The sequence below is a fragment of the Embiotoca jacksoni genome, unplaced genomic scaffold (genome assembly GCF_022577435.1).
Source record: "Embiotoca jacksoni isolate LCO1_2020_lvr unplaced genomic scaffold, fEmbJac1.0.p SCAF_49, whole genome shotgun sequence".
In the NCBI taxonomy this organism is placed as follows: domain Eukaryota; kingdom Metazoa; phylum Chordata; class Actinopteri; family Embiotocidae; genus Embiotoca; species Embiotoca jacksoni.
The window spans coordinates 729765-873122 of record NW_027185402.1 but is presented as its reverse complement, the minus strand read 5'-3'; the positions used below and the strand labels follow the sequence as shown (position 1 = coordinate 873122).

Here is a 143358-nt window from a genome sequence, read left to right as displayed (position 1 = left end):
TGTGGGAAATAAGGGAAAACTGAGATTATAAAAATGGCATCAACATACAGTAGCTGCGTGGAAACGGCGGCTCCGATGTAAAAGCTGCTCTGTGCACAAAAGGTAGCCGAGGACAAGGTTTTTATAAATTATCCTCCCTTTGGGGACAGCAACAATATATCAGCTTTGCTTGCTGAACTTTTATCACACGCTATTGATACTTGCTACCCACAGGTCCTGTTTTGAACTCGGGTCCGCCTGCTTCATGTGAGACAGAGAGGCCGTGCGGGAGGAGAAGCGGAGATTTCTCGACATTGTAACCAACCAAAACTGGGGAGGCTAACAACACAAATGAATCTCAAACCAAACGTGTCACCATAGGCAGCTGCCTTTATCGCAAACACCTCAAACACCTGCGAGCCAAATCAACATCTGGAAGAAAACTGATAAAGCGTTTCCTGGTAGAGAAGCACAAAAAAACCCAAAAAAAACCTGCTTTACATAGACTTTCAGGAAAGTTATTCCACCGACTCAGGTGTCACAAACGCAATGTCAGGGATGGTGATTTGGGGACGGTGGCCCCGGCGCAGCGTACGGAAACCTTGAAACATCTGGAAAATCCCTTGGTGAGCGGGTGGCAGCCGGGCTGGGAGAAGGTGTCAGACCTGAGTGACACACAGATGTCTGACCTCTTGCCCCATCCGAGGCTACGAGGCTGAGATAACTCATTAATCAGAGGCCCCTGCCAGCCAGAGGCTGCTACCGCCGCCAAGTGTTTCCCTCCGCACTGCCTCCGCAGCTCACAGACATAAACACATTACATCCTGCGACGCATACTGTATATTAATTGACATGCTGCATATATTTCCTGCGCTTTACTGTCACAATCTCAGCCTGAAACTCTTCGATAATTGGCACAAATGACCACAACTGACAAATACTAATGCAGTTCTCTGCTGCAACCACAAAATATGATCTATTCCCTTTATAGTAGCAGGCACAAAACAACAAGCTCTGGACTGTATATCATCATTACAGAGCGACTATACACGGGGGGGAATGACAAAGAGTTACCTGTCACCTTGTCTTGGGTAAAGGCTATTTAATTACTTATCAAATAGCCTTCAATGTCAACAGACTAAATCTGTTTCATAAATGTGCAAGTAACAATTTTTGACTTTTTCCACTTCCCAAGGGGAGGAAAATCAATTTTAATCTAAAGTCCTCAAGCCATTCCATATGTATGTCCCAGTGCAGCATACTGTACATCATCTGAGGCAATAAATGGCCGTGTGACAAGAGTGGGGAGGGGGTGGGAGAGAAAAAAAAAATAATTGAAGTTGTTGTTTGCATTGCTTAGTGAGGCACTTTTTGCTGAGTGGTGCCAGAGTCGTGTTATATTATATTGTCAACAGTCCTAATGAGTTGCTCTTATAATTTAGAAGCAGGGCAGCTGATGAAAGATGGAAAGGAAAAAATAAAAAAGGTGCAAAAAAAATCGTTGTGTTCCCAGTCTGCCGTGTTGCTGGATGATTGCACCGACTTCTCCCCCTTTGCTTTGAAACAACCCACTCGTTCTGATGCGTTTCTGTTAGTCACTCCAAAAGCTCTCCACAACACTTGATTTATATATATAGGAATGTTATGCAAATGTGAGAATGCTAATGCTCTTCTTTTTTTTTTTTGGAGTGTGCTCTCTGTGCGTATGACAGAGGTTGCTTTTCTTAATTCAACTCAGATTGCATTTTCTGACCCTTAATCCGGACAATGGAACTCGGAGAGAGGATTTCACATCCAGTTAAAATACATATATATTAATACGGAGTATGAATTTGTTTATTTCTGTCTAAATGCTAAAGGGGCTGACTCCTTTCATCACCAGTTGGACTCTTGGCAGGCAAAATCCCAACAAATTAGCTGGAATGACAAGTCCGCCTTAAGCGTTGGAGGGAGCTCGTTTGAGGCCACCATCACGAGACTAATCTATTTATCACACTTGGCATTAACTTGACCAAGCGGCTCGGACCAATGCATCAAAACATTTGTTGGTTGTTATGTATTGAATCACTGCGTTACACAAAGCGTTTTTTTTTTGTGTTGTTTTTTTTTTTCTTTCTACATTTTCTTTTTTTCCCGGTGATAGAAAGTCAGGCATGTTTATACATGAAATGCCAAGAGAATATTTGCTCTGAAGGGTTTCCTCCGTGAATCACAATAGCCTTCTTAGGGAGGAGGAGTGGGGGGGAGAGAGAGAGAGAGAGAGAGAGAGAGAGAGAGAGAGAGAGAGAGAGAGAGAGAGAGAGAGAGAGAGAGAGGAGAAGATGGACAAATCTGCTTACTTTGGAGCTTATTGAGCAGAATGAGTCATGCACAGAGATGAAACGTGACTGCAAAGCGAAAAGGTAAGGAAAGCCTGACGAGAACAGAGGAAACGAGGAGATGAGAGAGCGAGAGAGGAGGGTACAGAGAGGTGAGACAGACAGGAGGGAAACATAGACTCACGGAAACAAAGGAGTGGGGGGGGGGTGTAGTGGGGGTTGGAGAGGGAGCAGGAGTACACACAAGAAGACATAAATATGTATACATACATGTAAGTACGTACGTGCGTACGTGCGTGTGTGTGTGTGTGTGTGTGTGTGTGTGTGTGTGTGTGTGTGTGTATGTGTGTGTGTGTGTGTGTGTGTGTGTGTATGTATGTGTGTGTGTGTGTGTGTGTGAGGAAGAGGAAGAGGAAGAAGGGAGGGATGGCAACATTAAAGGCCAGATGAAATTAGTTCCATCAGGCCACTCTGATTGTTCTTTTTATAGTGTGACCTGCCACCAGGGGAGCCGGTGCCTTCTGGGAGTGTCACAGGCAGGGTTGCTGACACACAGCACTTTCAATATCACTGACTGAATTGTTCAAGGTGTCACTATTGATAGTGACACAGCGCCCTGAGAAGGAGCCAGCCTTCACATTTTGTTTTTTGCTCCCTCCGTCTCTGCCGCTCCCGCTTTCGCTCCCGCTTCGTCTACCGAGGCCGCCGCAATTGTTTTTCTCTCACTTTTAAAAATAACTGTAAAAGTCAAGCGGCGAGGAGAAGTCCGTCTGAGAAGGTGGCGTCCTCTGTTTCTCTTCTTTCTTTTTTTTCTTTTCTTTATGAGCGAACGGTGTCGGCGTGGCAGCAAATCATCCTCCCGTTTCCCCCCCCCCTGTCAATGTCATGACCCGAGTGTGGCAAACCTCAAGCCTGCATTGGATTTCCTGTCATTCAGAAGGAACAATGCTGAGGGGTTTGCAGGCTACTTGAACATTAATGACTCAGGGGCATTTAATTGTCAATGGGGACCAAGTCTCAGGCACAATAGACCAGGGACAGGGAGCTCTTTTTAATGCAATCGATTATTTATCCTGACCTTCAGCCATGAAAAGAAGAGATGGTAACAGAGAAAGGGAATGTTTCCTGAGCAACTGAACACCTCTGTCTCTCTGTTTCGCCATCTTTTATCCACTGCTACACCCCAGCCCCCCACCCCTCTCCCGATTTATCCTACCCTTAAGCCCAGCTGCCTCTCCCTCTCCCCTTCCCACTGTAGTCTTTATAGCTCGTCCAAAAGAGTAATCCCCATAACTAAACCAAAGAAGTAGAAAAAAAAAAAAAAAAAAGTCCAATTCTAACAGGATGAGATAGCCAAAGCGCTGGCTTGATAGCAAACAACAACCCTTCTTTCTTCAGGACCACTGTGTGGGATTATCACGCTCATAGAAATGAACAACACTTAATATTTCCTGAATAGCAGCAATCAAAAGTGCTTTTGGACTGTTATGATCCATTGCGTTGAACAAAAGACGACAAGAAACTGACTACAAATTAATCAATCAGATGTTATTTTCATTGAATCTATAAAGGCCAGCATTATCATGTAAAGGCCTGCCTGAATGAGTGGGTAAACCGTATGTTTAAGAAAATGGAAATCCACCAACCATCAGGGGAATTACAAAGGGAGAGAGGCAAGTTTCAAAGGCAGCAGTTAAGCTTGTTGACACATTTTAATCTAGGAAAGCCAGACGTGCGCCTCCCAACCCATGACTTTGTGGCGAGATGTAAAGGCTGGAGTGTGCTTGAAACAGATGTCAGGTTCTTCTCCCCCCCTCTCCCCCGTCCCCCGTCCCCTCCCCGTCCCTCTGAGTGTGATATGGATGCCATCAACATCACGGGCTGCATTCATAACAGCATTATTGTACCTGGGCTCGGCTCAATTGGAATTCACCGCCACGCCACGCTGTTAAGACTCTATCTTAAAACATGCACCTGGCCACGTATGGAAAATAAGCTCGTTACCTGCCGGAGGGAGATGAGGAACCCCGCTGGCTCCCGGCAAACTCACCTTGAGGGCCAAACGCCTTTTTCAGATACAAAGTCTCTACATTTTCTGGAAAACAAGGGATATGCTATTGATCTTTAATTTGCATAATCCATTTGTGATTATACGGCTAATTTTCCCCTCAGGTTTATCGTAACTCTGCCAAACTTTGATATGGCCAAACGTGAGCACATAAATATTTATCAAACTAAGAAAAGTCCAATTTTAAATTAGACTTTTTAACTGCAATGTACTAGATAAAAAAAAAAAATAATAAAAAAAAAATCACTGAAACAGACACAGAATATCAGAAACTCCACATTCATGGTGACGCAATTTACAAACTAAAAAAGCTCTGGTTTGTTTTGCTATTATATAGTCAAACAATTTCTTCCTGACGAGATACAAAGGGAAGCTATGATGCCCAGAAAAAAAGAAAACAGAAATAGCCTGAAACGCACTGGCAAATACAAAAACAATATCAGTAGATCTAAGTGGGACAGTGGGTGACTCAAAGTGTGACACTACATGAGTCGACATCAAACCCTGGCATCGTTGTTCCCTTGAATTAGTTGTAGTCCCTCAAATCCCTCAAATGACTGCTGTGAACCGACCTCAAATCAACAGCTAAATTAACATCCTGTCAATTAACAGAAACGTGATCAAAGTTGATTTTCCTCACGGCCTACGCGGGCAGGACAGTTCCTGCCTAATTGCCATGGCGGCTGCTGGGACTGAGCGTGCCCTTATGCAACAAGCAAGCACAATGACTAACACAGTGATATTACTGTGGGGGGGGAGGGGGGTGAAACAAACCAAGAACCGTGCAGAGTTTTCATCCTGGAGATTACACAAGCAGCTGAAGTAATATGTCAGCTAAATAAAAGTTGAAGTGAAATGTTTGGAGACTCGCAGTGGAAGATGCATAATGGCCTGGGTTTGCCGGTGGAGTAAATGAAATGTTCCTGAGGGTTTAAGGAGCAGCGTACAGGTTTTAGCGACATCTAGCGGTGAGGTTGCAGATTGCAACCCTCGTCCTGCCCTTTTAAGTGCTTAAAGGCCAGTTTAGACCAAAGATTGGTGATGAGACGATATGAAACTTGCAACTACTCGCAGTTCTCCAGTCTGCAACATCCTGCAACCTGCCTGTTAACGCCAAAGCAACTAGACAAGACGGTGTAACAACCCCGTAGCAACAACTCTCTGTACCGCCGTTTTAACTGCGACTTTTCAAGATTTTTTTTTGTACTTGGATATAATTTGTAGCTTCTTAAAACATGAATTAGGGTAAGTGATGGATATTTACTAGCAACAAGCAAAAATATTTAAACAAACAAACTAGAGGGTCTACAATTTGGAGTCGCCCACGGGCGCCTTCAACAAATACCCAGGAGGCTTTAAGGCTCGTGTCATACCAACACAGCTGTTAGTTTAACAGATGAAACGGGTGATCCTCTCTTTGTTCGGTGCAAAACTCTGCCATTTCAACCAGCCAAGAGTTTGTAACTGACGTGACCAGCTGACTTTGCCTCAAGCTTTTTGGCTGTTGAAAGAGGTGACGTGCCTTTCGTTCTGAAACTGACCACTGGCGACTTGAAAAGCAGAGTGGCAGGCGACACCGTCAGCTGCGTTAATTCAAGCTGAGACGGGCCAGTTTACCCTGCTGCAACATTTCCCTGCAAAGCTCTAAAACAGTTTCGTCTTTTCGCGAGTCTTCAGTTTGAACTGGGTTGAAAGAGAATCTACGTTGGCCGTGAAACTCACGAAATACATGAAAAGACGGTTTCTCGAGCCATGTGGTTTGTCCCTTCTGGGCTACTGTAGAAACATGGTGGTGCAACATAGAAGAGGACCCACTCCCAAAGGGCTCATTCACAGATAATGAAAACCCAACAATTCATAGTTTCAGGTGAAGTATGAATATTAAATTTCATTCTTGCCAATAGATCCTCCTCAACCCTACTTACTGTTCTTTTAAGGTTATACAGGTCTTTCAGCGACCTCTGCGCATACCTTTCACAATAAAAGACTATCCGAAAGCATTTGTAGTAACCTACAACAGACAATAATGTCTGAATATCCTTCAAGCCAACTAAAAATTGGCCACAATCTGTTCAGACCGGCAGTGATTCTGGTGATTTATTAAAACCTCTCAGGTGAGAGATCCATAGTTATTCCTCAAAACATTAAGGATCTTCATTTCTTTATAATTCATTCGTTTTTTTTCTCCAAAACTTAAGCTTGAAAGCTGACAATGCACTGAAACAGTATCAGTCCCTTCTGAGTAGAAACCCGTTAAGGATCAGTCAAGTCTTGTCTGAAAGCTTCTCCCAGCTTGTTCCATAATCAAAACCCAATTCAGCATCTGTCACACAGGAGCTTATGCAGCGCACATCACCGTGCTGCTTAAGTTATACATAAACATTGCTGCCATAGAGGCAGATAAGCAATAGGCATGCCTGGGGGAGATAGCGGAGGTCAGTCCCCTTGTCCATTCATATTCTCCTCTCCCTCTCGCTCCCCCACTGGCCTTTCATGCTAATTATAAGATTTAGCTGTAATCCTGCACAAAGCCACAATATGCCATATAGGAAATATTTATACTCCTGCAAACTGGGAGACACTCTCGTACGGACTGTGCACTCCCTACACTTAATGGTTTATGGAATCTCCGATCACCTCTGCCTGGCAGGGGTCACACACTTACACGGATACACCGACTTATGCAAATATGGTCAGCTCACCTGCAGTGTTTGTGTGTGAGGCGACGCGTGTAGTGTGGAATCACTGGCATAGCGGGGGGGGGGGGGGGGGGGGGGGGGTAGCGGGGGAGGTGGATCTCAGCGGAGGTTTAACTCCCAGCAGGACAGGTTAACAGAGTAACACAGCCTGAAGGTCAATTATTCTAACTCATTTGTTTGTTTAGGGCTGAGCGCCGCTGCTTTATCAAGGCTAGCCTTGACATACTCGGATATTTGCCCTCTTAACTGCCCGTGCAAGGTAGTTTTCTCTCAACAATTGACTGAGCACACCCTTGCACTTACTGACTGGATGCTGATTACTCAAAAACAGTTCTTCATGGGAGGACCGCGGCTGTAGATAATTCATTAGAGGGGTCCATTGTCTTTCACACAAAGAGGGGCAGCAGTCCAGTTGCTTGCCGCCAAGGTCCGAGTCCGCTAGTTAATGGCACGGCGTTCCAATTAGAGGTGACAGAGAGGAAGGCCCTGACCCCCGTAAACCTTGTCACTGGAGAGCTGTCAATCAGAGCACAGCAAAGGGGAGGACCCATCACCTGGCAGTTACTGGCATGATGGGCGAAAGCAGGTCCGTTGTGATGAGCTCGACATTGACCTGTATGCTTATCGCCAATCAAACATCTGCTGCTGATACAGGGAGGAGGAGGGAGGGAGGGAAGGAGGGAGGGAGGGAGGGAGGGAAGGAGGGAGGGAGTCGAACGAAACCTGCGTCGGTTATGGCTTGAAGAACCTGACGGCAGAGATGAATGAACGGCTGCGCAATTAGAGGTCACCTGGACACGTCCCATTGTCATGCACATTTGAGATTCCATTTCCTGATTGCCTCTCTCTCATAGGAGCAACGTATCACCGTGCAACTGCTCGATTCATCTAAGAGCGGGAGGGTGAAGTCCTCTGAATTTGTGTATCTGCCATGTTTTGAAACCGTTTCATGCTACGGTATGAAACGGTCGGGAAGAAGGTGTTACATCAGACTGTGAAGGAGTTATTTATTCAAACCACAATTTTAAAATGCATGATATGCAGCAACAAACAACAAATCTAAATGGAGATGATTTTTTTTTCTGCTCCGAGATGTTTTGACAGCAATAAGGCGATTTCACATATAACATGACACAATCAGGGAAACATTAAATGCTGCGCTATGCGATTACACTGTTCTTTTTTATTTTTTTTTTAAGGAAAAAAGCTGAAAGAAATCAAGGTGCAAACTAAAGCTACAAAAGGCTGTCAGTCTCAAATCTCGACAATCAAAGACACTTTTTTTTTTTTTTACACGTTTTACACTCAGGTAGCCTGAGGGGTTTTTAAGCTGCAGAATAGACATTTTAAATTTCCATATGTTCAAATGTAACTTTATGTTTAAACTAAGGAGCGAACACAGCTGGTTTTTCTTCATCCTTTTTACCACTGAAGGACTGACAGACATACTATACCTGTCTACGAGCCAATTCATTTCAGCATTTTATTTATTTATTTCAGCATATTCACTTGAGACATTCTAAACGTATAACAGTGATTCTGGTCTGAAACATCTGCCAGTCAAAAAAATATTTTTGACTCTGTATGTGTATTTTTGTAAAAAGAGTTAAGTCCCTATAGAGTGTGCTAAACTATAAATTCTATAGTATATTCTGCTGTCCCGTGTGTCTGAAAAAGCATCATTTGTCTTTGATCTCTTAAAATCTGCTCCTATTACAAAATTATATTATTTAGATAAGAGGTTTCAAAATCAGCAGCACATCTAGTGGATGCAAGTCAAAGTGAATCTGTGTGAAACTTTTCAAACCCACAATTTCCAAGACACCCCTTGCAAATCTTTCATCTTGTGCCAGGATAAGGGTATGTAGGAAAAACTAGGCTGCGGTTAACACAGTCACCGTTGCAGCGCAGTCACAGAAGCAGAGAACAGTGCCAGTAAAACAAATGCACTTCAGGCTCTCCCTGCCCACTAACCCGCATTTCCTTCTTTTCCCCGTGCACCTGGAATTCTGGCACAATCTGCTTTTTTGAGGTTGAATCAGAGGGGGTTTGAAATACTGACTATATCATGTAACTTGTTCAAATGAATTCATATATGTACAAAATAAATTATATATTCAAAGTGAATTCAAAACATTACTAGTTGAAGACCGATAAATTGCAGGTTCCACATGCAAGTTATCAGCAAACGCAACAATTTACTGATGTTCCCCGAGTGCCTCACATGGATGTTATTGCTCGGCGCTTCTGTTTACCAATGGCGCACGCGACGTAGACAGGTATTTTGCCAAAAATAAGTTTGAAAAGAGTCAAATAAGGCGACCTAATGTGAGATTTACCTCATTTGAAACCGAGTGATTTTTAAGTAGAAGCTACATAAGGCTAAAGGCTCACTGACGCGAATGAGACTGATTGCAAAACCTAGTAAAAGTTATGCGTGTTTGTGTGGATATAACCCTGGAATCAAAATTTGGTACCAAATGATGCATTTTTTTGATACTAGATCGTACAGAAGGAATTCAATCGGTGCCACAAAAAACATCAAAGCTCAATACCCAGCCCTTCTGCAACCAAATACGAAGTTAAAACATGTTTGTTTAAACATACATAATTAAAACTGTGATGTTTTCTTTGTTCAGCTTACAGCGGAGGAGCAGAAGGAGAGGGACAGCATGGAAAATAAAGAGTGGTGAGGCTACTCTTGTTATTAGATTAGCGCAGTGAGGCTACCGAGAATGATTTCAGGCATTTGATCCCAGTGATTATCATCCCACCTGGGCTGTGTTGTGACTCTCTGCTCCTGCAATATTGTTTGGTCTCACTTCCTGGGAGAACTCAGACGAGGTGTTGTCACTGACAACACAAACTATCCTCCCCACATTCTCTGCTCCAGACATGTGGAGATTCCTTGACACTGACAACCATGTGGCAGTGCTATGACAACCTGTTAGTAAGGTAATGTGCGTGTGTGTGTGTGTGTGTGTGTGTGTGTGTGTGTGTGTGAACACTAGTAAGGGGGTGTTTGATGGAAAGATGATTGAGAGGATGGAACATGGCAAAAGACGTGCAGCTCTAGTCGCTGTCATTTTGAGAGGTGTGTGATGAAGTCGGCGTGTCTTCGAGCCACTTGTTTTTCTTTAGGTCTTTAAATCCTAAGCGAGCGCGCCCTCCCGTCCTTTCCCTGCTCCGCTTCTCCTCCTCCTCACCTCGCCTTGTCCCAAAGCCCAGCACAATACATCAACGGGTGTCCAGACCGCCGCTCTGTAATAACTCTGCAATCTCTGGAGGAAATGCTCTGTCACAATGCATGAGACAACATCTTTTTTTAATCAATTGAGCGAAACAAACAATGCACACTGACAAACGCTGCCAACAACCACCAAAACCACGCCGAATGAAGAGTGATACACAAATGGAAAACTAAATTACTGTCACCATGTATCCGAGCACAGAATTGGGAAAGAATGAAAGCAGAAGAGGGAAAGACGACAGTGGAGGGAGGGTGGGGGAGGGGGACGGAGAGACAGGAAAAAAAATAAATAAATCATTAAACTACACCCATTCTAATTTTGTTCCTTTCCATCACTTTCAATTATTAAACACCGCCTTTAAGAGTGAGTTACTTTATAACTACAGAAAGACCAATAGTCCCTAAAGCTGCACGTTACATTAGTAGACGATGTGGAGAGCAAACGACTTTCATTTAGCTTTACAGCTGACTTGCTTTTATGTCCCTCTGAAAACTATCCTCACAGCCAAATGGTCACGTGGAAGAGAATTAGAGTGGGGGGAGAGGAGGGGATAAAGATAGATGTGAGGAGGGAGTATATCAGTCCTCGAGCACAATGGCTACAATTAATCATGAACTGTGTTATTTCTTATCAGGAGATTATTTAGGGGAGGAGGGGTTGAGGGATGAAAAAGGTGAAAAGGGATTGTTCAACACCGGAGGGGTGGGGCGGGGGGGGAGCATGGAAGTGGTGTGAATGCTGGCTGCCGGCTGTGGTTGTATTGCAGGAGCTGGAGTTTACTGCTCTCTCAAAAGTTGTCAGCCAACAGTCAATGTAGCAATGACTTCTTCGAGTCAATATTTTAGACAGAGACCAGCGGACTCTGTGAATAAGATTCAAATAAATTCCTTGCTGGGAAATTGGAGGTTTCAACAAGTGAAACTTCCATATTCAGGTCCAGAAGTAAGAAATCCTCCCTTAAAAATCACATCAACATTCATAATAACCTACGTAGCCAAAAATCCAGCCTTGGATCTGAAAAGTCAAACCAAAGCAGAAGTGCTTTCAAGTGCAATAACACTACAGGGCCACAAGGGGCTGGCTCCAAAAATTAAAAAAAATCTTCCTCCAAGAGACTTGCATTCAAAAATATCAACTTCTCTTATGAAACACAAAGCCTACAAGGTTATTGGATACATTCCTCTCGTTTTGATCAATGTTCTGCGAGGCTTCTGAAAAATTATTCCACAATTAGATAGTGATTTGATTTTTCTCCTCTATGTCTCATGTTTTCATTTCAATAACTATTGAAGTGATCTGATGTCACAGTAAAAATCTAAGATTAGAGTTAAAGTCTCAAAACTGAACTTTTCTAGATCTAATGATGCCATATATAACCAGTCAGAGGGACCAAACCAATACATTTACTGCTAATATGTACTTTTACTTTAAGTTGGGTTTTCATGCAGTAGTATAATTTCTAATGGAGTATTTTTACATTGGTGTATTGGCAGAATCTGAATACATCTTCCACCAAAAGAAGTTACCCTCTAATCGAGAAGGAAGAGCAACAGGTTTAACAAGAAAAAAAAAAAAAAATTGAAATTTGTGCATATTCTGATATATTAATTTAAAAGAATATCACCATGAAACATTTATGAAACTCCAAAAATAATCGAGTCCCCAGTCATCTCAGGGCAAAACCTTTATAGAGCAGAAGTGTATTTTTGCCGTGAAAAACAAAAATCAATAGAAAGCATACCGCGGACCCCGGGAGCTGCTGATGAGGGCCTGTCACCTTTAACTGACCTTTAAGTAGCTTTAATTTGGTACTTCTATCAAGAGCAGGATTTGCAACAGGATGCATCAAACAGCTAAGAGGAAGTAATGATTGCAGTGGTGTAATCCTGAAGTGGTCACAGTTAAAATCCACATAAATATGAGAATTCTTTCAAGTGAGAGGTATTTAAGGGCAGGTGGATCTCGGGGCTATGTTGGCTTGTCATTAAATAGCTCACAGCTCAGCATCATTCAGTCCTCATGAGCACTGCGGGCAAAATAAGCCTAGGCAAAGCAGAGGTAATGCCAGAACCTCACAATATTTTGGCTAGGTGGCGCTTGACTGTTCCACCATCAATATGGGATCAAGTACCCTCTCTAATGGCTCTAATATCGATGCCCTGCACTTACAGAGGCACCGAGCCTCCAAAATGTCAACAGTGGCATTTTATGTGCTAATGCCATATGGGTGCAGTGGGCTGGTAAAAAGCTTTTCCTCTTGCACGCTACGCTCAAATGCTAATACCTCGCCACTCTCTGGTCCGCTTCACTTTCAGTCCCCGTTATGCTAGATTAGCGGCTGACGTCTCACAGCAAGCGGCCCAGCTTGCGTTGATACAGAGGAAGTAGTTTCGCGGGTGGCCATTCTGACTCAACCCCAACAGATTGGTGTGCCGTACAGAGTGAGTACACTCAGTGCTCTGCCCCCCTTCCAGTTCAGGTTCTGCACGGCAGCAAGGTGAAGGACCAAGTGCAACCTGTGCGGCATGTTCCACACAAATCAAAATTATGTAATAGCCATATTTTGCACCCGGGAATAGCAACGCGGGCCTGGCACGGTGTCGGGGAGCGATGCATGACAGCACCTGAGAAGTGTGACAAAACACAAGCTGCAAGAGTCACCGTTCAACGCCAAGCTCGTTTTTCTTGTTCATTTTGTTTTAAGATTTTAGACCTTTGCATAAAGAAAAACTATTTCATCCAGCAGGTCCTACTTATTATGTGCTTGTTTGACAAAAAAAAAAAAAAAAAAAATCCACTCCTGTTACATCATTTTGGTTTGACTGCGTAAAGATAATCTTCCATCTGTCACCACAAAATCTGAAACCCAAGTCCGGTGGTGACGATAGGTAGAGTGAGACTTGGTCTAACGGCTTTGCTCTTTGACAGGCGCACAGTCTCTTTGTTCCTCATCACACTCCGTAACCCAACTGACGGCCATGACTCATTTTGTCACTCATCTCCCACACAAAGGCTGTCCTTGCCTTTTTGCCCTGTCAACTGACTCGCTCTAAATCTTTCTGTAAAGATGGGAATAGCGCTCATGCTTTCCTCCCAGAATGGATTCGAAATTAGGTAGATAACCCCTGGAGCTCTTACTCTTTCTGCCATGCCTTGCACACTAGTCACGACCTGCAGGTGTGCCAACGCCTCCACAGTCCCCCCCCACTCGTACCCCCATTCGGCCTGTGATGTGACAGGAACAGAGCATACTGGTTCTCTGCAAATTGCAGAGTGTAAAAAAAAAAAAAAAAAAAAAAAAACGCTGAGGCCCCGAGAACGCCGGTGTTTATCTGCTCTGAGATCTGCACATGAGCTGACTGATCTAAAGCAAGCAGGGCTCGGGGCAAAATGAGATTTCTAATCCTAAACAAATTCTGAAGCAATGCGGAACAGAAGAGCAGAGCTCCCTTATTTACATAGGTTGGTATCACAAACACAAAGCGACAGGGAGGCGGTGGAGGGAGGCAAAATGTCAACCTTGTTTGAGTGACCTCGTAATGCAGATTAACACCGACATAATCTGCCATTTAGACAAGATCGGGTAATCCTGCAGGTTAAGATTATTTGAATATCAATAGCTTGTAGGCCCATTCACAAATTCATTAGGATGACCAAACCATTAAAGGAGTGAGAATTCCTTTTGTCATGCCTGAAAGCGGTGCTAAAATATCAGTCTAGCTGTCACTGAGATTTGATCAAATTCATGGTGGCAGTGTGCTGACACGTAATACTTAAATACTCTGGCAGTAAAGGAGTCAAAAGTCCTGTTTGTGTCCTATATATACTGCAAATGTACAGTTCATTTTAGTTTCACAGTAAACTGTAAGGCCATCTTCTCCGCCGTTCCATCTTCATTCGATAAAATATATTATAATTGTGTTCATTCGCAGAGATTTTCCTTCTGCCACTAAATGGTTAAGATAACGCCCACACTCAAACTCACTGAGTATTCAAGCATATCCATCCGCTGAGAACAATCTGGAAACAGAGTATAATTCTGATTTTAGATCTGCATTAAAAAAAAAAAAGAATTTGATCTATACTAAATTAATTAGGCCCGGTTGAGTGAATGTAGTGGGGGGAGCAAGTGGCTAATCAAAGATGGTCTTAAATCATCAATTGTTCTACAACACCCCCCACGGTGAGCCCAATGAAACACTATTAAAATTTTAAAAAATGACCATCATTTATTGGTCAGAACTTGAAGCCAGCTGCCGGAGCAGAGGCCCGATGGCTGTTCCCAGGCCTGTCTGAGCCCACGTCCTCGCAGGCCCCTGCAGCAACACCAAGATTAACAGCTCTGCTTCGCTTTATGAAAATAAACATGCAGGGGGAATAACAAGGAGCCAAGCTACTTCAAAAAGTTGATCTGTGCACTTTTCTTTCTGTATTTAAGCACCTAGTATTAAAATATTAGTTTATAAGAGCAGTTTATATATATATCATATGTTTTAAGTTGACTTTCTGGCTTTACACATGCGTTTGTTTGGTTTTTTTGAAAGGTGAAGTGACTAAAATAGAAAATGTACTTGCAAAAATAAGTATTTCTATCTTTTTTTTTTGTTATTTACATCCTAAACTGCCAGTCCAACCTACACACCTATCTCATACCGTAGTTGGCCGGCTGTGTGGAAATGAGAGGAGCCAGGATTTGTACTTTCCTTCTTACCCCTCTTTTAATCATTTGGTACACAACTACTTAGGGCACTTTTCATGTGTACGACTAAACACGATGCTATCAATGGCTCCATAGAGGTTGCCTCCCCACCCCCCACCCCCGCTTCCCTGTCTATGCTGATTTTTCCCTCAGCCTTCCAGTGTGGCTGTTTAAAACCCATTAGATTTCCAAAGTGTCTTAAGAACTAGTTCTGAGATTATTTTTTTTTAATTAAATTTAATAATTTAATTAAACATTTTAAATCAAAGAATTTTTATGCAAGGCCAGAAAAAAAGACTTTAAACGGAAGAATAAATTACACGATAACAACTATCCCATTTTATAAAGTCATATAATGTATATAACAGCCTCTCTACGTGGCATGCTTTACACAACACAACGCATACAGTTGCCCTTTCGTAACTCCCGACCTGATGCTCAGGGAAACAGCTTTCTTAGCAGAGATCAACAGTCCGGTTCAGCTGACTCAACCTCGTGACCCAGCCAAAAAAAAATGTCCCCTTTTCATTTACATGGAGGGCAGTCAGCTGGCAGCGTTTCCACACCATGAGACCTTGGCACGGGCTCATGGACATTCATGCTCTTGCTGGCACTGGCATCAGTTCCCATTCTAAACCTATGTAAAGATCCAGGGTGACGCAAGGCAGAGTATTTTGGGATGAAAATGCGTGGGTTCCCAGAGACTGACTGGATGAACACGATTCCTTCCAATTCCAGCATTCCAGTGGAGAAGTTATTTTTGGCCGATGCTTTACAAGGCGGCAGGCACAGCGGAGAGAAATACCACACAGTTGGAGGAAACGGGTGCATGACACATCTGACACTGTATGTGGTCCTGCAGCCAGGGATAGGTACTAAAACGGCTGTATTGTACGTATAGTCCTGGCCTTGCTTTTGGCTGGAGAACAAGTCTAATTTTGAGGGCGCGATATTGTTCGCTGCTCCTAAAATAAAGATTGGCTTCGCAGCTTCTGACAGCCCTCAGACGCCAACCCTGATAGTAAGATTATATTACAAACCTCTAATGTGATAATAAGGAGACGACTATGCATATCTGCCTTATTTATCCTGATGAATTCGATTATACTCGTGTTTTGGCAAATGAATGTTTGTCTTGCATTTTCTGCATGTAGAGATGAATAACAGGGTGCAAGAATCAATGTGAATAGAACAAATAGCAGATTCTGTTGGCTCAGGAACACGCTGCACATTGCAAATATAGAAGGACACTTTTTTTCATTCTCTAAATCATATCTTCTCTTGCACAGAGAGACTCATTACATTATCAACGCCTTCCTGGGCGTCGTGCCATGTCCTAGATTTACACAGCACACCTTGCACACTTCACTCATCTAGTCAGAGCAAAGAAATAGAAAAGAGGCGATCAGTCCTCGAAAAAGGAGCAAACAGAGTTTTGTCCGTGGTTCACGGGCTACCAGTTTCCGGGTTTCCTGTTGCAATGCTTTGTGCGGACCTTGCATTTTCTCGGTTCCTCGGTTTCGTGTAAAGCGATCCTGGCACACTACTGTTCCGGACCATCTCGAGTGATCCATTACTCAGCCATGCCAACTGCGCCCTTTTAAGTCGCCCAGCTTTGGCAGCATGTAGAACAGGCACACAATCAGAAATTCCATCCCGGGTGCCTCTCGCAGCACATGTTTCTATTGCAAATCAGTGATTTTCTTCTTTCCAAGGGTCCACAAGCACGCTCGCTCAAACCCCACATGGAAGACCCTCAAGTTTAAGTCTCCATTAAGTCTCCATCTGAGAATTAAACCATTTTGAGGCGCTGTTCAAGGCTACGACGCTCGCCAGTGTATATCACTCATAATAACCTACAAGCGAAACAGGTAATTCACCATGTGAATGTATTCAAATGTGTTTGTCCTCAGGCTTTATAGAAACTAAGCCAACGGAGAGTCTGATTGTATTCAGACAAGGACAAATGGGGAGAGTGCATTCGCTGAAGCTCATGTAATAATTAGCTCCTGTCAGACCCAAGAAAGGTTGACGGTTGAGTGGTTGAAACATTAAAGTTAATACTTAGAGAAAAAGAAGGTGAGGGCCAAATGTGAAACATGACACAGCTGCATGTAGTCTAATCATCCCGTCTTTGACACGGTGCTTGTTCAGCAGTTAGTGGAAAGGTGACAGGAGGTGATGAGTGGGTGGATCAGAGAAGTGGTTCAAGTAAGGCTAACCTAACTCACTTTTTTTCTCATTGTGTGTGTGTGTGTGTGTGTGTGTGTGTGTGTGTGTGTGTGTGTGTGTGTGTGTGTGTGTGTGTGTGTGTGTGTGTGCGTGCGAGAGAGAGTGTTGTAAGGCCCGGTGCTCCACGGCTCGTTCTCCTAATCGTGCGGAAACTCAGACTACTTACAGGAGCAATGAGGGAGGTAATGAGAAAGTAATTTTTACTAATTTCAGCCAGCTCCACTTCCATTCTGTATGATTGTGTGTGCCGTCTGCACCATTACGGGCAACATCTGCAACGACTCGCCATGCGTACGCCACCAAGAAGAGAAGGGGGGGGAGAGAAGAAAGGAAGGGGGAGGGAAGTAGAGGAGAAAGACTACAAGCTGGCGAGTGAGTCTTGATGGAGCTTGAAGAAAACAAAGTCTGCCAATCCTCTGTGCTCATACTGCCTCCTGTTGTCGTGATTCTTACTCATCAAGGTGGTCTGAGACAATGAAACCCTGTGCCGAGATGTTTTTTGGTGTTTTTTTTTTTACTCTCCCGGCAAGTCTGTCGCCAAGCAGCTGCCGCTAATCTCTGTTAGCAGAGCCCCACTAAACAGCTGACTACAGCCTTTAATCTGGTCCCACCACAATCATTACCTCCGGAGCCAGGAGGGGAGACGGCTAACACAATTGCAGAAGAGTAAACAAATGAAACCTGATTTGTGTCCATTTCTCTGTCACTCTTCTGGCTTCCATGTAATCTCATTTGAATATTTGTTGAGGAGCCAAAGTCGCTATCGTTTCATCAGGCTGTTGCATGCGTGTTCCACAGCATGATTGTCTGAGTTAGTAATTGTCCGCATCAACTCCCAGCAATCATTGGCTTTGAAACCGTTGGGCAACTTTCAAGTCTTTGAGCTTCATGTGTTCCTCGTGCTTTGTTTCACCTTTGACTTCCGAAAGTCATTCATAACTTCACCAACAACAAGACGATAAATGGTTATATTTGTTTTTCCTGAGACTAAATGACGAGTGAAAACTTGCTCGGCTTAGATTTTTCTAGTCAACTAACGCTTTGTCGACTGTCGAGGACGGCCGTAATTCTGACAGCAGAAATGGAGCACAATTTCTGGGGGCGGCCAATCTTCCCAATTCCGAGCTGCCTGAAAACACTGTGACCCTAAAAGGACATTTCCGCAATGTGCTTCGACCTCTTCGAGCCATCAGTGGCCCCTGTAGCTCCCACAATAGGCAACAGGTGGATATGGACTCCAGTTTGCTCTATCATTTTCATACAATACCTCCATATAAAAAAAACAAACAAAAAAAACACCGCGGTGGTCCCACAGATGACAAACATGGACACAAATTGTCTCTGCAAAACATTGTTTCCCATGTCAGAACCAGACGAGTTCATCATACCGCACGGTGAAGGTGTTTCTTTCTCTTCTGGAATCACAAGTCGCTGGCTCGGTCCCAGTTCTTACATGAAAGTCTGCGATTTGACTCCTCCACCATGAGCACATGAGGGAACAAGTCCCCGTGAAATTAAAGTCGGGGAGGTTTCAGAAGGGTGTAAGGAAATGCAGAGAAGCCCCTGTGCTGCAGACTGCAGATTACCTCTGTACGGCGTGAGGGCCGCTGGAGAGCCAGCCGAGGCAGCCCCCTGTGAGGAGCCCACAGGGAATACGTTACCTTCAACTTGACAATGACACCGAGACATTTTGTTCTTCGCTTCTCTGAGGGGAAAAACTGGACTTGTTTGGCGATCACAGGGGTTTTGATGCTTGCTGTGTTATCAGAAGATGCAGTGCTTTGCCATTATTGTGCCCCTGCGCTTATTATAGATTCCATTAAGATGGCAGTTAAATTGGATGTCCCCATCAGCTCTGGAGCATGTTGTTTGTTTTAGACAACGGAATGCTGAGTCACAGAAGTATTATTAAGTCTTTCAGAAGATAACAGATGAATTAAAGCAGCAAAGCAAGCAAGAGGCTGCTGGCTTCTTCTTCTTTTTTTTTCTTTTTTTTTTACCTGCCAGCTTTATTAAGAAAATGAGAACTCAAAACACTGTTAAGCCACAATCTATATTTAAGATAAATTTGTGTTATTCCGATTTTTTTTTGTTTTTGTTTGGTGAAAATGTTTTAAAAGGTGGAAACGTCAATGACAAGAATGCAGCAGAGCAATGCCACTGATAACAGGCAGGAGACTGACAAAGTGGACACTGACGATACTTGAGCGTTCAATGCTCGAAGACGTCATAAATAAGTTTAGATAAGTTTACGTTTTTTTGTCTTTGGTTTTTGGTTTTTGGTTTTGCAGCCTGAAAACACAGTTGTGGTTTAGCATCCCTTCTCTCTTCAGTTCCAGGCACAGCGGACAGCAAAAAGCTCTGATAAACACGCCGTAAACCAGTCCAGAACCAAACAGCAGACATGCAAAGCTAACAACCACCTGGGGAGCATTTAACCACTGAAGCAGCAGGTATTTCCCTTGGGACTTGGTGGAGACCAAAATAGAGTGAGAAGGAGAGTAAATAGCATTATTTTCAGTAAGCTTATTACCCCCGTAAAGGAAGTTATGTTTTCGGTGCAGTTTGTTTGTTTGTATGTGTAATTGTCAGCAAATTACAGAAAAAGTATATCAGCCCGATTACTGTGAAACTTGTTGGAAGAAGCCAATAAATGTTAGTGGATTTAAATCACAGGGCAGATGTACAAATTATTTGTCACTTTCATGGACATTGTGAGCATTTAGACTTCATCGACATGTCATACATCTTTAATCCAGTCGATGGCAGTAAAGTTCAACAGTGACAAAACATATGCCATTCTAGAAATACACTGGTCATGTACCACAATCTACATTCACAGACACCATCAATCCTCTCAAGTACTTTCTCAAACTGAATACAGAGAGCAGTCATTATGAAGCCTCGGAGGGACAGAATTTCAAAATGTAATCACTGTGAGTGGAGTGCCACACAAAGGTACTGCAAGGAGACAGACAGGGTCAGGAAACACTTTATAGTATTTTTGATGGTCGACCGGCCCACCATTGGAGCGACTCACTTGATACTGTCTCAATATTTGCGATAGCCGGTACACCACTTTCCAAAACGGTACAATTGCAACATTGCCACTATTGTAAATAATACAGTGGTTGTGGTTTTAACATTTTTCATATCACAGCAGAGTGGAGAGTTGGCTTTGATGCAGTTCTGCCGAGTTCTCTTCTTGGTTAAACCGTTTCATTATTTTGTACTTCACTATATATAGGTAAACATGATATATTTGCAATGTAAGTGTTGAATTTTTCATTTATTGGAGGTAAACAAATTTTCCCGTGTGGGACATTTACTTTTAATTTTTTTTCCCCTCGACTTGTATTACTTTGAACTGAAGTTCAACTTGCCATTTGTTGTACATCATCTGTTTGGAACCTCAAGTAAAGTTTCGGTATTCTGGCTTCAATTCCTTGATTTTTACATTTTATATGAAAATCATGTTTTAAATTAAACTTAAAAATAATCTTGAAAGAGGCCAGATGATGGGGCGACCCGATAGATAGTTAGACACAATTTCCTGTCTGTCTACACTGCCGAATAAAGGCCAAAAAAAAGTTTAAGAAAAAAATCAAGATAACACACAATGAGCAATAAAATCTGAAGTGAGCTCTGATTATAAAAGAAGAACGCATGTAATGGAAGGTGTATTATTGTCAATCTAGTACTGTTTTTTTCCATTAGTACATTGTGTGAAATGTGCGCAAAGACACGGGATCTTCTTCTGTATCTGCTGCCAATACTGTTAATAATAGCTGCATTCCCAATAAAACAAGATACAAAATTGATAAAATTCTTTAAAATCACATCCAAGCAATCATCCAAATCATAACAGCACTGTGTGGGAGTCCCGTGACTACATTAAAAATAGAAAATATGAGACTACTAACGGCTATACTCAGACATAGTTTCTTACATACTCATCCTGCAAGTCTCTGCCTGCAGCAGATCGTGTCATATGACCTACCACCTCTACTTTGATGAAAATGAGATATAATAAGGCACATTCGACCCTACTTTGAAGCAGATACCAAACAAAAACTTTAAAAGCAATCTTGCAGAATCCCCGTGAAAAGGTGACGGTTCAAATGTTTGAGCAGCAAAACTGACCTCCTATGTAATCTTCTTCAACTGACGGGGTATTTCTTCCCGTGAAGCCCGACAACAACAACTCCGAGCGCACAGTAATATGGTGGAACTCCGATGCAACCAATCTGAATTCTCCACCGCAGCCACTTCGGGCTTTTAAGACATTTTCCTTGCATGGCTGAGGAAGAAGCACACTGTAAATGAAAGATTAGTGTGATTGTGTTACATTATTGTGAGGTTCCCCTCTCAGCTCGGGCTGATTTGTGAGCCTGTTCAGCAATGTTTCCGGCACACTCCCTTTGTAATAGATGTACTGGGCCTTGAATTGTTGTGCAGCAGAAGCAGTTCAATTAATACAGCACCACCATAAAATAACTATTGAAATGACAAACGGGGAAATGAATAAGCATTTGCCTCTGCAGGCGCAGGGAGGGGAAAGCGTGTCTGCTGAAATTTATGCTGGCAAATCAAGCGCTTTTGGGGACGATGATGCCGTCAACGAAATATATCCTGCTGTCACACACAAGAAGGGGCAGGTAAAAGATGAACCCGTTATCTCTCACACCATCGACTGATGATGGCTCATTTGAATATTTACAGCTGCATCAAAGGCAGGTGGAATGATCTCCTATCATTAGGCCACAGCCATTCGGAGCAGCATAAAGATGCATCAGAGATAGCGGTATAAAAAAAGAAGTCGGCACACATTGCTCTCAGCTATCTCACACAGTGATGGACAGCAAAGCCCGAAGGTGCCAGATGCACAGAGTTGACCATGTGGTAGGATGGAGAACGCCCTCGCGCTCTTGTCAATATTCATTTCCAGCAGCATTGACAAAAAGCTGCAAGGATAAATATGCAAGAAGGCTGAAGGAGGTGGAAGCAGGGAGAGTCAGGACTCCTGGTTTTAGTCAACAAGCCCGCAGTGTTCGCTGCATGCTGATTAAACACTCAAGTGCAGGATGACTAAGTTATGTCTGACAACTGCGAGGTGAAAAAGAGTTTTTAATTTACACTCTGCCACATCCAGGAGGTCGTCTAGTCTTAGTCACGGCTGCTGTTTTTACTCGCTTTAATTGGACTAAGGTGTTTTTGACTCTCCAAAGCTGAGTATTTTTGGTAGAGCATGTCACTGCTGGTTCAAAGTGTGGTATTCGGTTGTGGTTGTCTTCTGACATTTCCCAGCAAGACTTAATTCAGACTTAATGGCTATCATGTGCAAGGCTGGGAATTGTAAAAAAAAAATAAAAAAATAAAAAAAATTATAAAAAAAAGATACATAAAAGATGCAAATTTAAATGGAAATGATCTGGTTCAAGGTGAGATAATCCTGGCATCACTTAAAAATATATACATATCAAATTGCAGACACATTTCCCTTTCAGCAGTGGCTTGCAGGAAAATGGATGATGTCCAGAGTGTAGTTCACATGGGTTTCAATTAGCAGTGTCTAAATGAATTAAGGGGTTTAAAGCCATTGCTGTTCTAGTGGTGGTATTAACCTGGTGCTTCTCATTAGCCACCCCTGGCTGATAAAGAAAGGAAGGGGAGCGGCGGTGCAGACAGACACCTCTTGCTGACAACCGGTGACAGAGTGGATCACACTGCCTCATGAATAGTAATGGCCGCCAACATGTCCCACTCTCCCCCCATGTGAGAAGTGACGGATTCCTGTGTCAACAGGGCCCATGGCTAGGGAAGAAGGACTGACAACTGACTGAGGTATTCGGGAGGGAGGAAGAATGGAGGGAGAGAGGAGAAAAAGAAAAAAAAAATCCAGTCCTGACATGAAGGCTGCATCATAAGATTGTTTGTCAGTCAGAGCTGCATTCATTGCCTCCCTGAGAGTGAGTAAATAAACACTATTTACAGGGAGAGGAAGTGAGACTAGATTGCTACGCAGCGCCTTTGGCGTGCACGGAGAGGTGCTGGCGTGTCTCAATAAATCAGGCTGAGCAGCCACTCTTAATGCACTCCCCAAACTATCGATAAGGAAAAGGAGAGGCAAACGCGGCTTTTCTGCCGAGTGATGTCACTGATAACCCGGCGGGCGCACACTCTTCCTGACTGGCCGGGTCTCAGCCAATCAATAGCAGCACAATGCCCTCGCTTGGCAAACGCACAGGTGAGCGGAATGTCAAATAAGCAGCGAGAGACCGAGATGAACAAAGACCAACTTTCTAATAGAGGCAGAAGTGGCAGCCCCGGCTGCGAGGCTTTAGACAGGAACCACCAAAAGCATTTTTGAGTAGAGCAGTTGGACATCACACTTTAACCATGTGTGCAGTCTGGAAACGGGGAACCACACCGCACGTCTGGATAAAGCTTTTTTCTTTTCGCATCAAAATCTGTTATTTTTTGTCATTTCCCAACAGGGGGGGTGGAGCAGGGAGCTGGTGACTGAAATCTGAGCACAGCCGGCTCCGTGAATTGTTCGTTTGTTCCTCGTGAACTCCCCCGGCTCTGGACAGGGTCTATAACTAGTTGGTACAAAAAAAAAAAAAAAAAAAGGTTACAGGTTACACAGGCAGTCAGTAATCGAATTTGTCCGGAGAGGCCAATTACAGAAAAAGCAACATGTCTTAGGCCTTTTAACACAGCAGAGCACAACAGTTTTTTTTAAAAGAAAAAAAAACTCCCTCCATCCATCCACAGTCCTTCATCCTATTTTAAACTGAGCTCTACTCTCCACACGGTTGCCATGTGTATTTCTCACACCCAGGACAAACTCATCCCTCAGCATTTTCTCTGCCACACAAGGAAACCATGTCCAAATAATCCAATAAAAATTAAAAAAAAATCAATTTCTTCACAACGGTGTCCTGCTGGTATCTGCATGCCAAATACCAAACCTGCCTTGTGGCAAAGTCACTGATTAGCCTTTGTACTGTAAGACCAATCACCGTGGTAAAGTCTCTCCTGGCACACATTTGTCCTCTCTCTGTCTTTCTTCTAATACCTGCTCTAAACTGCTTTGAACCAGGAAAAATTTTCACAAATGTTTTTTTTTTTTAATACAATAAACTTTATGAACGCAACGTGTCCCTCACTGAAAACCTCTCATATTCACAATCAGCAGACTAACTCACCAACAGGTACACAAAGTAATAAGGCTGCGCGATGAATCGTATTTAAAAACACGATCTCGATGTTGTCTAATTTCTAAATCACAACGATTCTGCTACATTTTCTTGAGAGACACCAGCTCCATCAAAACAAGTGATTCTACTTTCACCCTCAGCCAATGACAGCGCGGTGTTAGTCAAGTCAGCTTTACTGATAAGGCACATTTTAGTACAAGACTTGAAACATTCAAGCCATGAAAAACAAAATAGGCACTAAAACAAAATTAAAGAAATTAAAACAATATTAAGCTAAAACTACTTATGAGACTGCACATGAATATACGCAATATATAATCTTTTTTCTTTAATCTAATTAAAAAGGGGCCTAATCTGGAAATGCCACCAAAAGCAAACGTTTCCGTTGGAATTTGAACACTGGTAGGTAAGTAGTTGATGACCTGACCTGGAGCGGGAGTTTTGGAGCTGCCACTGAAAAAGCCAGTCTGGGTGTAGGAACGACTAAAAGCTGCTGGCTCAGTGGCCATAACTTCCATGTGAGGCGTTAAGGGGACTTCTGTGAATTGTAGCTACAGAATCCAACCACAGTTACACTCACTGCCTCTAAACTGCCTGAAAAAAAATGGATATCATCAACCAGTATCGAAGTCGAGATATTGTTAGCGGTATCAAACCATTTTTGAACAGTACCCAGACCCAATCTGGGTTAAGGTCAGGGTTAGTTGTGTCGCAAATCTTGATTTAGCAGATAAAAATCATTCTTACTAAATAGCCCCAAAGAAAAAGTTGGTGACGTGACAGGATTGACGTGGAAATTGTCACCGAATACATCTGAATTGAATCCGTTTTAAATCAGTATTTCCATGATCTAAATGTGAGGACCTTGCTGGGGGGACGTCGCGGTCCGGGGCTGAAGACGGCACACCCCGCTGACCGATATTTCACATCTCGCTCTGACTGCCAGGGATGACACATCCAAAAAGATCTCTTTCGTGAAAGAAACCACTGTCGTTAATATTGGATCTCCCTCCCTCTAGATTGTCCTTATCACACACAAAATGTGCAGCGAGGCTGACATGTCATGGTGCTGTTTGTCAGACAGCCCTCAGATGGAATGTTTTCTTTTTTTTTCCCAGATCCAACTGAAATGAACTATATTTTCAGGCTATTTGTTGTCACAAATTCAGCCATTCTTCACATGGATGTGATATGCGCCTTGTCCCAGCTGTCAAAGGCTTACTGGTGGCAGAATGTTTTCGCGTCTTAAATGAATGATAAAGCGCGCTGCAACAGCTCAAAACTGATGCTATTTGGAAAATGAAACAGGTTCAATAGTTAAAGAACTGTGGCCACTGAGCAATACTCCTTTAAAGCTGGTGACAAACTGCACTGACGCACGCTCCATTAGATAATCTTTGACTCAATTTGTTTCTATATTTATGTTTCGAGTCATTTCAGCCGGCTGAAAGGAAGGAAAATGTTCCTTCGAATTTAATTTTCACAGCAGAAAAATGAGGGGACGCTAATCTAAAATCTCAAAGAGCATATTAAAAGCAGCGCAAAGACATTTGCTCGGCATTGAAATTTATCATGTTCCATTAATGTTTTTTTATTGTTTCCACATTAATGCGATCGCTGCATCACAGCAGCTGATCGTAGGTGTTTGTACACAAATGGAATCATTTGGTGTGTGTGTGTGCTTGTATTACTCGTGTTGTGGGGACATACAGTAAATCTGTTCATACAGTCACATTATGGGAACCCGCCCCCCTTTGGGAACAAAAAAAAAGTCTCCATAATGTAAACCATTAAATCTGATTTTGAAGACTTGGTTTAAGGTTTTAAGGTTAGAGTAACAGTAGCTATATATAGTTCAGATTAACTAAATCTCCACAATACAGCAAAAAGTAAGTGCGATGTCCTCTGAAGTGACGAAAACACAACAGCAGTGTTTGTGTGTGTGCGTGTGCGTGCTGGGGTAAAGGATAAGGGGGGATCATTATGAATTCTGAAAAGCTGAGCATTATTTCCGGCATCAATTATTCAAGTGTACAGCCTGTTTTTGTAATCGCTCTCCTATTGTCCGCTAAACGTCCCAAATCACCACACGGTCGACATGAAAGAAGACAGAGTGCTTGCTCAGCAGGAAACGATGAGATGGCATTGCTCTTGGGGAAGTTTTTTGTTTTGTTTTGTTAAGATGGTACGAGTTTTAAACAGTCCAAACTTTACATCGTGCTATTTATCCGTTTCACATGAAATGAAGGTGATAATTTGAATAAACTGCCGACTGAGACGAAAGGTGCAAAAATGTATCCGTTGCATACGCAGAAGAATGCTGCATATGCAGACTTGATTTCATCAAAATAAGACTGAGGGTGATTTCAAATCTGCTTTGTTTGGTCCAGACCTTCAGACCTTTCAGTTTGGTCTGAACCAAAACAGCAGGAGTGAAAAGTGCCTTGGATCACGGCGCGGACCAAAGGAGGTGGTCTCAGCCGGGATCAAACTATATCATGGTTCGGACTTCTGGATCAAAGTCAGGAGGTGGAGCCAGGCTGTTGTCTTCCATTAAAGAACAGAAGTTAAAAAAGAAACGCAAGAGAAAGTAAATATGAGCCGCAGCAGCACCTTGGGAGAGGAGGAGACAGTATTTAATTGTAAATATTATTTCTAAAAGTAAATACCATAACAATCATTGTATGGTGCCAAATAAATTAATATGTTACTTAATTTTTCTCTATTTAATTGAAAAATTCTGTCGGTCTTACTGACAAAATACTGACGTCAGACGCACCCCCGACTACAAACCAATCAATGGAGAGTACAGGAAGACACAATCCTCGTAGGTGATGATGACAGGACGTAGGTATTTCACTCAAAGTCCATTAATACGCTCGCAAAATTGCACCGTGAAGCTAAAACTCACCGGATCAAATGTCTAGAATGTAACAGAAACCATGAGTCTTGATCCTCGGTCCGAACTTTCAGGTAGGAAACCATCGCAGTGTAGCGTATTGCCATGCTAGTATTAGTATGAAACAAAACACAGAGCTGAGACGGATGAGAAGGGCATTCACTTTGCAGTGATTTGGTCGGACAACAATACGAGGTATTGACCTGATGACATCAGTGTGTGTAAAGATTAACAAAGATATTATCCAACACGAAGGTACAAGACTTCATAATCCATCCAATATTTTTAACTCGAGACCAAAAACCCCAAACACAAACTCTTAAAAAGTTATGGGATCACCAAAGTCATGAGAAATCAACACTTGGAAACCATAAATGCCTGAAAATTAATGCAAACCCATCCAGTGAATTGGTTGGAAATCCATCCAATAAGTTGAGATATTTCGAGGTGGACTGACCGACAAACATACGTTGCCATTGATAGAGCTAAAACAAACATAACTTACAGTAACAAATCTCATAAACTGACACCAAATATCCCTGAATGATTCATGTTCAGAACAAACTGAACACCTAATCTCTCCTTCCTTGAAAAGCTAAGTGAGTGTACTGTTCAATTTTGTGCATAAATGTCCATTTTTGGTCGTAAATAAAATTTACTTCTTTTCTTCGAGATGTAATCCACAAAAGACCGAGCACAACAATCATAATGCCGGAATCATTTGTCACGGGGACTCGACAGCATCAATCCTCGGCCGTTCCATTTAATCACATTTAATCAATCACTTCTGCGATCACTTTAAATCTTGTTTTGTTGTCACCCGCTTTATTTTGAAGTTGGATTTTGTCCATTGACAGTCACCAGTCGCATCATTTATTGTCTGGTTTGCAGCAAACACAGAGGTTGATGTTCTTTTCAGGGGGGGTTACTCTTCTCTGGCAGCTGGACGGCTCCTGGTTAAGGAATCAATTTGACTGGACAGCCTTACAAATTGCATAAAGAGACAAAGTTGTCCTTGGAGTGCGCCACAATTGATTGATGGCTCGACACACTAGCACCGTAAATCCTCCCAACAGAACGGAGACAAATCAGTCGCCTGCTTCAGCTCCCCATCCTCTCGCACTATTTACCTACCTCCCATATCTTTCCTCGCGCTGCCTCCTCTCACACCAAATGCCACATGATTCTAATTTACTCAAAACAAAGTCAAATTTCTCCCAGCCTTTATGTTTTGACACAAACTGTGCAAAGTGCGCTGGCAACACACAAATATGCTTATCAGACACTTTATATGTAAATTTGCAGTGTGAGAATTGAATGACGGCGAGTTTATGTCGTGAGGCTCTTACAAAAAAATTTTTTAAAAAGCTGTCCTGTGTGTGGACTAGATGAATCCAAGAGTCGTTTTTTTTTTTATTTTATTTTTTTCAAATCAGCTCTGTCGCCATCCTGCACGATATCATCATCGTGTGATGTGGAAAAACAAGGCGTAGGCGAGCACACATTTTAAAGCCCAAAGTTAACAGCACTTGGGAGATAACACGACTCCTCTCGGGGGCTGTGCTGTGCTAAGAAAACGGCAGTCGTCCCTGGGGAGGCCACACCACTGTTTGTTTCTGGAGAAAAACACTACAGGCGTCTTTCTAAAGCACCCCCACTAATCAGAAGTGATCGGTTCACATGTAGCTATCCACTCTCCCTGGGGAAGGGCTGTAAAAAAAAAAAAGAAAAAGAGTGCAGCACAGTCAGAGAAACAAGAGAACGATGGTGGAAATAAACATCCGGAGAGGAAAAAGGGGTTGAAACATTAAATCTGATGACGATTGGATTCTAAAGTTGTCCAAAAACACTACACTGCCAATATTAAATAATAATAATAAAAAAAACTTTCTGCAAACATGTTTGTCCTGAATTTCACATGATTATTGGAATGTAAAAGATGGCCTCAGGTAGAAATGAAATCAGTTTCAAAATAATCCAGCAGCACGACTCAAGAAAGAAAAAAAAGATTAAACGGTTTCTATGCACACAAGAGGGCAGAGTGGGCAAACACTCTCCCCGCCTAATGAACACACGACAACTGGATGATACTATGGCGCCTGGGGCTTGTATGAGTAAGTGGGTGGGGAAGAGAGTGAGTACATACTGTAGTCGTGGTGTGTTTTTTTAATTGAGTAGGTTTGTGTTGGTGCGTAGGGGCAAGCAGTTAAAACACAAAAAGAAAGTCATCTGAAAGCTGCAATCCCCCCCCACCGCTGTCCCGAAACAGCATGAAGGATTACGAGAGAGTTAAAATCTAAACTAGACACTCTGGGAGGCAATATTAGATTCCTTCTGTTGTATGCATGTTCATGTCCTCCCGATTTTCATACCGTAATGGATAGGTATAAATAATTAAGCAGCCTGTTGCCATGAATAGCTGGAGAGCAAGAGAGGAGCGGGAGGACGGAGGGAAAATTAACAGCGATCAGCCCCGCTTGCAGCATTTTAAAATACCACAACATTGTCATAATTAGATCCTCTCTCTAGGAATCACCAGGAATGTCTTCTACCAAGACAAAAAGCCTCCCGCAGTACGCGCTCCCTCTCCGGTCTCGTACTTAAAAGTGCGGCCCTCTCTGCTGCCCAAGTCCAAAAAAAATGCAGTCCGCGCCATATTCTCTTGTCACTTTAATGAGAGTGATAAATGCTATGCTAGCTTTGGCTATTTATAAATTTGATGGCACAAATTGTGGCATAAAGGGCACAAGACAGATGAATGACAGATGAAGGACAGCTGCGGCATCGTCCCTCCATTAAATGCTGCAAATGGCCAACTGTGGCCCGGGTAGTTAATTAGCCAGAGAGCCTAATCACAGTTTTGGAGCTGCGCTCCTCCCCAGGTTACGTGCTAATAGGAGAAGCTTGTGGAGAAGTGGAAACAAGCGAACTATTTGGCTTTTTGGGGCTGCTTTTAGGAAAGACGAGTTGGAAATTTGGCTGAATTTTGTCACATTTAACATACTTTTCTTTGATAAAGTTGCAATGGGTCAAAAGAGAACGAGGGGACACAATATGATCAAACGTGGCCTGTAAACAAACGATGTCGATCCTGGAGGCAACCGAGTGCTCGTACTTCAAAATAAAATGCAATAAAATGTGATTTTTACATCGGAAATTGCGCATCGTTCACGCCCACGCCCGTCGGCTCGTCTTCTTCCTCGTCCTCGTTGCAGTGCGAAACCTGCAGCGGGCCCACGTCGCACGGGAGAGAGGCCTCGTGCGTTTTGGACGAGAGACAAACAAAATGCAGCTCCTCTTGTAAAAGCAACGCTTCACAGTGCTTCACAGTGGTCAAAAACTCCCCGGGGAACCTTTAACATGACGGCAAAGAAGGGGAAACATCACTGCTACAGAAAATGTTCCTTGTTCGCATGTATAGCAGCCCGGTCTCACGCCGATGCTCGTTAATGTCGCCGTCAGTCCACCCGAGGACAGCGTGTCGGCGTCATGTTTTGGCTCGGCCTGGGGTTGAAAAGTACACGCATGTGCGACCGGGGTCAAAGAAGGACAAGGAGGCCGTGCGACGATATACAAACAGTGATAAAGTCCAAGTGGGGGGGGACAAACTTGTGCCTGAAAGTTCAGTTAATGATATATATATAGATATTTAATAATATGATTTATTTGTAAATAAGTAAGTTAGTTAAGTGTGTTTTGCTACTTGAGAAATAATAAGTCATTTAGAGAGGCTTCGCACTGGGAAGTGAACTTTATAGTTTATCAATATTTTATCCAACGCCATGATAAGAGTGTCAGGGGTCAAGTCTCTGCAACATTGTGTAACAAAACCACACATTTTGAGTGAAGCTCCCCGCTACAGGGCGCTGCGCTTAAACCGATCAGAGGTGTCAGACGTAATGTAACCTCTATTAAAGGGTCTGAAGTCGGCGTCGCTTGGCTATAAAAAGGTCACAATACAACAGTACGAGGGAGCGCGCAGTGAAGCAGTTGCATCTTGGAGTCAACAGAGGACAGAAGCGTGCGCACGTCCTCTGTTGGTTCAAGACAAGAGTGGAAGTGCTCACGCTGAGGCAAACATTCTCTGAGATAAGACACACAAATGCCTTAAGCACCCTGAAGTTAACCAGAAAAGCTTCTGTGTGCATATAAAGTAGGTCCCCCAAAATAAATAAAAAAAATCCTGCCTGTTCCTTGTTACGTAATCTACCAAACAATCAGCCGGCGAGCACATCCCACCGAGGAGAAAGAGTTAGAGATGCAGGAAAAGGCAAAAATAAATGAAAGTCAGGTTGTCCTGACTGATGATGTGATGCTGTAAACAGGGGAGATTTTTTTTTTCTTTCTAACAATTAAAGAGTGGGGGGGATATTGATTTCCAATGGTGCTCTCAAGTGACTTGCTGGCTGTCACAATGAGGCCCCGGGTAAGGTGACCATGTCTCTGCTCAACGTGATAAACCTTGCATGTCATCAGGTGTGGAGGACGCCGTGTCCCCCTTTCCCAACCCCACCCTCGCTGCGTCGCGGAGTGCCGCTACAGCATTTATCCATGGTGGGACGTGGAATTATGGCTTGCTTCATTTAGTAATGAAGCCACAGAGGAGTTGGTGAGTCCAGGAAGCACAAACTAACAGAGCCGCGAGTGAGTCCAAATTAAGAGCGTTAGGAGTCCAAACACTTGAAGTTCAGGTACTCTTAAACACACAAATTCGATTCTCTTGCATTTTCGTCCAGAGGGGCGAGCGAGGCGTTGCCATGCAACTCAATGTGCACTTTTACAGGCATCATGAGAAGTGGTGGCAACCTGGATGACAGGTCAACTCCAGTCTTACTCCGGTGATAAACAACCATAAATCAGAAAACGAGCTGTCACTCGGCGCGCGCACGCGCGCGCACACACACACACACACACACACACACACACACACACACACACACACACCAAGGAAAATAGAAGAAAAAAAAAAAGGACCATGCGGCTTGATTGGCTCTTTTAAATGAGTGGCAGTGGGGTTATGTTGATCGATTCCATGGATAATTGACTGATACTAGTGTTGTTAGAAGTGGAGTAACGACTACATGTCAACGCTGTGATGCGACACAGCCTCTGGGCATCTTAAATTATAGGTTAATAACATGTAAAGGAAATAATTGTCCTTCCTTTTTGCCCTGTTCTGATAGCCGTGGACCGAGTTAACAGGGGTGGGCAGGCAGATTTTTGGCAGGATGTCATAACTATAGTATAGCACTTATTTATGATTTAGGTTGGGTAATAAATACCTTTTTGATTGCCACAATCCACAAAATAGAAATAATATTCAATGTAAAATGGCCTAAATTGTGCTGATTTTAGGTATTGAGTTGCTTCTAAATGTTTCTGATGTCACTTGGGAGTAAAAGTTGACTGAAATTTTAAGGTTTGAGAATTAAGCCAAAAGGTTGGACCTCTCTCTCTTATTTCTACACACCTCCACCGGCAAGTTGCCATGCTCTTATGTCCAGACCAATCAATGAATGAACTCGTTACTGAGGCATTAAAAGGAAAAGCCATGGAGGGGTAGTAGTCCGTATCTGGAACTCTTCCCACTTCGTGACACAGCAATTCACAGCTGTTCCGAACCGCTTCTCAGCCCCGGGAACAAATATGATTAAAAAATTTAAGGAAAAGGGAAAAAAGAACTGCGAACTACAACGTCGATATTATGAGTTTTCTATTATGCGAAGATACAAGAAAGGAAAAGGTCTAGAAAATGCCAGATCACTTTTGAGTGAAGGACCCCTCCCCTGTGGTAAGATCCAGCCAGCTTTATTATGCCAAGAGGTGGCCACTGAGTGGAGGAAAGGACACTGATGCATAGAATGCAAAGCGACTTTTAATTATTCTTGGGAAAAGAGCACAAGCCCTTGGCTTGTTTACCACTTTACCGGAAACAGCTTATGATTGCTTTGTAATTATCTCCTTGATAATGTAAAATGTACCCCCCACCCCCTTGCCGTCCACTCCTTTCCGTAGAACACCATGCAAAAGTGATCAAGCATTCATCATTTAGCCCAAATGTTTTAACTTTTACTTGGAGGAGGCGGAGGGAGGGCTAATAGATTATGGGTAATGAAGCAGCTCGAGCAGTAACACAAATAGGACTTGTTGTGAAAGACACAGGCGAAGGCACGCCTGTGCCGTGATAATCAGTCTCTCTTTTGTCTCATGATAAGCTGAGAAACTAACCTTCACCCAAAGAGCACATCATTTCCCCTCTGCGAGACTTAATGAGACATTAGCCATACTAACAAATGGTGGACGAGAAAGTGAAAGTGACTTTCCAGGTAAAGGCTGTTTGCCTGACCATAATCAGTCCCCAAGTGCGGCTAAAGGATGGAAACTACTCAGAGTCTCCGTCTCAACAGCTTGCTGTGGCTTTTACGACGGGCCTCTCAGGGCCCATCGAATGGCATGTAATGTCTTAATATCCCTCAAATAGAACAGGTAATCTGCTTTTGTTGTCGGCTAGTCTGCCATGGAACAGACAATGCAGTTTGCCCATTTTAGCTTGTAATGGTGTGTCGTGTACAGTGTAGCGCTAGCCCTCCAAAAAAAAAAAAAAAATGATTGCCTGTCAGACCGGGCATGCGTGTGAAATGATTCAAACTGGTGCCACCGGCTGAAGTTCAACAAGCACAACAGCCCGAGTGTGTACCGCTTTTAAACCGTATTAGAATCTGTATCATATCGATATTGCTGGAGCCCGAACGATACTGGAAGTACGGGGTCAACACCGATCCCGACATTAGGGAGTAGAAAAATATCGACAGATGGGCCAAAATATGGTTATCAAACACAAAGATATGTAATGCGGGCAGGATATTTTACGGCTTAAAAGATCAACTTTATTGTCCAAAATGACATCCAAGCAATGAAAAAGTGAACATCAATGGGAATATAATAATAATAATAATAATAATAATAATAATAATTTAATAAAAAGCACAAATAGAGCAATACCACAACAACAAAAAAACAGATAAGTCTTTTTCTGTATTATGTCCCGTTTCATATCGGCAAGTATATGCGCCGGTACCAGTATCACCAGTGACAGGCCAATATCGGCTGATAAAAATCAGCCAACTGATAAATCAGTCGGGCTCTACAATATGCATCTGGAATTCATGACACATTGCACCGAAGCCACGCTTTTGAGCAGCAGAGTGGTTTGGCGGTGTGGGACTACAGACACAGTGGCGGATGGATAAAGAAAGGAAGTGACGAGCCGGTGTGAGAAGGGGCCCTGTTCCCCCGCCGGGTCTCCCAGCTCAATTAGCTCAGCTCATCCCGGCTTTCTGCTGATGGGAGAAAAAAAAAAATCAGCAACACCACACTGCACCATGCAGTCCGGGGAGTCTAGCCTGTTAGTGAGTGAATGAGTGCGTCAGTGTGCACATTATGTGTCTGTTCATGCCTCACATGCAGAGTTTGTGTGTTTGTGTGTGTGTGTTTGTGTGTGTGTGTGTGCGTGTGTGTGTGTGTGTGTGTGGGCTGTCTCGTCTCGCCTCAGACTGGAGCCCCACAGTGCTCTCTGTATCAAACACCTGAACCAATTAGGCACCACTCGCAAAAAAAACTATATAAAAAAAAAAGAAGCCTAAAGCCACTTACAGTAATGTCATAAACAGTCATGCAAAACTTGTAAGAGAAGTTTATCTGGATTCACTTATTGAGATAAGAAAAAAAAAAAAAAAAGAAAAGATGAACTGGAGGAAGACCAAGACCAAGTTGTGGATTATAAAACTCCCGCCAGAGACTGGAAAGGTTATATTCCAACACTCGTCTGCCAACCTCTCTGGGCTAAAGAAGAAACTTTCATGTCTAAATTTTGAACTGTCAGTCAGAGCTAAAAAGTCAAGAAAAAAAAAATACCACCAACAACAGCAAAAAGAAAAATTTGAATAAAACTTTTTCCCGTGGCAAACAACCACGGGTTCATCTCGAGAACAATTCCGCCCGGCGCTGTCCGGAGTTGTCCAAACTGTAAAGGTATCGTAGGCGGTCTGCATGTGAGATGTAGTGCATAAATCATCGAGATGGCCCCTGGATGTGCTTTCAGGATGTCCTAAAGGGAGGGGAAAAAAAAAAAAAAAAAAACAGGCCAAGGTCTGCAGGAGGCAGTTCATCGCTGTACGACAGCGTCTGGAGGCAGGGGCTGGGACGTGATGCACACGCATGTCTCAAAGGCAAAGTGAGATGGAAAAGAGCACTCGGTGTTGGGAGGAGGGTGGGGGGGCGTGACTGAAATTGCTTGGCCAGCACAACTCAAGGCCAAAATCTATCTAATCATGGAATAAGGGCATTTAAAAAAAAAATTAAAAATTAAAAAATTAAAAAAAAAGATAGCGTAACATTCCTGCACAAAAACAGCCCACAGTGACCCGCAGACACTTTATGACACGCAATACATTTACCTGACAACACAAACTCATCCCGTCCGCCGCTGTAACTCTTCCCCCAAAATATTAATACAACCTCTCGCACGGTCCGCCTTAAAAAAAAAAAAAAAATCTCGCCGAGAATGCTGCAGTGCGCCAAGTAACTAGCTAAACAAAACAAAGTAAATACACTGATAATGCCGACGATAACATCCGAGGCGAAATGAAAGGATGAAGGTCAGTAATTGGGAGAAGGTGGGGAGGTAGAGGCACGGCGTGGTGGTTTGTTTTTTTCCCCCTCCTGGCAGGGGTCCATCTGAGCGCGTGCAGCGGGGCTCCGGGGCGGTGTAGGAGCACGTCTGTGCAGAGGTTAAGAAAAGCAATTAATCGGCAGCAGAGATAATCAAAGGAACCTCCCCCTCCAGACACCTTGGTGGGGGGAGAGGGAGAGAGGGAGAGAGAGAGAGAGAAAAGGAGGGACAGACAGAGAGAGGAAAAGATGGGAAAATACTTGTTTACAGGCGCTGCTGGTGCGATCAAAAGCGCCGGGGTTCAGCTCCGCTACCGGGGCCCTCCGTTTCAGGTGGAATTGATAACACTTCAGATGTACAATTCAATGTTTGTGAGAGTGCTTTTACCTCCCGGTGAGAAGGCAAGGATTTTTCACAGTCTAAGCTGCATTTCCTTTCATCTCAGATTTTGCAAGGTATCAACAGATTGTCAATGGTGAGGAAGACATTTTCCCACACATAATCAAAGAATGTAGTCTGGTGTGTGCCCGTGTGCCCGTGCTCCCCCCCCCCCCCCCCCCCCGCCCCCCTCAGATGTTGATTCAGACAGCACCGTGCGAGAAGGCTAGAAAACAAGATTAATATCTCTGGAAACTAATATTAAGATGACACCGATTTAGCTCTGAAACAACCACGGAAGAGACAAACAATCGCGCTGATGAGCATCAAACTGAGGTTTCCCTTCCAACTAAACCCAATAAACGGTAAGTACACGGTAATGGTGTCGTCGAAAAGGCTTCTCCTGCTGTAAATAATTAGATATTCTGCATGACAGATTTTATAGTTCCAGGAAGAACCAAAGCTTGTTGCTCCCTCTGGTGGTTCACATCTCCCTTTGGAGTTGAAACCAAGTGTACTTTGGGTAGACGTATGCCTATAAGTGGCCACTAAGCCGGATTTAATGCGTCCCCCTCTGCTGTGTGCACCAACACATCTTTAAAAATGCCCACGTGGACACAGAAGCAGCAACCGAGAACAGGATGTCATACATGGCCGTCGAAATGCCAAAGGGCCATGCTGCTATTTAAATCGGTTCAAAACCGTCTCTGAATATAGCTCGACAGAACAGACAATGTCAATCCCAACGAAGTAACCATAATCCATCAGCTAAGGCTTCATCTTCTACGTAGTCGTCTGTATCTGTGCCCACGTAAACATCCAAACAATACCAACACAAGCGGCAAAAATCTACTTGTATGGTAAATTTATAGTATGTAAACATCTTGCAGCAAAAACTCTTGGCAGACTGTTAGTAGGTCAGCAGTGAGTAAGCAGCGGCGCTTTCTCAAAGTCTTGATTAGATAATTATCCATCCATATCTTGGCAATATGTTTCAAGGGAACAACGAGCTTCTCATTACACCGCTGACAGGCCCTGCATCTGTGGGCTGCTATCAAAACGCAAGGTGTTCGGCATGCGCACACTTGTTGATAAAAAAATAAAAATTAAAAAAAGATGTGCACCCGTGGAAATTAGATATACTCCTTTGGAGGTAGTTGGAAGAGGCGGGTTTAGTTTTAGGAGCACACGGCAGATCATGGTTCTCAAATCTGAAACGGGAAATAAGCCTTTTTTGTTTTGTTTTGTTATATTTGCCTGTTCTCTTTGATGTTAACAATTTTAATTCTATCTGGAATACTCTTGTTTTGTGCTGCATTGCATTTAAAAGAAAAAGAAAAAAAAAAGAGGTCTCGATTGATAAGTGTTGGAAAGGAACTGTACATTCATTCAAGTACTACACTTTAGGACAATTTTGAGGTACTTGTATGCGAGTATTTCCCTTTGTTCACTGCATTTATTTGACAGCCATAATTACTTGTTCCTTTTTAGATTAACATTTTTAACACAACACATATGATCAGTTAAGAGAATGAATTTCATTGCTATAGTTTAAAAAAAAAAACAATACAGGCTATAAAGTACATAACATTTAAATATTTAAGCACCATTTACATGTCAATTCATTTTTTTTGTATGATTAAGTATTTTAGATCATTTAAGGACACTTTGTTGCAACACTTCAGTATTTTTTTTTATCTTATCAGAGTTCTGAATGCACTTGTACAATCTACACAATCTACTTGTGATGAAATATATTTATAGGTGCTATTTTTACGTCAGAAAATGATCTGAACACTGCCGCCACCATACAGTAGGTCGCTGCTGATACACACAGATACAGCTGAGGATCCGTTTTTTTTCACCCTATATGAAATAGATTTCATAAATGTTCTTACAGGAACAGTATCAGACTTCACGTCATAATTGTTTGGCTTTGTGGGATGAACTGAGTGCATGTGTCGATACGCCGCAGGGTGTCACACCTGTCACTAGTCAGCTGGGTCAACTCTCAACAGAAGACTAATTGAACAGTGGAGTACATAGTGAATCGTAGATGACACCGGACACAGCGTGTAGTCCCACCCACCACTGCATGAAATGCGTTAAAGTCCTCCCAGCCCACAGGTTCACCCGCACAGGAACCCTGGACAACCAACCAGTAGCAGTCGCGAGTAAAACAACAACAGGATGATGTGTGATCAACCAAGAGGTAAACACAACTAACTTTCTTTCTTTTTTTTTCAATTGCTAATTAACCATCTGGTGTTTGAAACATCAGAAAATAGGCAATAATTCCAACTTCAGTTCCTCCACAGTCCAAGATGATGTCTTCAAATGTCAAAGATATTGTGTTTATAATAAAGATAAACCAAGGAAAAGTAGCAAATGCTCATAAAGAAGAAGCTGAAACTGGAGAATGACCGCAGTTTTTGCTTGAAAAAAATGCCTTCAGTGGCAAACTGATTTATACCACACGGTTGCCAATTAATGTTCTGTCAATCGACTAATTAATTGACTACAAATTTCAGCTCTGACTGAGAACTCTTACTTAAGCACTTAAGTGTATCTTGAAGCGAGACAGATGGGAGTGAGGACAAAACTTCTAATGAAGACTTTTACCCACCTATAAACCCCTTAAAGGCTGGAAATCCTACTTCTTATTATTCAAAACTTAAAAATAACAACACAATCTCGCATTCTGCTGAGTCTGTGATCTCTCACAAACTCGCATTCAAATGTTTTGATCCCTCTCTCGCAGTAAAGTGTGCCTCCACTGAAACTGTTCAGGCTACCGACTAATTACACAGAAAAAGAAGTGACTCGCGTGGATCAAATACTGTACATAAGAGCGCAGACAAAGGAGCTTTCATTTAACCGAGCCACTGAGGGAGTAGTAACGTAACTTGAGCCTCGCTGTGATGAAACACGCTGTAGGCAGAAGCAGTCACATAAAAAATTTTAAAAAATAAAATATATATAAAAAATAAAAAAAATAAAAAAGAAACGCATTAGTTCTTACTGCTACCGAGAGTACGCCGTGTTACCTGCAGCTTTTTTTTTTTTTTTTTTGAAACGTCTTGAATGATAGACTTCAGCCCTTTGAGCCGGACTGCCAAGTGCTGGCACGCTTTTTTTGTCGAGACAAACTGAATCTCATTGCTTTTGAAGAGCGACGAAGCCTGGCCGGGGATTGCGGGGCCGGACCTCCAAAAAGACACGCACAAAAATGTGTGATGAAACTTTCAGCACCACGGACAGCAGACCTCGAGAAGCACGACGCGGGGAGGGGGGGGGGGGGGGAGCAAAGTAAGAGCAGAGGGGAGCGGCGTCTGAGAGGGGCAGGGAGTGAGGGGGAGGGCGGGAGGGGGGGGGGAGAAAGAGATGGGAGTTGAGGGAGAGACTCATTTGATAATTAAGCGAAGACGGCATCTTCCCCACCCGGTGCTTTTCAGCTATCCCCCATGTCTGCTCTTTTAAAAGTGAAGGCACTCACCCCGAAGCGGGCACGCACACACACACATACACACACACACACGCGTGCACACACACACAAAAGTGCACGCGCACGCACACACTCCTGCGGCAAGACCCCTGCTTGTCCACAGTTATTCCCCCTCGTCTCTGTGTCTTAGGCTGAATAATGCAGGGCCTTTACCCAGCGCTCAAGCATGAGTGGATAATCTGGCCACAAGGACAGGCTGTGTCAACATTTCCCTTTACTCCCCTTAGTTATTTATTTATTTATTTACCCGCCCGCCGTAGGACTCGAGGAGGGCGAGAGAGGATATGTGCGTGGCTAACAACACGCCGGCCGAGCAGATTGACCCGCCTTCAGAAGTTGGATTTCGGAGGGGAAAAACGGACGGGCTGCACCCGACCGGGATTTCAGGGGGAAAATCGCATGCGGGCGTTTCAGACAGATCAATTTGTGTTTAAGCTATTCATACAGCGCAGAACTGCAGAGATGCCTGCCGCTATTGTAATAATGATGGAGCAATCCCACGATTATGTTGTCTACTAATGGTAATCCAATATCATTTAGTCTAGGAAATGTTTAAAAAGGTCAGATAAGGTCATAAAAGTTTCTCTGAACCATTTTATTCGTTTCCCCATTTTAGGAAACTGACAGCGCGTTGATTTGAACTCAGATTGTTGTCACACCAACACGTTGTATATTACATTTACAACGACCTATAATATTATAGCAATATATATTCAATTCAGTGATAAATAAGCAGGAATTTGACGAGCTCAAATGAGCCGATGTTTAGTAGTTTTGCTTGAACTGGGAGCAGAACTCATCATAAAAGTCACTGACAAGTTATTTTTCTATCAATCAGCTCATCAATTAATGGACCGATTGCTTTCGCTGTATAGAATTGTACAAAATAAAAGCCCCTAATCATAAACTGAATTCCATTCACTTTGTGGTCACTTTTCAAGTCAAGGAAGTCAAAGTTATGCGCTTATATTTTTAAACCTTCTGTTCACAAGACGAACACAAAAGGAGGGCTGTGAACGGAGCTGGAATCTACAACGACAAGTCAGTTCTTCATTGTGGATTTAAGTCTCTTAAGTTTGCAAATGTGCGCCTCTCGACTTGACGTGCCCAAATCCACTTCAGCAGCAGAAAGTGCCGAGTTGTTGCACATTTAAAATGCCGTTCACAATGACTTTGCAAATCTGAGTCATGTTTGGGGTGGCTTTTGTTTCCTGCGGCTGAATAACTGCTACAATATGACTCTTGGCAGAGCCAATCAGGAGCTCTGGCTTTAAGAGCCTAATCCTCTTTAATTTGTGATTACTTGTAATTCAAAATGGTAGCCCACTAAACCGCAGGAGATTGATTGTTTAAATGTCCTCCTCCGCTGTGTTTCAACCTGGATGCTGATAACGGAGAAATAAATATCCTGTATATATATCCTGAGCTCTCATGGTGGCATTCAAGTAAATTACCATAAAAATCACTGTACAAATATTTTGGCATCAGTCATTGAGCATACATTGCTAAATAGCTGGGAGCCTTCTTAGCATTCATAAGAGAATGATTTCATTGGCATTCTTGTGGCAGACGACTTCAGCCGCACACATTCCTCGCACGAATCGCAGTGTGAGAATTAAGAGGGATTTCATAGAGCACGATAAGTGTATTTTAAAGGCAGAACTGATTAAGCTTGAGGGAAGAGGGGAGGAATTAGGCAATTATCTCCAAACAGACACCAGAGCGGCTCCGCTGTGCGAGAAAAGGCCCAGCACTCCAGGATCAAAAGTGCTCAGCATCAAGTCCACTCCCGGGCAACTCGACTCCCTCCGACCTGAGTTTGCATTTACCTGATTTGGAGACCTACCTGGCGACCCAAAGACAGTCAGGCATCAAGGAGCAGAGCTTGATTTCTGCATGAAAAGCATCACTCAGAGCAGACGGTAGTTAAAAAAAAAAAAAAAAAAAAAAAAGGTGTGACTTCAGAGGAATGCCGAGTTTGAATTGATCAAGATCATTGTTTGGATGATGTATTATTGATTTTTGAAAAGGCAGAAGCCTTAACAGGAAGTCCGTGAATACAGACACCTTGGAGACAAAACGGCTCGTAGAAAAAGGAAGTTTGGTGAAGTTGCACCTGCTCTCACCTCACGTGCTGACTTCCCTCAAAACATCCCTGGTAACTTAATTTATAAACCAGCGCGTGTTCACTATAGACGGATTTTTGTTGTTTGTTGTTGTTTTGTTTTGTTTGTTTGTTTGTTTGCTTTGTTTTGGCCAAAGTGACAGTTCCGGAGAGAGTCGAGTCCTACCTGCTCGTAGCAAGTCTCCCAGGTGAGGTTGATGAGGCAGGGGGAGAGCAGCTCATCTTCGGTCCTGCCGTAACCGTCCATGGTGCGCCAGCCGCGTGCGGTGGAGGACTCGGCGGACTTCTGAGGTTGCAAACGGGAGATTTTGGCGTCTTTGTTTTTTGTTTTTTTTCCTCGACGGCGGTCTCTTCTTCTCGGTCTCCCTCTCGGTCTCTCGGTCTCGGTCTCTGATGTCTCTCTTGGCCCCCCCACCCCCCTCCGCTCGCTTCTCCGTCCGGCGCCGTGGAAGGAGAGATCTCGAAGCACAGCGGCGAGAGTGCTGGCTGCTGCTTCCACCGGTCACGTGGCCGTCTTCTTCCCCCCCCCACCCCAAAAAAAAAAAAAAAAAAAAAAAAAACACAGCGGGTCGCGTTTGAGTGCGATGAGCCAAAAGTGGGGTCCGCGGACCGCATTCGAGGTGTCAGCTCAGGGTCACGAGTGGAGCCAACACGACGGGAAACACTTTCATTTCACTGTCGTTTCCCTTCGAAGTCAAACAGCTGTGCGTCGGGAGGAGTGTTGTTTACACCTGTACTTATTTCGGACTTTTATAAATAAATGTATCGATTCGATACATTTAAGCACTTGACAAAAGGAGTTGACACACTGCTGATTTAACCCGTCAACCGCCACGTACATCTCTCTGGATTTCCTAACAGCTGAATTTTTACATCTGTCTGGCGTGACGTGCCGCGGTGGTCAATTCAAACTGTCCACGCTCAGTGCGTAAAGCATGCGCACTGGAGACTTCTGCAGGCCAAGCCCACTAACCTCCACTAACTTGGAGGGGAATGACATAGACTTCCCAAGTGCTATCAAAGTGAATGGATCGAAATGGTTGTTTGCGATGCTAAAAACAACGGTTAACTTTTCGTCAGCCAATTGAATAATTGATAATAAATCATCGCCACGGAGTCAAGTGAAACACGAATAAGCGCGATTACTTTCAACTTTACGAGCCTTTTCTTTGCCTTGGACACCGGTGGCTCTTAACTTTTGAATCTTAGCCTTTTTGAGTTGGAATAACATCCTCAAACTTAAAAATGATGTTTAAAAATCGTGTGCACCAAATCAACCTCTAATCGATCCTTACAATGTATCCTAAATCAGCTGGTCCCTTTGCTCCACAAAGTGGAGGGAAGATGTTTTTGGTGGAAGAGATCAGCAGGTAGACCAAGCCTCTTAATATCTCAGATTATCACGTTAAGAGGTTTATAAAAAAAAAAAAAAAAGTTGACCAAATGAATGGCAACATGCAAACCATTAAGCATCAAAATAACCCAAACAAATATTTTATGTGTCCAAGAAATACCATACAATGTAGACCCTCTACTTTTAAATGTTAGATAGTTTTTTGTTTTTTTTTAATAATAAAGACATACCTTCAAAAAGCTCAAAATAAAATGCAATCAGATGAAGGCTGCAGAAAGACTTGTAGGTCTCAAAACACAAGTTTGGCACTTGGACTTGACTCAAGGCATTTCATAGACAAAGCAACAAAAAAAAAGCCAGCCTGCACAATTCTGTCCAAAATACGCATCTTGTACGTCTAACTTTACGACGTAAAAAGGAGACACGCAAACTGAAGAAACGTGATTGAGTTATTTAAAGTCTCCCTTCAGGTACCTGATTCTCCTGTGTGTCTTCTCAGGACTGCGGGGGCCAGGATCCTGTGCCTGACTGACATCTCACTCTCCTGTTAGTTTTGTTGTACCTGTTCGTGTGGGGCAACTTCCACTTCCATTCACAGAAACTGCTGACACCATATAATTCCCGGCGTATAGCTCAGCCTCGCTTCAGCCTCGACAGAGGTCTAATCATTTGGAATAATTGAAAACAACTGCACAGGTAAGCGGGGCCTTTACTGAAACCAAAAGTTAAATCCTGCAGACTTTTAATTCTTGTTCAAGCTTTTTATCACCTCTTGAAACTCCCCTGAAATCATTTGTACCGCATTCTCTTCTCATCGTACTTTTTTCTTTACATCATTTGATAGGTGTAACATTTACACAGTCCACTGCACCATATAGACATATTGCCAGAGGTGAATTCAATTATTCCCAAATCAGGTGCCACTGATACAGAACCATATTATTTTTTTATAGAATAGAAGATTTGTGTTAAAAACTGCCGATCAATTAAACTGATTCTCATGTCAAGGGGGAAATAATGGACAGTATTCGATTGAAAAGTTTATCTATAACTGGTTTTGGACTTTTTTTTATTTATTTTTTTTATTACAAATCTATTTAATGGGAAACTGGAATCAACTTTGTTTGTATCCAGCTTCATACCGAACACTTTAAGATGTATTAACTCACTGTATTGTCCGACCTTCATGTTGCTGTAATACCATTACAGTACCTTGCATTTAAAAACGGTCTCTAAAATCTTTAAGGGTTGGTTCCTCATCTTCTACAAGGAGTCTCCAAAGAGCCGTGATGCAGGGCAGTGAGGGTTCCTGCACGTAAGCCCAGAAAAACCATCACCTTTGAAGACACTTCATTTGTAATGACGTGGCTCAGGCGTGATTGGGATTAGTGCAGGAGGGATCGACGACATGCAAATATTTAGATCAATTCAAGTGTTGTTGTTGTTTTTTTCAGATGTTGGAAATGTAAGTTTTGGGCAACATTTTGAGCTTTGAAATTTTGCCTTGGATGTAGTCTCTGCTCTTTGTATGAGTCAAACAGACTGATGTGCAAGTTTGGATCAAACCTATGAAGACTATGGGTTTAAATACTGCGTGTCTGCAAGCAAGGCAGGGGATGCTTCCTGAAGTGACTGGCCATAACCCAGACTACACATTTCATCGAGGTCATCATCGTGAGGCTCGCTCGCAGTGTCAACACAGCAAACGATGATAAAACACATTCCTGTGCATTTAAATAGTTTAAAAATAAAAGGATTTAGTGAGATTGTGATCTATCGGTGACAGTCACGGAGATTATTATGTTTCATTATCTAATGAAATGTATTATTAGGGGGGGGGGATGTGGTGAACCGGCTCAGAGCCTTGAAAGAAAAGCAGGCTCTGATCAGGAAGGTAAAAGAAAAAGAATGATGCCAGCAAAATGAGGAGCAGTTTGTTCTTTCGCCTTATCTGTCACCATCAACCATAATCTGTCCTGTGCTGTAGATTAATTTAAAGATTATGGGGCTCTGTACATTTGCACGGTGGAGGGGAGTGCCACAGCGAAAGAGAAATCGCAAATTGTATCCACCTCGTTTCTGAATATATGGCCCGGCTCAGCCTGTTCCTCCTACTTGCGTCTGCATCTTCTGAGTTCTCCCTCCAACTTCTTCGCTCTTCTGCCCAGTGACACATGAAAGCTTTTCACTGAATCAAATCAACAGTCCGAGATAATTCAGCGTGACAATGTAACAATTGTGCTGGTGTGATCTTATGTGGGGATACTTCTATCGTTCACACATATCTCATGAAGGCTGCGGCAGTGAAATCGGGTGAAAGTTCAGGACCGATCCAGCAGCGTAGTGGGAGGGGGGGTGGGGGGGATAAATTGGGTCAAATCAAATGTTGTTTCCCCCCCCCCCCCCTCTGCCTACAGGTAGTGGCTGCACATGTCTGCACAGGTGCCCTCAGTAGCTGCGTGATTCATTTCAAACTGGCAGCCCATTTTAAACATGCAGTCTACATGCCACATCTCCCCCTACATAACCAATCTATCAAGCCTAACCCGGCGGTACGTGCATATACTCCCATATCACAGGGAAGGCTGGAAAGCAACTGTCATAGATGGCATGATTGAATTGTTCCCTTGCACTGTCACCAGAGGGGCTATTACTTCAAATTAGCATACAAATTCAAACCAGGACAGATGGATTTGTCACATTCCAGTCGCCATCTTACTGGAAGATTGGCTGTGCTTGTGCTGTGCGATGGAGATAAGACACCTGTCTTGGTGCTGGTGGGGTAAGGACCGGCGTGGGATGGGAGGAGGACTGGGTGGGTGGATGGGTTTCCTGAAACGCTGAGGTGTTCCGCAATAAACTTCCCCAGCCACGGTCTCAAATGATGATGAGGCACCATCCAGGACTCTGTGGGTGGTGGGAGATTGAGCTGGAGCGGGCTGGTGATTCACACTGTTTGGAAACATGCTGAACAATACCTGTCTGGTATTTGTTTGTGTTTGCTACTTTTGGTGAGTTACAGTCCAAAAAAAAAAAAAAGAAGCCACATAAAGCGGCCCTTTACAGCAGCGCAGACTGTAAGTGTGGATGTGGAACAGCTGTGGGGTAAGATATACAGTGCACCCTCACGTGGCTCAGCTCCGCATATCCTCGATCTCAAATGACTTTTTAGCTTTTAACAGCGAAGCAAAAGGTAAAGTACAAATCTCATTCCAATTCTGCCAAGTTTCCATCGTTAATAATTCATAGAAAGGTACGTATGAACATCTCGCCCCGTGCGGTCACGTGATTTAAGCACCAGAAGTAAGACCGCGTGCTCACGTCGTGCGGCCTCACATCAGACACTAACAAAATACAACTTGGAGACATAATGATTTTCATTTGTAATTATGGCAGCGCGAATCAATGGGAAGTATCGAGCATGAAAAACTGTTCTTACCTCAGGATCAATTCCATATAATTTCCAGATCAGCTCAAACTAATGGGTTTTCTATTGGCTTCACTTCGGAGAGAGACTAAAGTCTCCGGCACCCATTTTGTGGTTCTGTGTACGTTCGCAAGCAAAAAAAGGCCATCCACTTAAAGACCCGTCTCCCAACAGTCCACACGCACACGCACACGCACACACTAATGTACGGACGTAGCATATTACAATCTGCAGGTTTAATTTAAAACTCCCTTAGCAGGTCTGGTATCTCTCTGCCTGCCTTCATCCAGACACTACAGAGATTGGGGAAAATGCTTACTGGTTCATTTCTGCCTCTATCCTCAGTTCAATGTTATGTATATTCCCTTACAATTGATGTGAAGTTGAGATGCAGAGCGGCGGCAAGCAAGGCTCTGATAATGCATTCTACTGTGCACCTGCAGAAAAAAAATAAAAGAAATGTGGATTAGAAGCAGATAAATTGCTTTTTTTTTTTTCAAAGGTGATCAGTCAAATACACTGTAATTGCATGCGTCAATGTACTCAGACAATCATTTTGATAATGGATTAATCAGTACTCAGGGTAAAATGTGTGGCGCACGCATTACCCATAATGCAATTTTAGATGAAGGCATGTTGTGCTAATGTCACCTCGAGTCACCAGATTTTTTTTTTTCAGTGGTAAAAAGTAACTAAGTACATTTGCTCATTTACTGTACAATCTTGAGGTATTTCCATTTGATGCCACTTTACATGTCCACTGCACCACATTACGGAGGGAAATATTGGACTTTCTACTCCACCACATTTATCTGACAGACTTAAGTTACTTTTAAGATGAAGATCTGACACAAATGGATGACAAACAAGCTTTTAAAATACAACATTGTATGAAAGATTAAACCAGCAGTTCCCAAACTTTTTGGCCTCTGACCTCACACAAACAGCAATGTCTAGTCAGGGTCACATTTCAGATGTCTTCATTGTTAACAGCTCCAATCAAATAGTCATTTTCCCCTCTAAACTCCTCACATGGTTCAATTGCAATGAATGTCCAAATGATCCGATACGTCAGCAAAAAAAACAAAGATAAGACAAAAAGTCTTCTTTCCTCTCTCAGTAATCATCTGAGGAACCCTCAGATTTATCAGCTGTATCTGGATACAAAACTGGATATGAAGTAGTTTAAACCAGCTCCACCTGCAGCAGCTTCAACAGTAACATGCTGCGGACACACTGATGCTTCAGTATTAATCATCTAATGATTATTATCACATAATAACACATTAACACAGAGGGACTAAACCAGCACTTTTACTTTAATACTTTAACTACATTTTGCTGTTAATAGTTCTGTTCTTTTACTTAAGTAGAATTTTTCATCCATAACTTTTCCTCTAACGGAGTACTTTTACCTTACTTAAAGAATCAAAATACTTCTTTCACCACTTCATTAGTTTTTTAAATTTTTTTATTACTAACCTTGTAGTCTTCAGTTCCATCCAAAACGGGACTCGTGTGACATCCGATGACACAATTTATCAGGCTTCCATCACAGCACCCTCCGGAGCCATAAAAAGCTTTATCAAATGTTTCTCATACATGGGAGAATTTACAAACACGTGGAGATTTAAAGCGCTTAGGTTTATTTAAAAAATAAAATTGTCTGCAACTGAATCAATAGTGGATGTGACAGTTCGCTGGAGGCCCAGTAACCCACCTAAAATGTACAAGATTCTCTGAATGCATTGGAAAGCGAGGATAAACCTGTGACGCAAATTATAAAACATAATCTGAAGCACCGTTACGTTTGAAATGTGTAAAGTTGAAGGGGGTTTGTGGTAGCTAAAATAAAGAATGGTCCAAAATTCCGTGAAAAAAACAAAATGTGTATTTTGAAACGCCGAGATCCCAAATGGTAATTAGAGCTGGGTGACGCCAACAAAATGAGACGTCGCCGTATTTTTGACCATATATACGCCGATCTCGACATTGCAACAATATTGCAGGAATGACTGTCGGTGCTTTCACAAAATATTTACACAAGATTTTTTTTTTTTTTGATAATAATCATCAATAGTGTGGCTGTAATCTCTAAGTGGACAAAGGCTGCTCTTAAAAAAAAAGAAAAGGCAACACTTTCGCTGTCTCACGATATCCAACGTGAAAGATGATATCGAGGGTCATATCACGATATGGATACAATGCGATATGTGGCCCAGCCGTATTTGCAGTTCGGGTTTTCTGCGAAAAATGTGTCGGCCTTATCGAGTCAATTTACTGCAAAATGTGAAATAAGTGAAGTGCACCTTTTAAAAAAAAAAAAGTGATTATATGTCAAGGACTTAAACATTATCCCGCCACCCGCCAAGCAGCCGCAACGAGCCATCGGGGGAGGTCGGACCGGAACGCTGCCCCGAGCGAACGAGGCTTTCCGAGGACCTCTTCTCACGAGTCCCGTCGTTCACGCTCTTCACGGGGAGTTCACGGATCGCCAGCCACGGGGAGCTTTCCTCATTTCAGCTGCTGACCCGCAGAACGAGACGGGAAAGCTTCCCAGCGAAGTCCGTCAAGAGTTCATCCACAAACTTTCTTTGTTTCCATGGTATTAGTGAGCCTTTAAAGTTAAGCCTGGCTCTACGGCAGCGTTGTCATTGTCGAAACACTGAATAAACATTCAAGTTACGCCACTGACTATTATTCTGATTTTTTTTAATTTTTTTTTTTAATTTAGACCACTGCGGTGCTTCAAATTCATGCTTCTCCCAACTGCGAGCTTTTACCTTCCACATTAGAGAGGCACTGACACAAAGCTGTAGAGCCAGAACAGGCTCCGGCACAGCAGGGATTTCGCACTGATCTTGTTCCGAAACATTTGTAATTAACATTCCCCCTCACTCTGACTGTTTCTGAAGCTATCAATATCCCAGTAAGAAGATTTAACTTCCCCGAAGAGGCAGGAAACGAGCCGGATTTGGCAGGTCAAGACGTGATTGCTCCGTGTGCGTGCGCACGTGAGGGTTAAGTGAGAAGTTTATGTGCAGATTATCCTGTTATTTAAATGCTGACAGCGGGAAAAGTGTTTTTATTACAAAGTCATTTTTATTAAGTTGAACAGTTGACGGGAATTGTGACCAGAGTGCCCCCCTTTAGTATCTCCGTGACAAGAGACCATTACATTATGCCGGCATCAAAATACAGTATAAATTACATTTGATCAAAAGCCGCTCTCCACAGACTAATGCCGCTTTAGCAGAACAAGCAAAACAACAGCCAAGAATCCCGAGCTGGAGAGGAATGTTGAAATTTACATGAAAAGATCATGCTTCACACAGAAATGGGTGAATTGCTAAATTCATAAATTTATAGTCCTTTCGTTCCTCGTAGCGGCTGAACCCGTTTGGTTTGAAGACAAAGAAAAGAGAAGGTGGCCCTCGGAGGCAACGGGACGAGATTCAATCGTTAAGAAAATGCATCAAGACACAGTCAAACAAAATGAAAACTCAAAATGAGGCTGTTGATGGAAATTTCAAAAGAAAAATAGAGAGAACACTGAAATGAGTTCAAATTAGACTTTGTACAGATACTGTAAGATGGTGCGACGTCACATGCAAACCTTCTCAGTACTGAGTGTATTCCTTGGACGAGAGCTTTGCAATGATACGCTCCAACTGTCTCTTGGCTTCACACTGGGGGAAGTTACTCAGCTCGTAGTACTGCGGGGCAATTTTCACCAGCCTAGGACAGAAAGCAAGTCAACATTAGTCACCGACATCGTCGGCGGTTGTTTACTTGTGGGAGGACGCGCGCTTCTTCCATATTCACGCGCCGGCTACCGGCGCGGCCACAACCACTTGGAAACGCGTAATTGCACGAGGTCGCGGGAGGGGAAGAGGCAACGCGGGCGGAGGGGACGGTTGCCGTTTCTCTGGCGGCTCAGAAGGCTTCGCTGACAACTTATTTCCATTCGATCTTGTTTTGTTTATTTTTAAACCAAAAATGACAATATTTCAGCAGCTGGAGATTCCTAAATGTAAATATCCTTCGTCGGCCAGACTCGCGGGCTTTCCTAAACACAGTCGCCGGGTTTTAGAGGCCTGAAATGTACTGGAAATATTGTATTTTTGAAGTTTAAACCCACAAGTTAAAAAAAAAAAAAAAAAAAAAAAAAAAAGGCGCAGAAACACTCACGGAATAACAAATTTACAAAAGGAACCAGTGATCAGTTTGATGCTAATTGAAAACAAATGAAATAAAAGTCATCATTTAACAGGTGTAAAACACTGGTGTGATTGTGTTGCATGTTGAACATAATCGTGCGCAAAAACGGAATCCGATTTTACCGGCGGAAACGTTCAACACATTGTTGAACGCTGAAGAGGAATGCTTTTCTTGTATTACACCAGTTTTTTTTCCCCCCAACCATCATAAAACTTAAGGTGCAGCAGGTGTTTTTTTTTTTTCTTCTTCACATCACCTGAACAACGATAGCTCCGCCAGTGTTACCGATGTTTGGTGATTATTATCTTAATGGTCGACATCGCGTTTTTAAATAAATATCGTCACGATAATCGTCCAAAACGACATGAAAATGTAACTTTTTTTTTTTGTCAAATCCCCGCCCGCGACCCCTCACCGCTGCAGCAACACCCGAGCTCTCTAGAAACCCAGAAAAAAAAAACAACAACAACAACAACAACAACCCGAGTCTACGATACATTTTCCAATGAAACGCGACTTCTTCAAAACGGGTCATTCTTTGAATAGAAAACGGAAACGTACCACTCCGGTTTGATGTCTGTGCATGTGCGGATGTAATTCTTGGTGGTGAGTACAAACTCGTTGTAGAGCACCCACTCGGGTTTGTGGTCCAGCACAGTGGAGGGGTGCAGCTGTACGACTTGGTTGTCCTTCACCGTCAGGTAGTGGCCCGTGCGCTCCAGGTGAGCGATCTGCCGGCAGGTCACGGGGGGAGAGAGGAGGGTCACAAACGAACGCCGTGAAATCGAGCACGTGCTCTGTACCGGTGTATTTTCATTTTTTGTTGTTTGCTTTATTCAATCTCGGTCCCGTGTTTGAATCATACGCAACCATCAGAATCTCGGGGGTAAACCGTTAATGCTTTGATAAACTCTCGGCGGCATCGTTACAGGCCAGCGAGGGAGATTTTTTTTTTTCCAGCACTCCGCCGGCGCTCGGTCGAGCTGCGGCCGTGATTAACCAAGGCAATCAGTCTCAATAAAGGCCTTTCCGAACAAAGACGTGATCTCGCACACCCAACGCTTGAACATGAGCTACAAATTTGTCTCCAAGATAAAGGTTAATGTTGACAAATATTCAAATATTAACACCATAATTCAACTTGTCAGGTTGCTTGTTTCAGGTAGCCCTGAAAATGGCTTCTCGCAAAGCTGCCATTTGTTTCCTTGAGCGAGAAACAAATTGATTTGATTTCTTGTTATGTGTTAAAAACGAAGCAGCCCACTGTGTGTTTAAGTGTGTGTGTGTGTGTGTGTGTGTGTGTGTGTGTGTGTGTGTGTGTGTGTGTGTGTTTGTGTGTGTTTATGTGTGTGTGTGTGTGTGTGTGTGTGTGTGTGTGTGTGTGTGTGTGTGTGTGTGTGTGTGTGTGTTTACTTTAAAGGCTGCTCTGAGCTGTATTTTCAGTTGGTACTTGTGTTGTGCACAAATACGTGTCTTTTTAAATGATCAATCTCAACAAGGGAAAACCTCACTGAGCATCAGATGAGCAGAAGAGCAGGATAGAGAGACCGTTTGCTCAAGTGTGAAACGTGGCCAAGAAATAACAAGCGCAAAGGCAATATTGTTTGACTTAGAAAACAAACTTAATGAGTGACAAAACGGCCCAGGTGAGCACGTCCAACATCAATACGGGGAGCAAAGGACAACTGGAGAAAGGGCCCTGATCCCACTGACCTGCATGAAAAAGCCAGTGACCAGCGCCCGGCGGATGTTGGTGTAGTAATCCTTGCTGCTGAACTCGGTGCTCCTTCGCGGCAGGCTGAAGCGGTCCATGATTCGGGACAACTGCTGCCGTACGTTGTCTGCCGACATCAGCGAGCGGTAGTTGACAAAGTTGTCGTAGCACCACTGAGTGGCCTCGTGGTCTTGTGCGAGACGGGGGTGATTCAGAGTTAAAACAAAAAAAACAACAACAACAACGTGTAAAACCGTGAGGAGAAAAAACATTCGCGCACGGGGAGGCCACACTCACTCTGTTTGAAGGCGTGGTAGACGTTGAGCAGCGTCAGGTGGTCTCCGTCGATGTGGGCGAAGCGCATCTTGGACTCGTCAGCCACCTTCTTGGCCTCCGTGGGTCGGACAAAGCACTGTGGGACTAAACAAGGTCGGTATAGGCCCCAACACAGCCGCCCATAGGGATAAGTTAAGCAAATCCCACAGACAGGAACAAGGCCTCAGCTCAAGAGAGGCACAGAGCACTTCACAGGGCACACTGCATTGCCAAGTGTTTATGGCGGAAAAGGAAAGTAGGTTTAAAGAGAAGGGAAGGAGGGTGGTTCTCTCCGTGGCTATCCGCAACAGTCCGGCTTTATACGAGCTACAGCGAACACACGACGCCCGGTCTGAACGAGCATCCTGACTTAAGAGGTCTGACACCCGGACTCTCCTCCCCGTGAACTGGCTCTGAACAGCTTAACGTCAAACCTGCTTGATTGTGGCTTTAATGGATAAAAGCTGTGTTTACTGAGCCTCGCGGTTGGTTGCTGTGACGGCGCCGTTCTCAGGTGTACTTTTTGCTGCTTACTCTTAACGATCTCAGCAAAAACCCGCCATCCTGAAACACCTACTTTAAGTGCACGCCACGTCCGAGCAGCTAGTTAAATCCATTTCCCCACTCTCAAAGACCCTCGCACTCCCTTCAAAGGCGTCAAGATTCATCTCAATGAGCAGCATTCTGCTTTGGCAAGCCCAAAGTGCAATTACTGCTGTAGCACGCTGCTCCGGCTACACCTATACATTTTGTACGGACATGTATTTTTTCCCCTTCCTCACAAATAACAGCTGACACCACTGACTTTCACCTCTACCTGCCTTGTAGTGAAGTTCAGTCGGTACACACTACACTTATTCTAAGCAGACTTCAACAGCTGTTTGTACAGACAGTCAGTTGGAGTTCAAATATGTTAATGTGGGCAGGAAAAAAAAAAACCACTAAAACTCCTCAAAGCTTTTGGTATGCAAATATACCCATTAAAATCCTGATGTCAGCACAACTAGAATAAAAAAAAAAGAGGGGTCACAGAATGCACACACATTTGGGGGTTTTAGAAGTTTTATAATTTTTTTTTTTTTTTTTTTTTTTTTTTTTTTTTAAAGATAGGGAAGTTGCTCTGTTTATTTCCTTTAAGCTCACTGGTTGTTTCTGAGACATGGTCCATGAGCACAGGAAATGGAAAGAGTAGCAGCTCAGACCCACACAGTGGGCCAGCCCTGCGCATTACCTGACAACATGGCAGTGATGGAGAGGATCTCGTTCGAGCAGTTGAATTCGCAGCTGGCGATGACCATCTTGGCCAGCTGGGGGTCGAGGGGAAACTCTGCCATCATGGAGCCCAGCTCCGTCAGGTCGCCGTCGTCGTTGAGCGCTGCCAGGTAGTTGAGCAACTCCAGGGCTCGCATCAAGGTCTCTGGGGCTGCAGAGGACAGAGACGGGAGAGACGGGCCATTAAAATGTTCCAGGCCCGTGGGCAGAACACACACAGATGGAAGATACGGACAAAAGACAACACTGCCATCCTCTCATCGCAGCAACACTTGAGAACAATTTGGGGCCCTTTCACGCTTGTGTACGTCAGAATTGATTCATACTCCAGTGTTTACATTTAGAACTGAAATGATTAGTCAATCGACAGAAGATGAACCAACAGTCAATTAAATGTCGTGTTGGCATTTCTCAAGCAGAACTGCTGACCGTACAGTAAATTCAGCTTTTTTTTTTTGTCAGTTAAGATAGTCGACAAAATACCGTTGAGAAAACTATCTGTAGTTCAGTCAATTGCAGATTTAATCACGAGTTGCGGCCCTATTTAGATTTGTGGACCTCATGATAAATGTGTCATCTTTAGAATTTAACCTTAAATCAAACGATTCAAACTAATTCAAGCACCGTGTGACAATATCTGCTGCCTAAAAGCAATTCAGCATTCAGGGCAAAAATCTAATTAAAATAGATCTTTTTGGCAAAGGAATTTGACTCCATATGGTCCAGCTATAAACTTCCTTGTTGGCTCGGTAACAAAGGTCATCAGCAAACTGATCAACCAGCAGAGGAAGAAAATAGAAAGAAAGAAAAAAGCTCAGATTCCATCGCCGGCTGCACTCGCAGGTTTAATAGAAGACAAATGCGATTAAAGAAAAGACACAAAAGAGTCAAACAAAGGGAAGCCGTTTGTGGGTTTGTACGAGAGTATGAGGTGAATCAAAATGAGAAGGCTCTCGGTATGTGACGGCCAGAGTAACGCCAGACAGCAACTTAGCGGAGAAGTAATCACGGCTGAGCTCATTTTTCATCCTCCGCTCAGGCAATCCTAAACAACTAATGCAATTACAGGGGAACTTTCTACTTAATGCTTCAACACAAAAGGCTTCCACCGTTTGGTTAAAAGATTTTTCCTCCAGATGCAATTATTGACCTTTGGCTCCCGAGAGCTGAAGCCTAATGACCAGTTGCATGTTAACTGAAAATTAGCTTCAAACACTGGCTTGCGGTGCTCGCTCACTTTCATTTCTCTCAAGTGCACCAAAAAAAAAAAAAAAAATTCAATTTCAAGCAGCACGGAGGCATTTTTTTTATGATTAACAAATATTGATTTGGGGCATCAAAGCTACTTTTTTCTTTATATTTATATATATATATCTATATATATATATTTATTTTTATACACAGTGAGTGCTGGCCACATTACTTACCACACCAATGGCTTGTAAGGGGCTGAACAAAAGGTGAAAATCTGATTTCCAAGTACTGCTAGCATGATCAACCAGTGTGGAAATTGAATCTATACCCATAGCGACTCATCAGAAAGTAAGTATCGACTGTCTCAACACCCAAGAATCCGATATATTAACCAAAGGCCAAATCAATGAGACGAAAGGCTAAAGGTACATTAAACCACATTGGCTTTGAAAGGCACTTCTTAGGAAATGTCACGAGGAAAATGAATCCCACCCAGCCAGGTCCTTGAGTAAATCGCTACTGATTTCTTTTGGATTTTCCATTTGGTTGTCTGGCTCGCACTGTCGCTGCTCTGTTTAGTGAGCGAGGTGGGAAAGGAGAGAAATAAAGTAGATATCTGAGCATTTCACGGTAAAAGGAAACCGAAGTATCCTGGTGTTTGGGGCTTTGATTATCAGCGGGGACAGTGTCGAAACTCATCAAGCACACAAGTTTTAAACACAGAAACAATAAAAACAAAATTTTAAAAAAAGTATGTTGGCCGAGACTGACCACAGAATTACCCAAAACATCCACTAATACACAAATAAAGGATTTCAAACTTGCCAAAAAATGATAAATAAAGGAGTTCAATCGACAAAAAAACCTGAAACTCATGTAATGCTGTTGTTTGTCTGTCTGCTGCTCGACTCTCCCGAGACACTTCTGTGACCTGTGCATCTTCTCTGAGGTCGGCCTTTGACAGCTTATCAGAATTGAACCCCTGTAAATAGATGTTATGAAACGTGTCTAGTAACTCTCTCAGACTTCAAGCGGACTTCATTTGTTGCAACCAACTACCTCCAACTTCCAACCTGCTCAGGAGCTTCTTAAGAGAAACCTTCTGCTACATGTGGATCAAATAATAAAAAGGTAATCCTCCCCTTTTCCTTCGCCCCACTATTCCCAGTTAGACTCATCAGACGAGGCCAATCCCCCGTGTTGACGTATACCCTTGCATTTTGTGAGAAATGCGGGGTGGCGGTGGAGGTCAGTCACGTTTCACTGGAGGAATATAAAGGGGAGGCAATAGCCAAGGTGATAGCGCTGCTATTGATGTAACCAATTTCATTCTCAAAATGGCGTTTGCCACAGTGGACGGGGAGAGATGGGTTTAATCTCAGAGGTGAGATGAAAACTATATTATGGTGAGAAAAGAGGGGAGGGAGGGAGGGAGGGAGGGAGGGGGAGGTTAAGGATAGGAAAAGGAGGGGTGGTCTCCTCGGGAAGACGGAGGGAACACGCACTCTCCTGGAGGATGCCATGACTTGGCGAGGAGACGACATCCGTTCTCCAGCACAGTTACAACAGATGTAGCTCAAGAGACAAGACACGGGCCGAGCATAAACGGACTGACTGATCAGCCCCAATACTAAATCCACACATCACTTTGAACAGCAATAATATTAACATAAAGACGACTGCTCAAAAAAACTGCAAAATGCTACCCTGTAGTCCGTGTCTGTCAGAGCACAAATCCTCAAATCTCCAAACATTCACTATGTATTACTTGATGTCTGCCAAGATCCCTTTTTTGCTTTGTCGTTGTTCCCAAGTGACAGACAACCCAGATTTGATATCATACATCAAAACAAGCACAGTTCAACTAAATGTTGTTACGATTCCAGAGCAGTTTGTAGCTGCATTTGTCCTGATCCAGATGGCAGATGATGAAAGTCAAGATCTCTGTATTATTTGATATTGAAGTTATGATCCTGAAGATTTCCTTCGTCGTTAGTTTTCTGACACCTGTTGTAATAAAAGTAAGTGCAGCTTAAAACTAGAGAAACACAAATGAAGCTGCTGCTTTGTCGGAAATGAAACAGAAGAGTGCATCTCTTCAGGTTCCAGTTCAGACCAAAGATTCCCGAAGAGATGATTTTAAACTTGCAATCCCCGATACTGCAACAATCTGCAACCTGCCAGTGTACACCAAAGCAACTGGACGAGACTACGTAACATCTCCATAGCAACAAATCTCCGTTTTAACCGTCAGCTTCTCTGGCTTTTTCCATAGCTGGATATAATTTGTAGCATCTCTTAAATCATGAATGAGGATAGTGACTTACGTGCAACAGCTGCATTTATAGTAGTGATGGAAATGACGCAAACATAAAAACAACGAGAGGGTGGAGAATTTGAAGCCACCCAGGGTTGCTTCAGCGAAATATCCTGGGGGCTTATGCTAATTTAGGCCATGAACTTGAGACAGAAGATCTCCCTCGTTTTGTAAATTTTTCACCGGAGCAGTTCCGACATTTAGAAGAAAACACAAACTATCACGCCTTACATTCTGCTCACTCGCGACTTGACAAGCCGAGTTGCATGCGGCATCATCAGCAGGCTTGAGCTGAGCTTAGACGGGCTAGTTCACACTGCTGCAGGTTTTCCCCGGCGACGTTCTGAAACATCGACATATCCTGTCGTGAATATGTAATCTGACCTGGGGTTTACGTTTAAGCATGGATTCATATAGCCAGTTCCAATTTTACATCTGGACCAAACAAATCCCTGTTTCCTCCGAAGCCCTTACGAATCTGGGGGCACTTTGAGTTCCAAAAAAAAGTGCTCAACACAAGTAGTAACAAAAAAACATGATTTGACTTTATAAAACAAGACAAGATTGCGAACACTGAGCGTACAGGATAGAAATGTGTCTTTATAAGAAGCAAAGTAGGTTCATATATATGTATACTAACCTGGTGGGTCCATGAAGTCAAAGTGCACCAGGTCATCAATCCCCAGTTTCTTCAGCTGCAGCACCACAGAGCCCAGATTAGACCGCAGGATCTCTGGATACGTGTTGTCCTGCGCCAGTTAACAAGTACAAAAGAAGCCCAAGGAACAATTCAAAATGAATTCGTCAGGGTGCTTATTATCTGCTCATATGTCAACTTGAACAGAGACTGGTAGTCGAGGGTATTTTAAGGGCTATTTAACTTGTTTCAAAAAATTCTCTCAGCCACGCTGCGTGATGTGAAAGAATTAGCCTGTTAAAGTGGAGACGTGGGCCTCCACAGGTCCATTTGTCACAAGGTGTCTGTGTCGTTACCACGAGGTTATGAAGAAGGGCAGAAAAGCTGCGGTTTAGCACGAGGCTGTTGGAATTATTATTCCAAGGAGTTTTAAGAGCAAATATTGCATAATAGAGAGCCTTTCCAGCTGGAGGGCTGCTCTGAGGGAGTACAAAGTGCTTGTGGCATAGCAGAATCTGAGGAATAAGATCAATCATGTGTTTACACCTTATGCAATTTTAATATTTTCCAAACTGGCTCGTTTCTTACCTGCATTTCTGTCTTGTAAGCTTTCTCTGTGTAGAGGCGGAAACACTTTCCTGGGCGTGTTCGACCAGCACGGCCTGCTCTCTGCTGGGCTGAGGCCTTGCTGATGGCTGTAACCAAAAGGGATTCCACTCTGATACGAGGGTTATACACCTGAGAGGAAAAGAGAAAGATGAGTTACATTTCAGGTGAATACAAAAAAAATACTCAAACTATGGTAGAAGTAAAATATAAGTAGTTAAGAAAACATTAACACTGACAATCTACTATATGTACAAGCAGCTAACAAAACATGTACAATAACACAAAAACACAATCTACTTTAGTGCATGTATAATCTCTTTCTGTGCCATGTGTATGACTTGGCTCCAGGCTGGTGAAATGTCAGAGGAATAAATAACAGGCTTTTCCATCTTTGCCGCTGTCAGGTGTCCACCGCTGTGTTTATCTGGGGATTCTCAGGCAACAGACGCAGATGATCGCGGCAGATAAAGGGTGGTGGGGAGAAAAAGGGAAGCTAACCTTTTGCTTGGCAAATCCGGGATCAATTACAAACACCACACCGTCGATGGTCAGGGACGTCTCGGCAATGTTTGTTGACACGACGACCTGTGGAAACGAGAACCCGTGAGTGAGGGAATGATCCACTCGGGGTGTCAGGACGGACTGACACTCCGGCCCCAGACCTCGTATGAAAATACTTGGGAGTCGGTTTCATGTATGGTCATCAGTTATTTAGCAAAAAAAAAAAAAAAAAAAATACCTCCAACACAGGGCAAACTTAAACATTTAGAAAATCCATGGTTTAAGGGTAAAATGTTCACATTACAAAGTGCAGAGTTGATTTTTTTTTTTTTTGCACACTGTCTAAAGCAACCCAACAAGTACCACAACAGTCTCTGCAATCTAGTTTGATGTGATATCATTGTATTTGTGCACAGAGCTGGCTTGCTGCTCTGGGTCCCATTGAAATACATTACTCCTAGATTTGGGTTTTATGACTGTCCTCAGCACGTAGCCGCTTTTGTTAAGAGGTCGGCTTCCTTTCTTCAAAACCACCGATAACCGTTGATTTAATGGCTTCTCTTAGGTGACCTGCTTTTTAACACACTGAAGAGCTCAACAATGGTTTCTGCTTTCATCCAAACATCCTTTCTCCCACCAAACAAGGGCTGCTGTAACTCCCTCATGTGAACCCCGTACATGTCTCCTGATATTTGGAACACGGCTGTCTGCGGACATGCCAACTGTGCATGGTTCACGGCCGCTGATTGGCTCTTGCCTTGTGCTACGCCATGCTGGCTCCTTCAAAGCTGTGCTTCAAATACAACCAGAGGCAAATGGCACCGCAAATGTTCACACTAAATTGTGTTTACAACATTCTGAAAGTCATTGATCTGACCGCAGGAAAAATATGGGATAGTATTTCCATGGTTAGCCAGTCAATTATTAAGAGGAAGGCTGTGGCTCAGACGGTAGAGTGGGTTGCACACTAATCGGAAGGTTGGTGGTTCGATCCCCAGGTCCTCCTGTCCACATGCCTAAGTGTCCTTGAGCAAGACACTGAACCCGAAGTTGCTACCGATGGTGTACCATCAGTGTGAATGTGCTCCTGATGGCAGCACCTTGCATGGTGATCTGTCTCATTAGTGGGTGAATGGAAAAACTATGTAAAAGCACTTTGAGACCGAAAGGTGATAAAGCGCTATACAAGTACGGACCATTTATTGTGCAGCAGATTTGATTTGAAGTCACTGGCTTAGAGTTAAGGCATATTTAATGTGATAAAACTGTAATTAAGTAGTGAAACAACCACCACATCACAAGATGGATATATCATGTGTGATCAGGCTGTACTGTTGAATCATTATATTTCCAGAAATAGTGCACAGAGGAGTGTTGCGGTAAACCTGTTTTCTAAGACCAGTGGGGGGGGAACTGTGAACCGGCACCATATCCAACTCTCAGATCTTCTTCTATCACAATTATCCCTGATGGCAAGTACGTCCATGAGAAATGACAGCTGAATCAAAGCAACAAAGATCTTAAAAAAATCAAATGAGTCACATCACCCTATGGGATTCTCGCTGTCAGCATGTACACAAACGGGGGCGAGGAGGGTGAGACAGATTTGCAGCTGCTCTCATGCGAACCTTGACCGCCGTTAGGGTGAGTTCTCCTTATATAACAGTGGAAAATGACTGCACAGAGAAACCCTTTAGATAAATCAAGGCACTTGAGACTGTGGCAGCTGGGTCGTGGCCCACTCTACTGGCAACTGCTACTCCAGTGTCATAGCTTAATATGTAAGTGGGTGTTTGGAAAAAATTACTCTCCACACTTTGAAATCTTTTTACTTGCTCGACATGTACCAAGACAGGAACAAGCTGGAGGCTGACCTGAGCAGTCGTGTGGTGGCGGCCGTCTGCTTTCTTGGTAAGTCGTTATCATAAAATGGCACGCACAAAACCAAACGGTTCTCTGTAGTCTTTGCTGATACAGGTCCACAGAACCAATTTTGCACACTTGACACACTTCTTTCGGAGCCATGCCTCTTCAGCTGTCTTCAAGCTGTGAGCCTTAGAGACTTTTAAATCCCACCTTTTAAGCGAGGATTTCTCTGCAGCCTGAGAATGCCTGGCTGTTTAGTTATTAATGTCAAAGAGCGCCTTTTTTCCCTCCCATTCAGCCGTTGACCTCAAGTAATTCACCTGTCCAGAGGCACATTCGCCTTTGTATTCATAGTCAAATGAAGAGGTGGCAATAAACGCAGGCATGAAACTGATCAGACAGCAGTATCTGGAAAATGTTTGGTTTGCTACACATGTAGTTCCTGGCTATTTTCATGTGACTGACATGTGTTACTTAATCGTGATAGACAACTAATAACAAAAGAGGCCCTCTAACTAACGGACCAACTGCCTAGTTTAAAAGGTAGAAAGTGCACTCGTAGTCTATTTGCGCTGCTGGAATTCAACACAACGTGACTATAATTTGTGACCACTATCATGGACTTGTTTGGTTTTCCAGTGTCTCCCTGCTTTGTAGATGCTAAATTTTAATTTCTAATAAATCCAAAGTTGAGGATATTTTGGGGCGTCAAACATGAGTGGTCAAGTGGATGTGTCGCCGCATCAATGGAAAGATGATGATAACATACGCAATGATAACCATTATTGTCTCATTTTATCTGTTACAAACAGGACAATTGGGGGCATTGAAATGAGTGGTTGGAAATGACCATGTGTACCAGAAGTGGAGGATATAACATAAGAACAAAAAGTGCAAGAAAGGATTTTGCAAATGAAACAACATCTATTCATCCTTTCATTATCTATACCCACTTTGCCCTGAACAGGGTCACGGGGGTGTTGGAGCCTATCCCAGCTGACCATGGGTGGAGGTGGGGTACATTTATACTAAAATAAATGATCACAATGCACATAGTTGAACAAACTGAAGTGACTTCACATTCTGGACAGAGCTTACATGATTTATAAAGCCATATATCTGAAACATCCCTGAAGAACCTCGTACCAAAGACGACGAGGTTGCTAAAAGTTAAGCTAATGGGAGGCCCCAGGTAATAACTCTGCTCAAGCAGTGGAAAAAGACAATCAGTGGCCTAAAGTTTTACAGGAGTCGCATCACTGTGAAACCAATTACCTACCGTGGCAGCCTGGAATTAAAGTAGCTGGCCGACAAAAGACCGATCAGGCCATCAGACTGTCTCATGACAGACACTGTATGCCAGCGACCAACATCCCAGCAAGGAACGAAAGGCATCGAATGCTTCAAAGTCTGGTTAAAAAAAATGGACCTGGGGAGGTTGCCATCGTCCTGCATGTTGAGACACAGTCAGTGCTCCAGCAGATGCCACACATGACACCCTCTCACATTTCATGATCATATGGGTGGCCTCATTGACTGCATTGATTCTGAAGGATTATCCGGGCTAGGGCCATTACACTGAACGCAGGCTGGCTCCTTCCAGTCTGTTGCTGCACTGGATAATCCTGGCTTCTTCATCAGTAATATCATTAGGGCATCATCTCTGCATGTTATTTCTGGGTTATTACCTGCAGGAGAGCAAGTACTATAGCTAACACAGGCCATCTTTTACATTCCCTGCCGGGGAAGCAAAGCCTTGTTGACAAAAAAAAAAAAAAGCCTTCCCTTGACTGGGGAAAAGAACAACGTGCCGAAAGCGGCGTCGACGCACCCACATACAAAGCTCGTTGAAATGGATACGCGGCAGGATCACAAGTGACATTTGAGGGAATATTCCAAACATGACAATGGTAACAACAATCCTAACACTCATCACAGCACACTTATTAAGAGACCATCTTCAAGACGCTGGAAAGCAGAGTGAGATTATTGTCTGTGTTTGCAATTAGTCAATTCCTGCCTTAGTTTTAAATGATGAAACTGTTCAAAAATGGAAGATCAGTGGCTTTTCTGCAGAAATAGAGCAATGACGAGCTAGTGCTTTATGTTAATTGAGCGGTACCTAATGCAGTCGTTAGCATGCATAGAGGCAGATGTGGCGAACTTTAATTCTTTTTCACTACTTCCTCTTGGGCTGCCTTTGATGACATCTCCACATTTTTCATTTGATGAGTCGTTCAGTCAGCCACTGAGGAGAAGCACATTTACTTCCAGCACGGCAACTTTAGATGCCACCTCAACCAATTCAACAAGCACCTGACAAATAGATCCGGAGGAAAAAGGGACATGAACTGTGTTGGTTTGAAGTTAAACGTGATTACCGGGTTAGCAGTTCAGACATCCACATTCACTACATACATATGTGTATGTGTGTGTGTGTGTGTGTATATATATATATATATATACATATGTATATATGCATATATACACATACATATATATATATATACACATATATATATATATATACACACACACAAACACACACGCAGCCAAACAGGTGCCTTTGCTCAAGTAATATTAAAGCCGCTCCCTTAGCAACCAGGGGCCTGTTTCATGTAAACATCTCTTTGAACAGCAGAGGCTAACACTACCAATGATATTTGACCTTTTGAATCTTTTGATCTTATCCAACACTGAGTAATCACAATACTAAGAATGTTGAGCCTCTTAAGTCCATGCAGCACACAGAGAGCCTGAAGAAAATATTATGCTTAAAGGAGCCGGATGTAGGATTTAGTGGCATCCAGTGGTGAGGTTGCAGATTGCGACCGTTTGGTTTGTCCTTTCTGGGCTACTGTACCAAAGACAGCACAAACAAAATGGCGTGCTTGGTGGAAGAGCACCTGCTCCCTGCGTAGATATGAAGGACTCACTCTATGAAAACGAAAACATAATGATTCTTAGTTTGATCCATGGAAATACAAACTTGTAGAGAGACCCACGTGGTGTGTCAAATATCACAAACAAAAACTAGGATCAAAAGCGTACGTATTCACATTCCAAGGATTCACCAAATCCCGGTTGAACCGAGCGTTTTTAAAAGTATCACGATATGTTTAACAGCCCATAAATATTTTCACTGCTCATATGTCAGCCTGATCTGCCTCAATTGGAGGGGTTGTAGCGACAAGTCATTCATCAACACCGTCCCCTATCAGATGTTCGGGGTGAATGTTTGCTCATTCACTGGCGTGATGATATTCTGATGTTCTGTCAGATCCCTGGCCAACAGTGTGACAGTGCAGGTGGTGCTGCTACTCTGCTGATGAGCCAGTCTGAATAAAAAAAAAAAAACTGTCACACAAAGGAGAGTAACTCTTTCGCTTCTTTATCAAGAAGAAGATCATCCACTCCTTAAGAGATGAAGTGGCTGAAGAAGATTGGACTATGCGTAGCAAGAAAAGTCCTGTATTTTTTGTTTTGGTCAGCTCATATTAAGTGCACCTTTTTCCCCATGGTTTCAGACAGAAGAGGTCTGAGGCCTCCTCTTTGAGTAGCGGAAGGGGCCTGTGCAAATGCAGTGGCGAGATAAAAAACGACTGAGAATCCAGTACTTTTCCTCAGGCTCAGAGGGCGTGAGTAATACCCCAGTTATAATTTAGAGCAGAGAATCACATGCTGACAAAAGCAGCATATGTTGTGTGAGTCAGTTCTGCACTAAAGCTGAGAAAGGGGAAAAAAGTTTCAGTCCCTACCTTCCAGCTCTCCTACTTCACCCACCTTATTCCCCATCTGGCCTTTCTACACCAACCGCACTCAATTTCTCTTCACTTACCCTATCCCTCAAAGTCCCCGCTTCGACCCCCACCCCCTGAGTGTTTTTATAGCAAGCGGGCAGCTATACCTTCCTTCCGATGGCTCCGTTTGGTTTATTGGGCGGTGGTGGCTCAAAGATCCTCTGCTGCTGCTGCGGAGGCAGCGTGGAGTACAGTGGGATGATTTTGATGTCGCCGACATCCGGTCCCAGGTCGTCGACCTCCCTCTTGATTCGCTTGCAGGCTTCGTCGATTTCCTGCAAGATGGAAGCACGACAATTAACCCGCAAACACGGAAATTCAAACGGGTTCCGAACAACATCTGGACAAACAATGGTGGCGAATCTGGATGATAGGGGAAGGCAAGAGGAGGCAGCCGGGGAAACCGTGGTTCCCTGCTACAGTACATTTGTTCTAACTATCGCTCCATCTGACGGAGGAAATTAAACCTGGACTGCAGTATGCTTTGCTGAGCTCCCTGTGGCTCTGTTGTCAAATGCAGCAATCATGGAAAACATGGACGCGCACGCTCGGAAGACAGACACACAGACACACACACACACACACACACACACACAGACACACAGACACACACACACACACACACGCACGCACGCAGCCAGACAGACTCAAACAGGGTTCATTATTCCACAGTGCAGTATTGTAGAGGGGAATGTGATATGAGACTGCAGCACTGATGCATAACCAGCGGCAAATCATGGCAGATCAGTTTAGTGAAGCTGAACATTCTAGAGCCGTCGGGCTGGCAGACAGACAAGACACAGGCAGCGCCAGGAATAAGAAAGCACGATAGTGAGCACAGGGTTCGGGCTTATTCTCTGAAGGCCCATGAGAATACAACGTTAAATGTACTAAATATGCCTACATATTCCACAGGCCGGAGCGACGCAGGGAAACTTCATTTATTTTCCACACTCTGAACATCTTCATTTCTTCCTCAATCTTGAAAGTTTGAAGTAGTTTGCGGTGTGGACCAAAACAACATACAAATGCTTTTCATTTGTAAGCAACTCCCATTTTCAGATTTTTCCTAACAATCATTTAATCTTTATGAAGCTGCAGTTACTATGTGTGTCACAGCCTGTGCTGTTGCACCACCTGCAGGCCCATGGGAGCAATGCAGACACTTCTCAAAGTGTCACAATGAATGCCGCGATGAACAAGGCTCTCCGATTCCAAAACATTACTGTACGGCTGCTTACAGACATGAAATGAGCTCCACTGAGCTCTTCATGCATTCTTTTTTATCTTTGAGCCGGCCAACAAAATGGCTCATTGAACATTTTTGTTTACTTTAAAACATACCGGGCTTTGATTCGTTAAAGCATGACTAAAAGGGACTTAATATGAACCACTGTGTGAGGCCACACTTGCTTTGACACGAGAAGTACCACAGTGATGTTTCCTGTTTTCCTTCTGGACTGCAAATGCGCTATTAGCCCTGTTTGTCCCCTTGTTCATCGCATTAAGTCAAACCCCGCTGATGGCCATGTGCCTCTTAATCAACACACTGACAAGTGGAAAACGGTAAATCTGAATGGATTGGTAAAATTAGCCTCAGTATTAATAGCCTATCAAGCCTCTGGATGCAGCAGCTGCCATGGAGGAAAAAAATGGACCTCTTTGCCAAAGCGCTGGAAGCAAGCTGGCTGTCTGTCCCTTAGGGACATGAAGACAGAGTGTGTGTGTGTGTGTGTGTGTGTGTGTGTGTGTGTGTGTGCGTGTGTGTGCGTGTGTGTGCGTGTGCGTGCACACACATGGGGGCAGTTGGCCAGTGTTGGGAACCTGTCCACCAGCTCTCCCTGCGACCCCAGAAGCAACAATCTACAGCCAAGCTAATAACCGACACATTTAGGCACTCCTCTTGACTAGCAAACAACCCCCCCGCCAATCCTCATGTTTTGATGTTAGCTGCTGAGGGGGAAGCTTAAATATTAGGACTTATCTTTACTCGGCAGCTGTGATAAGTTTCGACTTTCTTGTTTGGAGTTGGTGCTTCAGTTCTATTTGTTTGTGGAAGCAAAATATCTTATGGAAGAACTGTGGAAGAGAGAGGAACACAGTCCTTCGCATTTACTTTCTTCTGTTCTAAATGAAACAGTCAGATAAAACGAGTCCATGGCTTTGCCATGCATCTGCCTCCCAATCATTAGTCTACATCAAAGTTGCTGGTAGACGGAAGAGGTTAAGAAGCGCTCGAGGGGCGTGCTGCTGCACCCTTTGAACAGACATCTTTGCCAGACCTACCACACATTACCTTCTTTAACCCAATTAGGAGGGGGTGATAATGAACTCACGGTGGGAGTGCTCTCAGTAATGCCTTAGCTTGACACAGTGCGGGGCGGGGGGGGTCGGGGGTAGAATATAAATCAACAAATTACATCTAACTGCAAAAACACGTTGCCTGCAAAAAAATCCCTGACTTTTTTTTACTTATTCATCGGATTGACTATCGGTGTTTCTGGCCATCCGAGCAGCCGGGATACCACTAAATCTAAAATCAATTACCAGTCCTCATAGGAGACCACTTCAAACAGCATGCCCCCCCCCCCCCCCATGACTTTATCCTGTTTGTAACAAGCTGCAGATCGATCCTGCTTTGGCAAATGAAAACTGACGTAGGTGGACCACAGTTAAGCTGGTGTCGAGTGACAAATAATTACTGCTAATAACCGACCCCGTCGCACGACATGATTGAGGAAGCCACAGTAACATGAGCTTATTGGTGTAATTGGTCGTGTGCAACAAAGGTGCGAATACTAAAATGAAGTTACATTTCGTTTACAACCACAAGTCATCACATGGGCTCCGGCACCATTTTGTCAAAGTGCCGAGAGAATAATCATAGCAGCACATGCACTCCTGGATCCGACAGGCTTCTCCTGTCCAGTGATCAGGAGATTGAAACATTTGTTGGTGCTTTTCTGCGTGTGTCCACCCAGCTGTGACCGAATTCATCACTTTGGGCATGGACCCTGACCTCCATTACACATCAGTGGACAACATTTGCAGCGAGGGGGAAAAAAAAATAATAAATGACTTAATTTCAGAGATTTGTGGGAAGGGCAGAATCTGGGTCACTCCACGTATTTTTTTTTTTTTTTTTCCCCTTTCCTCCCCCACTCGCTGTACAAATCCTGGTGGTTCCCCAACAGGCGCAGTCACGGCGTTACCATCTATCAACGTGAGGATTAATCATTTCCTGTGCAGAGAGTGCACGTGTGTGTCCTCATGACACTGCATGAGTGTAACTCATCTATGTAATTAGATTAATATACACAGTCTTAACTTTGGAGATGTAGAAACGATGAAATCAATTATTTGATCATTTACATTTTTATGGAGCACAAATACTAAACAGATTTATTGCTCTTCTCTGTTTCATTTAATAGTAAATTGACTGGATTTGTGTTTTGCACCGTTAGTGATTTAAAAAAAAAAAAACTGACAATTTTCAGAAATTTTTAAGTCTAGACGATCAATAGAATAAATGACCAACGGATAAACAAAACAATAATTAGCTGCAGCGCCGCACGGCGCTGATGAATATATCTCCAGAAATAATACAACCGTTTAAAAACATCAGCAAAGTTTCTGTTTACAACATCATGAACGTCGCTTTTTTCGAACACAAATAATCCTTTAAAAAAAATAAAAATAAATGCTCATTGTAAATCTGTGGAGTCGTACCTCTTGTCCGGTGAGGAAGAGCAAAGCGTCCCCTTCATCCTCCTCACACATGTGGATCTGCATCACAGTGCGGATGGCTGCCTCCAGATAGTCCCGCTCTGGTTCTGGCGTGTAGAAAATCTCCACGGGGTGCGTGCGTCCGGGGATGGTTAGCAGCGGGCAGCTGTCAAAGTACACCTGGAACTTCCCGGCATCGAGCGTGGCGCTCATGACGATGACCTGAACGGAGAAGGGCACAGGAGAGGGAGTGAGGCGGAACAAGTCTGCGAGCTACAATGTGGTCGTAACAGAGGTGAACGGAAAGATAAAAAAAAAAAAAAGAAAAGAAAAAAAAACAGCAGCGTGTAAATGACCAGCTATTATGGGAGTGAGCACTCGAGTGAAGAAACAGTTAACATTTGATATGGCTTGATGATGATCGGGGATAAGGACACATGCTGAGTAAACAAGAGTGAAGAGTGCAAAACCCAACACAGGACGGATATTGCTATGAATTAGACTTCAGGGCGAGGGTGCTGGCCAAAAACCCAAGATGGTGTCTATAATGCAGAACTTGGCATCCCGATCCGAGTCACTGACCTACACAAAGCTATGACAGTCCTTGTTCCTGATGTTGGGTACACAATGTTCTCTCCAGAGCCATTAGATAGAGTGCATTAGGATTCTGATGGGAAACACGTCTCCCATTTTCAATCGCAAACATTTTCAAGGGCCAGCGTCTCTGCATTTCGCTTTATGCTCTGCGAGACATCATAATTGCTCTTAATCAAGGCAAATTAAACTTTCAAATTTGGTAGGCGATAGGGATGAAGGAGATAGAGGAGTGTGGGTGGATGATCATTCCCAATAACCTAGACCTCATTTAACAGTCCGCGAACAACAATCTAACCTTTGATTCCACACTGACAAACAACTAGTTATTATCCATCTGCTTTATGAAAATTATGTCTGTCACACTCCAGCCTATAAAACTTCTGCCTGCCTGCCTGGTTCTCCCATCCACACCGACACGTTGCCGTTCTCCTCCTGGGTGACTGGCTTAAAATTGGGGATGACTTTGGGTGCAATCTCCACTGTCGCTGCGGTGCAGAATCGATGCGCATTTCGGAGCCTAACAGCAATATTTCTCTTCCCTCAACACATACACAGTTGTCAGACTTGGAGACACTGTCAGAAAAAAAAAGTGACAGAAGAGAGGAGTGACAGAAGAGGAACACAAACACTGGCTGTCACTAGATTTACCCTCAGGGAAAGTAATCTTTAGGGCTTGAACATTTGTTTAACAGGTATTTTGAGGAAACCAATGCAACTGCTAAAAAGTGGCTCTGGACAGATAAAAAACCATTTACATTTGCAAACTTACACTCCCTGTAAAATTAATCTACCCGCCGTCGACAGGATTGCGGGAGCTGATCTGGAAAGTAAGGCCACAAACGGTACTGAATCAACTCCCCACATTTCTTTTTTTTACCTTCAGGTCAGACCTTTGGCGGACCACCTCCTTGAGGACCCCCATGAGAATGTCTGTGGCTAATGTGCGTTCGTGGGCCTCATCCAGGATGATGACACCGTAGCGCTCTAGGAGAGGATCGTTCATGGCCTCCCGCAGCAGCATTCCATCTGTCATGTACCTGGGTGAACCGAAGAGATGCAGACAACACTGTGAGAACAGGGATTCAGTATTTTTTTTTTTATCATCATGCACAATCGCATTATCTGAATAAAACCTCAAATTAAAGTACAAAATTTTCCCCTAGAGGCATTTCCCTTTTCAAAGTGATCTGGGCAGGATTTTCTAAATACATTACTCTTACCCACCTGTAAGTCAGAATAAGAGCGAGATGAATTTCTAAAAATTCAAACACTCAATCACCAAGAATAAAACAATTTATTATTTACCCACCTCTGCAAACTGTTAATCAATGTCAGCTATTAAATATTACATGTTATTTATTGCAAACACTGTCTATTATAACTTGTCCAAGGCTTGTTATCAACTTCTCTAAAGACAGGTGTAGGCTTTTATTAACTAAGTAAGGACCAACTTTGATTTAAAAAAAAAAAAAAAATAAAAAATAAATCTCCTTCTTACTTGAGCACAGTCTTGGCAGAGCTGCAGTCCTCAAACCTGATGGAGTAGCCCACCTCTTGGCCCAGCATGACATCCATCTCGTCCGCAACTCTCTGGGCGACGCTCATGGCCGCCACCCTCCTGGGCTGCGTGCAGGCCACTGCTCTCTTCGGGCCTGAAATTGCCCGCACCATGTCCACACACCACTGAGGGATCTGGAGGTCAGAAGCAGAAAAGGTCAGGCTTTGTTTGAACCAAAGAGTCACTATATATGTAGATTAACTAAATTACCTGGTGCACAAGTCACATGCAGATATTCTACACACAATACGCTTTGCTGCGTCCTGTCAAACAATCATCGATTAAAGTCCAAATTTTCTTGCTCAAAAACAGAAGCAGCTTGAGAGTCTTACTTCCACTCTATTAATCTTACAGTCCGGATGACTGCCCTTTAGAGATGATTCAAATCTTATCAGTCGGTGAAATGTCAGCCAATCAGGAAGTACAAAAACAGCAGTGGCAGGTAAGGATGAGATGAATATTTCACAGACAGTAGTCAAATCTGTGATTAGTGCTGGCAAGACCTGGCCCTAATCATCCCAATACACTGGGTGGGATGCTCAGTCGGACTGCATGATTATCAGAATTAGGATTTGTATCAAGTCAATGCAAATGCAACATTCTTGATTAAAATTATGAAAAAAAAAAAACTCTCGTTCTTAATTGAAAATGAGGAAAAAAAGCAATTCTTAAAAGATTATTATTAGTATGTCCTTTTTTTTGCAGACATTTTTTGAAATACCATTAATCATTGAAGTTAAATGCATCACTGATTCCCTCAGAAGGCTATCTTTAAATATACATAAACAATAACCCTTTATCTCATTAAGCATGTGCTGTGTGTTTATGTAATGCTGACTACATATTGTTTATGTAGAAGTTAAAAAAAGAATAATGAATGGAAGAAAATGCACTTGTTTTATTGGATCCTCGTGGCAGAAAACACTGACAAGATTACACCACTTGATTTAAGAAGTGTTTGGGAGATAGTGTATATTCATCTCAGAAGGAAGCCAAGCCTCAACCAGTGATTTACTGTAATCTTCTCTAATGCTAATTTAAAAAGGACAACCCAGCTCTTTCAAGGACTTCAAATAAACCCAACAAGGTTGATAACTGGGAATCAACTCCAGGAAAAAACTGCTTAAAATGCATCAACTGTTCATTCCACCCTGCTTTTGAATGATATAATTACACCAATTTGAATCACTAAATTTTTAAGCTTTTATTCAGTATTTCATGCATTTTGGGGGTGCAAGCGTTCGCTGCTGTATTGCCAAATTGTGAAATACTCTGCCTTTCTACCTGCGTGGTCTTTCCAGAGCCCGTCTCTCCCACCAGCACAAAAGACTGGTTCCGCATCAGGATGTCGTTGAAGGTGTCTTTGTATTCCCAGACAGGCAGCTGCAGCCGCTTCTTCAGGATCTCGTAGAAGCGTGGCGTGTGGGGCAGGTTGGTGAAGGGGTTGATCTGCTGCTGTACGTGGGGTTGCTTAAGGAAGCCTAAACTGCCCACAGCTGGGTTGGTGGCCACCCCGGATGACCTTACATCTCGCTCCCTGTCACGGTCTCGATCCCGTTCACGGTCCCTGTCCCGCGACCGTTCATCACGGTCTCTGTCCCTGTCGCGCCTGCGAGAGAAAGACACGCGAGGTGAAGATTTGATGAGGCGCTGTCACACGGAGGAAACCAATTTAGTTTCCAATGAGGCCGCAAAACACCATCAAGTGGATGCGGGCACAAAACTGGACAGGAAAGCCACAACATGGAACAAACCGTGCACAAAAGTTTGGCCGTGTCGAGTTCTTTTCTTAAAATCGCATGAAAAGGTTACTGCACATTTCTTTTTTTCACGGCAGCAAAACGCAGTCTAATCAAGTGTAGCATGCAAAGGTCATGAATAAACTAATTGTCTGCCGCAATTTATTTTCTCCTAACGCAGAAAGATATATCCAGTGGCTTCGGAGCTGAATGTGAAGCATTTACGTCCCCGCATTAGCTGCAAAACGTTGCGCATAGTGCTGCCTATAATACATCCTCGAACTCGGGACTTTGCAGCCAACTATTGCATCGATGCTGGCGGCACGCAAGCCAAATGTATTAGACGGTGTGGGTTCGTGACAAGGTGCGAAGGTCTCACTTTGGTACTACTACTGAAGTTGACTCCACGTAAACAAGCCGGTGCAAACCCGCTTCTCCAAAGTCCAGAGCATTGACAAAACCAAACCAACGCAGTCAACCAGACATCTAGAGTCCCAAACCTAAATATGCTCTTTTCTCCTGTCTCATCCAAGGGCCAAGGACCCTGCACAATCTTGCAGCACCATTACTGATCAAAACTTTCGCTGCCCTAGTCCAGCTCTGGGCTGCTCAGATCACTAAACCAGGATCCTTTGCAAACCCAAACAAGATTGCATAGGGCCTCATCCTTTTGGTATACTCTCCCTGAGTCTGTGATCAGCTTTAAAAAAAATAAAAAATAAAAACAAAACTACTTTTTTCCCCACACTTGCCTTCCCTGCAATGGGGCTGTGAATATTTCATTTTATATTGCTATGTGTTGCGTAATTTTCTGCTTGTACACCCTGTGCAGTACTTTGTAACTTTAAAGAGGCGCTGTATAATTCAACTGTATTTATTTACTGATAAAAAAATGGTTTAAATTACGCATGTGCGGCACAACTACAGGCAAAAAAAATAAATGTAGGTCTGAGAATGATGTTGTCAGATCTGGCAACGCAATCAACTCGTCCTTCCGGGGCAAAATACACTTGCGCGCAAGCTTTAGCTTTAAAAATCAAATATACATTTCCATGCGTATTTATTTCTCTCCGTGAGATTTGTTTTTGTTTGTTTTTGTGTGTGTTGCTTGTGAAACGCTTTGACGCAGCAGCGTGTCGCGTTAGCCACGTGCAGCCCCCCGGAGTAGGCCGGTGGCGGAATAACTGTTTGCTCAAAAAGGGGGTGGGTGGGGGCTTTTCTGGCTCACCAAATTGCACAGCTTTTAACGTCTAACAGAAACCACGTGTAGCTTTAAATCAAATTATTAAAAAACAAAAAAAAACAAACGAGGGATCGGCGGGCGGTGTTGAACCTTAACGGCGTGGCTGCGTGTAGCACGGCTAGCCTAGCATCGGGACAAAAACAAACAGCCAGTTACGGCAACCGAAAGCACCCGTAAAAACAGCTTCACGCTGCCGGGCGGGAGGAGGCCAACGTTACGTACCCGTCAGATGACCGCTTTTTACTCGACGAATAATCGTCACCCAAGTCTAAACGATGTCGCTTGGACATCTTGCCGCAAGTTATCTGTCCAAACGGGCAAGCTAATTAGTCCATGCGAGAGATCCTGCCCAAACCGTTAAAACACCGGGCAAAATGGCGACCGGAAGCTCTTACCTCATCGTCGTTATCCTTGACGACAAAAAAAAAAAAAAAAAAAAAAAAAAAAAAAACAATGGCTCGAAAGCCGCGATTTTTACAGCGAGAACCCGGCGAGCACGCTGCGCAGAAAAAAAAAACGTCCCGACCTCAGTGGTGCCTGCACATACTGTCCGCCCGTGGAAGCCTGTAGTAATGGCTGCAAGACACAATGCAGTGGTTTTCGGAGGAAGGAGGAAGGAGGAGGAAGGAGGGTGCAGGAGGTCCGCTGCGTCTCAGTCGAGTCGGGATGATGTGCCCGCCAAACAACACACACACACACACACACACTCACTCACTGACACACACACCCCTTCAGCCTCGCCCCCTTCAGTCCTCCGAGCTTCTCCCGCTGCAGGGTCTGAGCAACCCAGCTGACATTATTCAGTTGTTTTAAAAAAAAATAAAAAAAATAAAAAATGCTAATAAGTGTGAACAGATCGGATATTCAGAGCATAAAGTTCCGTTTTGATGGTCCGTGTAGTGATGCTGAGACCCTAAATAACCCCGATTAGTAGTGAAACTGCAGTATAAAGGTATTTGTACTTTACTTGAGTATTTCCATTTTATGCCAATTTATACTTCTGCTTCACTGAATCGTAGAGACAAATATTGTACCTTTTACTCCACTTACATTTGTCTGACAGGTTGAGTTAGTTTTTCATCCCCTTTCCGTCCAGTGAAAACCACTCATCTTCAAATCTGCAGATTTTGAATTTGAATCTTTCTGATAAACTGAAGGATCAGATGCTCCTTTAAGGGTTGAAGGATGCTTTAGGCTACCGTAGCTCAAACTAACCATCAGTAAATGAAGTAGTTAAAAAATAAGCACAACCTCAAGTAGCAACAGCACTATAATGCACATTAAAGCAGCGGTAGCTTAATATAAATTCAAAAACATCATAGGTAATGGTAAAACACTGACAGGGAGCATTTTACTGCATCGTGTCATCACATCACTTTTTTCTAAGTATCTCAGTTTAAATGTGATGAGTTTAACCTGCAATGTAAGCATACGCAATAAATATGGCAAACGCTGAATTATTCTCTTCAAAATCCACAAATACATGCAAAATTATAATAACACTCGACATTAAATTGTTCAGGCCTTGATGAGGTTTCCGCGGTCGTATTCATTTGCTGCTCTCCCTCTTCACAATTTCATTTAATTTGAGAACTGCCTCCATCAGGATGTGTGTTGCCATATTGTCGCCCATGCTTTATCAAATAACTGATTGGCCTCATCAATATCCTGCTTCATCGGCCGCATGCTACGAAACTAAACGGGTTGAATGAGTGTCTTTAACTACTTGTACTGAAGAGAAAAAGACAAGAAATTTAGGTTTAACTTCAAGGGTGAGCGGGCATGATGTCACACTTCAATATTTCTTACATTGTTTGAACGCCAAATGAGAGAAACAAGTCTTAGGTATTTTGTATTTATTGCATCTTCATATCTTATTTCAGTGCAAAGTTGTAGACGGGTAAATAGAGAGGACTTCCTCTAGCAGCGGTTAAGTTGTTACACTTGATTATCAACAAATAAAAACACAGCTACTTTATTATAAATATCGATTTTTTTTTTTTTTTTTTGAAAATTGAAAACCAAATTCAACATCAATGAAGAGCTCAAAACAACAAAAATGAATCTGTAAACAACTACAAACAACATCCATGACTGACTAACCAGACTCATCTCTGGAGTTTCCCACTTGCTTCCCTTTCTTCTGAATCAGACTTTTGCTAAATTGTGCCTTATTCTTTTCCATTTCTGGTAGCTGCTTCTCGAGCGTGTCAATTAGAATTACGGTTTTGTAACCGCTATCAGTGATGAGCATGGAAATGTTTTACTTACAGACGAGTCTAAGATCCTTCTTTCAACCTCTAGAATTATAAAGTGATGAATAATCTGTCACAGAAGACAATCATCGCCATTGACACAGGTAATTACACAGCCTGGACGTTGCTAACAAGCTGCATAATAGCGAATGGTTCATTGCTTATAGCTGCAGATTGATGGTGGTGGTTAAGAAAAAAAATCAGCGTTACAACAAAGTATTAATTCTCTAATATTCGAGGATAATTCAAACTACTTGGAATCTTCCACCTTGTTGTCGGTCTACCTTTCACAGGCCGTTAAAGAACCAGCCAGCTGTGTATGAAATAGCTCTGGCAAACAGAGCTGGCAGCGAGAGTACGGGGACAGAATTGAAAATATGACCTAGAAAGGATGTTTTTATGCACCTATTTTATAAAATATTGGAAATGAGGTGGATTAATGGGAACAGCGCCAGGGGTCCCAGGGGTCATGAGGCCCTCGGGTCAGATTTGAGCCTCTGTTTGAAGGGACTGTTAATATTTCCAATTAGAAAGTCACAAAGTTCAGTTAAAAGAGGTAGTGATTTACATGTTTGCTGCCTGATAAGAGACTTTTAATATCGTGTATCTGGCAACCAAATCCAATCCGATATTTTCTTTTTAAATTACCTTCATATCAGAGCTGAACAGAATACCGACGCTACCGTTACTTTCCATCCAAACACAGAAGCTGACGCACAAAATGACCACAGAGACTCAAAATGAAGACAAAAACATGCAAAGCAACTCCAAAGAGGTGGTTGAAGAACTATAAAAAGAATACACAGAGGCCAGCCCAACCTGAAGAGACACCAAACAACTATACATAAAATGACTACAAAAGACTACAAAGACATGCAAATTAATAATTTGTATCTTAATTAATTATTGTGTTGTGTCTTTAAAATTTTACGTTTGTTTTTTTTCTATTTAAATTTGAGTTACTGCTTCCCTGTGCCTCTCAGGTCATGTGGTTCCACTGCATTAGTATGTATCTGGAGTAAGCGCACACATTTTCGCTGCAGTTTGTGGGTTTGCATAATGTGCTAATATTGTATTACCAAGAAGTTTTAACAAGTCTCTTGGCTATCATTGAAATGGTATAAGGGTACGGCATTTCATAAACTTGGACAACAGTGAATTAAGTGTGCTTGGCATGGACGCTGGGGGGTGGTTGAAGGAAAATATGCAAATGATTTGGAAAACTTTCAAATGATTCAAAATCATAGATGTGGAGCCGAGAGAATTTAATGGCAAAAGCCACCTATTTAGACAGTTACAACCTGAGGAACTGATCTGGATATTGATATTGGAAGCGGGACATTTTGAAAGTTATTTGCAAAGTTAATGTTTACTGGAATAATACAGCGTTTTTAAAGTTATTTTTTTTTACTGGTTACTGGTTGGTCATTTTAATCATAGACTGCTTCGAAGCTGCTCCCCTGAAACACTATAATAAAACCCAGACATCTACAGACAAGTGCTTTATAAACAGGTGGTTATCTACAGTGGGTGATAGTAGAGGGCAACAATGTTTGACAAAAAACTGCCTGTCACTTGAACTTTGATGAAATACCTTCCTTTCCTGAATAAATGTGTTCAATAGAATACCAGTGTACTTTTATTTTGTAGCAGTTTGCCAGGAAAATGCTCTTTAAAACTGAATGAAATTAAGATAGAAACATGACAATTCTGTCGAACAGAACTATGATGAAATGCTGTGAAGTGTACATACCTCCCACACTAATGTAACCAAAATAAAGGAAGTTGGTTCAGAAAGTACGCAGACCCTTTTCTTTTTGTACACTTTGTGTTGTAGAATTAATTTTAAATGACCATAATGTATGTTTTTGCATTTGGATCTAAAGGTTTAAAACTTTTCAACTATCCACTGAGGATATATTTATATGTACATCAGGGAATTGAATATTTTTTAAGACAGAAACTTTCTGACTTTAATGTCAAAATATTGCCATACTGAATGTTTTTTTGGAATTGCCAAATTACTGTGAAATTTGAGTCAACATAATTAAGGATTACCTCAACAGCCTGACGTCCAGAACAAGTTCAGTCCAACCCCGATGCCCCTGCTGGTTAGGAACAGTCGCATCTGCAGCTGGTGCCCCATCACTGATATCACATCACTGGGTCCTGTCAGCTCTTATCACACTGGCCCACCATCTCCTATCTTAATAGCGATCTGACTGTATGGTGTGGCTACGTGCTGACCCCCAGCGTAGCCTTTCTGCTTATCGGAGGTCCACAAGCTCTCGCTCCTCCAACATCCTGCGAGTTTGCCTGCCTTGCTTCCCAGCGGGACCTTGGGAGCCATGTTGTTGTTGTTGTTGTTGTTGTTGTTGTTGCTGCTACTGCTGCTGCTGCAGTCAGTTTCAGTTTTGCCATGAGGAAATCTGAAAACTACAGAGGTTGATCGCAGGGAACAAAGAACCACAGGCAGCAGGGCAGGCAGTACTGTAATGAAATTTCTAAATTAATATGAGGACTGATGGGAGTTGAAGCATTTTTAAAAAAAAAATCTTTCCTTACATAATTTGATTGACTATTAAAGCACAAGCCAGGTTTAAGTTTCAATCAAGGAGCAGTATGGAAAACAATTATTTACTTTATTACAGACATTTTGATGAGAAGATTGATAACACTCTCATACTTGCCAAGTAAAAATGTTAGCATTAACTCCACATGAAACAAGTAGGAAAAAGATGACTGACATATTTGTCCTGTCCTTTTTTTTTTTTCTTTCTTCTATTATCTCAGATAATAACAGCCTTGTCAGCAACAGAGCAGAAAGTTGCACTCCTCAAATCGCAGCAGCGGGGGAGCAAACCTGCCTGGCTCTGCGAACTTGAGTGTCTCAGAGGCCCAACGTGATATAAAACTCAGGTAAGCGTAAAAAAAAAAAAAAAAAGAGAGGTGAGTGAACGGCGTGTGGATCATGAGGGCACTGATCATCACTGGTAGGGGGTAACTGGTTGGTATAGTAATTAACCCTGCTGAGTGGTTGTCCTGGAAACTGCTGGCTGCAAATGCCCCCATCCATCAAACTTCTGCAGGACCTAGAGATGATGGGGTGTCAAACTCCCCTACATCCAGCGGCCCCTTGGCTCCCTGCTCACACTTATTAGAGGTGGTGAGCACTGCTGTGTCCCGGCTGGTGTCTCCAACCATTCATGCTCCGGTGTGTGGGATAAGTAGGGGGGGTGGGGGGGACGGGGCTAGGGAACAGAACAAAGCCAGTAAATACTCAGATAGGATTACCGCCATATATAATATGATACAACCCAATCTCAACGTCTAAAAACATGAAAGGGTAGCAGATAAGTACAAAGCTACAAACATCACAGGCAGCCATGCACCCACATACAAATGATTCCTCCCTTGATCTCTCTTTCAGACACAAATATACAAATGCAAACACACACCTGAGTGATTCAGGCATCACGGGGCCAATCCACACTTCGCCACGCGCATATTTTTGCTTGCCCTCCAGTGGGGGATGTCGCTGTCACAGATAAGGGGCTAAGATTCGTTTTTTTTTGGCAAGGGCTAGGTGCTGGTACAGTAGCCCCATTTTTATCTGTAGTGGTGACGATTGGCTACGACAACTCTCAGCAAAAACAGGCCAATGAAATCCTGACGGGTAACGGTCAAAGGGGCGACGTCGCTGCTGAATCTTGACGTGTCGATGGTTTGTGCGGTTATGTGAGGTTAATCCCAGTCATCATAAGTGAACCATCAATACACTTGCAGACTATTTTGTCCTGAATACCAGCACCCGATCCTTAAATTTGTCCTCCTGTAATTGGTCACATGTTCATTGGAGCATGAAACTGATGTCCAATATGAATAAAAGAGATCGCACACCTGAAAATCTGCTATGACCTGCCCAGGCAGGGTTTTGAAGGCAGATATCTCAGTATTTGAGTATGTAGGACACCAATAATACATAAAATGCCTCATAAATATTGATCAGGATCCCATATTTAATATTTAGTTGAAAGTGACATTTCATGAAGAATATGTCAGTCTATTTTACACGTCTACCCTGCCGAACCAGCTCACATCTGCATTCTTTCTTTTCCAACACGTGCAAAGCTAAAAGCTCTTTTCCTTAAGGCATTCATATGCATGCAAACAATCAAAAAGTGGTCAACGACTTTATGGCGAACTTAACGGCAAGCTCGCATCATCTTGTAAATTCATTAGTTCCGTTTCCATCTGGTTAATGAACTTAAAACAACAACTAAAAAAGGCCTGCTGCAGTGTGCCAGATCAGCTGCCTGGCACCGGGCCGACTCTGGGTACACATCATGGATCCCGAGCTCGAATTCTTTCTCTCTTCTCGCCTCTATTTCGTATCAGAGATTAAAAATAGCAAGTGGCCTTCTGCAGAATAAGCAGTTCATGGATTCTGGCTTTGACGCTGTGTTTGCCTGGAGAGGCCAGCTGTCACCTGCATGCAGGAAGAGTCGGCCTCACCACTGATTCTCAATACACACTGGGATCTGGACTTTGGCTGCAAGACAAAACGGGTGTGTTTGCGCATCCATTTTATAGTGCTGGAAAACTTCTGGTTTCTACAACTTTGTTTTTTAAGTTACAAAATCACAGAGACGCTTGCTGTGCACATGTTGGGATACGTAGCTGGAAAGAAAATACTTTGGACACAAAAAAACAACAAAAAACAACAATATAAAGTCACAGACAGACATCCAATATATAAATGTGACTAATTGGTAATGCGATTGATACGTAAATATGAATATTTCTATCATTTTAAACACCTCAGGTAAGATTTGAAACGCTTCATCATCACAACCCATTATGTTCCAAACATTTCAACTGACATTAAGCTTTTTTTTTAAAAAAAACATTCTTAATTGCATTAAACTGAATATCGTCAGTCGTGCTCTCGTACAATGTTGAAGTTGGTTTGGTCAAGTTTTAATTTGTACGACAGCTACTTGGACCGGCATGAGCTGCATTTTTATCTACAGCGCAATAGTTTGTCCATGACTGTTAGCCATCTTTTAAGACACTATATGGATACATAGTGGAATATTTTCGGATTTTTCAAATAAGCTAAACTACTGCGCACTCTTCCCCGGTCCGATTATCCTGGCTGTGGAAGATAAGTGACAACCAACAATGCTGCAGGTTTATGCATCTATATTTATAAATATCAGTAAGTATTTCCACATACAGCATAAGGCACATGTAGTCCCATACAAATATTAACTGTTAAATTAGGAAGAAGAAAAAAAAAAAATTGACTGATTAGTAAAATTCAGCCATCGCTGAATAGACATCAAAAGAATTTCGGCTATGAAGGTTATTAATTCACAAGTATTTACAACACATTCATTACAAGCCAATTTAGAATCCCTTTAAGAGTCCCAATATTATGCAGCACTGAGTTTATTGGCATCCCTCAGGAAGAAGAAGAAAGCAAACAATTGGGATTATCTTATCGCGGGGGAGAAGAAGGGGATATGGGGCACAGGAATTGATGTTGCCCATACGTGTTATTTTCCGAGCTGAATTCTTCCTGTAGGGCATGCGACGCCATTGATTTCAAGATTTTTCTGTTCCTGCGTAGCAACAACCTTGTCTCGATTCAAAATGCACCTCGGGCTTTGTCAACAGTGGCTGAAAAAGTGTTTTCGCTCCGTTTTATTGACAAGAACAGAGCTGCTCGGTGGAGAAGACGGCCGGCGAGAAGTGGCGATGTAGAGGGATGATTAATGCAATCATCAATAACAACGACAAGGACCAGGATTCAAATAAGCTTCTCAAATCTTTCATTGACGTTACATCATGCCAAATTGTCACTCTGACAGGTGTCACTCGGTGCAGATCGACAACGAATGTCCCACTCGCCTGTGCTCGACACCTCCAAGGCCTGGCTCTTTGGAATGGACACCGAGGCTTCTTCGTGTTCAGATACATGATTAGACTCATCGTCCTGGGACTCACAAGGCAGGTGACCCACCTCTAAATGACTGACACAGGCTCGTTCAATTGAAAGCCATTGAAGGTCTGATTCAGTGGGCGGGACATCCAGCGCCAGGACCGCCTCTTCTCCTTCCTCCACCGTGGAACCCAGTTCTTCATCCTCAACCCCTTCGACCTCTTGCCCCGCCTCTTCCACCGGACTCCGCCCCTCCTCCGGCTCTACGGCGGCGGAATCGTCCGACGGGGTCACCGTTTCTCCCGCTCTCCTGTCAATCCCATTTGTCTCGACCCCGTCAAGAGGCTCCAGGCTGTCGAGCGGTGCAGGTGTGTCTTCCCTGCTGACGCCATCTGTGCCAAGGTCACTGCCAACGGCGCGGCATTCCCAAGATGATTCATGTGAACTTCTGTCGCCTGACCGAACTGGGAGAGGGAAGATGAGATGAACGGTCATTTTAATTTCTCACTTGAAAATATTTTTGCCTCATTCTGCTCTGGCGGTGTAGTGCGATAAGACAGACACCTGGAAGACCAAAACAAGTCTTCTGCAATTTCTGCAGCAATGATTCCTAGGACGGCTGGTTAGGGCTGCAACAAACCAGTATTTTCACAATTATTATTTTCATAAATTAATAACTAATAATGAAATTCAAATACAGGCTGTTAAAGCCTGTCTTCAATGCAAGCAAAACCAAAATAACAGTATGTAAGGAATGAACACAGCCTTGTTGATCCTCCCAGAAAAACTTTCCTCTTTTAGAGTTGGATCCCTGTGTCAATGTAGAAAGTTATTTCAATTACTTATGTGACTGAAGTGCTTCCATGGCAACAGGCTAAATATAGCAGCAGTGCCCCAGACAAGGGGACGCAAGACAAGTGTGACGCCCTGCATCTCGGCAATAGCAACAGCTTAGTTCTGCTTCTTCGCCAAAATATGCTCTCACTTTGGGGATTACTGACCCATATTTGTGGATGTGCAGGCAAAAAGGTTAAAGACTGCACACAGAGTCCCAGCCACCTATCCACACACACACACGCAAAAAACACGCAAGAAGAAAGCAACATTACTTGAAGTGGCATCCATATTTATAGTCCCCCGCCACCCCACCCCTCCCGCCCCCCAGCCCCCTTTCAAAGAGAACACGGCAGAAGTTTCTGAATGTCAGTGGGCGAGAATTTGCTTCACATTTACAAAATGCCATGGCATTTGGGCAGCTTGCACCAATGAGAAGCAGAGAGGAGTGGAAGCGGGAAGGGGAAGGACTTGGGTTAAACATGGAAGATAGAAAGGAGCGTTTCGCACGTCGTGGCTAATTGCAGTGTTTATGCCGTTAGCGGTGGGGGCTCTTATCAATGGCTGGAGAAGCCAGCTACACACAACTGCACACTCACCTTTGGGCGGCCGCACTTTGGGCTGCATGTTTAGCCGGGATGTGGCGCGTGTTGGATGGAGCTCCGGTTGCAGGTTGTCATTCAGTGCGATACCGTCTCGTGTCCCTGGAAGACCAGCAACAGGGAAGAGACGCTCCCGGTTACTTTCACGTCCAAATGACAAGAAAAAAAACAAAGTAAGTGGTGAAAGGAGTTTTGTTTTTTGTTTTTTTTGAGGGGGGGGTGTTGGTTTGGATGGAGCACATGGACGGTGGCGCGCTGCGTGTGCTTTCACACGGCGCACAAACATCCATGCACGTATGCGTTGCAGTGCTCACAGGAAGAGGCTTCAGCTCCCTGTCATCTGTCTTCATTAGTGATGGCTGCACGCCTCTTAGGCTGACACCATATGCTACTTGTAGGAGACTGTGCACTATAAACCAGACATCACAAATATAAACACACACACACACACACACACACACACACACACACACACACACACACACACACACACTATATGCACATGAGCACAGAAGCCTCAAAGTGTGCAGCCTTTGCCTTCACAGAGAGCCTGTGGATAGGCAAAACTTGGCATGTTTCGCCGACCATTCAAGTGTGCGGCACGAAAACAAACAGAAGAATGAGAAAATGGATGACTGGCTGACACAATGCATGAGAATCATGAATGGTGAACGGGGACCATATTGTTAGGAATGCAGTCCATATTGTTATGGATGCTCAGTGTTTACACTGATGGGAGAGTGATGGGGGGGGGGGGGGGGGAGTTCGGGGCTGATGAAAGTCTGCAGCTTCTACACGGCAGCTGGGTGAATCAAGAGAAGTAAACTGTTGTCTAAAAAGTTCCTTTAATTATTTCACAGGTACAGCGCTTTCAATCATTATGTTTGCTTTCGTCTCAAATCCTGTTAAGAGTTTTTTTAACGGCGTGACTGAACGTCACCGCTTTGGTCCAAACTGAAATACCTCAACAACGCTGGGTTGGACTTCCATCAAACTTAACACAAACATTCACGGGGCACGATTGAGTTCAGCTAAACCAATTTGTTTTTTTTTTTAGCTCAGAAAGACAATAATGTCCACAACAACCCAAAACAATGATCAGCTGTGAATGGATATGACTGATGATTGTCAAGTCTGTCAAGATGATATGTATTTTGTTATTTCTTTAAAAGTTGTGGTATCAGACAGCTGTCAAACGACGAGGCAGTCAGCGGTTCCGGAGCTTTAAGACTGTGCTACTTAATTTAAACACACTATTCTTGTGCCGAGTTTTGCAGACTGCCTTTTTTAAGACCAATAATAGGGTGTTGCTGGTTATCACATATGCAGAGGACCCAGACTGAGCACAGCAGTTGTGTCTCCAGGAGTCAGCCGGCACTCGGGAGGTACCGGCATCTTGTTTTAAACCTTACTGAGGGCCTTCTCCCTGTCTCTCTGAAACACATACAACATGCTGTACACGCACATACGCAGGAATAATAACAGACTATTCTACATGATGTGACACCCCAACACAGCAGATCGTAAACTCTACATCACAAATAAGGAGACAAAAACATACATATCTGTCAAACCTACACTGGGATGCAGCGCTGACAGGAAATGCCTTCCTCTAAACTGGAAAAAAGTCTGTCAACACACCAAATCAGAGCTATAAGGGAGCACGCTGTATCCACCTCTGTCTTTTTCAATAGCTGATGCACACTGACAGCCTTTCACTTGTAATGTAACATTTCAGCTTGCACTCGTTCAGCGTGAGGGTTGGGGGTGGGGGTGAGGGGGGTGGACCGGCGGAACGTGGAGATCCATCAATCACAACTTTATCTGACTCACTGCATCGATGTCATTGTTATTGTTTTTGGCTCTCTCTCATCCGTAGACAATGTAGTCACCTCCAGTGTTCTCCGGGCCTCAAGTAGGCAGCCAAGGCCCTCCATCCTATCCTGTTTGCCTTTAATATCCATCAGCCCAACTTCATATCACATCAAGGCCACAGACGCTCACATCTCTCTCTATATCTCTGTCTCCCTAACTGTGGTGGACAGCGTGGTCGTCAGGCACTCTGGGCCCTCGCCTACAAATTCCCTAATAACGGCACATTCCCCTAAATGTGTTTGTAATGTGGGCAATCATTTTCAGTAATGGATGCTTGTCAGTTTTATGGCGGAGAGAATGACGGTCTCATGACAGGGCACCTCCATCCAGCCGCAGCCCCACCACCTTTCAGTCTGGTTCATAGACGGCACAACATCTCCCTCCAGTGGGGATCAGGGGGAACTGTTTTCTGGTTGAACTGCCCTGTCTCCTGGTTCCAGACTGTAAATATAGTTTTGGGATACTAGCCTTGATTACATTTTGGTGAAAGAAAATTGTGTTGTGTTTTTTGGAGTAAAATTTGGCTTAATTTTAAGGAGCATTTCTACACTGTCTGACATAATGAAAATAGGATCTTTGAGAGCATATTTTACTCGTCATATTCCCCTTCTGCTCCCATTTTCACCCTCATCCTGAAATAAAGCTTTAATTCAACCCCAGTTCCTCAAAAATGAGAAGAAAGCCAATTTTCTTCGGTGTCTTCAGTTTACGACATACAGGATATCAGTCTATAATAAGACAGCCTTCAGTCTTCTTATGATTTGAATTCTTTCCAGTGAGAATCAGAACATAATTTTAAATTGTCAAATTAGCAGTAATCTGCTGCCCTAAAAAGCTCTCTGCTGTCCTTGAAACATGCCTCAAAGTCAACATGGAGAAGAAAAAAAAAAAAAAAATCTTTTAAAATCTAAGACAGGCCCACTGCACCAAACGGATCATCAGTGTGTGATACTCAGGCAACCTGATTCAGTCAATGGTATCATGAACAGACACATGAGCTGGTGGTCAATGGAGTCGACACATTGTAAACTGTGGGCATGAGGTGACATGTTTTCTGGGCTTCTGCCCAGATTTGTCCTGGCATGACACAGTACAGGGCATGGATGGGCTAAGTGGGGCAGAAGGAATACATACTCCCAATTCCCACGGATACGTGGTAGGTCAAGCCTGAGACGCAGCCAGAGAGGAGAGAAAGACACGCCGTTATGAACAGAAAACCTCATTAATGTGTTAAAAATGTGTTACCAAATTACCAGATGACTACCAAAATAAATTACAGATCTCCTGGTAAGATTTTTCACTTATAAAGATACGCAATTTCCGTGTTAGTTTTATTTTGAAACATATAACATTGACTGTATGCGCGCACACACAGACACGCATACGGTCATGTTTGCTCATGGTGTGGTGCAGATTCCAGGTTCTCTGTTGAGGCCTTTTACAGTTGTGTTAACACCAACAGGTCATGTTCAGTTGGATGCATACAGAGGTTGAGACTGATGCATTATTTTTCACTCTAACATTGGGAAGTTATTGATCACGTGTAATTATTTGTGGGTTAGTAACTACCTGAAAACAAATGGTGGGTATAAAATGTAACCCCTTTACGCTAATTCTGCACTTACATTTAGAAATTATGCACAGAAAAAAAACGTATTTAATCTAAAGATAAAAATTGTGAATGACTGTTGCTGTACTACTCTGGTATTGTTTAATAACTGAACTGAGCTTGATATTTGATTAAATAATGGAGAGATCAGTTTAGGACGTCAGGAAGGAGACTGCAATGTGGAACAGTTAAGCCGTTTTGTTTCGACTCACCTGGAAGACTCCATAATCCTGAAACCTCCAAGGTCTTCAGCTTCCGTTCTAAATCTGCAACTCTGTTTCCCAGGATCCTGCAGACCAAGTAAGAAAGTCAAGTTTTTTTCAGACTTGTGTGTGTGTGTGTGTGTGTGTGTGTGTGTGTGTGTGTGTGTGTGTGTGCGTGTATTCATGTGTCACAGTTCAGTGTTTGCCTTTGAGGAGGAGGACTCTAACAACAGGTAGACAAACATTCAAAGTGTGTCAGGTGTTTGAAGTTCGGAGGTGAAACAGGAGTTGATGCAGTCCGTGGAGGAGCAGGCGAGGGCTCCTCTCACATCACTGTACCCTCTCATTACCTGTTGGTGTGCCTCTGGTGCTGGATGACCAGATTCTTCTCATGGATGGTCTCCAGCAGAGCAGTTGCCAGGGACTTGAGGTCAGAGATGGACTGAGGCGTGGCCGGCAGGCTGCAGCCCTGCTCTTCCAGAAGCATCTCCTGGACTAAAAAGGAGAAGAAAAGAAGGGTGGGGAGGAGAAAAAGACGAGTGAAGCAGACAAATGACAGAGAGGTACTAAGAGAATAGATGGACAAAATGACAAAAAAAAAAAGTGGGAGAAAGATATATTTACTAGAAGCAAGATGTGTGTGATGAAAATGTGACCTCGTATTACTAAAGATATGTAGGTGCTAACCCACAGCCTGCCAATAACGCATCAATAAAATGTACACAAAAGTTAAAAATAGATCCCAGCGAACAGGGTGTTATAACAGGAGAGGGGGAAAACAGCATGACAAGAGCACGACAGAGATGGAGAGTTAGAAACAGCTGTCTACTAGGTGACACTCGCCTAACTTTAACTCCAGAACCCACTGTGCTGCTTCTGCCAGCTACTGTCAGTCATCATGGCAGGCTCATTTCCCTGCCAGTGGTGCTTTCTACCACTCAGAATACAATTAGGAACCCAGCTGGTGTCCGGGCGCTGGCTTGAAGGATCGGCAAAAAACAGAAATCATTAAATAATGCAGTGAGTCACGGCCAGAAACTAAGAAGCTGATTTGTTATACTGAAGACAGACAATCGGTTATCGAGTGCATCTGATCACAAAGCATTTGCAATCTAAAGAACCGAGGCGACAGACAGTATTTTACCGCCTTTCTTCAGTTGCCAGATCAGCTGCTCAGACATCTATTTCGTTTAAAGCGAATTCAAAGTGATCAATTTGTGTTTTCACCTTGTTTGGCTGAGAGGACTCCAGTCAGGGGACTGCTGTTTAATTTCCCATATGTGCTGGAGTTTTTCCGCCTCTCCAGGGCCGTCTGTGGGGAGAGAAAAACAAGAGACTGAAGCTCATCCTACCAGGCTTGATGGGCATTGTGATTAAAAGCAGCTTCCTTTACTTCAAGTGCATTTATAATGAAAGTGCACTATGAAATACAATTACATCAAAGCCTCAAAATCAGTTTTACATTTATACCTTGTACTTCATGATGTTTGATTTCAGCAGGTTCACCTCCTCTTGTAGTTGGCTGAAACGGTCATGCAAATACCTACAGTGACAGTGATTAAAACGCAACCAGTGGATGAAGCACGTCGGACATGATAGAGGAGGTGAACATTACATGCAAAACATGACGCTTTGTTTTAAGCTGAAGCTCAGAGAATGGTTAGTCGGAGTGAGACACATTGAATCAACTTTAAAATAAGTGGACATGTGCAACATTCACACATTTTAGTATTTATTTCATGTTTATTTGGACAGAGGCAAGTATGTAGCATAAACCAATGCACACACACTGCAGCATTTATAGCCTGAGCTAATTTGCAATGCACGCCTCGTGTACATATTAAGGCAGAAAATATCAATTACCGAAGTTATTTGTTTAGAAAATTCCTCCACCACTAAAACACCGTACTGAGCTTTATTTACGAGTTTGTAATCTTAGTAAATGTCCAAAATTGTTAAAACACGATTTCACTTTCTTACCTAGCACCAGCAAAATGTACACGTCTGGAGGTGACGTTCCATTGTCAAACTCGGATAACTTATCATGCAACCAGTCCACAAACGATAGTGGACTTACTGTAAATGAGCCTTTAGTATGTTCAGATTTTTTTAATGCATTAAAAAATGTGCAAACATTGTGAACGTTAAAGTCCATATAAACAGCAACTGTTAAAAATAAACCTTTGAAATGATTTCAGCTGAGCTATGTTATTCCCATGTGAATAAATATGTATGGCTCTGTTTTCCCAAATGTCCTTTAATCATAATTTATCAATTTCGTTTGTCCTTGATGAGAGCTCTGCACATTTAGGTCAATATCTTTACCAGCTTCCATGTGGTCGTCACATGGGTGGTTTTCAGTCAACAGGTGAGATTGGTCAGAGGTTCTTTGCCTTATCAATGCAGTTGGGTCCATTAGTAGTGTAGTAGTAGTAGTAGTAGTGAATAGCTGTATTCAATTACTGTACAAGAGCATATTATGGCAATAACTGCTTAATTAAGTAAAGAGAAATGACAGTCCATCATTACTATAAGACACGAAGGTCAGTCGGTCTGAAAAATTTCAAGAACTTTGAAAGTTTCTTTAAGTGCATTTGCAAAAACCATCAAACGCTGGGATGAAACTGGCTCTCATGAGGACCGCCCCAGGAAAGGAAGAGTTACCTCTGCTGCAGAGAAGTTCATTAGAGCTCCCAGCCACAGAAATGGCCAATTAACGGCACCTCAGATTAGAGCCCACATCAGTGCTTCCCAGAGTTCAACGAGCAGTGTTCAGGGCAGAGTGGAGACAGACTCGGGCCCTCATAGTCTAATTGCTGCACAATAACTCCTACTGAGGGAGAAAAGTAATAAGAAAAGAATTGCTTAGGCCACACACAAAAAAAGGAATGGACACTAGATCAGGGAAACCTGTACTTTGGTCTCATCCTGCTGCAACATCTGATTTGCGTTTTCTCAACGGCACAATGAGCCAAAAAACACACCTCCTGGCTATTTAAGGGCTGTGTGAGAAGAACAGTGATGGAGTGCTGCCTCAGATGAACTCCACAATCACTCGACTAAAACTCAGCAAAGATAGTTTGAGTTGGACCGCAGAGTAAAGGAAAAGCAGCCTGCAAGTGTTCTGAATGTGTGGGAACGTCTTCCTGACGGAGGCGACGACTTCATGAATCTGGCTGAGAAAATGAGAACTGTGCAAAGCTGTTATCAAAGCAAATTCTGAATGTATTTACTTCCTAAATATCAAATGTGTTCTAGTATTGTTCAAAACTGTGAAACACAATTCTGCAGGCGAGCTTGTAGCCCGGAGAGACGGAGAGCTAGAGGTAGATTATGTTTGAAATAATGTGTCAAATGACGGTGATTCGGTCCACTAGATTTCTCCCTCTGCAGCGCACTCACCTGTTTTCCATGCAAAGTGCGTCCACATCAATGATGCGTGCCTCGCGGTTCCCCAAAATGTGGTTGAGCTCCACATTCAGCCTGTCAGCTTTCTCTTTGAACACGTTGCGTTCCGCCTTCACGTCCTGCAGCTCGTCTGTCAGGGCCTTCACGTTGTGCTCCATCTCCTCCATCTAGCGAAACAAAACAAAAAGCCACCCGGGTAAAAAAAAATGCTTGTATTAAAAGCCGCTAAAAGGTTTGAGTGGCAGAGATATTTTAAAGCTTTGTTCACTGAATTCGCATTTGCTGAGAGTGCACACACTGTTTTCAGCCATCAGCAATTTCGGAGCTCGAAACTGTGACGCGCCGTGTGCTGTTTTCAACTGAGTAGCTCCCGGTGTAGAGGACACAAGTGAAGTGCCTTCCTCAAGAACTCCCTCAACTTCAACGTTAATCTCCTCAGTCTCCGTAAAAAGCAGGTTGACATGATCAACCTCATGATGGCAGTATTTACTGCTCTGTACAATAAATATGCAAGTAAAATGCAAGTTTTAGGCATTTAAGGTAAAGGGAGGATTTCTTCAAAAACATTAGTTTTGTATTCATCAAGTAATTTCATACAAAATGTAGTAAACTGAAAAAGTACTGAAGGGGAAGGAAGTGACAGTTGTCGTGGTTTGAGAGTATTTGCGTTTTCTGTTTGGTGCAGTGGGTTTGAGAGTAAAGTAAGACGTGCCCCTGATGCACAATGTGAATAAACTGTATAATCAGCTACTGACGGTACTTTTTTTTTTTTTTTAAGATGATGAATTTATCTCTGTATCATTAGTCTCTCTTTGACCAACTAGCACCAGGAACTATGGAGACACAGGAAAGCTTCATTTGCCCACTCATTTTATAGTTTCTGCCACATTTGAAAAACTCTGAAGACGAATACAATCATTTAAAAAAGATGAATTTACATATATGCGTAAACGACAACAGTCACCGCATTGTTCTTTCTATTTACTATCGCATGACTAATGTTTGGATGGATGCAATGAGCGGATATAAAAAAAAAAATAAAAAAAGACATTGACAGGTGGAAAGTGAGACGAAACTGAATGAAATCTCAAGAGTGTCTCTAAATTAGTGACAATCTGCTGCTCGTTACTGGTTTCTGCTGAAGAATATAAAAGAAATGAAACAAAACACGTTTTGTCTTTTTGAATCACCAGCTACGAGTTTAAATCGCCACTCCTCCTTTTTTGTTGTTCCTGCTTTCAGTTCGTTCACAACACGTCTTCTGCTTATCCCGCTCCTTTTGTTCTAGTCGGGAGTAACATGTCACCCTTATTGCCAACTAGTTTGCTTCTTGTGTGAATGAAGCTGTGTACGAGTTGCAGCACCGACCAGGCTTGTGTCTGTGGTGTTCAGTGAGTTGAGGAACAACGGAAACTTAAAAAAAAGACTGTGTTTTTGATTCTCTATGAATCAAGTAGACTAGTAAATAAAATAAAGATGCAACCACCACAGTATTAATTTAACAATTGAAGGCTTGTGCAAGATGTCCCATGTCGTGCACACGGTGACCATTCTTGGATTATGTTTCTGGACCGTCTGCAGTGTTTTTAGTTTTCTAGTATCTGTTTAGCTCATTTGGAACCTGGACAATGGAGATACCAAAAAAAACTTTCCAGGTACTATCCTCAACTTTTGCCTGATGAAAAACCAAAAAGTAGAGTAGAATCTAGTCGAGTTGAGCAGGATCAAGCAATGGAAAAGCAAGCTTTTGTGGCAGTAGTTCCTCTGTCAGAGGAACTCGATTTAGTCGAGGGTTTCTTCAGGTGAAGTGTAGATTTAGTTCCTAGAATCCTTCCTTTCCTGAGTGCTTGGAAAAGTTGCAGTATTCTAGTACAAACATGGCGAATCTGGAAAGTCTTTTTGTCTTTGGTTCTGAGAGGCTAAAATAAAAATGAACATAGCTGAAAGCTGAAATAAACGGAAGATTCACTGTCAATAGCAGGTGTGTAAACAGTGATAAAAGTGTTTTAAGGTAAGAAATGCGTCAACCTGTAGTCCTGCTCTCTCTAGCTGGCAAACCAGATCCTCACGTTCATGTGCAGCGAAGTGACGCACCCCGACCTCTTCATCCCCCAGCCTCTGTCGAGTAATGGTCATCCTCAGGAGCTGCAAGAAAGACGTGTTAAATTCACTGCTCCTCCCAAACATATTTAGTCATGAACTGGATTAAGTACCGCCACACTAAATCTGTTATAGGAGTGGTATTTAAACTATGTATAAGCGTGTGTGTGGTGCTGCTGGTGGTGGTAACAGTACCTTGTTATCTCCGTGGGCCTCTGAAAGCCTCTGACTGAGCTCCTTCACCTCCTCAGCAAGCTGCCTCGCTCGTTCTCTGGAGTCCCTCAACAGCTGAGCCAGGTTCACCTGAGGAGCAAGTGGAGCGGAAGTGTGAATGAGTGACTGACAAACAGCTTGTGCCGGGACACCTGATCACAGAGAAGGTCCAAATCCCTTCTTTGACAATGGATGCCAGTGGAAATTTGAAAGTCTTAACAAAACGGATACAAAAATAAAGTATAATACGGTCATTTATTATATAATCAGGGACACATAAGAGCTGTCAGAAAATAAAATTCTAAATTAAAACAGCATTACAAAAACCTCTGTTTTTCCAATCCTAATCATATTCCTTGCACATGAGTGTGCATGTCAACATTATCCTTTTCACAACACTGCTGTTTTGCTGATGTTTGACTTCTTTTTACAGCAGCTAGATGCTCAGTTCTGACTGTCGCAGTGTCCCTGGAAGCACCACCAAGCAGAACTTAGAGGAAGGATACGAGACACATCCGCCGTAGCTATGATTATCTGCTATTCTCAACTAACGAACTAAAAAAAAACAAGGGGGGGGGGAGACAAGCGCAACCATGAAATCATGAAATTTACACTAACAAAACACAGGTAGACACTTGTAGTATTAGTGGCAGAAAGAAAAGTCCTTAAAATCAACATCTACTTACTTGATTGCGTTTTTCTGGAGGCAAAGAGGGGTCACCATCCTGAAACATCAAGGAAAGACATGATTAATACGTGCTTTATCCTCAAATGCAACTGTACTATGCATCAGAGTACAAATAACACACGTTGTTTGAAAATGATTCCAACATGTTGGAGCAGGCCTCCACTTTTTTTTTTTTTTCGTAATTATTCTTTTGTTGGTGCCTGTAAAATAGATAATACTACCCATATTCACAAGAAAGGTATCACCTTGAAGGTGTGAACCACTCACAATGAGCTCCCGGTACTTCTTCTTGAGTCCCTGGTGGCGCTCTCGCAGCTGGTTGGCCATCAACTTGTACTGGTCTCGCTCCTGCTGACAGGTGTCCAGCTCTTTAGACAGAATGAGCAGGGCCTCTTTCTTACTCTCCAGCTTGCGTTTACAAACCAGAAACTACAACAAACAAAGCACAGAAGACAGCGGGTGTTAGGAGATGCATTGCTGTGGACAGAGTTGACTGCAGGTCATGCAGCTCTCTGTGTGTTAATAAAACATCCTTCTATCATAAAATCTGCTGCACTGTGAAGCTTTTTTTTTTTTTCTTCCTGTATTTATGATCTATTCTGTGAAATTACTTGACTGTACAAATGACCACCAAACCTGTCCAGTTCCTTGCAGGTGGAAAAACACACGAGAACTAAGTGTAGATAAGGCACAGCAGAAGGAACAGCCTTAACAGCTGTCACACCAGCTCATAACCAAATCAAACAGCAGCTGCTGTCATGGAGCTGAATGTGCATTAATAGAGTTGTAAAGTTAATGTGTGGTCTGCAGCTGAGGCAAATAACGATTATTTTCACTGTCGATGAATATGAATTACTTTCTCGTGTGTTTGCCTCTAATATGTCTGACATTTTGAGTAATTTCACGAGGCATTAATGTTGTATTTCTGCAAAATCCAAAGGCTGTTTGTTAGAAATGTTCCGTACACAGTGCTAATTACATTAAGCTTCGAGGCTTGCATGACGTCAACTCCAAAATAAAGCCACATCGAGGAAAACTTTAAACGCATTTCTCAAATAATGTTAACAGGTAAATGCGGGCCCACAGGTGGGTCACACCTTCGCCGGGCGGAGGACCACCGGAGGGAGGAGGGCACGCGCATTTCCAACCCGAGTCGATGACATCGGCCCGAACAAATGAGCCAACTAACGTCGTCAATGAGGTGGTATTAATATATATTTTTAAGTCGACTTTGAAACGGCTCCTGGTTCCCGAAGCTCGTTCCATATGGACCGGGGAAGCATCATAAAACCCCTCCGTCTCTGCAGCAGCTCCTCGCGGTCTTCGCCTCTCACTTACCTCGCTGACGAGCCCCTGCCAGTCCCCCTCGCTCCTCTTGGAAGGCTGCATTATTCGAAATATTTGATTAAAATGTCAGGATACAGCCTTCCCACTCCGCCTCCGCCTCCGCCTGAGCTCTCCCTCTCCCTCTCCTCCTCCTCCGTTTGTTTATACTGCAACGTCACTTTAGTTTTTTGTTTTTTTTTGGCCTCTGATGTCAAGTCTCGTGGACGGAAAATAGAAACAGGAAACAACTTCCGGTACATCATCGAAAATATATATATCTTTTTTTTTTGTTATAGAAAATAAACTTTGAGCATGTATTGTCCTTGAAATTTTAAAAGATTATATATGAAACGCTTGGCAGCGTATATAATTCGGAGATAAAAACCTGCAGTGTCACTGGAATAACACCGAGCAAAACGGAAATTGGTTCCTTCACAATAAAAGCGCAGTCTGTGACTAAATGTGACGACGTGGGCATGTTTTTAGAGAATAAACCAGACATTTAAATGTCAAATTTCATCAAAATATGCTCTTTCTACTTTTACTTTAGTTTGTTTAGCTTTAACATAAATATGCTACCCTCATTTGTCACTTTGTATGAGCAAAGAGCTTTTCTTACAATCTTATTTTTACAGATGTATTTAGATATTTAAGATTAAACATGCCATGTATTAAGAACATAAAACACAAAAAAAGATAATCTGGAGTGAAAAATATGTATTCAATAATATATTATAGGATTTATTTGATTTCTTTTCCTTTTCATATAATGTAGTGATATCATTGAATAATAATGGGTAGGTAGGTATATACTTTATTAATCCCCGAGGGGAATTTCTTTTTTTTTTAGTGGAACATAAAACATTTTACTATGATGAAATAACTCTCGTGGTAAATGATAACAGCAGTAAAAATGAACACAATCAAAAGCAGAAGAAATTATCCTTAATTCTTGTTAATGTCAGCATATTTTCAGGTGACCTAATATCAATGGACCAGTGTGTGAAAAGATGACAATTTTATCACAGACAGTGGTACAGTTGTTCAGCTGTGCATGATAATGTTTGTTTTTATCATATGCCTTGTGAGTAATAATGAGTCCTCCGGTATACATCTTTACCTACTTAAATCTAATACAGCAGGCAAACATGATTGAGCACCCGGTGACAGTGGTTTCACCCAGTACGACTGTAACATTGCCTCACTCAGAGGAGTGCACCATTGGACTTAAATGGCAGAGATGTGCACTCCCCAAATGCATTTCAAGTTACTGTGTACAACACATTTCAAACTTTATAGGCTTATTTCACAGAAGACACTTTGATAACATAGAAGGAAATACACAGATGTAAAGCATAAAAGATGGCTGAGCTCCATTTAGCTGCTTTGGCGCCAAAGTCCTGGTATTGTAAGTGCTTAAATATAAAAAAGGCATGGTTAATATTATTGTTAACTTCAGCACTACAGCTGCTTGTTCCCTGACTTCTTTTAAGACTCTGCTATTATTTTAGAGGTCCCTTCAAGTCAGTGGGTTGAGACTCTTGAACTGGGACACCCAGATCCTCCTCAGCATTTGTTGATGGCATTGCAAAGGTGCTGCTGATGTCTTCTCTTTGAAACATTTCCTTCAACGGCGTCTCTAAATTCCACCCTCGGGTTTTGGCAAACTTGTAAATACATCCAAAGAGATTAGGAAATAATGCCATTACATCAACTTGGGCTGCATCCTTAAGACTGCAAACGAGAGGGAAACGTTTTTTACTGAATAGCAAGTTCGTGCTTTGCACAGTAAGTGATCAGAAAATTACAATTCAACTTTCAAGTCCTAGATACACGATTTAAATCATATTATCTGCTCTTTGTACCAGTTAGAGAGATTTTTGATTTAAACTTACTAGTGTTCATGGAGGTTGCGTATGAAGCGCAGTAATCCCAGTGTGTTTTCAGGGTAGGCTTTTTTCTTGCCATCCATCCTCTGGACCAACTCTGCTGGAAACTGCAACACAACGAAAAACCTTTGTCACAAAATGGAATTGACGAATACATAAATTACTGGGATGATGCAGTCACCTTATTTTTCCATTGCTGGAAGGATCCATCTCCGGCACATTTTTCTAGCGAGCTGATCAGTTCCTCGTCAGCCTTTCGACAGTTTGCAATCTCCTCCTTGTTTCCAACATTTTTCAAGTATTCAACTTGCCTGAAAAAATTTACAAAATAAACTGAATTTTTGTTTTTGTTTTTTGTGAAACTAAATTAAAAATTATTTCTCAGCATGATAAAGCAGTATGAGTGTTACTAATGCAGACAAGTTTAAAAGCTCAAGAAATGAATATAAAAGTGTTATCAACGTCGCAAATGTTAGCACGCCTGGTTCGTCCTGGATGATATCTGAGTTCCAGTCAGCATTAGCAGCCCTCACAATGCTTTATACAGAGCTGAATTGAAACCAGAGCTTCCAGATTCTGTTCTAGTGGTAAGAAAAGCAATCAATCAATCAATTAATTAATAAATCAAGTGTGTCTTTCTTACTTTCGACAAGACCAGAAAAAGGGATGACTCAAGCATTGTTCGACTGTAGGTCTGCTCCTGGGTTCTTGATTGATCATCCACTCGACGAGATCCTTTGCCACCACATCTTGAATGTGATCCAAACGGTACTTCCCAGAGTAAATGTTGTACTCACATTCAAAGGATTTGCCGAAGGGACTGCCAAAGGGATGTTGTCCTCCGGACAGGATATAATAAATCAGCATCCCTGCCACCTTAAAAATGAACACACCAATTTGATCAGTTTACATGTTTTCACCAACGTATCAATTCAGTTTGAGTGGCAGAATAACTAACCTGGATATCCGTGTTTGACTTGTACGATATAACAGAGTCTGATTCTAAAGTCTCTCTGGCCATCCAGCATTTCGTTCCTGCGCCGGCAGTGCACAAAGTTGTTTGTCCTTTGAGTAACCGCCTACTTATGCCAAAATCAGATAATCTTGCCTTCCCGTTAACATCTGCAAGACAAAACATGTAGAACATCTCATGAAACAATGTTTGGCCCTTTACTGAATTTCAGAGAATAAATTCAGTCATTTCAAAGTATTTGTAAGTTGTCTTACCAATCAAAACGTTCTGTGGTTTGAGATCTCGGTGAAGAATCTGAGGGTTTCTACAGTGAAGCACCTTTAAACTGTTAAGGACTTGGTAGACGAGATTCTTCATCATCTGTGGATCACAATCATTCTTGCTGATGTATTCTTCCAAGGTGTATTCGCAAAGTTCAAGACAAAGATATCCAAAGTTTTCATCTTCTGCGGCGTCAACATATCGAACAATAGATGGATGGTAAAGCTCTGGAAGTCGCAAGATTCCTTCCTCGTTCTTCAGCTCTTTATAGTTGCTTTGAGACATTCTCTTGATTGCAACTTCCGTGCCATCATCTCTCAGCCCCAAGAAGACTTCAGTGCCATCGCTTCCCTTCGCAATGCGGAATTCTGCATCATTCACATAAATAATGCTTTTAATTCTGGTTTTTTTACTTTCATCGGTGCCAACAAGCTTCTCGAGTTTTTCCTTCCACCTCTTGCTGATTTGTAGCCAAGTCTGCATTCCTGTTGATTTGAAGCTGTTGAATGGCTTCACGTTTGAAGCTGATTCCACAACAGGAAGTGTTGTGGAAACTTCATCATTTGGATCTTCCTGCGACTCTGACTTTTTCTTCTTCTTCTTCTTCTTCTTCTTCTTCTTGCTGGATTCAGTTACGGTCGTAGTTCTCTCACTTTCTGAGCTCGGCTTGCTGAAATAATCTTTCAGATGTCCGAGCGTGTCTTTCAGCTTTTCATTCATTTTCATACCTGCAAACATCAGTATGTCCTCGGGCACTGAACTTATCCCCACTGCTGGAAAGAGGTAAGCTGCATGTTCCACTGAGACCAAGTTTCCAAATATGCCGTATGTGTAGACCCTGATGTCAGAGGAGTGCTGCTCATTCACAAAAGGACCAACTGTTATGCAGAACTTCTCCATAAAGTTGGAGTCCCATTCATTTTTGCCTTTTGTCTTCTGCGTTATGACATACAGTGTTTGCAGAACTGCTAACACAATATCAGGTCTCTCTTTTGAGCAAAGCCGTTTCAGAAGTGGAGGAATTATAGCCAGAGCTTGATCATTTGGTATGTCTCCCATTGTGCAGAAAACTGCATTTAAACTATCGACTGTCGTTTTTACTTCCACCTCAGGAATGTGTGGAAAGCGACTGACTGCACTTGCAATGTAGGTTTTCAAATTCTCGTCTTCCTTTAGCCATTTAATGCTTCCCTGTCTGTATTTTTCTTCATCTGGTCCAACAACAGTAAAAAAAATTTCAATCATGGTCAGATGGGTTTGAGGATCCTCCAGTAATATGTGACTGTTAAAAATTCTGAACACTTCTTCAGATGATTTTTTAGAGATAGCAATTTCCAAATCTAAGAAATGTTGGAGTTTGGAGCAGCGTTCATCTCCTTTGGATGCAAAGTTATGAATCATCTGAGACAATTTTTCATTGTAAAATGAATGCTCAGGATGATTTGGAGGTAACGATGTTACCAGTGCACCAGCAGAGAGGAGCATTTTCACGATATCCTCCCTGTCATTGACGGCCGCAATTTGCAGCGGTGTGACTATTTGTGCTTCCATGGGAATCAATCCATTTGGATCAGCTTTTGCTTCGAGCAGTTTCTCCACAAAACTAACTGGTGCTTTGGACAGTGTGGCATAATGCAAAGGTGAAAGCCCTTTTTGGGAAAAAAAATTTGGGTCCACTCCCTGACTCAGAAGGTACGTAAAAATAACACTGTTGTGATTTACAACAGCAGCAATCAGAGGGGTTATACAATCACCCCACTTTCTGCAGGGGTAAACTGTATTAATGTTGCTATCTTTTAGTAATATCTTGAGCTTCTTGAAGTTGTTGTTAACTATACACAGTATTACAGGATGTGTCTCTGTCGGTGGGGAGAATTTCAGTTCAAACCTTGTGATGATATTCATTTTCTCTTCTTCAAATTACCTGTCAGGAGACAAAGTTATGATGTTATTGTTACAGAGTTTGGAGCCATTTTAAACTTTCGACAACCAATCCAAAATCTATCATTGGAGTTGAAGCTGAAGGGTTAATTGTGTTTATTTTGTTTTCAATACACATTCAATAGTTACTATGTACAACTCCAGTAATTTACATCCCCCACAGCCAAATACTGGCATGTATGTATAAATGAAAACATAAAAACTCTCCATTATTTATTGTATTTGCTGAGAAGAGTCTCAAGGAGTTGAACAATTTAATTTGGACACAAATACAGTCAAGTGAACAACTGGTTGCAAACACTAATGTCATGTTTTTCTATGATTTGCCACACCTTGCCCTCACCTTTAGAATTTCAACTTCCTGGTTTATGCAGGTTACCCAACATCAAGCAGTTCATACTTGTGCTACAAAAAGACATAAAACCCAGTGCCGTTTTCTGTACAACGCTGATAAGACCGAACCCAAATCGCGAGAAATGGGAAACTCCTTCTAAAAATGGAGACAAAATATGACGCAACACCAGCTGATCCAAGATTTCAAACTTCAAACGTCAATTATGGATTTGGATGATTGGCGGGCGAAACCGTGTTCCATTAAATCGGCTAAAAATGAGAATAAAGTATCAGAAAGTCTCCATGCGTGTGCTTTTCCTCAGAGAGCACATCGATTATTTTACAATCCAGTTGTAAGGGAAATGTTCTATGGTAGGATATTAAAAGAAATCACCGAACTCACAGCACCGAAGTTGAGTCTCCGCTGCAACTTAAACTCATGAAAACTCAGCTGTGCTTCTTCCGTATGTCTGTCACTGCCTCTTCTCTTTCTTTCTTTGTCAATTCTTCATGCTCCTCCTATTTACATGTCCCGTACACTCCTATTATGAACCGTCAAGTTTCTATCGATACCATTTTGCCCTCAGTTTTGCTTTCCAGGCTACATGCAGTAGAGACTACCTTCCCTTGTGTTGTGTGTCCGCAACCTGAAAAGAATGGGAAGTGTAGTAATGGTCTTTCACCAACTCTGTTCTGTTGGGAGGAAAAAAAAGAACATTCAGTCTTATCAACTTAAAATGAACAACAGTCAGATATAAGACAGAATAGTACAAAGTGCTCTGTCGTCAAGACAACAGGAGTTAGTAAAATATAATATTATGTATATTATAAGAAGACTATAAACAATATAATGTAGAGTTAATGAATTAATAGTTTCATAATTAAGGTTTATAATACATTCCTAATACAGTTTATGTATTAGGAGCAATATATCCACTAAAAAAAGCTCCAACATTTACCACATGAAAATATGTACGAATAAACAACAATATAGTTTTTTCACAGAACTGTCACTGTGACCACATTTTAATATTGGTCCACAAACATTACAGAGAGCGCAAAAGTTGCCGTTTACGTGCCTTTAGTTGAGGAAAGCGTGAACACATACCTTTCCAAAATCACTAAACACCTTTCATGTATGTTGAGTTTGGCCTCAGAAACCATGTTTTACAATTTTGCTTGTATTGCAAACTGAAATGTCCATAAAAATATAACTTTGCTGTGATGAAGGCTGATGAAATCTGTTTTCTTTCAAACAGACCTAAAGACAAGTGTGTAAATCAATTCATGTAAAATCATGTTTTTTAGAAAGCTGCAGGCAGCTTGTGTTTTTTTCTCAGAGATACGTTGTTCTGTACGACTTCTTCATTCTATAAAATGAAGCCTCAATTTCCACATTAATGACAAATAAAATAGGTTGGACTGTGTTTTATGGTCTTCTCTTAAATACTGATGGGTAGCTAAATTTATAGTAAAGCATTTTATAAACTACATAAAGTATTATGAAATGAATATTACATTTAATATAAATACATTTTACCTCAACCAACGACAGCAGTAAAATGCAAAAGTCATAGTAATTTAACTATTCAGTCACACGTGAGTTTCCTTGACGTCTACATATAACAAAATATCTGTGAGGTGTGATTTTAGTACTTGTGTACAAATGTAAATAAGTGTGTTTGCACCTTTATGGCTCAATGAAACAATGGCTGTGACTCAAATTGCATTCTTGCGAACCTCCTCTTTCTCTTTTGAGTGCATGAGCATGAATACCCGGAGAGTGAACTCATTCTGGTCCACAAATTGAGTATAGACAAGTTTCACCCTCAACAGTCGCCATCTTGTCTACTTGGCGGGTGAAGCAGGAACCAATTACTTATTTCCTAACTGCAGAACGCAGCAGTAAACCAATGCAAACTGTACACGTCCACACAAAAGTGTTTATTCTTTACGAAGTACCACTAAACGGCCGTAGGATAGAAAACATCACTAAGTTCATTGTGTGTATGAATGAGAGCACAAAAACACATTCATTTTTAGGTAAAACAACCAAATAAAGCCACCAGATATGTTTGCTGATGATGCATTCAATGTTACGGTTATTTCTGGTTAATACAGCACAGCAGTGTTTGATTTGAGAAAAAAATGACCTCTGAAAATTCACTCAATTCACAAGTAGGGCTATTTTTAATTTGCTGATCATAAAATGTTTACAGAAGTCTAAAATATTTTTTGTCAAGCCATGTGTGTGATGACAGAAATGAGATTTTTCTGTTTCACAGTCAGCAGGATGTTTGCGGGACTGACATAATGTCCATGCGTTAATCCCTAACTGGCAGTATAGTGTGTGACCTCCCTAATCAAAAGAATAACACAAAAAATATGGCAACAGGACACCGTATAACAATGAAAACACATTTTCAAAAACTGCTATAAGTTGCTGTTGTGAGATGAATTATCATCACACATGGTCAGAGTTTTAACTGTTTGAGATTTGTAAATGAATGAATAAAACAATTTTGTCAGATAAATTGAAATCAGATTTTAGCTCATTAAGAATATTTGTTTATTTTCAATAGAAAAAGAAATAGGAAACAACTTCTGGTACATCATCAAAAATGAGAATATTTGTATACATTTTTTTTTTAGCATGTATTGTCCTTGAAATTTTAAAAGATTATATATGAAAAGCTTGGCGTATATAATTCGGAGATAAAACCTGCAGTGTCATTGGAATGACAGCAAAACAGAAATTGGTTCCTTCACAATAAAAGCGCAGTCTGTGACTAAATGTGACTACGTGGGCATATTTTTGGAGAATAAATCAGACATTTAAATAAAATGCAAATTGCATTAAAATATGCTCTTTCTACTTTTACTTTAGTTTGTTTAGCTTTAACATAAATATACTACCCTCATTTGTCACTTTGTATGAGCAAAGAGCTTTTCTTACATTCTTATTTTTACAGATTTATTTAGATATTTAAGATTAAACATATCATGTATTGTTCAGAATATGAAACACAGAAAAGAGAATCTGGAGAAAAAAAAATTTATTCAATAATATTTTGCAAATTTGCAATAATATTAACTTGAATTAAAAAAAAATAAATGTTACAGAACCTCCTCATGCCAGAGCATGACACTCAATATAAAATAATTTTTGCACCTCTTACAATTTAGTACAAAGATCTTTTATGATTTTTGTGTGACAAAAAGGTTTGTAAAGTTTGCATCTTTAAGTCAACGGAAAATAATTTATGCCCAGTATATTTAATTCCTTGACAATTTTTCTGTCAGGTCACGACAGGTAATGGGACATGAGAAGAACCAGCTCTGTTTTTTTAAGAACGAAATCATCATAAGATTTCTTTTCTTTTTTTTTCCTTTTCATATAATGTAGCAATATCATTGAACAATAACAGAACATTAAAAAATGCACTATGATGAAATAAGAATAGCAATAATAAAATGATAAATGATAACAATAGTAAAAATGAAAAAAGTTACTTTGTACGACACATTAAAATGGACATGAATGGCAGAGATGTGCACTCCCCAAATGCACTTCAAGTTATTGTGTACAACACATTTCAAACTTTATAGGCTTATTTCACAGAAGACACTTTGATATCATAGAAGGAAAAACAAGGTGTAAAGCATAAAAGATGGCTGAGCTCCATTTAGCTGCTTTGGCTCCAAAGTCCTGGTATTGTAAGTGCTTAAATATAAAAAGGCATGGTTAATATTATTGTTAACTTCAGCACTACAGCTGCTTGTTCCCTGACTTCTTTTAAGACTCTGCTATTATTTTAGAGGTCCCTTCAAGTCAGTGGGTTGAGACTCTTGAACTGGGACACCCAGATCCTCCTCAGCATTTGTTGATAGCATTGCAAAGGTGCTGCTGATGTCTTCTCTTTGAAACATTTCCTTCAACGGCGTCTCTAAATTCCACCCTCGGGTTTTGGCAAACTTGTAAATACATCCAAAGAGATCAGGAAATAATGCCATTACATCAACTTGGGCTGCATCCTTAAGACTGCAAACGAGAGGGAAACATTTTTTACTGAATAGCAAGTTAGTGCATTGCACAGTAAGTGATCAGAAAATTACAATTCAACTTTCAAGTCCTAGATACACGATTTAAATCATGTTATCTGCTCTTTGTACCAGTTAGAGAGATTTTTGATTTAAACTTACTAGTGTACATGTAGGTTGCGTATGAAGCGCAGTAATCCCAGTGTGTTTTCAGGGTAGGCTTTTTTCTTGCCATCCATCCTCTGGACCAACTCTGCTGGAAACTGCAACACAACGAAAAACCTTTGTCACAAAATGGAATTGACGAATACATAAATTACTGGGATGATGCAGTCACCTTATTTTTCCATTGCTGGAAGGATCCATCTCCGGCACATTTTTCAAGCGAGCTGATCAGTTCCTCGTCAGCCTTTCGACAGTTTGAAATCTCCTCCTTGTTTCCAACATTTTTCAAGTATTCAACTTGCCTGAAAAAATTTACAAAATAAACTGAATTTTTTTTGTTGTTGTTGTTTTTTTGTGAAACTAAATTAAAAATGATTTCTCAGCATGATAAAGCAGTATGAGTGTTACTAATGCAGACAAGTTTAAAAGCTCAAGAAATGAATATAAAAGTGTTATCAACGTCGCAAATGTTAGCACGCCTGGTTCGTCCTGGATGATATCTGAGTTCCAGTCAGCATTAGCAGCCCTCACAATGCTTTATACAGAGCTGAATTGAAACCAGAGCATCTAGATTCTGTTCTAGTGGTAGGAAAAGCAATCAATCAATCAATTAATTAATAAATCAAGTGTGTCTTTCTTACTTTCGACAAGACCAGAAGAAGGGATGACTCAAGCATTGTTCGACTGTAGGTCTGCTCCTGGGTTCTTGATTGATCATCCACTCGACGAGATCCTTTGCCACCACATCTTGAATGTGATCCAAACGGTACTTCCCAGAGTAAATGTTGTACTCACATTCAAAGGATTTGCCGAAGGGATGTTGTCCTCTGGACAGGATATAATAAATCAGCATCCCTGCCACCTTAAAAATGAACACACCAATTTGATCAGTTTACATGTTTTCACCAATATATCAATTCAGTTTGAGTGGCAGAATAACTAACCTGGATATCCGTGTTTGACTTGTACGATATAACAGAGTCTGATTCTAAAGTCTCTCTGGCCATCCAGCATTTCGTTCCTGCGCCGGCAGTGCGCAAAGTTGTTTGTCCTTTGAGTAACCGCCTACTTATGCCAAAATCAGATAATCTTGCCTTCCCGTTAACACCTGCAAGACAAAACATGTAGAACATCTCATGAAACAATGTTTGGCCCTTTACTGAATTTCAGAGAATAAATTCAGTCATTTCAAAGTATTTGTAAGTTGTCTTACCAATCAAAACGTTCTGTGGTTTGAGATCTCGGTGAAGAATCTGAGGGTTTCCACAGTGAAGCACCTTTAAACTGTCAAGGACTTGGTAGACGAGATTCTTCATCATCTGTGGATCGCAATCATTCTTGCTGATGTATTCTTCCAAGGTGTATTCGCAAAGTTCAAGACAAAGATATCCAAAGTTTTCATCTTCTGCGGCGTCAACATATCGAACAATAGATGGATGGTAAAGCTCTGGAAGTCGCAAGATTCCTTCCTCGTTCTTCAGCTCTTTATAGTTGCTTTGAGACATTCTCTTGATTGCAACTTCCGTGCCATCATCTCTCAGCCCCAAGAAGACTTCAGTGCCATCGCTTCCCTTCGCAATGCGGAATTCTGCATCATTCACATAAATAATGCTTTTAATTCTGGTTTTTTTACTTTCATCGGTGCCAACAAGCTTCTCGAGTTTTTCCTTCCACCTCTTGCTGATTTGTAGCCAAGTCTGCATTCCTGTTGATTTGAAGCTGTTGAATGGCTTCACATTTGAAGTTGATTCCACAACAGGAAGCGTTGTGGAAACTTCATCATTTGGATCTTCCTGCGACTCTGACTTCTTCTTCTTCTTCTTCTTCTTCTTCTTCTTCTTCTTGCTGGATTCAGGTACGGTCGTAGTTCTCTCACTTTCTGAGCTCGGCTTGCTGAAATAATCTTTCAGATGTCCGAGCGTGTCTTTCAGCTTTTCATTCATTTTCATACCTGCAAACATCAGTATGTCCTCGGGCACTGAACTTATCCCCACTGCTGGAAAGAGGTAAGCTGCATGTTCCACTGAGACCAAGTTTCCAAATATGCCGTATGTGTAGACCCTGATGTCAGAGGAGTGCTGCTCATTCACAAAAGGACCAACTGTTATGCATAACGTCTCCATAAATTTGGAGTCCCATTCATTTTTGCCTTTTGTCTTCTGCGTTATGACATACAGTGTTTGCAGAACTGCTAACACAATATCAGGTCTCTCTTTTGAGCAAAGCCATTTCAGAAGTGGAGGAATTATAGCCAGAGCTTGATCATTTAGTATGTCTCCCATTGTGCAGAAAACTGCATTTAAACTATCGACTGCCCTTTTTACACGCGCCTCAGGAATGTGTGGAAAGCGACTGACTGCACTTGCAATGTAGGTTTTCAAATTCTCGTCTTCCTTTAGCCATTTAATGCTTCCCTGTCTGTATTTTTCTTCACCTTGTCCAACAACAGTAAAAAAAATTTCAATCATGGTCAGATGGGTTTGAGGATCCTCCAGTAATATGTGACTGTTAAAAATTCTGAACACTTCTTCAGATGATTTTTTGCGAATAGCAATTTCCAAATCTAAAAAATATTGGAGTTTGGAGCAGTGTTCATCTCCTCTGGATGCAAAGTTATGAATCATCTGAGCTATTTTTTCATTGTATAAAACATGATCAGTATGATTTGGAGGTAACAATGTTACCAGTGCACCAGCAGAGAGGAGCATTTTCACGATATCCTCCCTGTCATTGATGGCTGCAGTTTGCAGCGGTGTGACTATTTGTGCTTCCATGGGAATCGGTCCATTTGGATTAGCTTTTGCTTCGAGCAGTTTCTCCACAAAACTAACTGGTGCTTTGGACAGTGTGGCATAATGCAAAGGTGAAAGCCCTTTTTGGGAAAAAGAATTTGGGTCCACTCCCTGACTCAGAAGGTACGTAAAAATATCACTGTTGTGATTTACAACAGCAGCAGTCAGAGGGGTTATATAATCACCACACTTTCTGCAGGGGTAATTTTCATCAATGTTGCTATCTTTTAATAATTTCTTGAGCTTCTTGAAGTTTTTGTTAACTATACACAGTATTACAGGATGTGTCTCTGTCGGTGGGGAGACTGTCAGTTCAACCCGTGGGATGAAATTCATTTTCTCTTCTTCAAATTACCTGTCAGGAGACAAAGTTATGATGTTATTGTTACAGAGTTTGGAGCCATTTTAAACTTTCGACAACCAATCCAAAATCTATCATTGGAGTTGAAGCTGAAGGGTTAATTGTGTTTATTTTGTTTTCAATACACATTCAATAGTTACTATGTACAACTCCAGTAATTTACATCCCCCACAGCCAAATACTGGCATGTATGTATAAATGAAAACATAAAAACTCTCCATTATTTATTGTATTTGCTGAGAAGAGTCTCAAGGAGTTGAACAATTTAATTTGGACACAAATACAGTCAAGTGAACAACTGGTTGCAAACACTAATGTCATGTTTTTCTATGATTTGCCACACCTTGCCCTCACCTTTAGACTTTCAACTTCCTGGTTTATGCAGGTTACCCAACATCAAGCAGTTCATACTTGTGCTACAAAAAGACATAAAACCCAGTGCCGTTTTCTGTACGACGCTGATAAGACCGAACCCAAATCGCGAGAAATGGGAAACTCTTTCTAAAAATGGAGACAAAATATGACGCAACACCAGCTGATCCAAGATTTCAAACTTCAAACGTCGATTATGGATTTGGATGATTGGCGGGCGAAACCGTGTTCCATTAAATCGGCTAAAAATGAGAATAAAGTATCAGAAAGTCTCCATGCGTGTGCTTTTCCTCAGAGAGCACATCGATTATTTTACAATCCAGTTGTAAGGGAAATGTTCTATGGTAGGATATTAAAAGAAATCACCGAACTCACAGCACCGAAGTTGAGTCTCCGCTGCAACTTAAACTCATGAAAACTCAGCTGTGCTTCTTCCGTATGTCTGTCACTGCCTCTTCTCTTTCTTTCTATCAATTCTTCATGCTCCTCCCATTTTATTTACATGTACAGTAGAGACTACCTTCCCTTGTGTTGTGTGTGCGCAACCTGAAAAGAATGGGAAGTGTAGTAATGGTCTTTCACCAACTCTGTTCTGTTGGGAGAAAAAAAACAACATTCAGTCTTATCAACTTAAAATGAACAACAGTCAGATATAAGACAGAAAAGTACAAAGTCAAGACAACAGGAGCTAGTAAAAGATAATATTATGTATATTAATAGAAGACTATAAACAATTTTATGTAGAGTTAATCAATTAATAGTTTAATAATTAAGGTTTAGGCTACATATAATTTGTTTTTTGTTTTTGTACCTTGTAGAAAGCACCACAAGCAATTTGATGTGTATAAATGCAAATAACCTGCAAATGATTTTATGATATAATAATGGACTTGTCTCTATAGTTGTATTGCTGTATCTCACAAGATTGTATTATTGAGATTAGAAAATGACATTCAGATAAAAGGAACTGCACTGGGTTGGTTTAAATTCCATCTATCAAATCGATTTAAATTTGTTTATTTCCACAATTACTGGTCCAGGCATCTAAAAGTTAGACGTGCAATGGCACAAAGTTCGGTGCTAGGTACGATTCTGGGGTGAAACATGTTGCTCAGTGTCAGAAAGCTCTATTAATCGCAGGTCATAGGTCCTACAGCAGGACGATAACCCAAAACATAGCTGCTAAAATCATCCAAGAATGGTCAAGAACAAAACATTGGACTTCTCTGAAATGGCCTTCCATGCGCCCTCATCTGAATCCTATCAAACATTGATGGAAGGGGTTGAAATATGCAGTCTGGAGAAGTCATCCTTCAAACTTGAGACAGCTGGAACAATTTGCTCGGGAAGAGTGGACCAAACTACCTGCTGACAGGTGCAGAAGTCTCACTGACACAAACAGAAATCCCTTGTTTGGAGTGATCGCCTCTGAAGTTTGTGCAACCAAATATTAAAGGGCCTATCATTTTCATGGGGTGGAGGAAGGTGGAAAATGGGGGGAGGAAAAGGGCTACTGCGGTCCAGCCGCTTCCTCTTTGTCGCTCTTGTCGTCGTTGTACTTCCTCCTGCACATCCAGCCAAAGATGCAGCATGTTCTCCCCTGTTCTTTCTTCTTCTGCTTTGCTGCTTTCGTTTCTTTCTCCTTCTCCTCTTTGACCTTCTTTTTAAGTTCCCATTGAATCCCATCATCAACATCTAAAGAGCTGAAACATGCAGTTTGGAGAAGGTACCATTCAAACTTGAGGCAGCAGGATCAGTTTGCTTGGGAAGAGTGGACCAAACTACCTTCTGACAGGTGCAGAAGTCTCACTGAGAACATGCAGAAATCATTTGTTTCCAGTGATTGCCTCTGAAGTTTGTGCAACAAAATATTAAAGGTCGCATAATTTTCATTTGTTTTCATTAGCAAATGTTAACATGTTAAAACAAGTGATTATTAGAGGGAGAAAAATTATGTTTGACATAGAACAATAATCCTTCTCATGAATTTTTACACATTTATTTTGATACTCAACTGATAAAACTTACAGGATATTTTAAGAGTAACATTCAATATGCTTCAAACTAAATCATACAAAAGAATTGTAAAGCTTGCATATACCATTGTTTTTTTTTTTTTTTTCATTTGCAATGCCATTCACTTAATAGAAGCACTTTTAGACTTCTTTTGGTTTTTCTAAAAAGAATTTGGCAAACAGCCTTTTTTTTATGTCATGCTCTTGCAAGCTGCATTAACATTGGATTTTTGTAAGTAAGTGCAAAGATCAGGTTCAGAACAGGTAGTGGCATTGCAATCCTTGTTTTATGTACATTTTGTAGCTTGTTGTCAACATTCAGTATTTTCCAAAGAACAGAATGAAAGACTGAAAAAGCCTCTCAACTAGAGTAAGTATATTTACAGACACATTTAGTTTCCTTCATTTTTTTGGACAAACAAATGATGCCCTCTTATCAAATGTATTTATTTGAGGCCAACTGTGAGGAGCCTATTTAGTAAAGAAAAGTTGAATGATGTCATGAGCCCAACAACTGTGGTTTTTTTTGTTTTTTTTTCAAACTTGAAAGTAGGTTAAATTTCCCTGACATTACCTAAAGACAGGTCCTTTCCATTAAATCGATAAAGAGAGCTTGTACGTACTTTGCCACTTAAAGTACCTCTAATCTAAAAGATGTATCTCAATGGGGATTCTCCATTCATGTGGGTTTGTCAAATATCCAGTCCTGAATATTTCTGTTCCAGCGACAACAAACTTTTTTTTCACTGTATGCTTTGTAATCTAGAGCACCTACGGTAACATTTTCCACTAAACAACTACACTCTAACCCAGAAAGTTGAATCAGTTCTTCTGGACCCAAACTACACTCTACGATCTCAGCTATGATAGTTAAAGGTTTGTGCTTTCAAGACATTCCCTGTATTGAAAAAGCAGAGGGGTGCGATACTTTATCACGACCAGACGGAGGCACTGTGGGCCCACCAGAACACAAAACCCCAGCGCTGATAAGGCAACTTACTGTACATTACCACAGGGTATGAGGACAAGAGGTAAGTGGCAAACAAACCTGCTGCATCCTCAGTCGCCCCCACGAGAGTCCTAATGAATTAGTTTGGGGGTATAAAACTAGTAGCACAGGGGTATTAAACAGAAAAGCTACATGTCCAAATAGATCAAATTATATATTTTTAATTTTACCTTCAGGAATGTCAGTTGGATTTTTTTTTTTTTTTGGAGAATACCAGCAGTCTTTGTGAAATGGTTGTACCTCTGAAAGTGTGAGAACCCATGAGAACAGGTAGTAGGACAAGGCCATTGAGAAATAGACAAAACACTACTTGACCCAACTCTAAACTATGTTGGACTTGATATTTAACAGTTCATAAAGTCTGGTCCTTTCTTTTCCCTTCACAAATGTATCTTTGTAGTGGAAGACATTTGATTGCAAGAGGGACAATAAGGCACAGCCCCTCACAAGCTCAGATCAATGATGATGTGCTCAAAGATCTGTGTGTTACCCTTGAAACTAGAGGAAAAAATGAAGTCCCTGCGGTCAGTGGAAACCACGGTGAAGGAGCGCGGCGCTTGGATGTACACCTCCTTGAAGCGTTCAAAGAGTTTGTTCTCATCGTCCCACAGGTAGATCTGTGAGAAGGTGTAATCACTTCCCAGAGCCAGGTAGTAACGGTCTTTGAAAGAGAACGGCTGGAGAATCATGGAGCCTCTTGAGGGCAAAGCCTGGATCTCTGCAAACTGTTTAGCACCCCAACGTAGAACTTTGGAGTCCCCAATATAGCGAGTCATAGCCAGGTAGAGTTCCTCCTTGATCCGGAAGTGTTTCACAGCTACTACATCCTCCATGTTGGGGATCTCGCCCTGCAGGACGAACTTCTGGTTGCTCCGACTCCACTGGTAAATCACAGGAACCTGTGAGCGGCTCGCCAAAATCAGGTGGGCCTTCCCGTCCAAGTCCAAGAACTCTGCATCTGTGTCGCGGTACCACTCATGCAGCGACTGGTAGGAGTAGAAGCCGTTATCGTTCCATTTGTAGAGGGTGGACAGGCCGGCTTTCGAGCTGTCAGCAATCACAAAAAACCAGTCCAAGCCAATCTGGAACACCTCAATGTCGTTGGGCTTGGAGATCTTGGACACCTCGATGTCCTGGAACTTACTGAACCTGCTTTGGTCCTCATCAAACTTGTAAATGTGGGAACCACCAAAGAGTTGAGCCACAATGACAAACACTTCGTTCTGGATGACAACGGACTTGCACCCTACAATGGACTGACCTGGGGAGCAGGGAAACAAACCAATGACATGAGAGTGAAACTCAACCAGGGTATTATGAGAAGGTTTGTTCAGACATTGCCTTACCTGTGATATTATCATAAGTCCTGAAGTTCATTTCTATGTGGTCCCATTGGAAAACCATACAGCTCTCTGTGCTGGGAGCAGCAATCGTCACATACACATCATTCTTATAGCTGAATGTGTCAACGGACAAAGACTCGGATGCCACAGACTGATGGATGGTGAAATCTGTTGAAAGGTACATCATGAATTTCACAGACTGATAAAATTCTCAAAAATAAAGCCACATCAGCAGAACAACCTTTACACTTCCTAGAAGGACCCAGCTGAGTTTCCTGCTACTGACGTCAGCTCGACTTGAGATAAGGCCAGCTGGCTCAGGCGTTTCTCACCCGTTGACATGCACTCGTTGTGCAGGCTGGTCATATCATTGAGTCGCTTGTCCTTCATGTCCTCCGGTCCAACACACACGACATCCGACACTGTGGCATTGGTGCTCTTCAACCACATCATAAGCCACTTGGCTCTGCAGTCGCACTCAAAGGCATTACCGCGCAGGTCCCTGCAGAGAAGGAGCACTGTATGTCACTGCTAGAAAACAGAGTAGGCAAACTAAAAAGCACTTGAGGAGAAAAAAAGAAGCAGTTAGTTCTTGATAAAGAAGAAGAAAACAAGGAACATTCAATTATTTTCCCAATGCTTTAACAGCGACAAACTTACAGCTCAATCAGTGAGTCCAGGTCGATGAAGAGGTCCCTGGGCAAGGCTTTGATGTTGTTGTTTGCCAAAGACCTAGAAACAACCACAGTGAATGAACACAGCAAACATTACCAAGCAAGATAATTATAATTCCAATGCAAAAAAAAATTTAAAACGGTGATTCATGTGAAGAGGTAATATATATTTTGCTGTCTTTGGAACTTACAAGTGAGTCAAGTCCCTGAGTCCTCTGAAGGAATATTTAGAAGCAATCTCTATCTTATTACTCTCAATGAACCTGTAGAAGGAAAAAAACAGTGAATTTTGTGATATTTTGCCAACTTGTGTATGAACTAAAAGAATGCAAAAAAAGTAACTACAGATTTGATAATCAACTTTTATATTTTAATAATTAGACATTATAATAAACATTTTTTTTTTTTAACATAAATAGGGCTTCACAATCCTACAGTGCCTCTCAGAAGCTATTAGACAAATAGTCATACACATACTATGAACTTAAAAAGTACCAGTTTATGTCAATGGGGAAGGAAAATGATCAAGTCATGATACTAATCAGTAAGCTTTGTGAGGTTGTTTTTGTAACAACAATGTAACTGCTGCCACATCTTCACATCAGTTTTGGCACAATTACTTCAAGATTGGTTTGCTCTTTGTTTGTAGTGTTATTTACAAGGTTTTGGTCAGAATATGTGAATATACTGTGCTGGTGAGTGAAAAGATGAGCCAAGATTCTTTGCTGGTCGATATGGAACCACTAGAGGGCATGTGGTCGAGACTTCTCTGCCACATTCACTTTCTCAAAGTGTCAGCATGCAACCACATAACCTCATGGTCAGAAGACTATTCTGTTATGTTAGAAAGCAATAATTAATACTTCACCCACGCTGTCATAAACATATTTGTCTTTGTACTACTTTTATAAAAAACAACTTACAGGTACTCCAGATGTGGAAGGCCTGAAAATGCATCATCCTTTATAGTTGTGAGAGAATTGGAATTCAAAAGCCTGCAATGAATATGAAAACATATATGAACAAAACTGGTCGCCACAACGATTTAAACACCATTTAATGCTTCAATCTGAAAGATAGAACAGATTCAATTTCTCAGATTGCGATTTAGGTTAGTACACAGAAAACACAATCACTTTAGTGACCAAAAAAAGAGACAAATGCTCTGAGCTCAACTCCTGTTCAAATCCAGAGTTGAATTAGTTATTATATCACCATATTTCATGGCCTCTACTGTCATTTCAATGAACTGTCCAACTGAAAAATGCCAATAAAAGCACATCTTACCAAATAAACTTTAGTGAAAAATAGTGTTCCCTGTCAAACAGTGGAGGAAACCATGGAGTCCTCGACTGTACCGAGATATAACAGCTCAGATATCAAGATATAACACATGTATAAGACAACTGTAAAAAGTCTATTTTAAGGGTACTGGCCAAAAAAAAAAGGACCAAAATACTGTATATATCTAACTGTAAATCTTTGTGGGGTATGACATTGGTGAAATGCTCTGCATGTCTGCCACGCCTTTGTTTATGCTGACATCACAGCTGTCACTGGTGGAGTAACAAAGTAGATTGATGGCCTCTGGTCAGGACAGTGTGGGGCAGCACTGAACGTTCATTTCCATTATTTATTTCCAGGTGTCCAAGCCATTTTAAAGCCTTCCCTGCTATACAGCTTTAACAAGCACTAACACATGAAGAAGATGCATTACTGTATGTGTATGATGCACAACAAAAAGTTAGTCACTAGACATGCAAGCTTTCTGCTATTGCATACCCACAGCACAGCTTATCATTTATGTATAGCCTAATAAGTGTTTTGTTCTGTAACTGTCAGATCTCTGCCACTATCAGGCTGCAGACTGATGCATCTGTCATTAACATTAAAGACCAATTTAAGTTTTGAAAGTCGCCATTTTAAAATATGTTATGAAATCTGTCTGCATGTATTTTTTTTTCCCTAATCAGAGCCTTTACAATAAGGTGACGTCAAACCATTACATATAATCAGAAGAGGCAGTTAAAGTGTTCTTACAGTAGCTGGAGAGATGGCATGTGAGAAAACATTGCCTCTTTGACTTCAGTGAAAGTCCCATTGACGATACTCCTGAAAGAACCAAGCAGAAAAAAATAATATGCTGAAAAGTGATCAATCAGGGAACGCAGCACAAAATAACGACTGCATTGCCTTTGAATATCAGCTCTTATTTGGCCATTATAAAAGACTGAAACTTAAGAAGCCATAGTGCTGCATATCAGACGTGCATGCAGTGGGTAAAACATATTGTTCCTTAAAAAAAACATCATACAGGGTACTCACAAGGAATTGATGTCGTTGGGGGTAATCCTCGGGATATAGGAGTACCCGACGCAAATTATAGACTCCTTGGAGCAGCTGCATGCTGAAGGACATCGGAAAATCTTTTTCAAATGAGCCGGTTGAGACAGGCAGCACAGCGACACAGAAAACAATGCCCAAATCTTGAGAGTTGGCAGCATCTTTCCTGCCGGGCTTGCATGTGTGAGGTTTGCGGAGAGCACCGATCGAGGCAGATGGCACCGCGCGTTTACACCCTGCACCATGAAATGCTGCACTGGCTCCCTGACATCAGCAAATCAGCTGCAGCTCCCCTCCGTCCACTTTAATTATTTATTAAGTCCGGGCTCCAGTCGGATAACTGTTGGTTAAACAACCATGCACCACACATCGAAAAAGAAACACGACGTTTTTACGTAGCTCGAGGCTGCCACGGCCAATCTGGTGACCCGTACGTTTCATATACACTTAAGTGTTGCTTTCAAAGAAGCACTTCAAATCACGAACACAGTCATTTTTGGACATAGGTGGCATATATCGTTATGTAATGTCATACTGTTGGCACATTAACAGCATGTTGTTAATAACGCGTTTATAGATTACAAAAAAAAATAAATATACATGTCGAATGCAAGTTATACACACGCCTTGATATTTCTGGCAGTGTTTTACGATTCTGGGCTGTTCAGGCGATTTAGAATCAAATAGGCTATATCATATGAAAGTGCCTTTGTGCAGTCAAAGCGTTTGACTGAGACGTGGGAAGTTATATAATGTCACACTTGAATTTCTGACACGCACTCGAGCTATAGATTACCCCTCCTTCGTACAGGAGCTCACAGGCGCATAACTGCAGCACCATGGACAGCGCCTCTGTGCTGCTCACACGGCAGACAGAGCGCCTGAATATGCAGACGAACTCCACAGCGTCCAGTGATGTGGAAAAGTGAGCACATCACAGGGAAATGGTCCGGCCGTTTCGACATGTTGAGGCAAGCAAACGATCGATCATCTCCGATGCAGTGCCTATTAATGACAGTGATACATTATGCTCAAACAAATGACGCATACCATTTACATTTGGAAGTCATTATCACATTTTAGATACATAAAAAATACAGATCGGCCACATGAAAAAAGTAATTTATCACAAGGTCATGTCCATAAAATTAGAATCATGGATTCCACATTAGATGCCAATGATCAGAACCTCCTTAGGGAGTAACAGGTGGAACCCGTCTTATCTAAACCTCTAACATCTAAAGCCTGCTCGTCTCTTTGCGATTTAAGTGTGTGGTGTCATCATGCCAAGTTCTAAAGCGCGCTCTCTCAGGCCTTTAGAACAAAGGTTGATGATGCCTGTGAGTCTGGGATCATGAATTATTCCACTGCAAGGAAAATCATCTACAAGTGGTGTAGATTTAAAACAACTGCCAATCTGACCAGGATTGGCTGCCCTACCAAATTAAAGACCAAGAGCAGATTGTCGAGTGCTAAAGGAAGTCTCAAAAAACCCTCAAATTTCATCACGAGAACTCAAGGCAACACTTTGGTGTCAAAGTGCCCGAGTCTACAATCAGAAAGCAACGACACAAATTTGACCTGCATAGAGCCAAACTACAGTTTTCCAAGTAACGTATTCCTTTTGGAATAATGTGGTCCGGACAATCAAAGACAGAGTTGTTTGGCCACAGTAGCAGTAAACATGTTGGACGCAGTCTAATGACAGATTTTCACGGGGTGAACTTCATAAAGCACGGTGGTGGAAGTGTCATGATTTGGAGCTACTTCGCTGCCTTGGGGACCGTGAATTCTACAACATTTATGGGAGTTCTTGAAGATCATGTGAGGCCAACTGTCCGAAAGTTGACTGGAGTGGACCTGTCAACAGGATAATGATGCAAAGCACACAGTAAATCCTCCAAAGAATGTCTCAAAGAGAAGAAATGGAGGGTTATTGAACTGCCTAGTCAAAACCAAGATTTGAATCATGTTAAAATGTTGGTGAAACAGGCAGCACATGCAAGGAAACCCTTAAAAATCTTGCACCTGAATGAATTCTGCAAACTGATGTCAGAGACTGTTGGACAATTATGCAAATTGTCTACACTGAGCCGTATCTGCAATATTAAGCTTCCAAGGCCAAGAAGCTACTTAGCTTTTCACTGATTAATATTATATCTGCTGATATTTTTGTTGAATATAAACCAATGTGACCCTTTTTGTGCCACTCTGGCACTCAATCATCACCGAGCTCTTCTTGGCAGTTGCTGAGAGCCCAAATTGAAGGACCATTTGTCATGCAGTAACATCCCTAGGGTACTTATACTTATGATTGAGTGTGTGGAGTACAGATTCAGGTGGAATACTTTTCAAAAGAGTCTATTTTGGTAAAGACGGATGAAGGTAAACAATCATTTGGGTCGAAGGGAAACAAGAAACCACTTTGCACTGATTATTTAGTTGGTTTCAGCAAAAAAAGACAACCTACTGCCTTATGTAAGGTTCTCCATTGAAGCCCTTGTCTGATTTACACACTGCTGCAGACTTGGTCAATAGAAGGGGTCCTTTATAACTGTCCAATACAAAAAAAAAAAAAAAAAAAAGTCAGACACTCTTGATTTCCCACGGCAACTCTGCAACATCAGCAAAAGATGGGAAACACAAAAAAACTGGTGACAAGTGAAGGAGAGAGGAGAAAAAGAATAAAGAAAGGACAGGAAAACATTTCATTAACGGTTCAGCATACTGTTCATAAATCAAATGTACCGTACCACATTCAGAAAAAGTCATTAAAACCATTACCAGCCGATCAGTTCTTAATTCTGGTTGAAGCTGATGAGGTGCAACATTTGCTGCACTCAAAAGAAAACAGCAGTGATAAAATAGCTCTTTTGTGAAAGCCACTTCTGCTTTTCAGAGTGCTGCATTGTACCGGCGCTGTCACAGTGCACAGTGTTTTTCCACTATGTTTTGTTAATGGTTCAGTACAGCTGGGGAACAGTGAAAGTGTGCTGATACAGCATCCCCATCCGAGTCCAGCCCACATTCAAAGGCTGCTGGGTGGATTGGTTCTGCTCTTACTTATTTTTTTTTAAACACATGTATTCTGACCTGCATTACTAATTGCAGTTGAAAAACCAACATGTGCTGACTATTCATTACTGGACCCAAGCACACCTGGACCCAAGCACACCTGGACCCAAGCACAGACGCTTTCAGTTCTGATCCATGCTTAGATGTTTGAACGTCAGAAAGATGCTCCGCGCTTTTCAAAGAGCAATCAACCTTGATAATGCACAGAAGATGAAGCGGTGGGCGCAGGATGAAATTGGACAGTGCAATATCGAAATATAGATTAGTCATCAGTCAGAGGCCTTAGTAGGAGTCCATTTTATGCCTTAGGGCACTACCTGCACTGATTCTTAATGACTGAGATAGGAGAGCAAAGGGAATAAGACAAAAGACTTAAAAAAAAAAAAAAAACTGCTTAAATGTGCCAAAAAGACTTGTGATTAAAATTGAATTCCCCGGTGAAGCCCTGACTGTAATTCAAATTCATCCAATGCTGTACAGCAAAAACACAGTATAACTACAGATATCTTAATCTGTTAATGCTGCATGCGGTACTGGTTTCCATCGAGACTGATGGTGAAAGTTTCCTTCACGAACCACAGGAGTGATCTATGTTCGGTGTACTTCATTGATCATCCGCTCCTTGTGTTCTGTTACAGAGCCTGAAAATAAATGAGCTGATGCAATATACAAGGGTTCACGTGGAGCAAATGGCTCGGCAGCATTCGGATCACATTGCAACACACTGCAGAAGACATGGCACAACATACTACATCATGAAGCTATATTGTTTCATATAGCAATGATTGGTATGCCGGATGTACTCCAAAAACAGAAAGCACATTCGGACTGTATGTCTACCTCATTTAGGCCATAAAGAGGAATCAATAGCGGTTTTCAAACTGTGATTGGCTAGTATATCCAGTATTTCATCCTGTGATTGCCCTGTGAAGGTATTAGGTGGCTTTAATTGAGAAAGATGACGCTCCAAAAGAATTATGTAAATGGTTATCCATTATTTATTTTGCAAAAAGGCCTTCAAACCATACAACAATTTGTTTGTTCCTCCCTTTAAATAAGACACACAGGAATGTTTCCTGAATTAGCCCCCGTCATTAGGTTCAGGCACGAAATCCACTTGGTTAGAAATAGATCATAATTTGGGTTAATATTGACTGAAACCATTAAAATGACTTCCTTAAAGTTTTGCAACCTTTATTGTCATGGCAACAGCAAATGCGGTTTTAAAACCCCGTCTCAAGTCCACTGTTGTATAAAACCATCCGCCAGACCCTCCTCTTCCAAATAAGGACACACTCAAAATAAACAGAAGTCATTTGAATTAGATTGTCGCTATTTATACATTAACACAACTTTTTCAACATATACATTGAACAAAGCATCAACGGTTTTTTCAGACACTTCGGTCTAACTCGAGATGAGTGGCTAATAACCACATGTGCCTGAGAATAATATATGCAGGTTTTCACCTTTCAATATTTACTAATTAGCATTTGACAGAAGAAGGAATTCATTCGTGGCATCCGTTTGTGTCATTTTGGTTTGTAATGAACACCTGCACACAGTTTCATCGCCACCTGGCACCAGTCACTGGCCTTCTTACGGTGTCTGGATTAATAATCTACCAGAAAGTGCCATCAAAACACGTACCCACAGTCCAAACCAGGTAAGAAGCAAGTGCAGAAGGCAGCGGGTCAACCTTTGCCTGTTTAAACTTCCATATTCCAGGTCAGTCATTCTCCAGCAGCGATCTCCTGGTTTGACGGAGGTACCGGGGAGCTACTTTTCTGCGCACTCCCCTCTTTCTTCAGCGTCTTCAGGCATTTGTCGAGCCTTTTGATGCACAGAGTCACATCGTCTCGAGTGATTCCCACAGCTGAGGCAGCATTGAGGTAAGGCCACGGGTACGACTCGGAATGTGACATGAATCCGCGGAAGGTGTGTCCGCCTATGGTCTGCTCCTTGTCCAGCGGTATTACCCTGGAAACACGGGTGAAAACAAGGATAATGTTGTATAATAATGGGTTTCAAATGTGCCGGAGAGAAAATGGAATGAATTATTTCACAATTGTAAGCTGGCTGAGACACAAGATATTCACTTGACAAACAAGGACTTACTTTGTACTTTCAGGTAGCAATGAGAAGTTATTTGTGATAAAGGCAGGACTCTGCTCGTTTATTTAAAAGGATTTATTAGCTGCCTTATTTACTCAATGTAACAACGTAAAACTAAGTATTAGGAAATAAATTCTCCATTAATTAGCACATACCCATTTTTTTTCATGTAGAAGCAGCCCCATAGCCACAACTCTGCCCCTCTGTAACAGTCTACTCCACCATTGTGGTTCATATTAAAGCGTTACATGCATATATTTTTTCAGGAACACATAAAATAATGTCTAATTTCACTGTAAATATTACGTTTGTTTTTTTTAAAACACACAACTTGTTAGCATCAAATATTTACCACATCAAGCAGTCAAGTCCAACATTCATCTCTTTTAGCTCTGTTTTAGTCTTTGGTTCCTATGAGAGCTCCTGCAATCTGCCGGGTAGATCGCGATCTCCCGGTTGGTCCGCACCATCTCCTGAGGAGCTAATGTCCTTAGCTGCTAAACGCTCGAACTACATTCACCAGGTAGTGGCTGACTTTGTCTTTCAGTGGGTTCATCCCTGAGCACTCTGTTATATACATACAAGTAGTCATAGGATTCATTGTTAACATTATTGATTATAACAGCTTTAAAAGGGCAACTTCCAATTATTTTCTAAATAAAAGATCATGTGAGATACCTACATTTTTAATAGCCTATTCTTTTCTATTGGTCCAACAAAGCCTGCTGGTGTCTCAGACAAAAGGTGTTAACAAACTGAACACAGCTCTTCTGGTTGTAAGACCTCCCACGTGGACACTTTAATCTTTCTGCTGCCTCACATAACTTCCCTTTTCAACAAACCACTCTCAATGTAGGAATCTCACAAATTCACAAATGTAGAGCTGTGATTGTGAAAGTAATGTTTCGCGCAGTGGACCAACATAACTATTACACACTTTGTTGTGAGACTGGGCTATGTAATCCGACCAGGTAATCAGATCTGTCACAACAACACTTAGAAACATGTTTACTGCAGCATTTCACTTTCACAGATCCTTAGAGGAAAGGTACACCTTGTAAGTGAGCTGCTGCTGTTTCTTGGGTTCCCAAAGTTAAAAGCTTAATTCTGCAGTGTACTGTAAATTGTGTTTATAAAGCCTTTAGCTCAGAGAGTAGAGAAGACCAACATGAGGCAGTGCCACACTATCAATATACTGCAACCTGAAAGTGTTTCAGAGGTGGATCCGAAGGGAAAAACTGGTTTTAAAAGGGTCAATCTCTGCAGTGCTGTAAACAACCCTCAGGCCTATCAAATTTGGCAAATTTTACAGCTGTCAGCAGCGTTTAGACTCACTTTAATGTGAAATCAATGACTGGCTACCTACAAGGACTACGTGTATGAGAGGGACCATTATGAAAGAGAGATACATAGTAATAAGATGGAGATATCTATTCATCTGTTCTGCTGCGAAAGAGAATAGCTCGTTGCTGATGTGAAGAAGAAAAAAAGCCAGCTTCGTTGCACAGTACTCATGTTTAGCACTGAGAATCCTTCAATTAATAAAAGTGCAATGTACACTGCAGCAAATTATGAAGATTAATGCATGTCTTTGAAGCGTAAACTGTAGAAGTCAATGCCTCTCATCAAGTATGCCACAGAGATAACAGAGTAAATCATCTGAGTAAGTGCTACGTTGTGACCTTGGAGAAATGTTCACTTGGAAGAACGAAAGGGGAAGGGAGGCAGGAAGCTGTTTCTTTTATGCGGTTTTTTTTATTTTATTTTATTTATTTTTTTTATGCAATTGAAGCAGGAGTGCATTAAAATCTGAACAAAAAAATAATCCTGACAGAATGACCCAAATAAATCATTCATTCTGAATATTTTAAATATTTAGACGGGTTTGCATGCTTGGTTGAAAACTATTAAAGGGAAAAACAGAAAAACAAAAGAAAAATTCTGTATTTACGTGGACATGAGCACCCGACGCAGAAGGCTAAAGATCAAAATTGACCAATCCTCCTCCTGCTACTCCTGAGAAAGAAAAAGACTTCCAGTGGGAGATAAAACATGATGGTCAAGGCTACGTCAGAGTTTGTTCCTGCTGTCCTGCTTTTAAATTAGGAGGTGGCTCCGATAAGATGAGCTGTCTAATCTTCTTAAGTAGTTTCCGCTCCACCGTATTCAGCACATCCATCTGCCCGATTGCTGATTTCCATCAGATATTTTGTTTAGTAAATCACAGCACGTGCTCTCATATCAGAGGATGTGGACAAACCCATTTTTGACTTTTGCCCTCATCTTTCCACCTACACAGACACACTCCCTGTTATTTTCCCTCTCGATCCATTTCCAGGCCAGATTATCGCCACGCCCTTTCAACGGTTTCATACCTCGCTCCTGACACTTGTCGGGTGAACAACATGGAGCCGAGCTGAGTCACGGCCTTGTCACTCCCGGCCTGGAGACCATCTAAGGACATGGCTGTAGGAGAGGGGAGCCACACCCAACACACAGAAAGGAACAAATTCAAGGTCAGAAAGATGACTTTTGCCACATGAAATGAACGAAAATACTCCTTAGTGTGAGGACATGCTGGTTTGTAATCATCACTTTGATCTTACCCAGTGAAATGGGGTTGTGTGGAGTGTGAAGCAATTTCTCCCCGTGTGCAGACGCCAGACTCTTCAGCTCCTGAGCCAGGAACAAATAAATCTCCTGCAGGCCACGCAGACACAGACAAGAGGCATGAGGAGACAGAACAAGAAAGGGCAGGGGGCCATACAGAGGAGCTATAAATAGCAGCACAATGCTCCTATTGCACACCGCCACAGTCTTATTTTAACAGCAGCCTTGGTTTTATTGCTAATCAAGCAAATCTACCCACAAGCAGCACCCCCCTCCCCCTCCTAACACACACACACACACACACACACACACACACACACACACACACACACACACACACACACACACACACACACACACACACAGCACGAGTGTGTTTCCCTCCGAGCTTCATTTCAAGCAAAATGCTGGCTTCCTGTTGCTCTCCGGCTCAGATCTTTGTTTGCCGTTAGCCAAACAAAGATCCACCTCTGGGATCAATTAGAGAGGCAGGGGAAGAGGAAGTCATGCTTTTAAGATGAGATTTTGACATCCACGTGTTTCAAATATGCTGACAAAGCGTTTAGCTCGGAGTCTCAAAGCAGTGTGTGGAGGACTGAGTCAGGGCGAAGGGGGTTCAGGAGGCAGATGTTATGAGCTCAGGTCAGCCGGGCAAGCTGCACAGCAACAACAAATCGCAGGGTCTTTGTTGCTGGCTACTAGTGCGAGATTCCCCAGTGAAACGCTGCAAATTAAAGGATCTGCTCTCTGCAACAGTGGGTGGGTTTGTTTGTGTGTGTGTGTGTGTGTGTGTGTCAGCATACTCTGCTGACTCATACTTTCCCAGTTTGAAAGCATCAATAAGGAAAATATCTTCTCTGTCAAGAGTCAAACACAAACAGCATTTCAATGATGTCAAGTGTCTCTAAGTGTCCCTTGTTCTCTAATAACAAAGGGGAACTCTACCAGCCCACACGAGGAGGGCTGCAGTTGGTGGGGCGAGTGCGTGGCTACGACACTGCAGACAATAAGTTAGTGTGTGTGATGAGTCGAAGAAAACAAAATCACATCATCCATTGCTGCTTTTCAATATATAGATATTTTAAACTGGATGGTATATGAGGCTGGAAATGAACCTCAACAGATGAAATGTCTGAATTATTGAAAGCTTGTGACCCCAGGAGAGATGTGAGCAACTCAGTTTTGCAGACACTATGGAAAAACAGGTACTGTACATTAATTATGCATATAGGTGGACCAAGAGAAATCAATAAGCACTGATGGTGTCGGGTCATGCGAGAGGTCACAGGAATTTCCTCGATGTATATTTCTGCAACAGAATGGGTTTTAGGCTGACAGCATTTTGGGCATTGCGCAGCATCTCCATTTTTAGATACGAGCTCTTTACGTCGTTTCTAATATGTGACTACAGCCTCACAAATACAGAATGTAGGAAACCAAGATGTAATCCATCCGAGGTCATTTCTGAAGACAAAACCCCTTTCTCTGCTTTTGACATTTTGCTTATTTTTCAGTCTTCCCGTGGTTTAAACAGCAAGAGAAAAACAGATTTAGTCCTGTACATTTATGGTACAGCAGTTCAGAGGTGTGGGAATGCTGCAGTGCCTACCATCTAAAGAGGGGGATGCTGCATTGTGAGCAACGCAGCCTTTAAAGCAGGGAGCCACCGGGGGATGTTTTCTCAAACTTCTGGATCAATTTGATCTTCCTGGAGCTACACTCCTCCCTCCACAAAGCTCATCGCTCGCTCAAATCCAAAGACCCCATCCTCAGGTGAAGCACAGGGCTACGCACACACAAGCACAACACGAGACCCACTGCAACTCAACACAACTTATATAAGGTGCTCTTGCCATTTTTAGGAGGAAGATGTTGATATAGCACGCATGAGAGACATATTCAGACCGACTCTAAAGCATTACGGACACTGCTGCAGTGCTTTTCTACTGATCCATGTTGTTCTAATCACATCACTCCGAGAACATCCAGCACATATCACAAACCTACCTCCAGTACGAGACTATTTTTAGCCTCATAAAAGGTGACGTGTGCATGCTCTCACCTTTCTTTCTGACAGATATTTCTTATAGCCGCTGGCTCCCAGAGTGAGAAGGGTGATGAGGACGTCAAGGGAAGGCGAAGCCGATGCTCGCCCTGGACACAGAAGGCAAGAAGTGACTTTGTTATGCAGCTTAAAAAAAAAAAAAACAGTCGGCTACGTTTAAACTGAATTAGAGGTGAATATCCACTGCATATTTATACAACAATAAAATAAGGGAGTGTTTTATCATCTGTAAAGGGGAAGCCTTTACTGGTATCAGATTTCTCTGAGTGTGTATGATGACTTCAGCTCAGAAATGGCCTGACCATAAAGAAACTTTGAAACTGTATAGCCATAGATAACGGCTAGGAGATCAAATTTGAGCCCAGTGAAGTATCAAAAGCTGGCTCGGATTTCTTGGTCAGATTCTCCGTTTTGTTTACTCATTCATTCAGATCGTTCTTGATTTAAAGGATCAGTCTGATATGTTACATATTTGTTTTTCTATTGTCATTAGCTTGCATTAAAAGACCAAACTCTTGATTCTACTAATGAATATTAAGCCTGATACAGTGTCATCAGCAGTGTTGGAGCTAAATTGTTATTAAAAATGTTTTAAATCACATCAGTGTGACACACAGTGATTACTGAGTGACATTTTCCTTCATTAGTAGTCACCACAAAAAACACCTTATTTTTTTGTTTTTGTTTGACCAACGATGGCTGACCAGGACTGGTGCACATACTGTCGGTGTATCGTTACAACATGTTTATTCTTTATTGCTTTCCGTCATTCTGTCAAAAACGTGTTGCTAGAATACAGTGAAGCCCAGTAAACATTTACAGTGGTTACATTTATATATCAGGAAACACAGGAAAGATGCATTTATGCACACATACAAATCTGTACATGTACACCAATCCAACTGACCACTATTTTATCAGTCACCTCTTAAATGTCATTTTGCATCACTCGGCTTCAGCACTGTAAACTCTCACCTGGGTACATCTTGCTTATCTCCTCTATGAAGGACTCTTCAAAACCTGCAATTATGGCACCACCTACTGGAACCATGAAGTTCTTGTCCAAGCTCTGCACAAAGGCATCGATTCTTCCCACACGAGCCCCCTGACGAAAGACGGTCCAAGAAAAGATTTAAGTCTCCAGCATGTCCGTCACCAGGGACAAAATGAAGCCGCTTATACATCATATGTTTGTATTCAGAGGGGAGCTCCAGTTCAAACTAGTTCAAACTACCACATGCAACTGCAAGTGAAAAAGTGAAAGTACTCTACTACTATGGGATGAGTGGTAGCTACCTGTTGTATAAGGTGCATGCATTTGGACGACTGTACTCCGTATGCATTGTTAACGATGTGGGGGATGTTATATTTGGCACACATGACTGCCAGCTCCTCAAGTCTGCAAGACAGTACAACAAATACATTTAAAAATGGAGCCAAAGTAAGCAGCTTACATCATCTCTATTTTAAAAGAAATGTAAAAGTAATTTAAATCACTGCCATGATTGATAATCCTCATGTGACATCGAGTGAAGTCTGCGGACACGAATGAAAGCTCCCGTTACCTGTCGGGGACCCGCGGGGCGAAGCAGGACGTCGTCGAATGAACACACAGGATGTTCTCAGCTCCGAGCTCCTCGATCTTGTGTTCAACTGCTTCCAGGTCCGTCCTCAACTCATCGCCCTCGAGAACATTCTCCACCACCACAGGTTCAAAGCCTGATGAAACAGTCAGTTGGTTTCTATGAGGAAGGAACACACCTCGAACAAGCACAGCAACGCTGCATGGGTGGATTCATTTGCAAAGGACAACAGGAAGTGAAAAAGATTCCGTCCGTCAGTTCATAATTAAATCTGATCAATAAAGACACTTCACATGGTTCTATTGAAAACTTCTGAGTGAAACATTCCCATCAATACTGAGGCTCTAGCTTCGGTTATAGTGTTTCAAAACACCAGTCTGGTCTGTGAACAGGAAGCACGGCTGACAGGACACTGGATATTTTTGTCACATCATCACCTGCTGTGATCATAGATTTGAAACAGGACTTCTGGTCGATGCGAGGCCAAATGATGTAGCGAGCCTTGGGTCTCCTGTGACGGAGGGTCAGGAAGCACAGAGTCAAGCTCATTCCCGTTGCCATGGGAACCACGAAGCAGCTCGCCACGCTCCGGACACCTGTAATCCAGAAGGAACAGAGAATGCCGAGAGTTTAGGGAGGGTACCGCGTGAGCACAAACGCCCTCGGCAGGCGAGTCCTGGTGAGGTGGCTGGCTGGTCCCACTTTTGTCGCTCATCATTCCCCTGCTCTTTCCCCAAAATTGCTTTTTGTCTACACTGTACTTGTTTAATAAAGGTAAAGGCCCCCAAATCCTTGAGATTCCTATTTTTTTTTTTCTTCTATTTCTTCAACAGTTTAGTAGCTACAAAGTAAACATTCCAACATAATTTTGCACAAATACAGAACGTTCTTGGGAAGTGAAAACCCCGGTTGACTGAGAAAAACGTACACACCTGCAAGCTTCAGGATGTCCAGCACCACGGAGTTGGTGAGCTTGTTCAGCAGACTGGATCCAGCAGCTTTAGGCTGAATAGCAGCGATGTCACCTGACCGACCTATACCATGGATCAACCTACACAAAACAGCTGTATGTCACAACAGGAACTGTTCAACAACTTGTTAAGACGATGTCAAGTGTGCTCATCTCATTTCACTGTGTCAAGATGTACATGCTGAGAATTATAACAAGAATATGTGGAGAGCCCGACAGATACATCAGGATGGATGGTTTTAGCTCAACAGTCCGCATTTCTGTCAGGCAGGAACTAACAAGACAATCGGGACGTTTGAAGTAACTCGGAAACACTTCAGCCGTTACTGTACAGTCTGTCCTCCAATTTAGTGCTTTGACAAGTTAGACAAATATTTCTGCTGCAGAATATCAAACTCAGAAGATTCAGTATGTTGCACAGAACAAATCTCAAGCTCACGGTGAGTTAGAGTTGCGGTGCAGCTTAGTTCACATCACGTGAGCAGTATTAAACACAGAAATTTAGTAATAATAATAATACATGATGACCTTAATGGTATTCTATCATTTCAATCTCGTAACATTTGTTTTCACCATTACTGCACAGGTGGAGGGGGGGGGGGAGTTTACACACACCAAAGAAAGTGATTTCCAGTCTTTATGTGCCGTTTTGTTTGTAGTTTGTTTAAACAGAATGTAGTTGTAAAAAATGAATACAAACATACAAAGTTAGCTGTAGCATTGCATGAGTCCTGTCTGAACCGTGTGCTCTACCCCCACCTGTGCTCACCTTTTCCTGTGACCTATACACACACACACACACACACACACACACACACACACACACACACACACACACACACACACACACACACACACACACACACACACACCTGAGCATCTTAGTACTGCCACCGGGTGTCTAAAAATAACATTAAATAAAATATCTAACAAAGTAATAGCCAAAGCCAACAATAAACATAAATAGCTCCAGCAAAGACAACTGAGCCATCTCCATGACAACAAAGAAAACTCCATCTGCTGATTGAGTTTGCAAGATGGACCTAAAAGCTCCAATAAAAGCTTGTAAGTGGACCTTGAGTTCTATTTTTCTTCGTCAAACTGTTTTCAAGCTCAAGGCAGCAATTCTACGCGCAAGTACGTATATTTCGGCTCTCATAATTTAAGAACCAAATTAACGGGAACACGCAGGTGTACCCGGGAGAACTATTTATAAAACATCCTCAATTTACAACACTTTAATATCCACGTCCTCCTCACTAATCCAATGCCGACCAGGCTCTAATGGTTGAATAGCTGACGTTGTACGAGACGTGAGAAAATGACAAATATGTACCTGTAATGTCGTCTTGCCACGAGGCCGGACGCCACCCGGCCCTCCCTCTCTCCAACGCCACAGTTCCCGAGGAAGTTATTGCTGTCCATCACGGCCAGCTCGTTCAGGAAGAGCTCGATGGTGCTCTCGCTCCATCCTTCCTCTGGACACTTTCCCTGCAACGTATACAGCGTGAAAAAGAAGACGCGTCCGCCGTGACCTGGAATAATAAAAAAAAAAAAAAACCCGAACACAGCTATTGACCTTACCTGCTCCAGTAAGTGTCTGATGAGCTGCTCGTGACCACGCCGTGCCTGAGACCCCTGTCGAATGTAGGAGGGCGAAACTATCTTCTCACTCAGGGTGAAGTTTTCACTGTTCATCTCTGTGAAACACACAGCTTCGTGTCAACATGTCACAAGCAGCGCAGACAGAAACTTCACATACAGTAGTTTGTCCACAGAAGAGTTCAAACGTGTTCATTGTTCCAACAAAACAAAAAACAAAAATCAATTTTTTTTCTTAAGTAAATTTCAGCAGATTTACATGAGACAATGAGCCTTCTTCAAAAGTGACTTTTTTTTATGAACTTAATAAAAAAAAATAAAAATTAAAAACTTGTTTTGTGACATGCAAAAGTATGGGCAGCGTACTTTCTGTCAGCAACCCTCTTTATTTCTGCAACCTTCTGTTCTTTTTCATCCACTCATCCCTCCAGCTCTGAGACATTTCCAGGCTGTCTTGCACACACGCCATGTTTAAGATCTCCCTTGTGATTATCAATGATAATGTTGAAGTGAGGGGGACTGTGAGGGCCACTTCAAAGACTTCCAGTTTGCATATTAAGAAGTAGTTCACGGTAGAATTTGAGGATCATCGTCCTGTTGCAGAAGCTTTTGAAATTAAACTTGAGAAAAATATTGAGAAACTTTTCAACATCTGTCATCACATATTTCACTTCGGTTTAGGCTTGTGTGTGACAACTTTGCCAAACAAAAGCCTGTGACAGACTTTCAGAGTGAAATGTGAATGATATGCGTGTTTAACAGCCTGAGAGGTTTCACATATAAAGATGCTTTTCGTTACCTTATGGGAAACGTAGCACCCGGTGTGTTTGAAGCTTCACCCACGCAGGGGACAAAGACACCCGGATATCGTCAGGTAAGTGTCAGAAATAAACGTAGGCGTCACTGACGCAGCAGTTTCTGCCTTCTCACTGCAGAGAAGCAGAGAAAAACAACGTCGTGTTACACCAGCGGGGAAACAAACTCACCAGCTGCAGAAGTTGTAAATCAAACGTTGCTCTGAAGAAGTGAGCGGGAAGCCAGGTCACACTTTTGGCTGCTAATCTAAGCGAATGTTTCCGCGGTGTCGACACCGGACAGCTTTTAACATGGCCGCTATGGCAGACGACGGTGCATCTTCTTATTTCACGGCTCTCCCGAAAAACTGTTCAAGTGTTTCAGTCAAACCACCTCTGAACTTAACTGAACCGCAGACATGCAGACAGGCAGCCGCAGGACAAGGCAGCATGGAAGCAGAAGGCTTTGGGGACACGACTGCGTGACGCAGTCACATGACCTCCGAGCGCTGATCATGTGACCAACGTTTTACGTCAGAGAAGGAAAACGGGTCAACTGAACTCAACTAAACGTTTTTTTTTTTGTTTTTTTTGGTAAAAGATTATCGTCACTTACAGCTGCGGGAAATAAATTAACCTACATTTTTAAACTGTTCATATTTTTTAAAACTACCAGAAACCTGCTCAAATAAATCAGGAAGCATTATTTAATATAGCACTATATAATATTAAAATATTGTTTGTATTGTTGTAATATTGTTCTTTTTTTATATAGTTTCTATTGTGGTATTAGAAAGAAGAAAAAAAAACCTGAAGTGTTTTGAAACAGTTTATTAATAAGTTGATGTTATATTTAATAAACACTCAGTTTCATTTAATTGGACAATCACATAGTCTTACACACATGTTATTGGAAAGATTTCACATGACCACCCTTTCATTTGAGCTCTGTAATTTATTAGAATTATTTGCAATATTAGGTGAATGAGTGACAAGGCTGCATTACCCTCTTTTACATAATGGGATAATATTGGGACAAGCAAAAATCCAAGCACAAATGGCCTTAGTAAGTAAAAAAATAAACAAATAAATGTATTGTGTGTATGCAATGCATAAATGTTCTCCATTCAAAATAAGTAAGTACCAAAATAAAAATTAACATCATGCAGAATTACCCCTTTCAGGCTGTTATGTAGCCTATGTTCCATACAGCCTACTTCGATTGAGATCACTGATACCTTTATGTGCAACATTTTAAAGTTGAAATTAGACAAGATGGAGCAATTTTATTTAAAATTCTATATAATCCTGGGTACTTAAATGTGACTGCACCTTAATTTATAAATTATATTATTTATAAACTTTGAACTTTATAAAGTAGCCTCATATTTATTCAAAACAGAAATGGTGACACAAGGTGTCAAATAAATGTGTAGTGAAAAGTACATTTTTATCTGACATGCAAAAAAGGATAAATTACTGATATAAAGTAACTGAAAACTGTCCCAAAGTGCAATGCTTGAGTAAATGTACTTAGGCTATTGCTTTCCATTACTGATAAAGGGACATATTGAACATGTTCGAACAAAAAAAAAAAAAGCCTCGTATTTTGCACCTGATATTAGTTCAAATTAATAAATATCTAATAAATTAATAAATAGATCTCACAGGTATGCAAACATTTTTAAATATGAATACTAGTGTTCCATCAGAAAAAAAGCATGCATAACAAAATAAACTTTAAGAACTGATTTTGTTTGAGATACACACAAATATATGTGTGGGTGTATGTATCTATTGTATATACACTGTTAGCCTATATTTACTGTTAAAAAAAAGGTTGTGTTTTATATATATATGGGTATTTATGTATATGTTATGTGTGTTTATATATGTGTGTGTATATATATATACACACACACACACACACACACACACACACACACACACACACACACACACACACGCACACAGATATCTCATCTTAAAAAGACAGAATTGTTTTTTTAACAGAACATTTAACATCATCATACAAAGGATTTCAAATGGTCAGTAGGCTGATATGCAAAAATTAAACCAGAGCAGAAAGTATAAGACAATATATTTGGTGGTAGGTTTTTCAGAGTAAAAGAAAAAAGTTATTTGTACATGGAATATTTGAAAGAAAACTCCTCAGGGTTTTTGCTGCAAAGGGGAGAGAAAGATGGCAATTTGATGGCATAGCAGGGCTCTCAACTCAACAGCTATGCCAACATCTTGCCTTCCTTCCTGGACCCGTGTTCAAAGGATGGTTTCCCAGTCCATTCACAAACTCGGGTAGCTGCAGGCTCACCTCCATCCAGGGGTAAAGGTTGCTAAGATTAAAAATATAGATGTTTAACTTTAGACTTTTAAAGCGCACGCTCTCCGTCGGTCTAACAGGTTTATAATGAATGATTTTATCATTTTTTTTTAATCTTAGAATAACTTCTAAATCACGGTGTAACATTTCTAAATATGATATTTGGCTTTTATGATCCGATAAACAATGTAATAACGAACAGAAACCCACATTCAGACTATAACATGGCATAAACAGGAATTGAAAAACATAAGGGTTCGAGGAGTGAAAACAAAGTACCGAGAGGAAGCAAGCAGACAGTCGGCCTGTTACCTCCTGTCCTCATGCCTCTCTGCCCTTTAGGTTCATCATCACATCTACCTGTCGCTGCGTGTCAAACAGAGATCCACACGCCCGGCTCGGTCCACGGTCGGTGTTGGGATCCTTGTGTCCTGTGCGGCACCAGGCGTAAGAAAAGTCCATTTAGGGCTGAGGGTGGAAGAAGATAAGTCTTCCCTTCGCCGCCCAATCCTGTAGTGGATGACTATCGTACTTATCTGCGGTGTGTGGTGTTTTTTTTTAAGGGTTGGCGGGGCAGCTCTGGCGTGGCTTCCGGCACCTTTGCGCCCTGACGAGGAATGAATCCCGTTGGCCTAATTTAGAAGGAGGACAACCTTCCAAAGGCCAATGACTGATCTGTGAAGAAATCCAACCAAACCTGTCCGGATTAAAGAATCTCCCAAAAATCCCCGAAGAAATTATTCAGTAAAATGATGCAACAAGTTCAAAATATATCACACAAATTTGTGGAAACAGTCTACAGACGAGGAACTTTGGGATGTTACTGGAAGGACATGCCACGACACTTAAATATAAATTGGGCTTGCTGATACACACAAAATAAATTGCAGGATCTCGTCCAGTAATGAATCACCCAGAATGATTCAAAAACCGTCTAGACCAGAAAGTGCTGGCCATCGACAGGAAATACAGGGCTGTGTGAGAAACCCCTTTCTGACCATGAACTATTACCTCCTCCCTCCAAGCAGTGTGTGGATGTAGCTCTCAGGAGGTACTTTATTACTCAGCATATATACAGATAGAATTGATGACCATTTTCTTTTTTTCTTTTCCTTTGCCTTTTTTCCTTGGATAAGAAGATGATCACAGAATTACAGCTGTCGTAGAGAAGTGAATCATGATGGGGAACAATCACCAGCCAGCAAAAAAACAACCGTCTGTGTCCCTCCACCACAAGCGGAAAGCACTTTTGATAAAGTCACAGTCCTAAAGTTTAGATGCTTGAGTACTCTACTTGAATATTTCCATTAGATATTACTTTATACTTCTGCTTCACAGAATTTTTTTTTTTGGAGAGAAATGACTCCTTTACATTCCTATAGATCCCGTTTTTAAAAGAAATTTTGATGAGCATAAGAGTAAACCAGTCCTTTTGAGTTGAATGAATACAAAAACCATCTGTGGCACCTTTTTACGTTTCAAGCGTGTGTGAGTTGTTAAAGAGACATTTGTGAGATAGTATAACTTAAAAACTGAGTCAGAGGTAAATTTATTTCCAGTGTTTCACGTAAAAAGAAAAAGGACATGGAATGTTTCTCGCTTCCTCCTCATTAATCATTTCACATCCCCTCAGATTTGTCGGCTGACTCTTCACAGGGAGCTCGGCCAATGGGTTGGGTTGTACATGACTGTAGAGGAAGCTAAAACACCACCTTAGCTATTTGTAATGTATGATCATGTAATATGGACCATCGGGCCTCATAGACACTATTTTTCTGCAGGGAAAGAACTTTTGCTTTTCATATTTAAATTACATGTTGCTGCTAAATCTTCAGGTTTTCAATGCAGGACTTTTTCCTGTGTTAATACTTCATTCACCTCAGCCCTCTGCAGATGCTGAACAGACCATCCAGCTTTATTTGTCCTTCTATCTCAGCTACACACAAACTAAACAATGATGGCAGGTTTGTTGCTCAGTTTCAGTTATTGGGAAAGAACACTTAGCTCTACGTCACTGATCACATTTTTTGAAGTCAAGTTAACGTACCAAGTCAACGTAACATCGAGGCTGATGAGCAAGACGCGATTGTCTTTTCAAACAATTTGACAATCCCTCAGTTGACATTTGCACATTTGGCATTGATGACTCACTTCCAAAGGTGCCGACTCCAGCCACACCTGTTAACTCCCACAGAGCAAATACTTTCAAATAAAAAGACAATTGGAGGACCTGTCACGGTTGATGTTTCCATTACGTACAGAATGCATTTGTTTATCATGGTAACCGCACTGTAAATACAAATTGTAGGTTGCAATGTGAAGAATTTTAATTTGTCCCAACAGATAGGCCCATTAAGGTGAAGCTGTTTTAGACTAACATTGAAATGGTTATATGAGATCTTCACTAACAGTGCAAGAATAACAGGAATTAAAAAGTATATACTTGTCAAAACACAGCATTGTAATCAGATATCAGATGCCATCACTGAAAAAAAACACGTAAAACATGTAGCCACAGTCATGTGCCACACATTATGAACACTAAAGCACGTTTGAAACTTTGTCAAATTAATTACTGAGCAGTCAGAAGTCATAAAGGTAATAGTAACAGCTGGGTATCATAAATTGGATATTCCAGGACAGATGTTCTCATACATGATATAAAACAAATGGGAATCAAGCAGAAATATTTTTCATGAGAAAAAGACGGAACTTCTAACAACAAATATGGAATCAACATTGAGATACGAGTCAGTCATATAACACATAAGACACATATTGTAAACATACACTTGTGAGGAACCCTCTGTATTCAGGGGATTGTGACCTTGCCCATTGCAGATTGTGATTTCAGAAATATGTCTCAGTAGAAACTGAATTTCATTAATTTATATTTGAATTTGAATTGCGCAACTTGAAATTGATTTTTTTTTTTGAGTTTCAATAAACTCGAAACGGAATGATCAATTTAGCATTTGAATGAATTTGGTCTGAAATTCAGTTCATGAAATTCAAATTCAGTTCGTGTCTCAAACATCCGGGGTCTTTGAGGAAGAACCATCGAGTGCAGATATACAGAGCTTCCGTTCACAGCTATAACTGTGATACGACTTGCTCCTGCACCCCGCTGCGCTCTCCCCTGATAGTGGTCGTGGGTCATTAAGCACTCCAACACAACATCGATGCAGGCTGCTGGACCTGAGAAGCGCGGCATTGATATTAAAGCGTGCTGTTTCTTTACACTCTTTGCAGTTGCTTCGTTCGAGACGTGGCGACCTTTCACTGCAAGCCGTTTGTTTATCTGGGGGAAAAAAAAAAAAAAAAAAAAAAATAGTTCACAAATGTTAAGGGAACTTGCTGTGCCTTCTCCTTATTTGGTGGTTTTCCACAGCTTGTGACTCAGTTTAAAAATCTCACAATGACATAGCAATGCTGGTCAACTTGCATGGGCATTATTATGCATCATTTTCCCTGTGTTGCTAATTAAAACTCTCAGACGCTCCCCGAGCTGAATCACACGGCCACATGTGCAGCAGTTACAACTCCGATCAACACAGTCCCTGCTGTGAGTCATCGTACGGTCTCACGTCCACTGAGGCCCCCTTTTTTTTTTTTTTTTAAGAGTCATGAAAATAACTCCCGACATGATCCCCCCCCCAATCTAAACAGGGCAGTTTTGGTGATGACTCGCCTGCGTCTGAGATATTTTGAAGCTACTCTCTCCCTCTGTAGCCAAAGTCTCCCTCAAGACAGGCCTCTGCTGCCGCGCTTGTAACAGCATCAAAGTGAGTGTGCTGGTTCGGTCTGCAGCCTCTCCTCTGAGACGAATCTTGCTGAGTCAAATGCAAGCACACCCTGTAACAGCGAGCAGATGAAGTCACTGAGTAAAGTCTGGCCGATAGTAAACGGGACAGGCCGCCCTCTGTGCTACTAACCTTGTCCTCAGAGCATGTGGAGTTTATTAACTGCTGGGAAGTGAGCGACCGAGTGAATGTCGTGAAATGTGAATGGAAACGGAAAATCCCCACAGATGTGATTTGCCTTTTTTTTTTTTGACTGTCTTTTTACAGGCTTGTTTACAGATTCATCAGGTAATTAGCACATATATATATATATATATATAGTGCTAAATGTAAAGTGCTTTTGGGTCCACATTTTTGAGGTTTTTCTTGGTTAAATTTACAACAACTGACCATATGATATGAACTGACACTGGTGGCAGGACTTTCAAAACAGCACGATTCGTATTATAATAGACTTTTTTTTTCATGGCAGTGTTTTGCTTGAAACGTTCCATTAAAATTTGAATGTTGGTTATTTCAACCTGTTCCTCATTTTTTTTTTTTTTTTTTTTTTTTTTTACATTAAGTTAATCTCATTCACATTAATGTCTGCAGAAAGATGTGATTCATAACCACGTGCGTACATCCAGTTTTAGTCAAGGAACTTAGGAGCTTTAGCTCTAGCTCAAGTGTAAATATTTTGATGAAATGTTCTTTTAACATTTATCACCAATTTATCATAAAAATCCTTCACAGGCCTATTGATTCTATTTTCAATACTGATTTTTGCTTCTATCTTTAAAGTGTAAATGGTTATTTTGCCACATAAAATGCCACTTCTGATTTTGTTTTATATGTTACTACTATATACTAGTATATAACTATACTATTTATTTAATATAAATATTATGCTGTCTCCCTAAAGCCTTTGACAGTATCCATGAACCCACCAATCAAATGCATCGAACTGTGACTTCCAGCTAAGCTTTAAAAAGCTCTTGTTTCCATGAGTTCAGCAGACTACCCATGGCATCATGTCTTTCAAGCCAAAGTGTCATGTATATCCAGAATTTTTTGTTGTTGAACTTGTCATGGCTGTAGTCAAAAAAGTGCTGCAAGGATTAAACCAATTGCTCTCCTGGGGAACGCTGATGATTTATCTTTTTACACACTCAAATTTAAGTGCAAATTATTTGTGGAAATGACCTCGGTGATGATTTGGCTTGACTCACCGCAGCTGCTGCAATGGATGCAGAATCAGTTTCCAGAGAAAGGTGGAGGAGGAATCACTAAAGAAAATATGGGAATACCTGGCAGATATGAGCTTCTGCGGAAAGATGACTGAAAAGTCATGTAAACAAACATATTCCTGTGTAGTTGTGGTGGGTGGGGGGTCTGAGGTTTGCCAGTCCAATTTAATTCTTAAAAATGAGCTTTGAATATCAGTGTGACGAATCAGCCTGTGGGGAACCGATAAAAACACTTTTCTTTGACAGGTTAGCACGAACCAACGGGGGAATTTCGGTTTCCTGGTAATTATTACAAAACAAACAATACTTTGACATGTCTCACCATAAAAAAGTAATACCATTACTTTGTGGAATCTCATGCATGTCTTATCAAGTTTAGAAAACAAAAAGCTGGTGCAATCGCACCTCTTTTTTGAAATCAGTATCTCACCAGAAACTGTATGTTTGTGCCTATGGACTGTTTTTTTTTTTTTTTTTTTTTTTTATGTCTTATCACATGCAACCCTGGTTGGGCTTACAGGACGGCCTAAAAGCAGTATAGGGCTTGCCCGGGTTTTCACATTTTTGCCTCAAGATGCCAGTTGTGAATCAGATGTTGTGTGAATGATGAACACAAAACAAGTGTATTTTTCATTCACAAAGGCCAATTTCATACACACGGAGGCTGTATCCACTCGATATTGGAAATCCTCCTCTTTATACCTCTCACAACACAAATCCTCATAGCAATGCTTTTGTAAACACAAATTAAGGTTTTACCAGATGGAATTAACAAGGTGGTCAAAGAAACAGGAGTTTGATTCAGGATGCATCTGTCTCCAGTTAAACTGAACTGGAAGAGAAATTAGAGTAAAAAGAACTATGAGTCAAATTCTATAGAAAGACAAAAGTGATGTAATTCAGTAAAAACCTTTTAACCCTTCTGTTGTCCTCGGGTCAAAATGACCCGCAGCTGTGTTCAACCAAGTTCTATTTTATTTCTATATTTTTATATTTTTTGGGATCATTGGTCATCATTCTTTAAAGAAACCCTCACAGCCTCCTTGTCACCAATGATCCCCAAAAAATATGAAAATAAAATAGAACTTGGTTGAACACAGCTGCGGGACATTTTGACCCGAGGACAACACAAGGGTTAAACTGCTGGAGGAGAGTTTCGGGTGGGTGTACTATCGGGACTGCATCAGTGATGATTGCGCCATTAGAGCGGTTAGTCACATGGAGGCTTCAGGGTTTGAACATGAGAGGGCGCCATATTCCACAGCTTTTCCTGAAACACACAGGATGGCACCACATGAGGAGTGAAGTAAAGCAAATCACTGCTCCTGTATAAAAGATGAAACACTGTTTGGTGTACACCCCTGGTCCTCCTCCCCTTCTTTTACAGTGTGGATTTGAGATATTTATTGAAGCCGCTTTCACACAAAAGTGTCGGTGAAAATCATGTTTTTCATTGCAGCGGAATTGAAGGAAAGATTATTCTCGGCGAGTATTCACAGAGACAGCTTGAATTTATCCTCACTTCCTTCATAGGAACTGAAAGGCAGCAGCACGCAATGAAGAAATCAAGGAAGCTTGCAGGTTGACAAACAATGGGGTGCATTCTTTTTCCAGCTGCAGGAAGCGTTTGGAGCCTTGTGTCAAATTCAAATTCCTGAAGCACGTTTTTAAGTGACTTCGCACTGATGGCAGGTAATGCGAGTGTATGTACTGTACATATGGGCCAACAGTCATGTGACTTTTTCATCATGTTTGAACAAGTTAGCATTTAAACCTCTTTGAAACAGTGCATACAAATAAAGGTGATTCAAATAAATGACATCAAATTGTTATGTAGTCATTGTCATTTAATAAATAAAAAAAACAACCAGATCAGTCAAAAAGCCTAAATTTGCCACTCCTTCAAAACCATAAAATTTTAATCAGGCATTCCGGTTTATATAACAATGATTACATCCTCCTTCGGGGGTGACGGGTGGAACCTGTCTTTTTAAAACCTCTGACATCGAGGATCTGCTGTTCTCTTTGCTGCTACAGTGTATGGTGTCATCATGCCAAGCTCTAAACAGCTCTCGAAGGCCCTCAGCCTTCTACTGTGAGAAAATAATTTACAAGTGGCATAGATTTTCAACAGCTTTCAGTTTTACTGGCCACTGCAGCAAATTCAGCCCAAGAACCCCAACATTTCATCGTGGGATCTGCAGGTAGCACTTTGGTGTCACACTGCAATTAAAAAGACATGAGACACATTTCTCCTGCATGGAAGGCGAGACAGAAATAAGAACTTCAGAGCAAAACTGAAGTTTGCCAATGAAAGTATTGGCAAAGAGCAGGCTTTTTAGAGTACTGTGCTCTGGACAATCAAAGATAGAGTTGTTTTGCCACAGTGGCAGTGGACATGTTTAGCACAAACAAAAGGCTGAACCTCATACCCGTTGTGAAGAATGGTGGTGGAAGTGTTGTGGTTTGGAGCAGCTTCGCTGCCTCGTTGATTGCAGTTTGCTGTCTGGGATTCAAGAATGAATTCTGCATATCAAAGAGTGCTTGAAGATAATATGAGATACTGTGAGACAGCACAATGATCCCAAGAACGCAGAAAATGTTCCAAATAATGGATCAAAAAGGAGAAATTGAGGGTCATGAAGTGGCCTAGTCAAAGGCCAGATTTGAATCCCATTGAAATGATGCTACAACAGGCAGTTCATGCAAGAAAACCTTCAAACATATGGCAACTGAAGGAATTTCACAAGGAAGAGTGGTCAAAAATTTCAGCAAACCAATGCCAGAGTTAGTTCCTCTAAAATGGGGAATAAAAGCCACTGACACCAGGGGTGTACTCACTTTTCCACTGAAGAATATTACATCTATAGACACTTTTTTTAAAAATAATTTATTAAAAAAGTAAACTTTTCTTGTGGTGTCATTAAAGTACATCAACTTTATTTGGAGGCAAAGAGAAAAAAATGTTTGCTTGTTCAAATATGTAAAAAAAAAAAGCCAATAATTTTCATGGGATGTACTTATTCTTTCACACATAAGAAAATGAGCTTTCAAAATAATTACTGGCAATCATAATCATATGCGATTTAATGCTGAAGCTTCTCACAAATGTATGACAACCAAACACACCATTGCATATTTGAATTAGCATCTTTATTTGTTTTTATTATATACTTTGTGTTTTTACATAAAGAGACATATTTCTTTTACACATATAGATTATATGGTTAATTTGTATCTGTATATATGTACACCTTAAATAAATCTTACATTAACACCAAGAAAATAAAACATTTACAGTGCAAGAATGTTCCTTAGTGGTCAACTTTGATGGTTTCCCCCGGGTAAACCACAATCAATGCCAAGCTCACGTGCTAAACCGCTTTGATATATATATTTTTGGTTTAATTGTTTCTTGAAATTTGTTGTTTTGACAGAAGGGGTCTTGTTGGCATTCTTGCCTGCAGTTAGACGAGATTGATACCAGTATCATTTCACCCGCAAATACCTAACTTTAAATAAGCAGAAAAAGTGGCAACGAGGTAACGGTTAGCTTATTTTTGACCCCACATAACCCACAACTTGTCTTTTTTTACACTTTGTTTTTGTCTGCTGATTAAACAAATGACATATAACATCTTTTTTAGTGAGTCGCTGGAACCCTTTGGACCTTTTGACAGAGTCAGGCTAGCAAGTTTTGAGCCAAGCTCACCTTCTGCTTCATATTTAGGCGACTGCACGGGTATGAGAATGGTCACCAACGTCTCGTCTAACTCTCGACAAACAACTGCATGCGCCAAAATGTCAAAGTATTCTTTTAAAATAAAGGTTGAGAAGAAGCCAGAGGTGTGGTGGTCACATTAACGAGGGTGTGGTGGTCCTCTGAAGGAAGAGTTTAATGGCAAATGTGCACAGGAGGATTTCACAAAGTACATGACTCATCGCAGAGGCCATAAATTGACGCTTCGAATCTGGGTGGTGGAAATGTTCAAGAAAATCGAATATATGAGAACACACCACACATACCAGTATGGTTGATGCAGGCTTTCCAGTTTTGTTTTTCCGGTGCATTTGCCACCCGTGTCAAATGTCAGAAACCGGCATCACTGAGTTCTACATTTCTTGAATCAGATGGGGCATTATGGTATTAAAAGCCCTAATTTTCTTAACAGGAAATGAACAGGCATGTTTACAGTGTAATGTATGCTAATCAGATGTGGAGAGGCCTAAAAATAAATGCTCCTGTTGTTTTTGTTCAATAATAGTATGATACTAAAGGGCCACCAGCTTACTGTACCTATGTCCTTTTTCATCCACTTTTACAAAAACTAAAATAAATACAAGTGAAGTAAAGTACATGTGTGAACCACTTGGTTCTTGCAAAAAACAGGTGTTCATATTTACAAAGTAAAACCAATGAGTTCTTAGTGTTTCTCTCTGACTGGGTGCATAAAAGTGAATGTATATAGTTGGTCTAAGCTCAGCTGTACAGTCAGTGGGTAACCAGCCCAAATTCCTCACATGCATTTTTCCTCACACATTCAGAGAATCTATTTACTATTATTTTACAGTTTACTCCTACTAAGCTGCTGTACAGAGGCTGTGTTGAGGTAAAGCAGGTGCTTCTGGCCAGCTCTAACAGGAAGGGGTTCGCTTCAAGGAGAGATGGGTCGCCCACTTTACGTCGTGGGGTTCGGGACCACGTCGGACAGAGGACAGCGGGAGACAGACGCATGGGTGGGGTGGGGTGGGGGGGGGAGTTCTCAACGACGACACACGCAATATTGCTGTTTAAGTCTGTGATTTCCACATTCTATGTAGCGTAAAGAGAGATTGTGATTATGATTTCTTTTTTCCAGTATAAAACACAGATTGGTGTATATTTATTTGCAGTTAGGTGCAAAATACTGGTAGTATAACCTCTATTCATAGATAAATTGAAGGAATGGTCATTGTGTGATGACTCCGAATGCAGTTTGCACACATGCACACAAAAGCACCTTTGATTAGAAAAGAAATTGCACAAGTTTGATAGATATCATTGACCATACATGTTGACATTTTCTACATAGAGACTGAGCACTGGTTTGCATTAAGATGTTATGAAACATGTTTGAAAAAGTACATTTTGGTTGAGTGGTATTATTAACCTCCAAGTGTATATTCTTTTCTTTTTTGTTTTACATGCAATTGACTCCTTGAAACTTCTACCCGAGGAGCTTGACTAGCCGGTGATTTGAGCCCAGTTCTACTGTGAACAAAGCACTACACATTGACTAATCTAAATCAACCATGACGCTTAAACACTGTAAAGTTTTTTCAAATGTATTATTTCGACATTGACTTTGTTATGGAACTTTAATGAGCCTAAGTACTCATGCTTTCCCCCCCCCCTCAAGATATTGAAGGCTAGCATATATTTTGAGAGGCTAAGCTTCAGTTAGGCTTTTTTTTTCTCTTGC

The 143358-nt window shown here is 41.9% G+C and overlaps 8 protein-coding genes across 19 annotated transcripts in view; all 8 read right to left on the bottom strand.

Moving 5' to 3' along the window:
* The window catches only part of ppargc1a (peroxisome proliferator-activated receptor gamma, coactivator 1 alpha), a 258307-nt gene extending 215903 nt beyond the window's left edge, over positions 1–42404 (bottom strand). Inside the window, 1 exon segment of the mRNA XM_069170255.1 lies at positions 42214–42404. Within this exon segment, the coding sequence (XP_069026356.1) occupies positions 42214–42294 (81 nt within the window). The 5' untranslated portion in view covers positions 42295–42404.
* Positions 42405–49881: 7477 nt separating this feature from the next.
* Positions 49882–74502, bottom strand: LOC138210890 (ATP-dependent RNA helicase DHX15-like). The gene is made up of 14 exons (XM_069170257.1): positions 74360–74502; positions 72440–72764; positions 71096–71289; positions 70475–70634; positions 69004–69222; positions 65382–65549; positions 59606–59692; positions 59087–59236; positions 58502–58610; positions 54310–54501; positions 53061–53183; positions 52763–52953; positions 51611–51780; positions 49882–50566 (listed from the first exon to the last, which is right to left on the bottom strand). The coding sequence occupies exons 1-14, from the start codon at positions 74425–74427 to the stop codon at positions 50449–50451; spliced, it is 2274 nt and encodes a 757-aa protein (XP_069026358.1). The 5' UTR covers positions 74428–74502; the 3' UTR covers positions 49882–50448.
* Positions 74503–81580: 7078 nt separating this feature from the next.
* On the bottom strand, positions 81581–95421 carry ccdc149a (coiled-coil domain containing 149a). 2 transcript variants are annotated; one of them, XM_069170267.1, is made up of 13 exons: positions 95210–95420; positions 94139–94300; positions 93870–93908; positions 93166–93273; positions 92899–93015; positions 90865–91037; positions 88933–89005; positions 88690–88774; positions 87813–87957; positions 87472–87548; positions 86785–86817; positions 83773–83877; positions 81581–82803 (listed from the first exon to the last, which is right to left on the bottom strand). In XM_069170267.1, exons 1-13 carry the CDS (start codon positions 95258–95260, stop codon positions 82244–82246), a joined length of 1728 nt encoding a protein of 575 aa, XP_069026368.1. In that variant the 5' UTR covers positions 95261–95420; the 3' UTR covers positions 81581–82243. The 2 variants fall into 2 exon arrangements, with proteins under 2 accessions (XP_069026368.1, XP_069026369.1); XM_069170268.1 differs by lacking the exon at positions 86785–86817 and having other exon boundaries at positions 95210–95421.
* A 529-nt stretch (positions 95422–95950) lies between these two features.
* LOC138210916 (uncharacterized) lies at positions 95951–101100 on the bottom strand. Of its 3 annotated transcripts, none has more exons than XM_069170349.1 (7): positions 100998–101100; positions 98314–100244; positions 98045–98208; positions 97730–97962; positions 97268–97397; positions 97093–97193; positions 95951–96931 (listed from the first exon to the last, which is right to left on the bottom strand). In XM_069170349.1, exons 2-7 carry the CDS (start codon positions 100223–100225, stop codon positions 96700–96702), a joined length of 2772 nt encoding a protein of 923 aa, XP_069026450.1. In that variant the 5' UTR covers positions 100226–100244; positions 100998–101100; the 3' UTR covers positions 95951–96699. The 3 variants fall into 3 exon arrangements, with proteins under 3 accessions (XP_069026450.1, XP_069026452.1, XP_069026453.1); XM_069170351.1 differs by having other exon boundaries at positions 100989–101013; XM_069170352.1 differs by lacking the exon at positions 100998–101100 and adding an exon at positions 100605–100944.
* A 2535-nt stretch (positions 101101–103635) lies between these two features.
* On the bottom strand, positions 103636–108756 carry LOC138210918 (uncharacterized). Of its 2 annotated transcripts, none has more exons than XM_069170354.1 (7): positions 108701–108756; positions 106014–107947; positions 105745–105908; positions 105442–105662; positions 104973–105102; positions 104798–104898; positions 103636–104636 (listed from the first exon to the last, which is right to left on the bottom strand). In XM_069170354.1, the coding sequence occupies exons 2-7, from the start codon at positions 107926–107928 to the stop codon at positions 104405–104407; spliced, it is 2763 nt and encodes a 920-aa protein (XP_069026455.1). In that variant the 5' UTR covers positions 107929–107947; positions 108701–108756; the 3' UTR covers positions 103636–104404. The 2 variants fall into 2 exon arrangements, with proteins under 2 accessions (XP_069026455.1, XP_069026456.1); XM_069170355.1 differs by lacking the exon at positions 108701–108756 and adding an exon at positions 108308–108325.
* A 1552-nt stretch (positions 108757–110308) lies between these two features.
* On the bottom strand, positions 110309–115942 carry lgi2a (leucine-rich repeat LGI family, member 2a). Its single transcript, XM_069170269.1, has 8 exons — positions 115692–115942; positions 115407–115478; positions 114290–114361; positions 113558–113629; positions 113353–113424; positions 113025–113194; positions 112696–112860; positions 110309–112610 (listed from the first exon to the last, which is right to left on the bottom strand). The coding sequence occupies exons 1-8, from the start codon at positions 115868–115870 to the stop codon at positions 111793–111795; spliced, it is 1620 nt and encodes a 539-aa protein (XP_069026370.1). The 5' UTR covers positions 115871–115942; the 3' UTR covers positions 110309–111792.
* Positions 115943–119759: 3817 nt separating this feature from the next.
* On the bottom strand, positions 119760–131000 carry sepsecs (Sep (O-phosphoserine) tRNA:Sec (selenocysteine) tRNA synthase). Of its 3 annotated transcripts, XM_069170278.1 has the most exons (13): positions 130778–131000; positions 130529–130658; positions 129712–129827; positions 129464–129618; positions 128090–128208; positions 127595–127753; positions 127140–127293; positions 126871–126973; positions 126550–126679; positions 125572–125663; positions 123506–123599; positions 123275–123365; positions 119760–120764 (listed from the first exon to the last, which is right to left on the bottom strand). In XM_069170278.1, exons 3-13 carry the CDS (start codon positions 129823–129825, stop codon positions 120518–120520), a joined length of 1458 nt encoding a protein of 485 aa, XP_069026379.1. In that variant the 5' UTR covers positions 129826–129827; positions 130529–130658; positions 130778–131000; the 3' UTR covers positions 119760–120517. The 3 variants fall into 3 exon arrangements, with proteins under 3 accessions (XP_069026379.1, XP_069026378.1, XP_069026380.1); XM_069170277.1 differs by lacking the exon at positions 130529–130658 and having other exon boundaries at positions 130716–131000; XM_069170279.1 differs by lacking the exon at positions 130778–131000 and having other exon boundaries at positions 130529–130709.
* A 10027-nt stretch (positions 131001–141027) lies between these two features.
* LOC138210927 (sodium/potassium/calcium exchanger 2-like) overlaps positions 141028–143358 on the bottom strand; it is a 45936-nt gene continuing 43605 nt past the window's right edge. For all 6 annotated transcript variants that reach the window (XM_069170366.1, XM_069170367.1, XM_069170368.1 and 3 more), the window contains one exon: positions 141028–143358. This exon is cut by the window's right edge and continues 1253 nt beyond it. The gene's annotated coding sequence lies outside the window, so the exon portion shown is untranslated.

What these genes read in the sequence shown, in the direction of transcription:
- ccdc149a (XM_069170267.1), bottom strand. Translation starts at nt 95,260, where the DNA reads ATGCAGCCTTCCAAGAGGAGCGAGGGGGACTGGCAGGGGCTCGTCAGC. An exon ending in AGGCCCACGGAGATAACAAG is followed by an intron (nt 93,016 to 93,165) that starts GTACTGTTACCA and finishes TCTTTCTTGCAG; the next exon opens with CTCCTGAGGATGACCATTAC. An exon ending in TAGAGAGAGCAGGACTACAG is followed by an intron (nt 91,038 to 92,898) that starts GTTGACGCATTT and finishes TTGTTTCGCTAG; the next exon opens with ATGGAGGAGATGGAGCACAA.
- LOC138210916 (XM_069170349.1), bottom strand. Translation starts at nt 100,225, where the DNA reads ATGAATATCATCACAAGGTTTGAACTGAAATTCTCCCCACCGACAGAG. An exon ending in ACCACAGAACGTTTTGATTG is followed by an intron (nt 98,209 to 98,313) that starts GTAAGACAACTT and finishes TTTGTCTTGCAG; the next exon opens with ATGTTAACGGGAAGGCAAGA. An exon ending in TCCAGCAATGGAAAAATAAG is followed by an intron (nt 97,194 to 97,267) that starts GTGACTGCATCA and finishes GTTGTGTTGCAG; the next exon opens with TTTCCAGCAGAGTTGGTCCA.
- LOC138210918 (XM_069170354.1), bottom strand. Translation starts at nt 107,928, where the DNA reads ATGAATTTCATCCCACGGGTTGAACTGACAGTCTCCCCACCGACAGAG. An exon ending in ACCACAGAACGTTTTGATTG is followed by an intron (nt 105,909 to 106,013) that starts GTAAGACAACTT and finishes TTTGTCTTGCAG; the next exon opens with GTGTTAACGGGAAGGCAAGA. An exon ending in CGCAACCTACATGTACACTA is followed by an intron (nt 104,637 to 104,797) that starts GTAAGTTTAAAT and finishes TCTCGTTTGCAG; the next exon opens with TCTTAAGGATGCAGCCCAAG.
- sepsecs (XM_069170277.1), bottom strand. Translation starts at nt 129,825, where the DNA reads ATGAACAGTGAAAACTTCACCCTGAGTGAGAAGATAGTTTCGCCCTCC. An exon ending in AATATCTGTCAGAAAGAAAG is followed by an intron (nt 123,600 to 125,571) that starts GTGAGAGCATGC and finishes CGTGGCCTGCAG; the next exon opens with GAGATTTATTTGTTCCTGGC. An exon ending in CGACAAGTGTCAGGAGCGAG is followed by an intron (nt 120,765 to 123,274) that starts GTATGAAACCGT and finishes CCGTGTTTCCAG; the next exon opens with GGTAATACCGCTGGACAAGG.
- LOC138210890 (XM_069170257.1), bottom strand. Translation starts at nt 74,427, where the DNA reads ATGTCCAAGCGACATCGTTTAGACTTGGGTGACGATTATTCGTCGAGT. An exon ending in GCCAAAGGTCTGACCTGAAG is followed by an intron (nt 69,223 to 70,474) that starts GTAAAAAAAAGA and finishes TTCTCCGTTCAG; the next exon opens with GTCATCGTCATGAGCGCCAC. An exon ending in CTTACAAGACAGAAATGCAG is followed by an intron (nt 58,611 to 59,086) that starts GTAAGAAACGAG and finishes TAACTGGCGCAG; the next exon opens with GACAACACGTATCCAGAGAT.
- lgi2a (XM_069170269.1), bottom strand. Translation starts at nt 115,870, where the DNA reads ATGCTGCCAACTCTCAAGATTTGGGCATTGTTTTCTGTGTCGCTGTGC. An exon ending in ATGCCATCTCTCCAGCTACT is followed by an intron (nt 114,362 to 115,406) that starts GTAAGAACACTT and finishes TATTCATTGCAG; the next exon opens with GCTTTTGAATTCCAATTCTC. An exon ending in CTTCCACATCTGGAGTACCT is followed by an intron (nt 113,630 to 114,289) that starts GTAAGTTGTTTT and finishes TTCCTTCTACAG; the next exon opens with GTTCATTGAGAGTAATAAGA.